A 129,683-nucleotide genomic window follows, 5' to 3' on the forward strand; every position below is an offset into this window, starting at 1 on the left:
TTACAGGCATGTAACATGATTTAACCTTTTCCCTCTTTGGAGTAGAAATAAGATTGTTCAGTGTGGGTTGGATGCACAGTTTAAAAAGAAAATCAGCATGCATCTCCTAATGACGTGGAGACGAGGTTTCATTTTCTGTATCAGGATACCACACATGTGCTTAGAAATTCAGTTCATCCACAGCCAACCTCCCCGTTAACATGCCAAGTACATGCATTAAAAGAGGCTCCTTTAATAAGTGCAAGGATGCTTAGCATTCTTATTGCTAAAGAAAGGAGGCCTATATCAACTGGCATTAACATTAAAATGATGCCACCAGCAGAGGTCAAAGCTGAAGTAGAATTTCTGCAGTTCAAACCTACCTATCAAGAAATAGGCTGCAGCCTGGCTGGTGAAGCTCAGTGGTTAAGTGTCAACCCATGAAGCAGAGGGTCATGGTGTGATTTCTGGTCAGAGCACATGCCTGGATTTCGGGCTTGATCCCCAGTAGGGGGCATACAGGAGGCAGCTGATTGGTGATTGATGTTTCTATCTCTATCTCCCTCTCCTTTTGTCTCTCTGAAATCAATTTAAAAAAATAGACTGCATTTATGATTCAAAGTGTAATTATACCAAGAATCAATAAAAAAAACATTTTTAGAAATATCTTTTATTCTCTACTTTAGCCAAATCCCCACTGGTTTGTGTAAATGCACCTCTTGAATTTTCATTCATCCCAAATCTCAGGCATAGTCTCCAATCCTTACACATATTTGATCATTTATCTGAGGAAACTTCTTTCCAACTGCCTAGAACATGTGATGTTTGCCCAAACAATAGTAGTGAATGAGAAACTCAATTTATATTAAAGAATATAAAACGTCAGAATTACGAAAACTGCATTTTAAACCATCTATTAGATTGAAGAACTTAAGTCCTTTGACTTATAAAATATCACACCCATACTTGCCAATAATCCCTGTGTTCTGGAGCCTCCAAGTAAGTTTTTTTAACCCACTAGCTCTGCTCTCCTCAACCCTCTCTTCCCCAGACACTAGGTCAGTCATGAAAGATGTTCGTTGCCTGCAGACTATTCATTAATACCTTACTGAACCAAAGTACTTTTCAGAAACCTACCCCTCTTCCACACATCTCAGGCTCAACATAATTGTCTGATTAATGATAAGATTATCCAATTATACATAGGCTTTGTTTCTTAAATTTGTTCTGAAATAATTAACAGACCTCTTTTAACAATAAAAATCCTATATCTATACTAATAAAAGGGTAATATGCTAATTAGACTGGATAGACTGGAAGTCTTATGGATGTCCTTCCGGACAAAGCTGCAGCAGCTGTGAGGGCCGAGGAGGCCTGGCAGCCATGGTGGCCAGCAGTGGCAGCAGAAATAGGGTGATGGGGGCGGTGCCTTCCCCTGATTGGCCCAGTTGCCTCCTGCAGAGGGAGGCCAGACTGCAGCTTAGGCCCGCTCCCTGCAGGAAGCAGACTTAAGCCGTCAGTAGGACATCCTCTGAGGGCTCCCGGACTGTGAGAGGGGGCAGGCCGAGTTGAGGACCCCCCAGTGCACGAATTTTCTTTCACCAGGCCTCTAGTCTTAATATAAAAAAGGAACAGAAAAGTATGTTGATCTTTTGTTTTATACATAATCCATATATAATAATTATGAAAATTGCTGCCCAACAAATCTTGGATATGTACGTGGTTTTCAATATATTTCTGTCCTACTCAAAAACACACACTGGCTTCTCTCTCCCCTCCATCCTAAAGACTAGAATTCTCTGGCTGATTTTAAAGCATTCTGTGACTGTACACCACTAATCAACTATTTTACTTCATCACCTCTACAAAACTTCTACAAATATTCTCTGATATTCATGAATATTCCTCCCTCAGGTTTTAGTCCACATTTAGCCAGCATCTGGAACCCTTCAACTTGTCTGTCGTGACTGTTCAAGTTCTATCCACCCACAGGGTTCATTATAGACCCCCTCACACACAATGAGCCCGGTCCATGCTGATCTTTCTTTACTGTAATTATCAATTGTTGAGCTATATTTTTCTAATTGTCTAATCTGTGTGGGTCTTTTCAATTTAATTGTAAACTTGAAGTATAAGCAATGATGCTATTCTTTTTGTATTCATTCTTCTGAGCATTTTGCACAGTGTGGAATTTGAATGCTCCTCTACAAATGCTTGTTGATGGACGGGCAGAAATAAGGTGGAGTACAGGCGAAGGAGTGCCTTACCCTGCATCATTGGCCCCCACAGCCTTGGTTGCCCTTGGTCCTACCGGGATACCATTAGCTTCTCGGATTAAGCTAGGTTCTTATGAGGACTGAGGACCAAGCTTCCTTGTTTTGTTCCTCGGTGACCCTTCTGCCTTGCTATAGATTCCAAGTAAAGCAATTAAAGTCCTTATATCTATAGAGTTAGCAGACAGAATCTCAAATTTCAAAGGACATCTATGACATTGATAAACCTTTTAGTTCCAAGTAGGCTAGGATCTAAGCTGTTTCAACAAAGCTCTTGTTCTAAAAATTCCCAGGCCGTCTTGAATGTTTTGCAGAGACATGAAGTTATTTCAAATGTCTAATCTAAATCTCTTTGGCTGCAACTCACGTCTGTTCTCTTTATCACAATCCTAAATGGAAACAGGGATTAGAGCTATCTTTGCTAAGCACCATGTAACTGATTTTCAAGAATGTATTTATCAGCCTATCTTCTTCACAAGCTAAGGATGTGGTGTCATGTTTTCTATCTGGTCTCAGTTTTAAAGTAAAAGGCCATCTACAGTACTGATTATAATTAGGCAAGTTCTGTAAATCTGCAAACATTCAGAAAGTACAGAGAAACTTTGTCACATTTGCTTTAAATATTTGATTTTAAAAACTAAGATATTATACATATAGTTGATGCCTCCTTTGTACAATTGCCTGTTTTTCTTTCTAAAGGGTTATGACTATCTTAAGCTAAGTGTATATTCCTCCTGTCCAGTTTTTAAATTGTATATACATATTGTATATGCCAGGGCTGACCAGCAACCCCTGAATGATGGATGAACAGATTACCCCGACACAGTTTCACTGTGAAAGAGAAGGCTAAGGAATGACCTGGCTGATAGCAGCCAGGCAGCCTTGATTGTCTGCCTCATTAGGCTTTTATTGGAATTTTTATCTTTAGATACAATCAGTAGGGTGAGTAATCTTGGGAGGACACATGTGTTTACATTGTCCTCTAGGCAAGGGCATCCAGGGATTAAGTATAAGGCTTCCAGTGAACACCCGGGAAGCGGGGGGCTGCACATGCACAGACTTGTTTGGAAAGGTCAAGGAATAATTAGGGGCACCACCTTCTACACTCCCCTAAGTCTCCCCTAAGTCAGAATTTCGATAAACAGGGCAGGCGGCCTTCCACACACTTCCCTTTTCTCAGAATGTCCTCCTTACAACTTTCCAACCAAGTATCTTGTGCTCCCCAACAATATACATATATATATTATGATACATATACATATACATATACATATACATATACATATACATATACATATACTGAGTGGCCAGATTATTATGATCTCTGAACGCATAATAATCTGGCCACTCAGTGTGTATATACATATATATGTATGTATGTGTGTGTGTGTATATATATATATATATATATTAGAGGCCCGGTGCATGAATTCCTGCATGGGTGGGGTCCGGCCAGCCTGGCCAGGGGAGGGGACATGGGCGGTTGCCTGGCCTGCCTGCTGGTCGAACTCCTGGTCGAGGGGACAATTTGCATATTAGCCTTTTATTATATAGGATATGCACTGAGTGGCCAGATTATTATGCATTCAGAGATCATAATAATCTGGCCACTCAGTGTGTATATATATATATATATATATATATATATATATATATATATGCTGTACAATATGCATTTTTGAGTGTTCATAGTATTTATATCACAATATATGTATCACTCTGGAATTTACTTGCATGTCAGAGCATGTTTTTAAGATTTCTCCAGGTTGACAATATGGATCTATATCATTCACTGGTTTTCCATTTATTTACTCATTTTTTATTGATGGACACTTAAATAGTATCTAATTTTCATCTACTACAAACTGTATGTTGAACATACATGATACAGTGTGCTTGTATTGTGCGTATGTGTTTGAATGTTTCTCTAAGTATCTGTAAGTGTAATTGCCGTATTACAGGATTTATACATCTTGAATTTTACCAGATGATAAAAGTTGCTGTCCAAATAGTATATGGAGAGTTACACTTCCACAAGATGTTTCTGAGAGTTTTTTGTTATTTTTTTGGCAACTTTGAAAATTTTGCCAGTCAGATAGGTATCTTGTTCGTCATTTCCCTGATTGTTTATGGATTAAGCATAGTTTCTTACATATTGATTATTCAGTTTTCCTCCTCTTAATTTTTTATTTGTGACATTTATCCATTTGTGTGTTTTATCATTCATTTTTATTTGTATGCTTTAAAAATATGTACATTCTAGTTTTCTAATCCTTTGTAAGTTATAGGCATTATAAATATCTTCTCCCAGTCTGGATTGTAGCTCTAGATGTCATATTTTATAGGTTTTAATATAGTCAAATTAATCAATCTTTTTCAAAAGTTTTTGCTTTTTAAGTCTCATCTTAAGTTCATAAAGTTTTTTTCCTAGCAATAAGGAACAAAAATACTCCCCCCACCTCAAAGCCTGGTGGCATGAGAGAGAAAATTGCAGAGGGCCTCTAGGAAAGCACTGTCCTCAGGGTGATCCCGGTTTGCTTTAGGGCAAGAAAGAGAATGTTCAGAAAAGAGCCTGAGATGAGTTTTGGTGGCACACTGGAAATTCCACGGTTGAAGAGAGGCAGGACATTGAGAGAAACTCTGTACTTTTTTTTTTTTTTAATTATTCTCACCCAAGGATATGTTTTTTTATTTGAGAGAGGGAGGGAAAAAGAGAGGAAGAAAAACATCCATGTGAGAGAGAAACATCAGTTGATTGCTTCCCGTACCCACCCCGGCCAGGGATTGAACCTACAACCTGCGTATGTGCCCTGATCAGCAATCAACCTGCGACCCTTCGGTGCACTGGAAGACACTCCAACCAACCAAGCCACACAGGGAGGGCAGGCTGTGTGTGCTTTTTGATCAGGACTCGTGTCCATCAATCATTTTTGAAAATGCTCAGCCATTATTTCTCCAAGTCTAGCTTCTTTACCATTCCCTCCATTCTTTTCCAGAACTCTTGTTGATGCCTCTCAATCTAGTCACCACTTTTACAAACTGCTCCTTCATGTTTCTACCTCCTTGTGTATGTATGCTGCTTTAGCCACTATTTCCTCATTACCATCTTCTAACTGACCACTTCTCTATCTATGTCTAGTCTAGAATTTATTCCACTTAATGCATTTTATTTCAATGGCTGTATTTTTCATTTTGAGAAATCCAACTGGACTTGTTTTTTAATATAACCTTGTTCTCACTTTATTTCCATTTGTTTTTATTTTATAATCCATTGTCTTTTCTATGAAGGTATTCCTTTATCTCTTTGGGGCTTTGAAACAAATTATTTTAGCATCACTTTCAGATTGCTCTGTTAAGAAGGAACAAAAAACCCATATAACTCTTGCAGATTCTGTGAACCATGTTTTAAGCAGTCCTTACTTCCTCATGTGTTTTTAGAAGTTGAGGTTGCAGGCTTATTTTGGAATATAGTTTTGTTTGTCCTCCTCACCCCTACCTCCTGCTCCACTCATGCCCCTTATCTAGAAATTTTGATCACCTCCACCCAGCTCCCAGCTCAAAGCCAAGTCTTATATCTGGAGCTCCTGGATCCTATCCTTGGTCATATTGGAAATACCTAAGATCCAGGCACCTAGTCACACATGGCCTTGCACAGGCCCCTGTCTGAGAGGTTATGTCTATACCTTCCCTCTTATAAATATTCTCCCTGTCATCCCTACCTCACTTCCTGGTTTGAAATAATGAGCCTGCCCTGACCCCTGTCTCACATAGAGTACCCTTAATTCTGGTAACCACCACAGTGGAACCGCCAGCTGCCTCTACCTGCCTGCGAGCGCCAGCTACAACTTACTGTTCCGTGTTTTCTCTCTACTTAGAGTTCATCGAGATGCTTGTCTTGCTTTACAACACGGTTTTGCTTTCTCAGTTTTTGTATCATAACTATATATGTTATTTGTTTGTACTGGTGTAGGTGAGGACTTGAAGTATGCACTTACTGTGCAATCTTGAGCTGGCATGCTCCTTATCTTGAGCAGCCGAGATGGAAAGAATCCTGAGCACAGAAGGAAGGCATGCCGCACTTAAGCTTACTTTGTGATTAGTATAGTAACGAGTAGGAACTAAGGTATTAAAGATGAGAAACAAGAAACAGTTGCATCAACAAGGTATTCTGGGATTTTGTGGAATATCAACAAATTCTTAATTCTTGATTATTATTATTTGTACTTTACAGGCTGTACTTTAAAGGTTCAAAACCTTTGGATAAAATTATCTTTATAAGCCAAAGGAAGTCATAATTAATAATCATTAATGATTTTTCCCTTTCCGTTATTCTACAGCAATTGTTCTATTTTTTTTAGAACTCAAATTATGTACTTATTTATTTATTAATGAGAATATCCTGAGCACTGACTACATGCCAGGCTCTGTGCTATGAGAAATAAGGTAAGACAGGCAGCATACAGACGTTAAATAAATAATTACAGGAACAAGCTTTAAACACTGCTGTAATAAGTCCTCCTCAGTGCCCTTCTTCCTATTTTCACATATGTGGCTCCTTCTCTCCCTTTAGGGCCTCATTTAAAATGTAATATCCTCTGCCCAGCCAGTATTGCTCAGTGGTTGAGTGTCGACCTATGAACCAGGAGGTCACAATTCGATTCCCGGTCAGGGCACATGCACTGGTTGCAGGCTCGGTCCCCGGGGGGGGGGGGGGGGGGCGCAGGAGGCAGCCAATCAATGATTCTCTCTCATCATTGATGTTTCTATCTCTCTCTCTCCCTTCTTCTCTGAAATCAATAAATATATATTTAAAAATAAAATAAAATGTAATATCCTCTGATAACTCTCTCCCCACCCATGTGCCATTATTCTGTGGTCCAATCAGAGCCCTGATTTGATATGCTTATCACAATTTACTATTATTTTGCTCATCTAATTTTTAAAGTCTGTCATTCTAACTAGACTGAGCTGCACAATGACCGAGAGCCTCTCTGTCTTGTTGTCTTTGCTATCACTCACCAGATATGCGAGGAGAGCTGGGTGCGAGTGGAGAGAACTTTCCTGGCAGAAGGAGCACCTGTGTCAGGTCCTTGGGAGCAGAAGGAGTGTGGCATGCTGCAGGAGCAGAAAGAAGACCCAAGAGGCTGAAGTCGCAGTGACTAAGGGGTGGGCAGGGGTCAGTTTGTCTTGGCTTTGAGTGCCATACTGAAGATTTTAAATTTATTTGAAGGGCCATTAGAAGCCATTGCAGGGGTTTAAGCAGAAAAGTGACTTGCTAAATTTTCTTTCTGAAACTGCTCTGTCCAATATGGCAGCCATTAGCCCCACACAACTATTTAAATTTAAATTAATTAAGATTGAACAGTCTCTCTAAACAGCACCATGACGGTGGGCAAGAATAAGCGCCTTACGAAAGGCGGCAAAAAGGGAGCCAAGAAGAAAGTGGTTGATCCATTTTCTAAGAAAGATTGGTACGATGTGAAAGCACCAGCCATGTTCAATATAAGAAATATTGGAAAAACACTGGTTACGAGAACTCAAGAACCAAAATTGCATCTGATGGTCTCAAGGGTCGTGTTTTTGAAGTGAGCCTAGCTGATCTGCAGAATGATGAAGTTGCATTTAGAAAATTGAAGCTAATTACTGAGGATGTTCAGGGCAAAAACTGCCTGACTAATTTCCATGGCATGGATCTTACCCATGACAAAATGTGCTCTATGGTCAAGAACTGGCAGACCATGATTGAAGCTCATGTCAATGTCAAGACTACCGATGGTTATTTGCTTCATCTCTTCTGAGTTGGTTTTACTAAAAAACGCAACAATCAGATTTGGAAGACCTCTTATGCTCAGCATCAGCAAGTTCGCCAAATCCAGAAGAAAATGATGGAAATCATGACCCAAGAGGTGTAGACAAATGACTTGAAAGAAGTGGTCAATAAATTGATTCCAGACAGCATTGGAAAAGACATAGAAAAGGCTTGCCAATCTATTTATCCGCTCCATGATGTCTTTGTTAGAAAAGTCAAAATGCTGAAGAAGCCCAAGTTTGAATTGGGAAAACTCATGGAGCTTCATGGTGAAGGTAGCAGTCCTGGAAAAGCTACTGGGGATGAGACAGGTGCTAAAGTTGAACGAGCTGATGGATATGAGCCTCCAGTCCAATAATCTGTTTAAAATTCAGACATTTAATGGTGACAAATAAAAAAAAACTATTTGTGATAAAAAAATAAAAAAAAAGATTGAACAAAATTTTAAATTCAGTTTCTCAGTCACAATCCTCATCTCAAGTGCTGAAAAGCCACATGTGGCTAGTGGCTTCATTAATAGGAAGTACAGATATAGAGCATTTCCACCACTGCAGAAAGATCCATTGGATAACACTGTTGAAAATATTGGACACTCAACTGTATGGTAAGCGTGTCAGTGGGAACAATTGCAGTGTCTATAAAATTTGAATGTATCTAATAGTACATCTAAGAACTTTTTGAAATGAAAAAAATTTTTAATTATAATCTAGTTGAAAATGAATTTTGAGTTTTGAAAGAGAGATTTAACAGTTTAGAAAAATATCTGTGTTTATATACTTACTAGAGGCCCGGTGCACGAAATTCATGCATGGGGGGGGGTGTCCCTCAGCCCAGCCTGCACCCTCTCCAATCTGGGACCCCCTAGAGGGATGTCCGACTGCCCGTTTAGGCCTGAACCTGGTGGGATCGGGCCTAAATGGGCAGTCGGACATCCGTCTCACAATCCAGGACTGCTGGCTCCCAACTGTTCGCCTGCCTGTCTTCCTGATTGCCCCTAACTGCTTCTGCCTGCCAGCCTGATCACCCCCTAACCACTCCCCTGCCAGCCTGTTTGCCCCTAAGTGCCCTCCCCTGCAGGCCTGGTCACCCCTAACTGCCCTCCCTTGCAGGCCTGGTTCCTCCCAACTGCCCTCCCCTGCTGGCCATCTTGTGGTGGCCATCTTGTGTCCACATGGGGGCAGGATCATTGACCACATGGGGGCAACCATCTTGTGTGTTGGAGTGATGGCCAATCTGCATATTACTCTTTTATTAGATAGGACTAGAGGTCCAGTGTATGAAATTTGTTTATGGGGGATTCCCTCAGCCCAGCCTGCACTCTCTCCAATCTGGAACCCCTCAGGGGATGTCCGATGGCCGGTGTAGGCCCGATCCCCGAGATCAGGCCTACACCGGCAGTCGGACATTCCTCTCACAATCTGGGACCACTGGCACCTAACTGCCCCCTCTGCCAGCCTGGTTGCCCCTAACTGCCCCCCTGCTGGCTTGGTTGCCCCCAACTGCGCCCCCCTGCCGGCCTGGTTGCCCCATGCGGCCTGCTAGTTCAGTCGTTTGGTCGTCCTTCACTAATCCCCTGCAGGCCTGGTTGTAGGCAGCCATCTTGTGATGGTGTGACAATCAATTTGCATATCACCGCTTTATTATCCTCTCTAATAAAATGGTAATATGCAAATTAACCATCACTCCGCTACATAAGCCGCACCCACCAGCCAAGCCACGCCCACCAGCCAATCAGGGCGAGTATGCAAATTAACCCCAATCCAAGATGGCTACAGCCACAGAGAGCAAGGTTTCCCAGGTAACAGAGGAAGCCAAGCTTTCCATAGCCATTGCAGGCCTAAGCCTCCACTCAAGTTACAAAGTTTCAATTATAGAAGGTAAACAAATTCAAACAAATGGCGGCAGAATGGAGCTTGAGGGAGCAGGCCAGGGTTGCCGGCGGCAACAGGGGAAGCAAAGCTTTCCGCACACCCTGGCCGGGCTCACCCGCTTAAGGCTACAAAGTTTCAATTGTAGAAGGTGAATTAACTGCCACAGAAATGGCTGCCGGAGCCCCAGGCTTGGCTCTGCTCCAGGCTACAAAGTTTCAATTATAGAAGAAAAATAAATTCCAGATACCAGGGCCTCCCCTTAGGTTGCCAGGGGGCGTGGCCGGCCTACAAACCACCACAGGCCCCTCGCTCAGGCTGCCCCACACCCCAAGGGAACCCCCACCTGATCCGGGACACCCTTCAGGGCAAACCAGCTGGCCCCCACCCGTGCACCAGGCCTCTATCCTATCTAATAAAAGAGTAATATACAGATTGATCATCACTGCAACACACAATATAGCTGCCCCCATGTGGTCAAAGATCCTGCCCCCATGTGGTCACAAGATGGCCACCACAAGATGGCAAGCAGGAGAGGGCAGTTGGGAGGCACCCGGCCTGCAAGGGAGGGCAGTTGAGAGGGATCAGGCTTGCAAGGGAGGGCAGTTGGAGGTGATCAACCCTGCAGGAGAGGGCAGTTAGGGGTGACCAGGCTGGCAGAGGAGGGAAGTTGGGGGCAAACAGGCTGGCAGGGGAGCAGTTAAGCATCAACCAGGCTGGCAGCGGAGTGGTTAGGGGGTGATCAGGCTGGCAGGCAGAAGCGGTTAGGGGCAATCAGGAAGGCAGGCAGGCAAGCAGTTGGGAGCCAGCAGTCCTGGATTGTGAGAGGGATGTCCGACTGCCCGTTTAGGCCCTAAACGGGCAGTCGGACATCCCTCCAGGAGTCCCAGATTGGAGAGGGTACAGGTTGGGCTGAGGGACAACCCCCCGCCGTGCACGAATTTCGTGCACCGGGCTTCTAGTATAGGATAAAATCAAGTTATTCTCAAACCTTTTGAGAAACTCTCAAATATTTTGAGATATAGTTCTAAAATCTGCACTGTTCTCTAAAAAGAAATATATCTAATGATTGGTCTGGAGATAATGAGCAAAAATCTATTAGCAAATTTACTAATTAGGGTCAGGTCTATGCCTTAATGAAAACATAAAACAATTGCTTATTTGACATAAAATTTCTTTAACTAACTACCATAAATATTGGCTGCCTGTCAAAAATGATATACACAGATTTCATATGTTTTAAATTTCCTAATAGTGACCCAACCCACACAATATTTTTATATCATGACAGCTGTCATAAAAGCAGAACATCTTATATATACAGAGGATTTTGATTAATGGGTTAATGGTGGGTCCCTGTTTAAAGTCATTAGGCCCTATGTGGTGTTTAGCCAAAACATGCTCAGAGTTGACAACGCTCTTGATTATGATATCCAAATGTTAGAATATAACCAAAATGATCACATTACTGATAGCAATGTTATTTCAACTGCAGAACACAACCTACTACTAGGCTGTGAAATAAATTTAGTCAATGTTATCAGCATTTCTTTTGTGTGACTGCTGGATCATGCTATAAAATGTATTTCTTACTGTGGATTACAGTGAAAATATTTTATTCAATATTGGGCTTCTTCCAGGTGTTTAGATGCAACTACTCTTGGTTGGTCCACTTTTTTCTTTTGGCCACATATTGATCAAAGTCCTTTTATTACACATTATTACACTCTCTTAGCACTCCTTAGTCAGTCCTCTGGGGGAATCTCATTTTACTCCCATCAATGGCATGCAAGGTACTCACTGCTGCAACCTCATCTCCTACATTCAACCACACAGCCTCCTTTGCTGTCCTTGAATGTGCCATACTGCAGAGCCTTTGCACTGGCTGTTTCCTGTGCCTGGAACCCTTCCCACGAGGAGAGTACCCACCTAACTCCTTATCTTCCTTTAAGTCTATGCTCAGATGTTAACTTACTAATTGAGCCCACCCTGACTGCTTTATTTAAATTGCAACTGTTCTCATTCACAAACCTTATTTCCCTGTTGTATTTCTTTCCTCCACAGTACTAGCCGTCTTCTACTGTATTCTAGAATTTATTTATTGTGTATATTGTTTGTCTATCTCTCTCTACTAGATGTAAACTCCAGGAGGGCAGATATTTTTGTGTTTTATTTACTGATATAGCCCAATCAACCAATCAACCAGACAATGTTTGGCACAGAGTCAGTGTCTATAAATATTAGATTGGTCCACATTGCACATGCATGAGAGGGAGGGAAGGAGGAAGGGAGGGAGGGAGGGAGAGAGAGAGAGAAAGAGAGAGAGAGAGAGAGAGAGAGAGAGAGAGAGAGAGAGAGAACCAAGAATTAAATACAAAGTTATCAGGAGGTTGTTATTGCATTTTTTGGTTATTTCCTGCCTTTTGTCAAAAACTTCTAACTTCTTAGAAGCAGCCAGTCTATTTTACATTTTCTCCTTATATGGCCTATTCCTCCTCTGGTTCTACAAGATTTTGGAGGAAGAGCTTCCACTAACTTCTAGGAATCAATCCCAGAGGAGTATAGCACAAGGTAACAAATGAGCCTCTGGTTACAATTTATAGATTTAAGATAGCTAATGGAGGCAAGATCATCGCTGCTGCAACCTCTACTGAAGTTATTGATCCAATATTGAAAATGAAGTAGTAAAGGAGGTCAGAAAATAAATAACAGGGTCAGTTGATTTACAACATAAAACTTAGGTAGGAAAGTAAAAGGTTCAATGTGATGTATCCTGAAATTTTGTTTCTGGAGTGGCCCAGTTTAGGGAATAAAGGTCCCCAGTGGAGCTGATCTGCTACTCCAACAGGAGGGTTATATACTTGGCACATTTCATCTATTTCCCACCTCAAATTTTTCAACATAGAAGGAGAGTCTACTATTTGCACCTAATGAAGTCAACAATGCCTTCCTGTGCCACTGGATCCTATAGGACTCATACTATATTGGGCCACACTACCAAGCCTGGGAGACATAGCAAGTCTACCTAATACAAAAAAAAAAAAAAATACTGGTTATAAATATGTTCAATGAACTTAGAGAAAACTCCAACAGCATAAAAAATGACATGAAAGCTGTGAAAAGAACCAGTCAGAAATGAAAGATACACTAACTGAAATGAAGAATAATTTACCAAAAAAAATCAACAGTAGAGTAGATGAAGCTGAGAATCAAAATAGTGATTTTAAATATAAAGAAGAAAAAAACATCTAATCACAACAGCAAAAGGTAAAAATGAAGACAGTGAAAGGAGCCTCTGGAAAAACTTCAAGCATACCATTTATATCCTGGGGTTGCCAGAGGAGAAGAGAGAGAGCAAGAAATTGAAAACCTATTTGAGAAATTAATGACCAAAAACTTCCCTAACTTGGAGAAGCTAGACATACAAGTCCAGGAAGTAAAGAGAGTCCCAAACAAGATGAACCCAAAGAGGCCTTCAGCAAGACACATCCTAATTAACATGTAGAAGGTTAAAGACAAAGAGAGAATCTTAAAATCATTAAGAGAAAAGCAGTTAGTTACCTATAAGGGAGCTCCCATATGACTGTCAACTAATTTCTCAACAGAAACTTTTCAGGCTAGAAGGGATTGGCAAGAAATATTCAAAGTGATAGGACCTACAACCAAGATTACTCCACCCAGCAAAGCTGTCATTTAGAATGGAAGGACATATAAAGAACTTCCCAGACAAGAAAAAGCTAAAGGAGTTCATCACCACTAATTTAGTATGACATGAAATGTTAAAAAGACTTCTTTAAGAAGAATAATAAGAAGAAAAGATTAAAAATATGAACAATAAAATGGCAATAAATATGTATCTATCAACAATTGAATCTAAAAAATAAAATAAACAAATAGCAGAACAAAACAGACTCAAACACACAGAGAACTTTTTCTTGGTTTCCAGATGGGAGGGGGGTTAAGGGTATGGATGAAACAGGTGAAGGGATTAAGAAGTACAGTTTGGTAGTAGCAGAATAATCATGGGATATAAAGTAGAGCACAGGGAATATGGTCGATAATCCTATATAATAAAACCCTAATATGCAAATCGACCAAATGGCAGAACGACCAGTGGAACAACCACTTGCTATGATGCTCACTGACCACCAGGGGGCAGACGCTCAACAATAATATTCTGGTTTTCTTTGGTAAGTCCTGATTACTTTTACCAATAATATCACAATTAAGAGGCTTAAGGATACACATTCATTTATAATATCCTAGTGATACATTTCTTTTTTAAAAATCATTTTTTAATTTTCAATTACAATTGAAAATTACAGTTGACATACAATATTATATTAGTTTCAGGTGTACACTCCAGTGATTAGACATTACATAACTTACTAAGTGGTCATACTGATAAATCTCGTACCCACCTGACATCATACATATATATTAGAATACTAGAGGCCCGGTGCATGAAAGTCATGTGTGTGTTGGGGGGGGGGGGAGAGGGGGATGTTCCCTCAGCCTGGTCTGCGTCCTCTCACAATCTGGGACCCCTTGGGGGATATCAGGCCTAAACCAGCAGTCGGACATCCCTCTCGCAATCCGGGATGCTGCATGCACCAGTGACCATACTTTTCATACAGGTGAAAGGCATCTTGCTGTTGTATGGGCAGCTACATTTTTTTTTGCTCTGATTATAAAAAGTAGTTTATAACATGATCGATCCTTCTGAGGCAGTAGTACCATTTTCCCCATCTTATGGTGGAAAAAATGAAGCAGAGAGAAGGTAAGTAATTGGCTTTGTCACGCAGTTATAAGTGTCAGAATCAGGGCTGACCACAAAATGTGCAAGCCAGAGTCCATGCATGTCATCACTGCATCCTTCTATTTTTTTCATTGTTAGAGTAGCCTTGCCAGGTTTAAATTTTAAATCTAAGAGGTTGCTCCCAATATATAGGGTACGGTTCCTAGGCCTGGCCGGCAATCAGGGTCATCTGTGGGATGACTAGTGGGCAGGGCAATTGGGGGGCCCCCGCTGGCATCTGCCTTGGCTGGTGGCCTGGCGCTGCCTGCTGGCCGGCCCCACCCCTTGATCGCTGCCACTGGTCGCCTCCCTCTTGGGGGGCAGACACACCTAGGAGGAAGCACAGAGTAAAATAAAACTAGAAATTAATGATATTCCTATTTTCAAACTAAAAATATTAAATGAGCAATTTTGGAAAATATAAGTAGAACTATTATGGTTAGATTTTAATCACCAATCTTTCCTTTTTCTTCATAGTTTGGTTCATACTATCTATATAAGTTTGTATCCTGATTTTGAAAATAAATATTTAAAAAGCCAACATTTTGGCATTTCTCAATTTATTAACTTGTTTAGTAATGCATTACTTAAAAACACATCTCAAAAGTATTGCAATGTAGGAAATATTAAAAACATATATAAAGCAATTTAAGTCAGGATAACTAAAAGTTATAACAATTTCTGAAGTGTATGGAGATTGCTTAGGCTGACATGCAGAAAAATATGCAATTATATGATTATATGATTCATTTGATCATGGTATCTCTACAGAGAGTGCAGGCACAAAACTATATATTTTGGAGCCTAAATTACCTGAATTAAATAAGTATGTGTTATGCTTATAGCCACACACACACACACACACACAGAGAAATGTGTAAACAAACACCACCTGGAACACGCCTGCAGTTGAACAAGATGGATTTGTTCCTCATTAGAGGGTTTGGGCTTTGGTTGGGGGACTGGAGGAGGATCTAAGGAAGCAGGGATTCACTCTAGGTTGGGTGCTGTTAGAAACTGAGGCAATTCTATGATTGGATATCTCAATAAATCTTGTCTACAGGGAGGGGAAGCTGGAATGAGGATAAAGCTGTAACTGATAAAGAAGTAGCAGTCACTTATTTTGGCCAAGAGAGTGTGGCAAAATGACCTGGTTTTTTGTTGTTGTTGTTTGTTTGGTGTGTGTGTGTGTGTGTGTGTGTGTGTGTGTGTGTGTGTGTGCTTTGCAAGATCATGAAGTGCACTTGTTTTGTCTCATTTTTTTCCTGGTCAGCCTTGTCTGAGACTGGTATTCTGGGAGAATGTTTTTTGGGAAATACATGGTCTGGCTGTGAGCTCTGGGCCAGCTTCTGTCAGGGATTGCTCTTCTTTCTCAAAAGCTTCAGTCATTCTTATTCTATAACTGGCAGATCTTACATGTTTATATGTGAGTATGTGTCACACTGCCCCTTTTGCAACAAGTGCAATCCAATTTTAGGCTGGCTTAAGTAAGAGAGTGAATATAAAAGAAACTAGTGGCCTGGTGCATGAAATTCATGCACAGAAGGGGGTCCCTCAGCCCAGCCTACACACACTCCAATCGGGGACTCCTTGGGGGATGTCCAACTGCTGGCAGTTGGACATCCCTCTCGCAATCTGGGACTGCTGGCTCCTAACCACTCATCTGCCTGCTTGCCTGATAGCCCCTAACTGCCTCTGCCTGCCTGCCTGATCGCTCCTAACTGACCTCCCCTGCCGGTCTGGTTGCCCCCAACTGCCCTCCCCTACTGGCCTGATCTTGCCTCCAACGGCCCTCCCCTGCCAGCCTGATCTCACCCCTAACTGCTCTCCCCTGCCAGCCTGATCACCCCTAACTGCCTCTGCCTGCCTGATCGCCCCTAACAGCCCTCCCCTGTTGGCCTGATCTTGCTCCCAACTGCCCTCCCCTGCAGGCCAATTTGGTTCTGATTGGTCGGTTTCTATGCCAGTCAGCGTCAAAAGCTCCAGCTTCTAGGCAGCCATTGGCTCCTCACAGTTCACCCAGATTTGGTTCTGATTGGTTGGTTTCTATGCCAGTCAGCGTCTCTAGGCCTATCTCCAGGCCTGATCAGAGAAACAGAGGAGCGGCTGCTGGTGAATCCCGGAGAGAAAGAGAGAGGCAATGGCTGATCAACAGCTGCCATGGAGGCTGCGGATCAGACCCTGCCTCTCTCTCCGAGCCTCTCTCCGGCCTGATCTGCAGCACCCTCGGCAGTCAGTGCTGGGTTGCCTGACTGCAGGACTGACTTGTGGTGTTCAGTCGGTTGTTACGGACCCTGGGCTTTTATATATTAGGATACTCTCCTTCTAGAAAGGATGGTTCAGTACTATCCATTGGTCCTGTTTCTAAACAGTTGGCCCTTTCAAGAGCTGATCCTTTCTCATTCTCAGCACATGCTTTGGGTGCTATTTTGCCTTCTCTGTTGTCTCTAGATGAGCATTTGGAAACATGATAAAAGTGATGATAAATATGGATTTTCATTTTTATTTTGTTATGACAGAAGAATTCTCATGTTTTTAATAATTTATGAGAAAAAAAATTTACTACCTTTAGTTCAAGCTCTCTCTGATCTCATCACTGAGCATTGCTAAAGGTCATTTGCATTGAACTGTTTTTTTTCCCCAGTTCCTTTTTTTTGGTTTGTTTGTACTAGAAAATGAATACCTATTGCTTCTACCTTTAGAAAAGTTTCTATGATTCTATATTTACAGGTATTAAGGTTGCTATTCCCTTTTTTTTCAGAATGACTTGCTTATCTCTTTGCATGTTAGTGGGATGAGATTAAAACTTAATTTATAGGATATTTTATGATATACTAGATATAATCAATTTGTTCTTATTTATAAAACTTAGGAATACCACAAGCCACACTTACTTTTACCATAACTGCCATATCTACCCACATATACATTCAGAAAATATTTGCTGAGCACATGATGTCTCCTAGGTATTAGGACATTAGGGTAGGAGGAAGGGGAGGGAAATTAAGAGCCCAATCTCTGGGTTGGACCTCTTGCTCTGCCACTTGCTGGTTTTGTATGTTGGACAATTAGTTTATTTCTCTAAATTTACATTCTTCCTCTGTAAAATGTGGGGATCATGCTAATACTTCCCCTTAAGGCTACTGGAGGACTGAAAGAGCTTGTCACAGCACTCAGTTAAAGCCATTGTTATTTTTTGAGAATAAAGTGAATTACTAGATGCTGTCCTTCTCAAGGAACTGAAGAGAATCAGAAGCTCTATTACCTAGTAAGATAACTGAGGTTGGAAGCATCTCACTCATTCTTGGGAAGGGTGTTGGGAGGCAGCAAGAGGAGTGCTATGGAGAAGGCATTGTCTAAAGAAGGTCTGAAGGCAGAGGTGGAGGGGAGGGAAGGAGGTAGAGGAATGAGGCTAGTAGAGAGCAGGGCAGCCTCAGCTTGGGAACACAATGCAAACATGACAGAAGGCAGTTCCTCCTGGCCAGACTGGGCAGAGTAGGGAGAGAGAGAGGTGGTGGGACCTGTGGTTGAAGGGGCAAATGAGGACCAGATTTCAAGGCCATTTGTTCAAAGCATAGTACCTTGGAATTTACCCTGAGGACAATAGGGATCTAGAGTCGTCTCCAACATCACCACTGGTCCCCCTTCCAAGAAGGTACTTCTTTTTTTTTAAGTGGATAAAGGAAATTGTTCAGAGATGTTTGTTGCAGCACATTAAAAAAAATTCGTTTTTGCTCTTGGATCTAAACATGAGAAAGTTTGCTATAATCTCAATAGGACATACTGACAGTGGTCCATACTATGTGTCCTGGTCTCTCTCTTATTTGATTTTCCTTGTCCCCCTCATTCCTTATCCCATTATCCTCCATTTTAAGACACCCATTTCTTTTGTGCTTGATAATTGGCCTTCACTGTGCATGTATCCTTATAAAACATGTTTTTTTAATGTGTGTTTTTAATTTACCTACATGGTATTCTGCTATAAATCTATGCCTAACTTTTTTCATGATATAAAGGACCCAGGTTGTTATGTGTACATCTAGTTAATTGATTCTAACTGCTGCATAATCCATATATTGTATACTTTGTAGCACTATCTAGAATAATAAAAGGCTAATATGCTAATTAGACCACACGTCTTCTGGACGTCATTCCAGACATCCTTCCTGATGAAGCCGGGGCCAGGGGGAAGCCAGCCCGGGTCCTGGGTGCCTGCGGGCGGCCCAGGGGAAGCCAGCCTGGGTCCCGGGTGCCTGCCGGTGGCCAGATGGGAAGCCCGGGTCCTGGAGGAAAGCTGGTGCTGGCAGCCCGGGCCCGGGTGCTGGAGGGAAGCCGGTGCTGGCAGCCCAGGCCCGGGTGCTGGAGGGAAGCCGGTGCCAGCAGCTGGGAGAAGGAAGGCCTACTCTTGCATGAATTTTTGTGCATCGGGCCTCTAGTCTTATATAATAAAAGCCTAATATGCAAATTGTCCTCTCAACCGGGAGTTTGACCAGGGGGCAGGGCCAGCTGGCCAACCTCCCACGGCCCCTCCCCCAGGCAGGCCCCACCCCAGATCGCACCCCCCCACCAGATTGGGGGCGGGGCTGGCCAGCCAACCTCCGGTGTCCCCTCCCCCCGGGGCCAGGCCCAATTGGCCCCGAACAGGGCAGGCCAGCCGGACCCCACCCATGCATGAATTCATGCACTGGACCTCTAGTTTATAATAATACTGTGAAATAACCTAAGTATTGCACAGTAGGGAATAGTTAAGTAATCTTGGTGCATTAATAGTGTGATATAACATGCCTCCATTAAGAATGACAGTTCTGGATGCTATGGGGTATGTTTTTATGACAATGTAAAGGGAGAAAAGCAAACAGAATTGTATTTATCCTGTGAAAACAACCACATACTAGTAAAAATACATGTTTATCCGGCCAATGGCTAGAAAGGAGCAGAGGAAATAAAAACAGCTCGAGGTCGGAACACTGGAACTGTAACATGTCTCTTATAGCTGTTAGTCATGATTGTGGTGTGCCTGGGTATGTGACCTACACAGCAGAGCTTTACCCAGTATAATCGTAGTGGACAGAATAGATCAGAGTAAGATAAATCTCCGCCTGCCCCAGGCTTGGCATTTCCTTGCTCCTCCTCAGCCAGAAAGTCTTCCTCTCTACCACCGTGTCCTGCACCGAACTGCAGCTGTCTCCTTCCCATGGGAAACCGGGTTGAAAATAAAAAGTCCTTTCAGAAGGCTGAGACAGATCCAGTGTTGTCAAATTTAAGTGCATAGAGTTACATATAGTATTCTGCCATTTGTGCAAAAGGCAAGACATAAGAATTTGTAAGTGTACGGAAAATTTCTGGAAGAATAGACAAGAAGTTGTCACCGGTAATTGCCCCGGGGAGCGGGTTTAGGGATCTGGGGTAGGAGGGAGACATACTTTCCTTTAAAGTATGAGAGAAATGGCTATTATCCTTTTTATAACCACGTTACACCAAGCATCACCTTTTCAATTAAACTTTTTTTAAAAGCTTAAGTTCCCCAATTTCATGACCCTGACTTTTTAAACACTGCTTTTTAAAATGTCTTAATTTTTAACTCATTACGAAGTCGCCCAAAATAACAGATTCATACTGTGAGCCTCAAATTGTGAAACCTCTTTTTAGTGATGAGGACCCGGCCAATTTGAAGCACACACTCTTTTGACATTAATTCCTACGCAGAACGCAACCGATGAGCAAGATACACAGACAAGAGTCCAGAGGATTCCGATGTGGTTGCTGTTGTCACGGACATCAACTTGCTCCCCGCGTGTCCTCCGGCCCGGGGTCGGCCGGGGCCCCAGCCCCCCGGGGTGGCGGGCGTCTCGGTGCGGCGCCCCAGGGCCCTCCCGGGCCGGCCCCGCCGCCCCCGCGCCCTGTCCCTGAGCGGCCGCCGGCGCGCAGGCGGCGTCACCAGCGCCTAAACTGGGCGCCCACCCCGGCGGGGAACGGGGACGGAGGGGAGCGGCCGCGGCCTCACCCCCGCGGGCGGGCGGCGAGGCGCCGGAGCTCAGGCCGCCGCCGCCTGGCGCCAAGTTTAAAAAGTTAACGTGACGGCGGCTGGCACCGGAAACGAAACCAAATTCGCCCCGCGGGCCGCCTCCGGGGCCCCGCCAGGCCCTCGGCGCCGCGCCACCGGAACAGCCCCTCTCCCGCCATTTCCCGCCGCGCCCGGGCGGAGAAGGCCGGCTGCATGGCGCGCCGCGAGGACTGCGGGGACGGCGCCCGCGCCCGGGAGCACGTGTTCCTGCTTCCAGGTAACCAGGCCCGCCCCGGGGGGGGGGGGGGCAGCCGGGTCGGCCTCCAGCCCCGCGGCCGGCCCCCGCGTGCGCGGAGCGTCCCGCCGGAAGGCGCCCCCGCCGCCCTCACGCCCGCGGCCCCCGCGCGCTCCCCTGCGGGACCCACGGGCCGACCCGGCGGTCTCCGGGAACACGCCGCCCTCATATCGGTCACTGTACGGCCCGCTCGGTTTGCAAACCTCAACCGGAAGCGCCAAACCGGACCCCCGCCCCCCTGCCCCCGCCCCGCCTCTCCGCTGCCCCCGGCCCCCCAGCCCCGTTCTCATTCTGTGGGGTCCATGGGCCGTAGGGAGCGTGCGGCCTCGGCCTGTGGGGAGCGACGAGGGTCCACGGCGCTGCGGCGCCGGGCGGTGTCCTGCCCTCGGGGTGTGAGTCCATGCTCCCCCTGGGCAGCCGGCTCCCCGCCTGGGCTCCTACCGGTCGGAAGCTAGGGTCTAGGCGGCCTGCCCTGGGACCAACCCTGGGACAAACCCGGGTGGGGAGACGGAGACGGGAGAGAAGCTGGGACGAGGGGGGGGGAGAGACTCTGGTGGGCGGGTAGTGGCGGGAGGGCTGGGGTCAGCCCCGCACGCACCCCACCCTGACCCCGGCCATCGGGGCCTGCGGGGGCCTGGGAGGGCGGTCAGCTGCCACAGGTGATGGGCCCCGTTAAACGGCAGAATGAAAGGAGTTTGGGACTGGGGAGTGAAAGCCAGAAAAGTCTGGCACTTTTTAGACTATATGGATATGATGGCATCACATAGAAAATAAGGAAAATACGTTGTTTGTGTTTGAGTTTTAGCTCGGCAAATGCTTTAAAGTATTTGCTAACGACGATAGAGTTGTCCAGTCCTGTAGGTTTGATGGTGGATATTGAAAAGTGTCACATGTCAGTTTGTAAGTATTTTTGCGTGTCTAACCTTTTAAACCTTTACAAAGAGGTATAACGTCCAGTAAAATCTACATATTTAAGTGTGCAACGCAATGAGGTTTTCATATGTATACACGCCTGTAACCATCCTCCAGGTCCTGATGATGTAGAACTTGTTGGGCAAGCTCCCCATGTCTGTGGGTAGATACCCCGTAACCTCTCTGCTGACCTCTGTCACCAGAGATTCGTTTCACCTGTTGAGGTCAGTGTGCGCTCCTGTGTGTCTGGCTGCTTTCACTCAGCATTATAGCCCGTCAGATTCATCCATATTGGGTGTAGCAGTTTGTTGGTTGATTTGTGTTTTTATTTCTATGTATATTTTATTGCATAAATATCCATAATATTTATCTCCTCTACTGTGGATGGACATTTGGATTTCCAGTTGGTAACTGTTGTGAATTACACTTCTAGGATAGAGAGGAATTTGTTTCTGTAGGGTGCAATACCTGGGAGTGGAATCGCTTGTCCTAGGTATTTGTGTGTTCAGTTTTAGTGGATGCTGCTGAACAGTTTTCCAAAGTGGTTGTACTGATTTACATTACGACCAGCAGTGTGTGAGAGTTCCTGTTGCTCCACATCCTCACTAGAGATGCTTGTGTAGTAAAACAGCTAATATAAAATTCAGGTTTTGACAGAATCTAATAAAGGGCTACCTATACACCGCTTTACGTTAGAAAAAAAATCCTCTTCTCACTTTTGTTACATCAATTCAATGAGATGTTAAGGGTAGGGACTCTATTCTTTCAAATCAAATGCATTATTTTTATTCAGAGACACACAGTGGCTGAGGATAATTTAAGTTTCTTATTTTCTGTTTAATCAGTATTGACATTCATTCTTAAAGTCTGTTTGTATCTTCATTATATTAAACACAAGACCTTAAGAAAAATTAAATATTGATTGCATCCCATAAAATTGCAGGCTTACTATGTCTACTGCTGGGGCTGTGAGAATAATTTCAGTCCCGTTCCTGTTCAAAACTGAGATGTGCTATGTGACCTTTAAGCTCACTGGAGGAGGCGGAGGCAGCTGTTCAGGAACTGATAGAAGGAACTGTCAGACCAGCAGGTTTTGTAACACAACTTCAGCTTCCTGCTCCTGTAATTCTTCTAGCCGGCCTTTAGTGCCCCCTGCAGGCTCTGAGGGTATGAACACTGGAGCTTGATAATTACTGCAGTGCAACAGTGCTTCTCAAGCTTGAGGGTATCTGTCACCAGGTGAGCTGATCCCCACCTCCAGAGTTCCTAATTCAGTGGGTCTGGAATGGGCCTGACAATGTGCATGTCTAACAGGTTCCCACGTGATGCTGCTGGTCTGGGACCACACAAAGAGCCACTGCAGTGAGACCAGCCCTTGAGAGCTGGATTGGGGGATAGGAATGGCCATCTTGAGGTTTCTCTCTCTGGAGTGGGCCAGAATGTGCATGGTCAGGGGAGTGCATGTCAGCACAGGGTATGACAGGTACTGGTATTTGTTAGGAAATCAGCTCCAGTAAGTTATGCATTTGAAAGGAGGAGACTGTACCCTTGTCTGAGTGAGCGCCATAGCTGCAGGAAAGTTGGGCCCTTCATAAAAGAAACGAAGATTGTATGAAATTTTTCAAAAGTATTTGATGGAAACAGTCTGTACTAAGTTTTAGAAAACTTCTGGCAGAAGAATTTGAAGCGCTTACTCTACATTCTGAAAAGTGAGCAAATTAATCATCAGGCCAACAGAACTTTAGAGATCTATCCATGAGACAAATGTACAGGCACCAAAACCTTGAGATGACTCTTTTTCCCCCAACATTTAATTTACTTTATTTATCAAGTTGCCTACCATAGTATTGTGTTACATCTTGGAGGGTAAATGTCAAAGTACTATTTAGGTATCTTTGCCTCTCATTTTCCTGAAGAAGTAGATTATTCCTCTCTTTCCCCCACCCCCGCAAAAAAAAACAAAAAACAAAAAAAAAACTGGGATTTAGAAGGGATACTTGTGAGGTAATCAGACTTGGAGTCTTGATTTTCATAGGCCGGTGAAGACTGAATTGCCTTCCTTTTCAGCAGAGTAAGCATTACTTGTAGTTTAGGACGGTCTTAAACAAACATGGTCTGGGAATACTAGTCTACGTATTTGCCGTTTCAGTTACTATGAGAGACTGTTAACATCTCTACTTTTTGGAATTTGGTACAAGTTTCCATCCCTTTTTGCTACCCTAAAAGTAAAAGTTTAAGTCATATTTTAAATATTTCTCTTGAGTCCAAGTTTTGTACGCTTGTCAGTTCTATTAAGTTTGAGTGGACTCTAGTGTGAAAGGCCAGCTGGGAACAGATTCACTAAGTGTAGGATAGAAGACTGCGTTGATTGTTAATGTGGCTGAACCCTGCTACTTAGCCATCTCCAAGGAAATGTTAAAGCATTGGGAAACCCTAATGTGAGGGGGTAAAGCAAGGACAGAAATGATCTCAGGACCAGTTAAGAAACTCATTCGGGTCTACTTAAGCTGAAAAGGTCCTTTAATCAGCCCTCTGATTAAACTGGACTTCAACCATTGACAAGTTTTGCTATAAAGTATTTCCTGCATATACATGTTAAAAAGCATTCTAGGAAGGGTAGTATTACTTATTTCCTCACAGCCATCATAAGTAATGTCAGTTTTTTTGGGGAGGAGAGGTGGGGTGGTAGAAGATAAACTTTGGGAGATAAGAATTGCAGGCTTGCTTGCCTGCCTTAGACACTCCAAGTGTAGTAAGGGGTCTTTCATGCGAGGCACCACAACAATCACAAATGATAGGCCTCTCCAGATGGAGTGCAAAGATAGGTTTGAAAGCATTGTGTGAATGCAAACTTTAGAACTATGTTCTTAATTTAAAAATTAAAGAGAAATAAACTTTAAAAGAAAAAATTTTCTGTTTAATGATGGAGAAAATTCATATCAGTGCTATTACTGATTAGAGTTTTGTAGTTTGTGGGGTTTTTTTAAATCCTCACCCAAGGATATTTTTCCATTGATTTTTAGAGAGAGTGGAATGGAGGGAGAAGGAAAGAGAGAGAGAAACATAGATATGAAAGAGACACATGCATTGGTAGTCTCCCACATGTGCTCCCATCGGGGATTGAACTTGCATCATGCCCTTGACCCTTCAGGCTGCAGGTTGATGCTCTAACCACCGATCAACCCAGCTAGGGCGTATAGCTTTGTAATAAGCCCCCAAGAACACCTCTTGTCTGAAAAAAAGTAAAAATATGTGTTGAAAGAATAATTACTATACACCTAAGTGACTTTCCAGTGACCCTAAAACAAACAAAACACAAAAAACTCATTTTTCCTCCTTAAGTGCACATGCTTAATCTCAGAAAGAATATTTAAGCAGGTTTTTTGTTCTTTGTCAGACTGTTTGCATGTATGTCTGTTTGTGTTTAGAAATATACCTTGTGGGCTGAAAGCTTCCTTACTTTCAGAAGAGCTTATTCACACGAGAGGAACCTGCCCTTAGTTTGGCTAGCCTTGTGGGGAGGTGGGAAGAGGGGATAAGGGAGGCATGGGGAGATCTAGCCAATTCAAGTGCTGATTTTAGACAACCTCTGAATAATTAAGCTCAGCTTCTGGGAAAATAGGACATTTACTCAATAGTGGTCTGTAGGCCTTCAGCAGTGGGAGTCTCCCAGTTTTCTAGCATGGAGCATGTGTAATATTTTCCGCACAAATACTGAGTCTGGCTTTGCCTTTATGAAAAGTTTTTTGGTGGGAACCAGACTGACCTTTCTCAGATGGCCACTGGATCTGCTCCCCTTGCTATTTGAGCACGTTCTGAAGTGGATGGACTTAAATATTTGCCAGCTGGTGTAATTAGGCTGTTTCCGGAGCCTGATCTTGCCCTGCTAGTAATTGTTCCAATGACCAAGTACATTTTATAAGAACTTGTGAGTCCTGCATGTTTATCCTCCAGGGCAGAAGAGAAATCATTAAAGCAAAGTAAGCAACGTTCATAATTTTTTTTATTTGAAAAGCAGAATAGGAGCTACATAGGTTTTCCTAAGAAACAAACAACTCACCAGTGTTCATTAAAGCCTGACTATAAAAACACACACCTAAAACTAGATTTTGCTATTGATTAGCTTTATGTTCTTGGAGAAATTGTGCTCTCAGTGTCAAGCCTCAATTTACTCATCTCTACATTGGGGAGAGCAGTACCAGTCTCATGGGTTTGAGTTACACAGAAGCTCTTTTTTGCGCCCCAAGTTCTTAGCCTGGGGTCTGGGACAGAGTAGGCATTTAATAAACATTTATTGAAAGAAGGAATACCTCGCACTTCATTTCTTCCTGCAGTGTTCTTTGCTTACACTGTCCTTTTTCTTCTTTCACTTCTATCCAAATTCTACTCTTTCTTCAAGGCTCGCTTCAACTTTAGTTCCTGAGAAGATAATCCATTTGCCCCAATCCAACTTCTTTTTCTTTTAATATCCTTGACTTTGTGTCTGCTTGGACCCCTACCTGCCAGCTCTCTTCTGTGTTCTCTACCTGCCAAATGCCTGTTTATTCTTTACTGGTAAACAAATGCAAATGTCACCGCCTCCAGGAAGCCTACCCTCTTGGCCTTTCCTGTTAGTGTTCAAGTTAATGGTACCTCTGCAGTCACCTACACATTTCCTCGTGATTATTCAGTTCACTGTACCATTTTTGTATATATATGTATTGAATGCCCAATACATGCCAGTGGTTGGGGAGAATCCAGGTCCATTCTCCCTGAGTAGCCACTTTTAGCTTCTTAGTGGTGGAGCCTTGGCCTTAAGCTTCAGAGCCCAAAGTTGCTCAGTGCCTCTAAAACTAGAGCATGCTACTTAGGACTCTCAGCCTTTTTGTTCAGAGATCCTTTATATTTGATTTTAAAATATCTTTAAAAGTGACTTTCTTTTCTAGGTATTCTGTCAGCTAAAGTAGCCCATTCTACCTGGTAAAAGGGTCAGAACTGCATGTTCTGGTGCCTGTTTTGTTATCTGCCTCTGAAACAAGGAGGACCCAGGCTGGCTGAGGTCTCTCTGGCCAGAGCTGATTTCCCTGCAGGGGCCCAAAGTCCCAACAACATTTGGTGAGGCTCTGCCATGATCAGTTGCTCAGTTTTGACTAGTTATCTCTTCATTTACACATTTTTCTCCCATATATTTTTAGTAAAATTTTTATTAGAATAGCAATACTCCATAAAGAAATTTTAGTAATGCAAAACAATATAAAAAAAGGAAAGAATTTGTCCATCATTTTACCACATAGAAATAACAATTTGGAAATATATTTTCTAATCTTTTTATGTTGTATGTATCATAGAATGAATTACATGTTCTTAATTTTTTTTGTTGATATTTGTATTTCTGCCTCCGTTTCACTATTTACTCTTTCTACTTATTTACTATAACACTCACTAAAATTCTCAGAGGTATTTGAGTTTTACCAGAGTGTTATATAGTTTTATTTGCTGTACCTAATCATGGAATTAGAGAAAGACATTTAAGTTGATTTAATGGAGAGGTAAAGGACTGAGATATTTTTTCTCTTAATTTTAGGAAAGATAGAAACTCACATAGCCAATACGAACAAAGTTGACAAAGAGATTTGTAGGTCATACTTTTTGCATTCAAAAGGCATATTATGAATTTATTTATATTGTAACAAATATATCACATAAGCATTGCTTTCACAGAGTAGACTACATATTTAGAATGGATTATCTTTAAGAGTGGATTGAGGCTGAAAATACAAATAGATGCAAGACAGGGAAAGATAAATTCACAGAGCCATAGTGGACACATGGCAAGCTAGGGTGTTTTGAAAGGCATTTGAGGTTAAATTTATTTAGGACAACCATGGCTTCCTGCAGACAGCCCTTGGAATAAATAGGATGCCAGTTTGAATGGACCATGAGTCTGCATAGTATTTCTTTAATGTGTGGCCAGTGAGTCCTGATTGTGTTACAAAATCTGACTTAACACTTTGTTAGGAGTTCCTCAGTGGGATCAACATATTTCTAGAAAAGCCAGCTGTGTGTTGGGGGCAGGGTTGGGGAGGGGGTGTTGGAGAGACATCTGTAACTCAGGTTTGCAGCACCAGAAGGTCCAGGGTTTTAGCCTCTCTGAGCAATAACTGCTTCTCAAACCAACTTCCTCTCTTTAGTGGAAACCTGGCTGTACACTGCACCCAAACTTCACATCTCCTGGTGTCTGCTGGGGAAGCTGCCCCTCTTCTTCTAATTCTAGGTTTAACCTTTTCAAAATAGCCTTCTGCACCTTGTACCCCGTTACCTGTATCCCGGGAGGAGCAGACTCCACTGCAAGCACAAGGTGGGAGAGGGGGCAGAAGAAGCTGTACGCAAGGGGAGAGGGTGCTTTCCTGGAAGAGCGGGAATAGACAGCACAACAGACAGCCACTGCCCTCAGTTAGTTACCAGTGTGACTGAGCTCTGGTCAAAAGCTTGAGCCACGTACGACCAGGCCTGTTTCAGTCCAGCATTCTGAGTTTCTCAGTTATTGGTGGTTTCTTTGGGTGACATACAGTAATGGAAGAGATTTATTTGTAGGGAGAATTTTATTTTGGTTGTAATTTATACTCTCTTTCATTTAGCCAGGGTTTATGTAAGTTTTAGGAAGCCCATCCTCTAGCTCTTATTCTCTTACAATGCGCTTGGGTGTAAGTTATTGTATTTGACCTTGGGAAGTAGTCAAGGCAGACTTCATTATCACCATTCTACAAGACTCACAGAAGTCAAATAATCTGTCCAACACCAATAGGAATTAGTGGCATAGACTGATGGCTCTTCTGTGTCCTCCTGAACTCCTGTGTGCCAAAGGCCACTCTGCAGAATGGAAGGTGGTGGTTGCCACTGTTGGAGCGGTGGGAAGATCAGAAAGGGCTGGGGTTCCCTCTGTTTAATGACCAGGGACTGGGCACACCTTTCCCGGAGCCAGCCTTGGTTGTTATCGACATTCCAGTCAGGTCCGTCCTTTCTATCAGTTCAGAATTTTCCTGCTTCCCAGGTATTTCAAGGCCTTCGTGCCTTCTCTATAAATTGCTGGTCTTTGTGGCTCTGAGTTGGCTGCAAACCTGAAGTTTTTCATTAGTTCATTCTCTGACTGTATAGGGCAGGGGTGGGAAACCTTTTTCTGCCAAGGACCATTTGGATATTTATAACATCATTCATGGGCCATACAAAATGATCAACTTAAAAATTAGCCTGCTGTATATTGTCAAACATCTAATTAACTTACCCTTAATGCCTTGGCAGGGCAGACCAAATGATTCTGTGGGCCTTATATGGCCCTCAGACGTTCCCCACCCGTACAGGGCATTCCGAGAAACAGGCTGTTGATCTATTATAGGGACAGCCCTGGAAGAATGGAGATTTATCTTCTATGGTCTTGGTTAAGGCCAGTTTTTATTTTTTCTTCAAAGCTTCAGAATAAAAAGATATTCTTAGAAGAACCTATTGGGAATTATTATTCTAGTTTATGCCTTTCTCTAGCTTTCTTGGTTTGCCTCTTGTCATGTTTGAGAAAGTTGAGAGCTTCAAAGTCAGGAAAATGACTCAGACCATGTGGCAGTGCTAACATCTTAGGAAGAGAAGACATATAGTTATGACTGAAATTAATATTCCTGGAAGTGGGCCTAACAAAAGCCTATACAATAATTATTGTTATATCCATTTTATAAATGAAACAACTGAGGCACAGAAAGGTTGGATATCTGCTGAGTAAGGAGAAAAGCAGGGATTAGATTATGCATCTGTCTGACTCTAGATCTTGTGTACTTCCTATGTTGATATTATCAAAGAAATAGGCATCAGCTCAAAGGAAATTTATAGAGGAGACCCCTTCCCTCTACACTCCCATTCTCTCTCATTATTCTAAAAGCAGATTTTTTTCTTTCTTAATTAATGCAGGTAAAAGTTAGAAAAAAGACGGAGCTTCCAAGTCTGGTGGGATGACCCAGGATTTCCCAAATTTAAATGAAAATTAAAAGCTCTTTCATAGAGCCTTTAATTTATAGTCACAGGTAATTTTGTGTGTCTAAGGCCAGGTATAGACCAAGAAATTTATCAGAAGTATTATAGCAATCTGAGTTCTTTTTATACTAAGCATTCAAAATCTGGTAGGGTTAAATTCATAAAAGTAATGAAAACATTGACAAAGATGGCCAAAATCAACTTTTTCAGACTCTTGATATTAGCCAAAGGCTTCCTCCAATAATCTTAGGAATATTTATTCAAGAAAAACTGCTGAATCTCATTAAGCAGGGTTTGTGGCATATAACTTGAACTTGCTCAGGTCTGCAGTAGCCTTCAAAACCAGCAGTTTTGAAAACATGGTACTACTTGTAAAAACCAGCTGCCTTGCAACCACTGTATGGGGCAGGCCTTGCTTGGAACTCTTCAAAAAAAGTCCCATTCTCAGATCATGTCCCTATTTGACCTGTCTCACAGCTCACTGGAAAAGCCCCATTCACAGGATATTGCTATCACTTGGCCCTCTTGGAGCTCAGAACTTGCTCTGCAGAAAAAGCCCTGTCCCCAGGGCCTTTGTCAAAAAAATCAGTGGCAATTGTTTAACATATCATCTGCTGAGGGGACAATACTTAAAAGGAAGATAAGGCAATAAAATACTCATAAGGGGCTTTAAAGAGCTCTGACATATTCCTAGGGAATTATGCAGGGCTCTGTGCATGCCCAGGAAAGACCTGAGAGGGCCCTAATCCTCATTTCTGACTGACTTTGAGGCCCTAGGCAAGCAGTAATTAAAAGCTAAGGGGGAGGAGGGAGATTAGCCAAAGAATTTATATGCATATATGCATTACCTATGGACACAATCAATAGGGTGGTGAAGACCTGGAGCGGGGCAGGAACTGGGTGGAGGGGGCAATAGGAAGAAAATGGGAGATGTCTGTAATACTCTCAACAATAAAGTATTATTATTATTATTATTATTATTATTATTATTATTATTTTTAAAGCTAAGGCAGAAATTTAAAGTGCTTCAGTATTGAAGGTATGACCCAACACTGGGGCAGAACCCCTCAGCAAATGTTAGGAGACTTATTGCTTCAAAACACTTAAGGAAATGTCAGATCTCTGTCAGATCTAGCTAACCACTAAGATAACAGACATCAGTGGTTGCATACTACAAGGAATACAGACTATAGGTTTAATCCAGGAAAGTCACTAAACAAACAGCAGCCACTGCAATGATGACAATAAGCAGCAACAACAAATTTTGGTGAGTTGGAGGAGGGGAGTCTGATATCCAGAATTATTACACTATCTAAAATGTCCAGCATTCAAAAGAAAAGTATGAGATATGTGAAGAAACAGGAAAGTATGGCTCATACACAGGGGGGAAAAAGAGTCAATAAAACTGTTCCTGAAGAGGCCCAGATGTTGGACTTATTCAACAAAGATTTTAATCAGATATTATAGGTATACTCAAAAAAACCTGTGTAAAGAATGAAAGGAAAGTATGACAACGAGGTCTCACACAATAGAGTATATCAATAAAGAGAGATAAAAATGATGAAAGAATATACAAATTCTGGAGTTAAAGTATAATAACTGAAGTGAAAAATCCACTTTTAACTCAAGAGCTAGCAGAGCAAAGAAATAGCAAACTTGAAGATAGCTCAATTGAGATTATCTAGCCTGAGGAACAGAAAGAATTAAGAAAGGTGAACATAGTTCAGAGACCTGTACTACCCCAGTAAGCACACCAGCACATGTATAACCGGAGTCCCAAAAGACAGAGAAAGGGACAAAAAGAATATTTGAAGAATTAATAGCCAAACACTTCCCAAATTTGATGAAAAGTATTAATCTACACATCCAGGAAGTTCAACAAACTCCAAGTAGGATAATTTAGAGATCCATGCCTACAGACATCATACTCACACTGTCAAAAGCGAAAGACAATGGAGAGAATCTTGAAAGCAGCTATAGATTATGGTAAAGGATGCTCAGTAAGATGAATAGCTGACTTCTCATTTGAAACCATAGTGGCCAGAAGTTATTCAAGATGCTGAAAGAAAAACATACTTAAAGAATTCTGTATATGACAAAACTCTTCTTTAAAACTGATGGAGAAGCAAAGACATTTTCAATAAAGAAACACAGGAAATTCATTCATGACTAGTAGACCTGACCCGACACATAAAAATCATAAAGTGAATCCTTCAGATAGAAAATACACTAGATGTTATTTTAAACCACATGAAGAATACAGAGCACCAGTAAAGGTAAATACATAGATAAATATAAAAAGCAGTACAATGTATTTTTGTAACTCCTTTCTCCTATCTGATTTAAAATACAACTTCATAAGGCAATAATAATAAAACTGTTAATGGGCTTATATAAAGATGTAATTTATAATAATAGCACAAAGAGGGAGGAAGAAAAGGAATATATTTCAGGTAAGAGTCTATATATTATTGAAATTTTCAACTTAGTATTAATCTGAACTAACTTGTAACTTAAGATGCTGATTGTAATCCCCCAGACAACCATTAAGAAAACTCTCCCAAAAATATAGTAAAAGAAACAAGGAAATTAAAATGGTACACTAGAAATTATCTTTTTAGTACAAAAGAAGACATTAGTAAAGGGCTAGAAGAACAAAAATATATGAATATAGAAAACAAATTGTTAAAAGGCAGATGTAAATCCATGCATTAAACATTCCTATTAAATGTAGAAATTGGCAGAATGGTAGGGAAGAGAACATGATCCAACTATATGCTATCAATAAGACAAACACTTTGGATTTAGAGACACAAATAGGTTGCAAATAAACAGATGGAAAAATATATACCATGCAAACAGTAATCAAAGGAGAGCTGGAGTGGCTAATATCAGATGAAATAAACTTTAAGACAAAAATTGTTATTGGACATAAAGAGAGGTTTTATAATGATAACAAGGTCAGTTTATTAGGAAGATATAACAATTATGAACATGCTAGAGGCCTGGTGCACAAAATCGTGCATGGGTGGGGTTCCTCGGGATGGCCTGCGGGGATCGGGCTGAAACCCACAGTCCAATGCCGCCTGCAGCTCCTACCTGCTGCTCCCGCTCATCCCGGCCCCACTGCGCCTGCTGCAGGCTCACGCCCAATCAGTCCCAGTATGGAGAGGCTCGTGCTGCCACAGCAGCAGCACTCGCCAGCCGTGAGCCCTGCATCTGGTGCCCTCCCAAGGGGAGTGGCCTGCAGGATCCCGATGAAACTGACTCTCTGACATCCCCTGAGGGGTCCTGGATTGTGAGTGGATGCAGGGCAGGCCTAGGGAGGGAGCACAGCAGGGCTCCAGGGCATGTCTGGCTCCATCTCACCCAGTCCCGATGGGGGCCAACTGGGGCTGGCCGGCCAGGGACGGATGTGGGAGGTTGTCCAGCTGGGGAGGGATTTAGGGAGGGCTCCAGGGTGTGTCCGACCCATGTCTCTCAGTCCCGATCGGCCTGACCCCAGCAGCAAGCTAACTTACCAGTTGGAGTGTCTGCCCCCTGGTGGTCAGTGCACATCATAGCGAGCAGTTGAGTGGTCATAGTATATCACCATATTATGCTTTGATTGGTTGAACAGTCGACCAGTCACCAGGCACTTAGCATATTAGGCTTTTATTATATAGGATTAGAGGCCCGGTGCATGGATTCGTGACCAGTGGGGTCCCTTGGCCCAGCTTGTGGACATCCCCTGAGGGGTCCCAGATTGTGAAAGGGCACAGGCCAGGCCAAGGGACCCCACTGGTGAACAATCGGGGCCGGGGTGGGACTGCGGGAGGATTCCAGGAGTGTCCGGCCCATGTCACCCAGTCCCAATGGGCTGGACCCCAGCAGTAAGCTAAATCTACCAGTTGGAGCATCTGCCCCCTGGTGGTCAGTGCGCATCATAGCTACCGGTCAAACGGTTGCTTAGGCTTTTGTGTATGTATGTATGTGTGTGTGTGTGTGTGTGTGTGTGTGTATGTATATATATATATATATATATATATATATATATATATATATATATGACAGAGTCCAAAAATACACGAGTCTAAAACTGACAGAATTTAAGGGAGATATAGACAATTGAACACTAATAGTGGGAGATTTTAATAACCCATTTTCAATATCGATACAACAGTTGGGAGAAGGAAATAGAAAACTTGACCAACACGCTAAACCAAAGAAACCTAAGAGACATCTATAGGACATTCCATTCAACAACAGTAGACTACACATCCTTCTCAAGTGAACATGAAACATTTTCCAGAACAGACTGAAAACAAACCATTATTTAGGCCGTGAAACAAACCTCAATAATAGTGAAATAAAAATAGAAGGCAATGATAGAAGGATATTTGGGGAATTCACAGGTAAGTGGAAATTAAATTATACACTCCTAAATAAATAATGGATTAAAGAAGAAACTACATGGGAAATTAGAAAGTACTTTGAAATGAATGAAAATAAAACATCAAAAACATAAAGGACACAGGTAAAACAGTGTTTAGAACATTTATAGCTGTACATGCCTATATTAAAAAAAGAAGAAAGATCTCAAGTCAATAACCTAATCTTTACTTTAAGAAACTAGAAAAAGAACAAACCAAATCCACAGCAAGTGGAAGGAAGTAAATATTAAAGCAGAAATAAAGTAGAGAACAGTAAAATGACAGAAAAATCAATGAAACCAAAGTTGACCTTTTTGAAACAAAATTGACAAATCTTTAGACCATGAATAAAAGAGAGAAGACTCAAGAAATATATCATTGGGTTAAGAAATATAGCATTGAAATTTATTTGACCTATTTGTAATGTGTCTCCTAGAAAATTTTAAATGACATATGTGGCTCACATTTATGGAATGCATTTTATTTCTGTTAAATAAAAGAGAGAAGACTCAAATTATTAAAATCATGAATGACAGATGACTTTGATGAAGTGAACAAAATCCTAGAAAGGCATAAAGTACCAAACTGACTCACTAAGAAATAGACACTCTGAATAGCTCTATAATGATTAAAGAGATTACATTAATAAAATAAAACCTTTCTATAGGAAAAAAAATGCCAGATAACTTCACTGGTTAATTCTACTAACCATTGAACAAATTAGTACCAATCCTCTACAAACTTTCCTATAAAATGGAAAAAAGAGAAAACAACTCATTCTGAGTCCAGTATTACCCTCATCCATAAATTAAAGACATGATAAAAAAAAGAGTACTACAGACCAATATCCTTTATGAACATAGATACAAATATCCTCCACAACTAGTAAACCAAATCCAGGAGTATGGAAAAAGGATTATACACCATGATCAAGGGGGTACCTAGAAGCTAGCAAGTGAGAAGGGAGTTTGGTAAGGACACGTGGCATTTGATAATCATCCAACCATAAGCTGAGCATACAACATGCTATAGGACTAAGTGCAACTAGAGAGTGGTAGTTACTATTGGACAAAGTGAATACGTTGCCACGTTTTTTGATTGTGCAAAGCAAAATCTTTGCCTAATTGTTTTTCATATTTAGGGAAATATACTTGAAGTCTGTACTTTCTGTAAAAATCAGCTGATTTTCAAATATTGGCACCTAATTCAAATTTTTAAAAATGTGCACATCAAACAAAACCCTTCTGTGGACGGGGTTTGGCTCAGGAATGAAACGAATGTATAATTCCTTTGACTCCTTAACATCAAAGCAAAGAACTTAACCAATGCTAGGAATAGGGAGGCTTCCCATACTTCCTCCTCTATATTATATCCTCTGCCATAAGGGCTCATATTCCATGTATTTTTTCTTCATAGCAGTTGTTACATTTGCAGTCTACATTTGTGTGATTATTTAATTCAATATCTGTCTCTACCATGGAACATCCATCCAAAAGCTCCCCATGGGTAAGGGCTAATTCTATATTTGCTAATCAGTAATTAATTAATTAAGTGGTCAGGAGAATAATTTTGAAATGCAGTCTATAGTAAAAGAGAGGCAAAAACAACCTGAGTATAGTATCTCACTAGAAATTCTGTGTTGAAAGATTCAGTCCAACAGTACGTTCTTTTGTCGGCACAGTATGAGAAAGATGACTTTTCCCCATACTACATAGACATTTTAGTGTTATCTACACTAACATATCTCTAGGCGTATTTCAAAGAACACTGGCATTTACAGCAGAACACATTAATGTCAATATTTATTTGTATTTAGTAATTCTAAAGTTATTAGAATTTGACATTTTAGGCTATCGCTTATCCTCTGGATTTATTGCTCTTCCTGGGAAAAATAAAACACTGCTTTCCTTGTGTAGTTATTAAAAATATTTTTTTAGACTTTTGGCATTTATAAATTTTAATTATTTTAAGCTCTAGAGGAATAGGAATGCTGAAGGAGAACTGGCAAGAATCACTAAAATTAAAATTTTTTTACCAAAATAAAAAAGGGAAACAATCAATAATTTACCAATTTAAAGTTAAAAGATTTACAGTAGTACCAAAATAGTGTATTGCTGAGGAAGAGAGAAGTTCCCTTTTCTATGCCTTGAATGATGAAGACGTGATTCTGGAAATGTGAGAAACAGCAAGGAGGAAAAGGAGAGAGAACCAGAGCCTGTTTTAGTTTTGGGGGAAAGTTTTTAAAAGAGTTAAACTTTATCCTTTACATTTTTATAAGTTGCAGAAACGAAAGTCTTAAAAGATTCTTAAAACTGAATCTGTATGGTTCATTTATATAACATTCTCAAGATGACAATTACAGAAATGGAGAACAGATTAGTGGTTGCCAGGGGTTAGAGGTGGGGCAGAAGCTTCTATCAGTTTTTACTGTGTACATAGTGAAGCTCTGTAGTCATGAGCATAAATTTGTGATTATTTCTTTAGCCTTCTGTCATTATGAAATGACCTTCTTTATCCCTGGAAATAATCTGTTATTAACAGAGCCATTCCATCTTTATTTTAATTACTGTTAGCATGATAAGCATACTATATTTCCTTCATTTTTATTTTCATCTACTGTGTCTTTATATGTAAAGTGTGTTTCTTATAGGCAGAATATACAGGGTGGGAAAAAGTAGGTTTACAGTTTTGAGTGCACAAAAGTTTATTCTTATACTAGAGGCCCGGTACACGAATTCGTGCATGGGTGGGTCCCTCAGCCAGGCCTGCACCCTCTCGCAGTCCAGGAGCCCTTGGGGGATGTTCCCGGGGGATCGGACCTAAGCTGACAGTCAGACATCCTCTGGCAGCCCGGGAGCCCTCAGGGGATATCCGGGATATCCGACTAATGGCTTAGGCCTGTGTGAGAGGCTCCTGCCACCGCCGCTGCGTTTGACAGCTGTGAGCCCAGCTTCTGGCTGAGCGGTGCTCCCCCTGTGGGAGCGCACTGACCACCAGGGGGCAGCTTCTGCATTGAGCGTCTGCCCCCTGGTGTTCAGTGCGCGTCATAGCGACTGGTTGTTCCGCCATTTGGTTGATTTGCATATTAGCTTTTTATTATATAGGATTATTTTATTAATTACTAGTGGCCTGGTGCACAAAATTTGTGCGGGGGGGGTGTCCCTCAGCCCAGCCTGCACCCTCGCCAATCTGGGACTGCTGGCTCCTAACCACTCACCTGCCTTTCTGCCCGATCGCCCCTAACCACTCTGCCTGCCGGTCTGATTACCCCCAACTGCCCCCCCTTCCAGCCTGATCACCCCTAACTGGCCCCACCACCGGCCTGATCGCCCCCAACTAACCCCCCTGCTAGCCTGATCGCCCCAAACTGCCCCCCTCTGCCAGCCCTCTTGCCCCCAACTGCCCCCCCCCCCCCGCCGGCCTCATGGCCCCAACTGCCCTCCCTTGCCGGCCTCATGGCCCCCAACTGCCCTCCCTGGCCGGTCTCCCAGAAGGTCTTCTGGTCTAATTAGCATATTACCCTTTTATTAGTATTGATTATTATTTTTCCATATTAACAACTATAAACCTACTTTTGCCCCACTCTGTAGTTTTAGCTTACTGTTTTTATCCAACCTGACAATTACTGCCTTTTAATTGTGTGTACAGACCATTTACATTGAATAGGCTTATTGACATGGTTAGGTTTGTGTCTGTCATTTTGCTGGTTGTTTTCTATTTGTCTCATTGGTTCTTTGTAGTTCTGTAACCCTCTTTCTGCCTTTTTTTGGATTGCATATTTTTTATGATTCTTTCATCTCTTTTGCTGCCTTATTGACAGCATTTTTTGTTTTAGAATTTTAGTGGCTGCTACAGGGTTTATTGTACGCATATTTAAATCTCATCTACCTTCAAGTGATATTACACCACTTCACATATTGCATAAGAAACTTACAGTGGCATGCTTTCATTTCTCCCTTCTTGTCTTTATGCTATTGTTGTCATACATTTTATTTATACATATTATACACCCTGCACTAAATTATTAGTAATTTTTTGGGAGATTTAAATAATAATAAAATTCTTATTTATTTACTCCTGCAGTCACCATTACCAGTGTTCCTTGTTCCTTTGTAGATTCATATTTTCATCTGGTGCCATATTTTTTCTTACAAAAGAACTTCCCTTAATATTCCTTGTAGTGTGGGTCTGTTGGTGATTATTTCTTTCAGTTATTATATGTCTGAAAAAGTCTATTTCTCACCTTCCTTTTTCAAGGGTATTCTCTCTGGGTTCATCATATTTTCTTTTAGTACTTTGAAGATGTTTTTCTGTTGTCTTCTGGCTTGCATTGTTTCCAACAAGAAATTTACTGTCATTTTTAGCCTTATGCCTCAGGACATAAAGTCGTTTTTTCCTCTCTGCTTTTAAGATTTCCTCTTTATTACTAATTTTGAACTATTGATTCTGATGTATCTTTGGTTTATTGAACTTTTTGGATGTGTGGGCTTACTTATAGCTTTCATCAAATTTGAAAATATTCAACCATACTTCAAATATTTTTTCTGTCTCCATTTCTGTCTTTTAGAAACTCCACTTACATATACATTGTTAGAATGCTTGAAGTGTCCCACAGTTCACTGATACTATTTTTTTTACTTTAAAAATGTTTTCATTTTAGATAGTTTCTATTTCGATGTCTTCAAGTTCATTAATCTACTGCCATCAATCCTGTCTCAACTTGGTTCTTTTGACTATGTCTCTACTTAACTTTTTGTATTTAATGTTATCTTTTCATTCTAACATCTGTGTCTAATACCAATATCCATTTCTCAGTCATTGATTTTTTTTTCCATTATAGGCCATATTTTGCTGCTTTGAATGCCTAGTAATGTTTGATTAGATGCCAGACATTGTGAATTTTACTTTTTTGGCTGATGAATATTTTTGTATTCCTATAAAAAATCGTGAGCTTCATTCTGGGACACAGTGAAGGTACTTTGAAACAGTTTGATTCTTTTAGGTCTTACTTTTATAGTCAGTCCAGTGGGACCAGAGCAGCTTTTGTCTATAGTTATTTGTTCCATATTACTGAGGCAAGACCCTTTGGAAGACTTGACCCAATGCTCTCTGAATTATGAGGTTTTCCAGTCTGCCTGGGAACAGGCCCAATTCAAAGCCCTGAGTGAATGTGAGGTACTACTCCATCAAATCAGTTCAGCTGTTTTTTCTCCCAGCCCTCAAGTGCTTATATGCATGCACTGATCAGTACCCTTTGCAGACCTCTGGGGTTTTCTTTCTTTGTAGCTCTCTCCTTTCCTGTATATGACCTGTGAACTCTAACCGTGGTATCTCCAGAACTCTCAGCTTCCTTTGTTCAACTCGGAGTCCACTAAGCTTCACCTGGGTTCTCCTATTCTGCTCCATGGCCTGGAAACTCTCTCAAGGCAGTAAGCTTGGGCAATCACAGGGCTCACCTTATTTGTGTCCCATCTTTCAGAGACCACCATCCTGATTGGCTCAATGTCCATTGTTTTGTATATTTTGTCTTTATTTTGTTATTGTTGCATCAGGTGGGAGGGTTCCTATTATTTCACTTGATTGTAAGTAGGAATCTCTGAATTTGGGTGTTTTTTTAAAAAAAATGTATTTAATGTCACTATTATTTTCAGAAAAAAAAAAGTTATATTTTAACTATTGGGTAAGCCAATTTCTAAACATGCTTGCTCTATATAAGTTTATAAAGATCTAAACAGGGTGAAGGGAGTGGGCCATAGAATAAAAGTGACTATAAGTTCCTTCCCTTCTTTACCCAAAGCTTTCTGATTTGCTCTTTGGTAGGTAGTTCTGTTCCCTTAATCGTCAGAGGCCCCTGGTTTCTTTTGGAGAGAGATTCTTTAAATGAGTTCTATGAATATGCCCTTCAAAATGTATAGAGGCTGTTATAAATAAAATTGTCATGGTCTTTATGTTTTAAACTATATGATTAAAACTTTTACAGTGCAACATTATAGAGGAAACATAATGAGGGGACTTGCCTCACAAGATGTTAAAATGTATTTTAAAGCTATGATAATTAAAATGTTGAAGTACTAATGTTAATATAGAAACAAATTAATGGATCAAAATAGAATGTACATTGACAGAGTTATAAATGTATTTTAAACATTTAGCATAAAGGAATTATTTTCATGATGGGTCATTCAGTAGATGGTGTTGGTATAAATGGATAACTCTTTGAAAAAAATTAGAGTTGGATCTCCTTCCCATCCTATCTAATAAAAGGGTAATATGCAAATTAACCATCACTCCATCACAAAGATGGCAGCGCCCAGTCCTCTCAGCCCCACCGGAGTCCCTCAATCCCAGGGGGGCGGCCACTGAAAGTGGGCAGCATGAGCGGCCTGGCGGAATGCTTGCTTTGTCACTGCAGTGACGAGGCAAGCGTTCTGTGCCCGGCCGCAGAGGGCCTCTGGGCAGCGGGAGTGGAGAGGCCAGGCCCCGCAGAGAGCTACTGGCGCACGGATTCATGCGCAGGGCTACTAGTATCTTATACCCAGATATGTTCCAGATAGGTTAAAGAAAGAAAATATAATCTTGAGATCAAGGAGGCCTTTCTAAGTATGACATAAACAGAATTCCTGTTCTTACTGTATAAAGACTCCTCATAAAGTAGTAGAAGAAAGATGAATACCCCAATAGAAAAATGGGCAGAGGACAAGGTTAGGTAATCACAATTAGGGGCAAAAAATATAAATGTTCAGGAAATATTTATTTTTAAAATGTTTTATTTTATAATGGTAATTAAATAATAATTATAACTATATTATGTGTTTCTGTTTGAATATGTTAAGAGCTTTCAGCAGATTAGTTAATTTAATTCATTCAAAGGCAAGTATATATGTTATCATTTTAGTAATGGGACAATTGAGACAGGTCATGAAGAACCTTGCCCAAAGCAACAAAGCTATCAAGTGGTTGAGTCAAGGTTATAACTCAGGCCATCTGACTTAGAGTCCTGTTCTTCATCACTTCTCAAAGAAATAAATTAAAATGACCTAAAACCCCATTGCACTTTTCAGAGCAATTGTTAATTTGCTCAATATCACACAGCTCCTAAACAATAGAATTGAGTTATAAATAATAGAAAGAAAAATCATATAAATAGAAGAAACAAAATCAGGGTGAAGTAAATTAGAAGAACAAAAAGCAAATATCTTAATTTTACAAATTCACCATTTCTTTTCAGAATATTTAAAAGATGCTTCCAAGAAGATGAAAAGTGGGCTTATGTTTGTAAAATTGGTTAACCCATGTTCAGGTAAGCTCCCTTTCCCTTCCCTGCAATAATAGTAACTTGAATGTTGTTTTTTTTAACATTGTGGCTAAAAAATGTATGTACTTATTTGCCTTTGTATTTGGTTCTAACTGAATAGCTTTTTAATGTAAAATGGCATTACCTGGTGACCAAAGTAAGCTATTGACATTATTAGTCTTCTCCAGATGATTCACTGGACCTAAACATTTTTTATTTATCCTTATAGTTTTAATCCATAGACCTGTTTATCAGAAATGATGGCAAAACATAGTAACATATTTGATTTCTCTGTGAAAACAGGTTAATTTTCTTTGGCTTACCTAAGCCAGCTTTTCTTAGAGTAGTTAGCCTCCTATACAGTCAAATATATAGGGGTTAAAAAAAGGCTTACCTGAAATGCCAAGATTATGAGTGGTTTCATTTTTAGCTGTACATTCTTTATTTTGTTCTCACCAGAAAATAGTACTTTTTTTTTTTTTCCTGTCAAGGGTTGCTTTTTTGGTAGCAAAACCATTGTATATTATAGAGATACATATTTTACCAGAAATAATTTTATTTTAACTTTATATTCAGTGTATTTTCTATTTTATCTTCTAATCTTTAGGCAAAAATATTAAACTATATAATAGATATGTAGTAAAATTGACCATGTTATTTATTTCTATATGGAATTGTTTTTCCATTAAGGTAAACATATTTTATAAGATTTACATTAAAAAGTTATTGTTAATTTTATAATGTTTGAGTAGATGCCTGATACTTAGTAAATTAGAGGATTCTCCTAGTGACTATAATCCAGGGTCGTAACATCCACAATGACCGGAGGCTTGACCGAATGCCAGGCTGCCCGCACAGCAGGCGAGCGGGCTGAACTGCTGACCTCTCAGAGAAAGAGAGAAAGAGGTGGGGCTGATCAGCAGTGGCAGCGGCTGCTGGCAAGGCCTGGAGAGAGAAGCAGGGTGATCAGACCCTGCTTCTCTCTCCGGGCCTCGCCAGCAGCCAAGCCTATCTCTCTCTCCCAGAGGTCAGCAGTTCAGCCCGCTCACTAGCAGCCTGGACCAAATGCCAGGCTGCGTGCGCAGCAGGCGAGCGGGCTGAACTCACCTCTCAGAGAGAGAGAGAGGCAGGGCTGATTATCAGCAGCAGCTCCTGCTGGCGAGGCCGGAGAGAGGAGCAGGTGATCAGACCCTGCTTATCTCTCTCGGCCTTGCCAGCAGCCAAGCCTCTCTCTCTCTCCCAGAGGTCAGCAGTTCAGCCCACTGGCCAGCAGCCTGGGGCGGCTGCTGATCAGCCCCGCCTCTATGTCAGGCCCGGAGATAGGCCCGGAGATGCTGACTGGCATAGAAACCAACCAATCAGAACCAAATCTGGGTGAATAGCAAGGAGCCAATGGCTGCCTAGGAGGTGGAGCTTTTTATGCTGACTAGCATAGAAACCGACCAATCAGAACCAAATCTGGGTGAACTGCGAAGGCAGAACCTAAGGTGGGGCTGAGGAGGGGTTTTAAGAGCAACAGCTGTTTGGTGTAAGGTGTAAGAAAATGGTTCAATTTTTTTAATGACTGGTTTGGCAGTATAGTGCATATGGCTGGCTATCAGCCCAGATATAGGGATTATGTTTTTGTCTGCCAAGATCATATCCTCCTGCTGAAAAAGGCTTTTCCTCCCATTTAAGTAATCCAATCCTATATAATCTATCTATACTAATAAAAGGGTAATATGCTCATTAGACCGGGTCGACTGGCCATCTTCCAGACGTCAGTCTTCCTTCCGGACAAAGCTATGGTGGTGGGGGCCAAGGCAGAGGCAATTAGGGGAGATCAGGCTGGCAGGGTAGGGCACTTGGGGGTGAGATCAGGCCTGCAGGGGAGGGCAGTTAGGGGAGAGATCAGTCCGGCAGGGAAGGGCAGTTAGGGGCGATCAGGCAGGCAGGCAGGCAGAGGCAGTTAGGGGCGATCAGGCAGGCAGGCAGAGAGGTTAGGGGCAATTAGGCAGGCAGGGGGCAAGGTAGGGGCGATCAGGCTGGCAGGGGGGCAAGGTTGGGGCAATCAGGCTTGCATGGGGGCAAGGTAGGGGTGATTAGGCCGGCTGGGGGGCAAGGTAGTGGTGATCAGGCCAGCAGGGGGGCAAGGTAGGGGCGATCAGGTCGGCAGGGGGGCAAGGTAAGGGCAATGAGGCAGGCAAGCAGAGGGGTTAGGGGTGACTAGGCAGGCAAGCAGAGGGGTTAGGGGCAATCAGGCAGGCAGGCAGGCGAGTGGTTAGGAGCCAGTTGTCCTGGATTGTGAGAGGGATGTCCCAGATTGGAGAGGGTGCAGGCCGGGCTGAGGAACCCGCCTTTGTGCATGAATTTTGTGCACTGGGCCTCTAGTACTAAATATAAAAGTAAAAGAAAGGGGAAACCAGTGGGTAGTACTTTGCTGTTGTTATTGTTGTTGGAAAAAATATAAGGTAGAAGCAACAAGAGAAGAAAAAATTTCTGGCTTCCTCCAGTTTTCTTTTCTTCTCCAAATGAAATTGAATATAATTTGGCCTCTCTATTATGCATAAGTTGAGGTGAGAAATATTTTTTTCAAGGGAAGTTTTAGGTAGTAGCAAAAGTTCTAAAGCATTTAACAAAAGTAAAGGTTCAGAAATGTCAGGCTTCTTGTAAAATTTCTTTGTTGTCTAAACGTCCATAGACAACAGACGTTTGAACAAATGTTTGTATTTGCTGCATTGACTAAGGAAAAAGTAAAGGCTAAGACTTGTTGAACATTTATTCTGTGCTAAGTACTGTACTGTTTTAAGAACTTTGCATGTGTTACCTTTTTAATCCTTATAAAAAATTCTGTGAGGTAGGTTCACTGTTGCTCCCATTTAACTGATACGGAAACAGCGGTGCAGAAGGGTTTATATAATTTAACCAAGGGCACAGGCCCAGCATGTGATAGAGATAGATTCAAAGTCCTTGATTTCTTTGTGTTTATTAAAAAATTGCATGCATTAAAGGGCCTTTGCCTTTCTCACTTAGAGCTGGCCTTCAGGGTCGGCAGGCTCAGTCCCTCTCTTGGTCCCTGTGTGTGGTAAGACACATGCTGCCCTGGAGTATGGGACCAATGTGTCAGCTCAGTTCATCTGCTTGAACCATTAGATTTGGGTAGTTTGAGAATGGGTTTTTCTTCCTGGTCTGATGGAGGATTCAGTAGGAGGCTGTGTAACAGTTTAAGATAAATAATTTGCCTTTTATTATTTACCAGAGGCCCAGTTCACGAAATTTGTGCACTCGGCTGGGGGGGGGGGGGGGATGTCCCTCAGCCTGGCCTGTGCCCTCTCACAGTCCGGGAGCCCTCGGGGGATGTTCGACCGCCAGCTTAGGCAGGAGCGGGCCTAAGCCGTCAGTTGGACATCCTTAGTGCTGTTGTTCTCGCCAGCTGTGAGCCCGGCTTCTGGCTGAGCGGCGCTCCCCCTGTGGGAGTGCACTGACCACCAGGGGGCAGCTCCTGTGTTGAGCGTCTGCCCCCTGGTGGTCAGTGCGCATCATAGCGACTGGTCGTTCCGCCATTCGGTCAATTTGCATATTAGCCTTATATTATATAGGATTGGTTTAAGTTCAGCGAGGATAATAAGGCTAGAAAACAAGCATCTTATCTAATAAAGAGGGAATATGCAAATTGACCATCACACCATAAAAATGATGGAGGCGCCCACAGCGGAGGCGGGGTTTCCGTAACACAAGATGACTGCACTCCCATAAGGAGCCTTAATGAGCAATCAGCAGGGACCTGAGGCTGCATGGCACTGGGCTGGGGCAGGGGACCTGAGACTGTGCCCCCCGACTGGTGGGCCTTGACAGGGTACCTCAGGCTGCGCCCCTGCCTGGCGGGGCTTGACAGGGGACCTCAGGCTGTGCCCCCCACCCAGCGGGGCTTGACAAGGGTGGGGCCAGCCGGGTCTGGATCTCGCTCAATGGGGTGGGGCCGGCTAGGTCTGGGTCTTGCGCGATTTTGAGGCACTGCGGGTGGGCGGGGACTTGACTCTGGGTCCCGCGGCGTGCTCCAGAGTCTGACAGGAGGAAGATTTTCATATACATTTTACTAATTTTCTTTCATTTCTGACACTTCTATTATAGAGAAAGGGCAAATAGCAATATTAAAATATTTCCTCTAATTAATCCCCTTTTAATGTGCATAAATTTCGTGCACCGGGCCACTAGTTTGTATATAATAGTGTAAGCTTTCCTTGGACTCAGTTTGTATAGAATATATGTCTATGTATGTTTATATTAGGAACATTCCTCAGAACAATTGGATAGTCTTTTTATTTTATTTTATTTGTTTGTGAAAACGTGCAAATAAAAAACATTTGTCTTAACAGGGGAAGGAGCCCTTTACTTGTTCAATATGTGTCTACAGCAGCTGTTTGAAATAAAAGTTTTCAAGGAAAAACACCATTCTTGGTTTATAAATCAATCAGTTCAATCAGGTAAGTGACTAGTGTATATATTTCCATTAACTAAACAATATACTTTAGCTTTTCCATCCTTCACAGGTGAACAAGTCTGTCCTCCTAGTTTGGAGTCTGGTCAGTGGTTGTTTTCTTCCTTGGCATCAGAGCAGGGTTTAATCAAGGAGAAAGGAAAGATAATTTGAGCAAGTTATATCAATACCTATGTATCTTAAATGGTAGGGAATTTTTACCCAACGAATTTAAAACACTGACATCTTTTCAGAAGGTAGGTGACCTTTGTACCATGGAGTGCACATTGTCTTGACCAGAAACTCTTTGCTCTTCTCTTAGCCATGTTTGTGGCTTTTCAAGTTTTTAACATCTTATTTTCTTGAAAATGGATACTGATATAGCTTCTAAAATAGAATAGAATCTAACAAAGTTGTTTCTTTTTAAATATTTTTTTCTTGAGTTTATTTTAAATTTTATTTTATGGTTTAAAGTATTAAAAATAGTAGTACATATGTCTCCTTTTTTCCCCCATTGACCTTCCCCCAGCCTCCCCTAGCCGCTGGAACATGCCCTCACCCCAACCCCCAGTGTCTTGCATCCATTGGTTATGCTTATATGCATGCATACAAGTCATTCGGTTGATCTCTTCCCTCCAGTGCCCCAACCTTCCCCAGCCTTCCCGCTGTAATTTGACAGTCTGTTTGATGCTTCTCTGCCTCTGTATCTATCTTTTTGTTCATCAGGTTATAATGTTCTTTATTATACTTAAATGAGTGAGATCATGTGGTATTTTTCTTTCACTGACTGGCTTATTTCACTGAGCGTAGTGCTCTCCATTTCCATCCATGCTGCTGCAAATGGTAAGAATTCCTTCTTTTTTATAGCAGCATAGTATTCCATTGTGTAGATGTACCACAGTTTTCTAATCCACTATTCTGCTGATGGGCATTTAGGCTGTTTCCAAATCTTAGCTATTGTAAATTGTGCTGCTATGAACATAGGGGTGTTTCTGATTGGTGTATCTGTTTTCTTGGGATATATACCTAGAAGTGGTATTACTGGGTCAAATGGCAGTTCCATTTTTAAATATTTAAGGAAATGCCATACTTTTTTCCATAATGGCTACATCAGTCTGCATTCCCACCAGCAGTGAAGAAGGGTTCCTTTTCTCTGCATCCTCTCCAACACTTGTCGTTTGTTGATTTGTTGATGATAGCCATTCTGACAGGTGTGAGGTGGTACCTCATTGTTGTTTTGATTTGCATCTCTAGGATGATTAGTGACGTTGAGCATGTTTTCATATGTCTCTTGGCTTTCTGAATGTCCTCTAATGAAAAGTGTCTATTTAGGTCCTTTGCCCATTTTTTGATTGGATTGTTTATCTTCCTTTTGTTAAGTTGTATGAGTTCCCTGTACATGTTGGAGATTAAACCCTTATCGGAGATAACATGGGCAAATATGTTCTCCCATGCAGTGGGCTTTCTTGTTGTTTTGTTGATGGTTTCTTTTGCTGTGCAGAAGCTTTTTATGTTGATGTAGTCCCATTTGTTTATTTTCTCCTTAGTCTCTCTTGACCTAGGATCTATGTCTGTAAAGATATTGCTACGACATATGTCTGCAATTTTGCTGCGTATGGAGTCTTGTAGGATTTTTGTGGTTTCCTGTCTTACATTCAAGGCCTTTAGCCATTTTGAGTTTGTTTTTGTGTATGGTGTAAGTTGGTGATCTAGTTTCATTTTTTTGCATGTATCTGACCAAATTTCCCAGCACCATTTATTAAAGAGACTGTTTTGACTCCATTGTATGCTCTTTGCATCCTTTGTCAAATATTGAGTATAATGGCTTGGGTCAATTTCTGGGTTCTCTATTCTTTTCCATTGGTCTATATGTCTGTTCTTGTGCCAGTACCAGGCAGTTTTGAGAACCGTGGCTTATTAATATAGCTTGATTTCTGATATTGTGATCCCTCCAACTTTGTTCTTCTTTCTTAGGATAGCTGTGGCTATTCGGGGTCTTTTTAATTCCAGGTGAATTTTTGAGAGTTTGTTCTAAGTCAGTGAAATATGCCATTGGTATTTTAATGGGTATTGCATTCAATCTATAGATTGGTTTATGTAGAATGGACATTTTAATGCTGTTGATTCTACCAATCCATGAACATGGTATGTTCTTCCATTTGTTTATGTCTTCCTCTATCTCTTTTTTAACAATGTCCTGTAGTTTTCCGAGTACAGGTCTTTTAGGTCCTTAGTTAAGTGTATTCCTAGGTATCTTAATTTTTTGATGCAATGGTAAATGGGATTGTTTTTTTTCATTTTTCATTTCTATTTCTGTGAGTTCATTATTGGCATATAAAAAGGGCATAGATTTCTGGGTGTTAATTTTGTATCCTGCTACATTGCCAAATTCATTTATTAGGTCTAGTAGTTTTTTGATGGAGTCTTTGGGGTTTTCTATGTATAGTATCATGTCATCTGCTAATAAGGATAGTTTTACTTCTTCTTTTCCAATTTGGATGCCTTTTCTTCTTATGTGATCACTATGGTTAGTACTTCTAGTACTATGTTGAATAGGAGTGGTGAAAGTGGGCATCCTTGTCTTGTTCCTGTTCTTAAGGGAAATGAGTTTAGTTTTTGCCCATTGAGTATGATGTTGGCTGTAGGTTTGTCATATAGGGCTTTTATTATGTTGAGGTATGATCCCTCTGTTCCCACTTTGCTGAGAGTTCTTATCAAGAAAGGGTGTTGGATTTTGTCAAATGCTTTTTCTGCATCAACTGATATGATTATGTGATATTTGTCTCTCAATTTGTTTATGTGATGTATCACATTTATTGATTTGCGAATATTGTCCCATCCTTGAATCCCCGGAATAAATCCCACTTGGTCATGGTGTATGATCTTTCTAATGTATTGCTGAATCTGATTTGCTAGAATTTTGTTGAGGATTTTAGCATCTATGTTCATGGATATTGGCCTGTAGTTCTCTTTTTTTGTGGTGTCTTTATCTGGTTTTGGGATTAGGGTAATGCTGGCTTCATGGAAAGAGCTTGGAACTGGGCCTTCCTTTTGAATTTTTTGGAATAGTCTAAGGATGATAGGTTTTAGTACTTCTTTGAATGCTTGGTAGAACTCCCCTGTAAAACCATCCGGACCAGGGCTTTGTTTGCTGGAAGATGTTTGATCGCTGTTTCAATTTCTTCAGTAGTTATCGGCCTATTCAGGTTTTTTTATTCTTCTAGGTTGAGTTTTGGGAGCTTGTATCTTTCTAAGAATAGGTTCATTTCATCTAGGTTGTCCATTTTGTTGCAATAGAGTTGTTCATAGTGTTTTTTCATAATCGTTTCTATTTCAGTGGGATCGGTTGATACTTCACCTCTTTCATTTCAGATTTTGTTTATTTGGGTCCTCTCTCTTTGCTTCTTGGTGAGCCTGGCTAGAGTTTCATCAATCTTGTTTATCCTTTCAAAGAACCAGCTCTTGGTTTTGTTGATCTTTTGTATTGTTTTTTTTTTTTTTTTTTTGGTCTCTATGTCGTTTATCTCCACTCTGATCTTTATTATTTCCTTCCTTCTTCTTACACTGGGCTTTTCTTGTTACTCTCTCTCTAACTCTTTGAGTTGTAGGGTTAGATAATTTATTACCATTGTTTCTTGTTTTTTTGAGGTAGGCCTGTAGAGCTATGAACTTTCATCTCAAGACTGCTTTCACTGTGTCCCATAGATTTTGGATTCTTTTGTTTTCATTGTCGTTTGTTGCCATGATGCTTTTTAGTTCTTCTTTTATCGCTTTGGTAACCCAGTCATTGATTAATAGCATGCTATTTAGCCTCCAGGTGTTTTATGTTTTATTGTTTTTATTGTAGTTGATTTCTAGTTTTATGCCATTGTGATCTGAGAAGATGCTTGATATGATTTCTGTCTTCTTGAATTTGAAGAGGCTTTGCCTGTGTCCCAATATATGGTCTATCTTTGAAAATGACCCATGTGCACTTGAGAAGAATGTATATTTTGTGGCTTTAGGGTGAAATGTTCTGAAGATGTCAATTAATTCCATCTGATCTAGTGAGTCATTTAGGATTGATGTTTATTTGCTGATTTTTTGTATAGAGGATTTGTCCAGTGGTGTTAGTGCAGTATTAACCCTTTGCACTCACTTGCTTTTTTCTCGATTCCTTTATTCTACTCAGGATTTAATTTTTTAAATACCCCAGATTTTACAAAGCACGGCAGTAGAATAAAAAACTGGAGTTTCTTTTCATACAAACTTATTTATTTGGATTTTTTTATATTTCAAATTATTGATACATTCAATACAATTCGACATACGAGCTGCTACTGATGCTAACCGTGTCGAGTCACCCTCGACATCCGAGTGCAAAAGGTTAAAGTCCCCTACCATGACTGTATTGCTGTCTATCTCTCCCTTGATATCCTCTGGAAGTTTTTTTGTGTATTTGGGTGCTCCTGTGTTGGGTGCATACATGTTTACCAGAATTATATCTTCTTGTTGAATTTCTCCCTTTAGTATTATGAAGTGGCCTTTCTTATCTTTTGTTATGGCCTTCACTTTGAGGTCTAATTTGTCAGATATAAGTATTGCTACCCCAGCTTTCTTTTTATTTCCATTCGCCTGATAAACCTTTTTCCATCCCTTCACCATCAGTCTGTGTGAGTCTTTGTTCTGAGGTGGGTTTCCTGTAGACAGCAGATATGGGTCATGTTTTCTTATCTACTCAGCCACCCTACATCTTTTGATTGGGGCATTTAATCCATTTACATTTAAAGTTATTATTGATAGGTACTTGTTTGTCGCCATTTTTATTCTTTACCCCTGTGTTCCTTCTTCGCTTCCTATTTCTTCTTTTTACAGCAGATCCTTTAGCATTTCTTGCATTGTTGGTTTTTTGGTAATAAACTCCCTTAGTCCTTTTGTCTGTGAAACTTATGATTTCTCCCTCAATTTTGATTAATAGCCTTGCTGGGTACATTATTCATGGATTCAGTCCCTTCCTTTGCATGACTTTTTATATTTCATTCTATTCCCTTCTGGGAATAGAATGTTGAGAAATCAGTCGCTAGTCTGATGGGGGATCCTTTGTATGTAACTTTTTGTCTCTCTGGCTGCTTTTACGATTCTTATTTTTTCATTGGTGTTTGCCAATTTCATTATAATGTGCCTTGGTGTTGGTCTTTTTGGGTTCACTCTGTGAGCTTCATGGACTTGTGTGAGTTTTTTCTTCCCTATATCAGGGAAGTTTTCTGTCATTGTTTCTTCAAACAGGTTTTCTATTCCTTGTTTAGTTTCCTCTCCTTCTGGCACCCCTATTATCTGGATGTTGTTTCGTTTCGTGTTGTCCCAAAGTTCCCATAGGCTCTCCTCCTGTTTTTTAAATTTTTTTCCTAGATGCTGCTCTGCTTGGGTATTTTATCCTACCTTGTCTTCTAGTTCACTGATGCGGTCCTCCGCTTCTTTTGGTCTACTGTTGATGCTTTCTATTGAGTTCATTATTGCAGCGATGTCATTTTTCATTTCTTTTTGGTTCTTCTTCATTTCCTCTTGGTTCTTACACATATTGTTAAATTTGTCTTCCAACCTTTTCAGTGACCTTATGACCATTTCTCTGAATTCTTTCTCTGACATATTGCTTGCCTCCATTTCGCTTACTTCATTTTCTGGTGATGCCTCCTTTTTTTTCTTATGCGGGCTGTTTCTTTTTCTCCCCATGATCTCTCCTCTCTGGGTGTCTGGTTTTGTAGCTCTCTCTCTCCTATGTTGACTTAAAGGCTCAAAATACAACACAACAAGGCACAAGTCACTGAACCAAATGTATTCATGATACTAATAACCACAAATAAATATGACCACCAGAGAAAAGAGAATTAGGGGGGATAAAAAACGAGTGCAAAAATGATATTGACAAAAAGAAAAAAAGTAAGAGAGAAAAGAAAGAGAATAAAAAAACTATTTATATGGGGAGAAAACTCGAATAGAACAACAACTAATCTAAAAAAAATGCAAACAACAAACACCCAGAAATGAATGCAAACTACAAACAATAGCTAATAAAAAGTGAGGAGAGGAAAAACAGAAGCAAAAAAAAAAAAAAAAGAGGAAACAATCACACAAACAAACAAAAAAACCAAACTAATCAACAATCAAACAAACAACAATAGGACAGAGAAAGAAGGGCAAAACAAAACAAAATAAAACAGAATACATAAAACAAAAAGAAAAAAGTGAAGAGAGAAAAAGAATTGGATAATGAAGAAAGAAGAGAGCAGTGTGTATGGATTTGTATTAGGGGAGCAGAAATTAGATATGTAAGTAAGATGAATTTTTAACGGGGTAAAAAGGAAGAATAGGGAAAATCTAAAGCAGGAATAGGGTAAGGGAAACAGGACAACAAAAGGGGAAAAGTGAGGAAGAGAATGTTGGCATAAAGGTAAAGTTGAGATAGAGTAAAATGATGCTAAAGGAGAAATGAAAATAGGATGTGGAACACTAATCCCAAAATAAAATAAAATAAAAATAAAATGAAACTTTTTAAAAAAGTAAAATAATAGTAGTAATAGTACTAATTAAAAATAATATAATAATTAAAAAGCTAAAATCAAGTGAGGAAAAGAAAATTTAGTTTCTTAAGTAAAAGATAAAAAATAAAAATGTGCAATAGTGAAGGTCATTCACTTCCTCTACTGTTCTGTTTGTCCCTCCTGTTTTCTGTCAGGTAGTCAGGACAGTATTGAAGTCCCCTATGTTCCACTGATCCTCTGTGTCGTAAGCCACAATCCTGTTTTCAAGCAGGTGGTATTTCTTTGTTTCTCAGCCTACCTTTATTTATGTTTACACAAGAGTCAATTTGTGATTCAACCCCTGGGTGGCAGTGTTTCTGTATTGACATCTGGGGCTATAAGTCCTCTCTACCCAGTATTTAGTTTTTGTTTTCCCTGCTGTGTTTAATACTGGGTTCGGGGAGTCGACTGCCCCAGAGCTGGTTTTCTGATCATTTCTCCTCGCTCTGATCCCCAGGTTCCACAGAAACAACTTTCCCCTGCATTCCCTGAGAGTGTTTTTAATTGGGAGATCCTATATACTGGGCTTAGTAATCAAAAGCAAGGATTTAAAGAGAAAAAAAAGCCAGAGTAAGCGCATGGACTCACAACTTTTCCCCCCAGCACTGTGCTCTTCTCGGCGCACGTCTCTGCCCAAGTCTTTTTCCCTGGCACTGTGACCGGTTTACTGGTAGAACTTCAGGCTGCCTTTCTGTGCCCAGCCCAGCTATGGGTTGATTTCTAGAGTTCCCTTCTGCCAGCAGCCCTGTGGATCGCCTTCCACATTCATGGGCTAAGCTGACCCCAACAGCCACGCATTTTGTGGGGTGCAGACTTCCTTTGAAATTCTAGATCCCGCTGTGTGCGTTTTTCCATCCAGCCTGGATTGAGGACCTCATCTTTCTCTAGGCGATATTTGACCTTTCCGCAGGGCTTGTCTGCGTTTGCGTATTCGCGCTGCTTGAGACCCTGTGTTCATGGGTTCGCAGCTAGTCCCTGGGTGTTGTGGTTGTAGGGTCCTGGGAGGTATTCGAGTTCTTCCTGGTTGAAGGTAAGGCTAGGCTTCCGATCACAGCCATTCTCCCCTTCAAGACGGTGCGGTCTCTGCGGCAGAGCCAGCCACTCCGGGAGAGATTTTAGCAGCAGTGGAGGCTGCCGGGTCAGGGGAGCCCGGTCCGGCAGTTCCCAACAGTCCCTTGGAATATAGCTGTTCCTCACTCACAAATAGACACTTCCCGCACGTTCACGCACTCTCCTTTTGTTCTCTCACTCACACACTACCTTGCAGCCTGCCTTCCCGTCGGCAGCCATATTCCAAACTCCTAATGAAGTTTTTTTAATGCTTTGTTATATAAATTACTACTGCCACCCCTCTCCCCAAACACACACACACCTAACCAAAGTTATATATATATTTTTAATGTTCCTTTAATTTGGAGTAGTATTGACTCAGAGGGAAAAAGGATACCACATGGTTTTTTGATGTTTCTAAGAGGGAGGATGTGGAGTGGTGTGGGGAGTCATGGGATAGTTGAGGCACTCTGCATTGCCTGCCTATTCTCTCATCATTTCCAGAGAGTGCTGCTTTCTGTTGACTGTGTATGTGGCTACTTTGTGCTAAGGTAGAAAGGTCACTTTGCCTTTATTCTAAGACATTCCAAAAAAGGGTTTCATGCTGCTGATAAATTTCAAATCCTATGTGTATGAGAAGAATTAAAGTGGGTTTTAGTTGCCAAAATGCAATGGTAGTCTGTGTATAGTCTGGTAGTTGGAATATATGTATTCCTTTCTGTTGTTGCTGCTATGCTATTCATTTGGCCGTATATGAGAGTTCCAACTTCTAATGTAATATGTATATTTGCAGTTGGGTCTAGCTAGGTAGACACAGTAGTATCCAGGTGAAATTGGAAAATATTGCTCATCTCCCCTAGACTGAGTTGTTTGTTTGTTTGTTTAATAGTTTTAGGTTCACAGCAAAAGGACCTGCTTTTTTCATTATTGTACTAGAGGCCCGGTGCATGAAAATTCATGCACTGGAGTGGGGGTCCCTCAGCCTGGCCTGCTCCCTCTCACAGTCCGGGAGCCCTCAGGGGCGGGAGATGAGCCAGCAATCAGGGAAAGGCAACACCCCCATCACACCTCTGCTGCTACCACTGCTGGCTGCGCAAGCCTTGGGCAGCCCTGGGCAGCTGCCATCCGAGGCTTGCCTGCACCTCAGGCTGGCCCTGGGTGGCTGGGGGGCTAAGGGGACTGGGGAACTCCGGATGCAGGCACAGGGCAAGGCCAGGCCCGCTTAAGGGCGGGCCCAGCCTTGCTGCATGCCTGCCACCCTGGCGGGGTTGAGGACACTGGGCACCACCATCTTTGAGGGCATGGTAGTCAATTAGCATATTCCCTCCTTATTGGCTGTGGGCACCGCCATCTTTGAGGGCAGGGTAGTCAATTAGCATATTCCCTCCTTATTGGCTGTGGGTGCTGCCATATTTGAGGTTATGACAGTCAATTAGCATATTCCCTCCTTATTGGTTGTGGGTGCTGCCATCTTTGCGAAGGCGTGAGGGTCAATTAGCATACTCCCTTTTTATTAAATAGGATTCTTTAAAAATTTAACCTTAAAGAGCTGTTTTTAAGAGTGGTCACCAGGATATTGTTTTAGACCTAGAAACCTACTCATAAAATGAACTTAGAGAACCTGATAGGTTGTTTTTATAACCTTTTACTTTAAAAAAATAGTCAACTAATATTATAATATGAAATTACTTTAATTTTTTTCTTACTATGAAATGGATTCATATATATAATTGAGGGTTTGAATTTCTTGGCTGTATAGTTAGATTGTTCTGTTAGAGAATAAAAGTAAGTATGTGTATTTCCTAAAACCAAAATTATAAATATGGAGATAATGAATTGTTTACTGTTCCATTTGATGCAATTCCTCTTCTGATTCATTTCTGTGGAAGAAGAAGTTGGGGAAGCTTGGAGAGGCATGTGATAGAGGGAAGACAAGCAAGGAGTAATTATGCTAGTTTGTGTGATTTGCCTTTTTCCTTTCAGCTTGGAGAGCACCATTAATCTTACTGTGGAGTTTCTAGTTTCTTGTGTGCAATCTTGTTAAACTCCTGCCCTCTTACCTTTTTCTTTGGCGTAAAGGGATGGGGTAGTGTCTGGGGTGGGTTACCACCTTCTGAGCTCTGAGTCATTAACAATGCAGAGCAGTGAGCCCACAGACCAGAGAAGGAGCTCTGTACAGAGAGAATATTGCTTTCCCATGGCTTTATCCTCAGAAGCACATGAAACTGCATTTTACTGCAGCTTTACAAATAGACTAGTATAGATTTCCTATATTTGCATGGTTCATATTCTACTCATATTTCCCCAACCCTTGCTTTTTTGGGGCAGTGGGGAGGACCTCTGTTAAAAATTATTTTGAAAGAGAAATGGAACGTTAAAGATTGATTTCAGTGTCTTGAGTCTCATCTACTACACACAGAAATTTGAAGGTCTTTAGAGTAAAATCTAATGGACCACATTCTGCCTTTTGAGAGACTCATAGAATCTTGGGCCTGTGTAAGAAGAGCTTCTATATGTGGAATTTCACATATAGTTTTCAATGAATCGTTTCCACTTTGGGATTAAGGTAAAATGACTAAATTGTCTTTTCAGACATTAATTTCCTTTGTTCTTTTTAATCTATAGGAGGTCTTCTCCATTTTGTCACACCCATGGACCCTCTATTTCTGCTCCTCCACTACCTTATAAAGGCTGATAAAGAGGTAAGTTTCCCAGTTTGAGAAAAATAACAGTGAGGAAACAGAATAGATTTTTTTTTTTTGCTTGATCTCCTCTCTCTCCTTTTAATGATCCAAATGTAGATTCCCCACAATTCAGATTTAGATAGGTTCATATAGAACACGTGTATCACGTGTGCTGGTATGGATTAGCGAGACCTGAGAACCACTACTTTAATCTTGGACTAGTTTACCCGGGATTTCTGAGCACTGCCTGACCCTCTAATGCTGTCTATGTGCCTTACTTGTTTGGCACAACCTAGTAATGAAAGATTTTATTAAGTACTCAGTAGTTTTTAAACATAGTAAAAATGTTAAGAAATTGATCTCAAGTCTTAAGAAAGAAGATAATAGCTTTTTTCATTTTCTTATTTGTGAGAGACCATGAATTAGGTAAACTGGGGCATGTCTAGTAAAAAACCTCATTAATGGGGAAACTCTGGTTGAGACTTAAGGAATTCCAGATTGACCTTACAATTTACCTTACAACAGAGTTTATTAATAGTAATAATTTCAGCCATAGGTTCTGAAACATTTCGATCTACTATGCCTTTACACTCCTGAAAATTATTAAGGATACCAAAGAGCTTTTTGTTCCTGTGGGTTTTATCTATCAATATTTAATTAATTAGAAATTAAAACAAATTTAAAAAATAATGTTATTAATTTATTTTTAAGTAAAAATAACAAGCCCAGTACATGTTAACATAAATAACACATTTTCAATGAAACAAAATTTCAATTTCCATAAAATTAAGTGATAAGTGGCATTATTTTACATTTTTGCAAGTCTCTTTGATGTGTGGCTTAATAGAAGACAACTGGATTCTCATATCTGCTTCTACATTCTGTTACATTCTTTTGGTGGAAGTATATGAAGAATATGCAGCCTTTCACAGATTTGTAGTCTGAAAAGGGAGAAATGGTACAATAGCCTTTTCAGATAATTGTGGATGTTCTTCTTTGGCACTCTTCTAGAAATCAACAAGGCACAGTTTCTTAAAAGTCAGTTGCAGTGTGGAATCTGAAACCTTGTCAGTGAACTCTCCATGCTCTGTTACATGAAAATCTACTGGTCTGTCTTGCACTAAGAATGGATCTTTTACTCATGTGTAACTTTGGAAAATATTGTTTCACTGAAGTATGCTGATTTTTCAAATGTTGACACATCTCATTACACACACGCACACATACACACACACACACATAAAACTTTGTTGATAGCATCACTGATCTTATCAGAAAACTTAGGTATTGGGAATCTGTCATAATGGCAGATACAAATTTTATACAATTCTAATTTTTTCTTGAAAGTTAACATCTTATCATTGGCTACAAGTACTATCAGTCTTCCCTTGAAGTGACAGGTTCACTTAATTTATGTTCTACCAAATATCCAAATCTGAATCACCGTAGTTCGTAGCGGGTTTTTGTTGTTGGTTTTTTTTTCCCCAGGTAAAAACGGTATCCACGACAAAAGCAGCTAGTTCAGCTTGCAACAGTCCTGCACCTTCACTGGCAGACTTAGCACTTTAGCGAAACTTTACTTTCATCATATCAAGTATTTAAAAGATTTGCACTTGAGTCAAGATTTAAATAAAAGCTACTACTCTTTATCAAGCATGTCCTTAAGTGAAACTGGCCAGTTTTTAACTGCTTGTGCGTGGCGGTGAAGAATTCAGTGGTTACCAGGACAGTTTGTTCTCACCACCCTAACCAATGGATGCTGAGGAGCCAGCAGTTTTACCCACCTTTGCATTGGAATCTTCAGTGCAAATGTCAACACAGTGGAAACACAGATAGCATCGTAGCAATATTATGAAAATAGCTTTGAGCTTGTGTGTCCCCTGAAAGGATACTGGGGACTCACCGGGTTCTATCAACCCTCAGTTTGAAAGCCTTTGAACAATTTTAAGGAATAAGTGTTATTTAAACTGCTTAGAAGAATCTGTGTGTGTGTGTGTGTGTGTGTGTGTTTTTCACTCTAATGTTTGCATATAGTTTAAATGCTTATGGCTTTCATTGTAAACTGTCTTTCTTTTCTCAAATACTAAAAATGCCTTTTAAAGTAACCAATGAGGTAGGTGTTTAGGTATTTCCTTCCCTACATTTGAGACATGATCTTTTCCTATTTAGTTAAAAAAAATTTTGGTACATACTTTTAAAATGTTGACTTATTCTTTTTTAATCATAAGATTTATTTTAGCATCAGAAGAAATATTTTTTTATTCTAGCTATCTCCACTATTATTAACTGTATTCAAAGCAAGTTGCTTATTACATTTTCTTTACATACTAGAGGCCCAGTGCATGAATTTGTGCACAGGTGGGGTCCCTCAGCCTGGCCGGCCATCGGGGTCGATCAGGACTGTCTCGCCCAGTCCCAATCAGGGCTGATTGGGGCTGGCTGGCCGGTGGCGGGGAGGGACTGTGGGAAGTAGGTTGGCTGTGGGAGTGCACTGACCACCAGGGGGCAGCTTCTATGTTGAGTGTCTGCCCCCTGGTGGTCAGTGCGCGTCATAGCGACCGGTTGTTCAGTTGACTGGTCGTAACGGTTGCTTAGGCTTTTATATACATAGACTAGAGACCCAGCGTGCCAAATCACATGAGACCCAGACCTGCCGGGTGCAAGTAGCTCACTGCCGCGAACCACCGTGTGAGCCCTGCCACACCGCGTGAGCCCCTCTGCGAGCCCCACCAGCCCTGCACGAGCCCCTCCATGCCGGGCGAGCCGCAAGCCCCACTGTGCTGTGTGAGCCGCGAACCCCCCCACGTTACTGCGAGCGGCTCACGGGCCGGGGGGAGGAACTGAGAGGTGCTCCATGCACCTCCCAGTGACCGATCATTTGGTCATTATGGTGTTACAGCCACTGGCCTTTTATAATATAGATGGTAAAGAAAACAGAAGTGAAACATTAATTTTGAAATTATATTATATTATGACTGTGTAGTAGTCCATTATATATATGTAGAATGTTGTTTTAAGGTAGTAAAAGATTTAAAATGTTGATCATGGAAGAATATAAATTAAGGTAGAAATCTAGACAGAGTAAGACTTAGGAAATCTGTGAATTATTTTTACTATCTGAAGGAAAAAGAGAATATTTAAATTGAGGCACTTCTTGCCACTTGTTAACCTAACTGACAGCATGACAAGCTATCATACATGCTACTAAATGAATGAGAAGCTTTTACCCTTAAGACAAAGAACGCTGTATTTGCAGAAGGAAAACTGATCAGACACAGGTTTTCTGTCTTCAAGTGGAACTGTGATTAACACAGAAAAGTAGAGTGAGCTAGAAGTGGGACATGAGCAAAACCATACACCTTTACAAAGTCTGATATCCCTAAATCAGGGGACTAATAACTTAGACTTTTCTCCAGGTCACGAGTTAAGAAAAACTAAACCTGATTGAGGTGAAGGATGATCTGGATTTCTGTGTCCTTGCACTTGGCTACCAGGCCACATACACTTATCAAGCTGAGCCTGATTTAATGTGTCTGCAAGTTCTTATATTCATCCCCCTACCTCTTCTTTCATTATGGTCTAAATTTGGAAGCATTGTCAGACAGCTCTGACAGGAGTAGATTCACTTTTGCTATGTTTCTCTTTTTTTGTGGTATTTAAAGCACTGGAGATGTGAGGAGGGGAGAGGAGATGTACGCGCTGGGTTTGACTAGGCTTATTTCTGGATTATGGTCAGGACTCCTGCTCTGTAACATCAGCTGGTTCTTTTTCAAATTAAATGGGTTAGACCAGCCCCAGGTAATCTACCATCTTTGCAAGTTTTCATAACTTCCAGTACTTTTCCAGAATTTTGCTGCCCTGTTTTATGCAGTTATTGTACTCATGAGGTTGAAACTCTTTCAAGGGCTTCCTGAAGGGGAGCTGAGAGTCAGTTCTGGAGCCTGTCCCAGTTTAGGGATTCCTTACGTGAACAAGTGACTTTGGACTTAGTTTAAAAGTCCAGCTATGGGGTAACATATCTTTTTTTTTTTTTTTTAATGTGTGGATTTATTGACTGGTGTGCTTGCATTCTTACTGACTAAAGTCTTTTTTTCAGGGAAAGTTTCAGCCTCTAGATCAAGTTGTGGTGGATGATATGTTTCCGAATTGCATCTTGTTGCTGAAACTTCCTGAACTTGAGAAGTTACTTCAACACGTGACAGAGGAAAAAGGTAGCCTTCAGGGACCACAACAACAGGCTGATAAGTTGTGGTTGTTTGGGGTCACAGACAGTTTGGCCAACTATGAAATCAGGCTGATGGCTACTGGAAAGGCGGGCGCCTGTCTGAGAATGGAGCTGCCTGAAGGCCCACTGAGTGTAATGCTTAGGCTATGTGGGCCATAGGGGAAACCGTCATTCAGATTTTGCTCCCAGTTGTCAATTCTAGTCCTCTGGTGCTTTGGATTGTTCAGTCTTTAACATTCCGACCAGCGAAATGCGGTGGCTTATATCTTACAGGGCGAGGATTCGCAAGGCTTGGGCTTTGGTCTCAGTTCTTTGAATTAGTCTGTGACTTCAACTGCTTTCTTACTCAGATTTCTCATTTGTAAAATTACATAAAACCTATACTTTTATTGATTCAAGAAGCATTTATTGAGCATCTACTAAGAAACATACATTGAGCACTGGTGCTAGTTCTGGCAATACGTATTTATAAATAAGACATTGTTCTTTCTCTCATTTAGCTTTGAGTTTGATAGGAGCAAACGACGAGTAAGGCAAACAATAGGGACTAATGGAAGTGAACTTGGGTTTCTGGGGCTGTACAGGACAGGTTTATAACCTGGCCTGGGTTGGGTGGGAATGCAGGTCATTGAGTATTGTGTTTCTCTCCTTAGAGGGAATGACCTATAAGTGGAGTCCTGAAGGATACTGTCAGAATAGCATCAAAAAAGAGGCATGGGTGTATGGTAAATGTGTCACATTCAAGAAATTCCAAGGAGTTCAGTGTGGCCAAGATATAGGATGTCAGGCACGGATTTAGTAAGGAAGAAATGGGGTGGAATATTGGGCAAGCGTTCAGATGGTGAAGGGCATTACATTTGTCTGGACTTTACCTAATGGTACTGGAGTGTCAGCAAAAATTGAAGCAAAAAGTACGATAGTGTGGAGTGTATTGGAGAAGCTGAGGCCAGATTCACAGAGGCCATTGCAGTGATCCAAGCAGAGGATGATTGTAGCCTGACCTTACGAAATGGAACTAGAAATAATCAGCAATTTGAAAGTAGAACCAACCTCATTTGGTAATTGGCTAGTAATCCAGGAGAAGGAGGCGGCAAGGATGACTTCTGGTTTTGTCTCTTGACCAGCAGGTTGTGTAGTGGTAGCATCCTGGAGACAGGACACATGGGTGGGAGGAGCAGGCTGGGGGTAATGAAGAGATGAATTGTAGGTATTATTCACTGGAATTTTGAAAGGAAGAAGTGAGGCAGTGTGTGTGAATGTGTTTTGAACAGTTAGAAGTACTATACAAATTTAGCATCAGTGCCCCAAGTAATTTCAGGGTTAATATGGAAACCATCCAGGGACTATAACAACAGGCTGATAAGTTGTGGTGTTCGGGGTCACAGACAGTTTGGCCAACTGTGACGGTTCTGGGACCTAGAAAGTGGTGATTCCCAGAAGTGTCAGCTTACAGTGGGGAAGGGGAGAGCCTCGTTGACTGCATTTTACATTTGAGGGGTCTACTAAGTTCACACTTGGCCAGACCTAACACTCCTTTTGTGTCTGAGGGATGTGTGGTGCCAAGGCTTTATCAGAGCAGTCCATGAAACACATTCCCTGATCTGAGTTTGGCAGGAGATAGCAGTCTTTTTCTGGTGACAAATGGGTAGCTCATAACCATTTCTGAAAGCTAAAGCAATGAGGAATAATTATAATTCATTTTAATTTTAACACAGTTGAAAATACAATTAACTCTTATCCAAAATTCTTGTGTTAGCTGTATATGAACAGTTAAACCCAAACCCAGAAACCCAGATTCAGAAAGAGTGTTAATGCATTGGCGTTTGTTAGCTTACAGACTCTGTTTCAAAGCAGGAGCTTCTGCCTTTCTCATTCTTTCCTTCCTGCACACCAAATCCTTGACCTCTTATTGAATCATTATCTGAACTCCTGTCCTAATCTCTTTCACTTCTCAACATTTCCTGGGTTTGGAAGTTCTGCTGTACTGGAAGTGCATATGCTATATTTACCTTGTTTGGCTCTAAATAATCAGTTGTACACATCAAAATACTGTGTGTTTTCTTTTGGAGGGAGCTTCTTGCTGTCCTTGTACATAGAACTCACATACAGGAAAATATTGTACGTATTTGTGTTTTGGGTCAAGAGTTGAAGCAAGTAATGTGGAATTGCTTATGTGTATTATGATGAAGATGCCTTTCTGAGTATGAGGCATAAAGATATTTCTTATTTTGATTTTGTTTTTAAACCTTCTATTATTTTCTTTTTTTTCTTATTTTGATTTTGTTTTTAAACCTTCTATTATTTTAAGATTTGCAGACTGTATTTCATTAGGGGAAGAATTTGATTATGGAGAAAACTGCCAAGACTGCCAAGACATTTATTGAGCATTTACTATATATACCCAACACTCTCTGGGCATCCATTTATTTATATTATTTAAGTCATGAAGCATCTGTTCATGGCAGATACTAGATACTGTAAACTGCAATACTTAAATAATGTTCAGATGTTGGTCATTCATAAATCTCAACACTATGAAGTTAAGAGAGTGAAAATTTTATTTTATGATTTAGAACAACCTTGCAGAATACTAATTATAATGTGTGACAGAATACAGAGGATACTCTCAACCATTCAAACTCTTCATCTGACAGATAAAGGATGCTGAAAAGTTTGAATGATTTGTTCAAAATCACATAGCATATACATTTTTAATTTTCCTTGTAGGACATCAGATTACTCAAAAGAGATAAGAAGCAAATATAACAAAATATTAACTTTTTTTATTATTGAGGTTTGTACAAATAATATTTGTAGTGTTTTCCTCTGAGTTTTTCTGTACCTTTAAAATTTTTAATTAAAAAAATTGCTTCAGCTGCTTATGTAGTTTCATTTTTCAAAGCAGATATATTATCAACCTTTATATATACCAGAGGGGCAGGCCAGGCCGAGGGACCCCACTAGTGCACGAATCCGTGCACCAGGCCTCTAATATGCATCTAAGATCTTTGGTTAATCTCTTCCTGCCCTCCCCCTCCCCCTTCCCTCTGAGATTCATCAGTCTGTTCCATATTTCCATGCCTGTGCATTGAATGTCTGCCCCCTGGTGATCAGTGTGTGTCATAGCTAACAGTCGAATGGTTGCTAAGGCTTTTAAAAAGATGGTTTAAATAGGAGAGTGAGGATAATCCTATATAATAAAAGCCTAATATGAAAATTGTCCCTTCGCCTGGGAGTTCAATCGGGAGTGCGACTGCTTGCTATGTGTGTGCTGACCACTAGGGGACGATGCAGAACATGGTGGGTGTCGGCAATGCGGCGCTGGCAGCAGGTGGCAGTGGAGGCGCTGCCGGCCCCGATGGACCCTGATGAGAGCGGGACCGCAGCAGGATGGTGGGGCAAGTGAGCGGGTGGTGCCAGGTCAAGGCGGGTGCGAGCAGGCCTGATCGCCCCAATGATAGCCCTGCAGACGGCAACCATTGCAGGGGCGGGGAGCAGGGCAGGGGCCCGATGACTCAGACGGAGGGGGGGCACGTGGGGGCCCGGGGTCCCAGGTGCTTCCCAGGGCCCAGAGGTCAGCTGGGACCTGCCCTTCCACGCCAGATGCTTGCACTTTGATTGCTGGCCAGGCCTAGGGACCGCACCCGTGCACGAATTTCATGCACCAGGCCTCTAATCAGATAATAAAAATATCTTCCATATATTAACAAATTATTCTATACCATATCTATACTTATTGATTTGTATAGATTATTTAATCTTTACAGTAATTTCCTTTCATTGTTTTTATAACCTGCATTTTTACAAATGAGGAAGCTGAGGCTCACAGGGTTTAAGTAAATTGACTAAAATCCTAGAACTTGAAGTGATAGAATTGAGATTTGAATTCATGTCTGTCTGTATGACAGTAACTCTTTCCCTTTTTTCTTTATTTTTTAAAGGTATCTTCTTATATGCATTTATTTGGCATCAGATCATCAACTTATTTACAAACTCAGAAAAGCAAAATCATAGCAGATTGTCCAGATTAGGTTAATTTGTGTGTGAAAATAGCATTTTTTTTCTTTCACTTATTTATCATTCAATCATTTAACAAATACTCTCTGAAAGCTTATCCTATGGCAGGGACTATGCTAGGAGCTTAAAATATATCAGTGAATAAATTCCTTCACCTTTATCCTTGGGGAACTTACCTGCTAGTGAATTCTTTATTTCTATTTCCAAACCTTTCTTCTTACAACTATGTTAACACTTCCACAATACTCTGTTAGAATGCTTAGGTATTGTCATATGTAAAAATAGAAACTTTTTAAAAATCTTGTATCACCTCTTAATTTCCCTTTGTGAGGCCATAAGAGAGGGACAGACAGAACTTTAATCGAGTAAGAAAAGGTATTTTGACTAATCCTAGCAATGAGCTTTCTGTGCTCAAGGCACTGTATTATCCTGTTCTAGTGATTGCCTTGGGTGCTGGCTGCTTATTTGATTTGGGGTGATTGTCCATTTATAAGTTGTTTGGTTCCAGTCTTTGCATTTTATTGCTAGGATCCTATCTAATAGAGAGGGAATATGAAAATTGACAGTCACTCCGCCACAAAGATGGCAGTGCCCATAGCCACAAGATGGCGGTGCCCAGTCCTCTCAGCCCTGCCAGAGTCCCCCAGTCCCGGGGGGGACGGCTGCTGAGAGCAGGCAGTGTGAGCGGCCTGGTGGCATGCTTGCGTTGTCACCAAGGCGACAAGGCAAGCGTTCCGTGCCCGGCCGCAGAGGGCTTCTGGCCAGGCTGGGCGCGGAACGCTTGCGTCATTGCAGGCCGGGCTGAGGGACACCTCCTCCCCCGTGCACAAATTTCACGCACCAGGCCTCTAGTTTTTAAATAAGAAACAAAGAAGACTGCTCAAGAGTGGTCAGGTAATATCCATGATAAGGAGCAAAGATAAAGAAGAAAGCTGCTGTTTTTTTAACTTCAACCCTCTCCACAGGCACTGTGCAGATAGAATAAAAGCTCAAATACTCAAATTACCCAGCCAGCTATTTTGATATTGGACTCCAGATGCTGTCTTAAAAGATTATGTCATTAAAGATCTGGTTACATTTTTATGAAAACCTTCCTTCCTTGCCTTCTTCTTGCCAAATATACCCTGCCACAGTTGTTTGTATCCTGAATGATGATGGCGGTGACCTTAGTTAGCACTGCCAGCTTTATTAGTGAAGGAAATTATATGTTTCTGTTTGCTAGCTCTGAGGCTCAGCACGTTTCTTGCCAAAGAAGCTCACAGTCATGGAGAGATGACAGGGGAAAGGACTATAAAGGGTTATGAACTTCATCTTGAGTGTAACACTCTGTTTCATACTGCAAGCAAAAGCTACACTGCGCTGTCCAGTGTAATTAACAGGAAGTCAGGAAAACTTACCTGATTAAAATGTCACGAGTGCAGTTGCCAAGTTTCTATCCCCAGGAGGCAGGGAAAAAAAGAGACCATATGAGTTTCTCAATTGTAGGAAACATTGAGAAAGTAGATGTAAAAATGTGCTCTAGGCAGTTTGTTCTAAAATCCATCAGGAAAATTCAAGTTTGTGAACAGATTATCCAATTGCTGGACATGTTATTTAATAGTGGACTCACTTTTATTCTATCTTTATTTTGTAAGGCCAATCTTTTGAGATGTTTTGAAACCAGTTTTATAGGTACCAGACACATTAGGGAAAGAAACCTTTCCAGCATATGTCCATATTATCTAATCACCAACTCTCGTAAGTATGAAATTTAGGACACGGGTAATCTGTGGCCTTCATGAGTATTTTAAACATTGCTTATAAAAATTTGTGCATTTTAAAGGTAAGCATAGTGACGAAAGATTATTTGACTTTGGTGGGCACACTGTGCAATATACAGATCTTGTAACATAAAAATCCACAGCTGAAACATACATGATCCTATTTTTTAAAATATATTTTATTGATTTTTTACAGAGAGGAAGGGAGAGGGATAGATAGTTAGAAACATCAATCAGCTGTCTCCTACACACTCCCCACTGGGGATGTGCCCGCAACCAAGGTACATGCCCTTGACTGGAATCGAACCTGGGACCCTTCAGTCCACAGGCTGACGCTCTATCCACTGAGCCAAACCAGTTAGGGCACATACATGATCCTATTAACCAATGTCACCTCAATAGAGTTAATAAAAACACTGAGAAAAAAAAAAAGATAAATAAAAAAATAAATAAAAGCATGGATGTGTAAAATAAATGAATGACTAAACAAACAAACAAATAAAGGTGAGTTGTAGTTTATGCACTTGGTCCTTATGTAGCATTATGGATATTCAAGCGTGATATTTATTTATGTATGTATGTATTATTAAAATCTTTATTGTTGAGATTATTACAGATGTCCTCCATTTTCCTCCATTGCCCCCCTCTACCTAGTTCCTGCCCCACCCCAGGCCTTCATCACCCTATTGTGTCCATAGCTAATGCATATATGCATATAAGATCTTTGGTTAATCTCTCCCTATTGCACCCCTCCCTCCTTCCCTCTGTGATTGGTCAGTTTGTTCCACGTTTCCATGCCTCTGGTTCTATTTTATTCATCAGTTTATTTTGTTCATTAGATTCCTTGTTTGTTTATTTTGATTTATAGTTTCAATTGTTGATAGATATGTAATTATTGCCATTTTATTGTTCATCTTTTTGGTGATGATGAATTCCTTTAGCTTTCTCTTGTCTGTGAAGCTCTTTATCTGACCTTCAATTCTACATGACAGCTTTGCTGGGTAGAGTAATCTTGGTTGTAGGCCCTTGCTTTTCATCACTGTGCATATTTCTTGCCACTCCCTTTTGGCCTGCAAAGTTTCTGTTGAGAAATCAGCTGACAGTTGTATGGATGTTCCCTTGTAGGTAACTAATTGCTTTTCTCTTGCTGCTTTTAAGATTCTCTCTTTGTTTTTAACCTTTTAATTATGATGTGTCTTGGTGTGGCCCTCTTTGGGTTCTCTTATTTGGAACCCTTTGTGCTTTCTGGACTTGCAAGTCTATTTCTTTCACCTGGTAGGGGAAGTTTTCTGTCATTATTTCTTCAAATAGATTTTTAGTATCTTACTCTCTCTCTTCCCTTTCTGGCACCCCATGATGTGAATGTTGGTATACTTGAGGTTGTCCCAGAGGCTCCTTACACTATCTTCATATTTTTGGATTCTTTTTTCTTTTTGCTGTTCTGATTGGGTGTTTTTGCTTTCTCATATTCCAAATTGCTGATTTGATTCTCAGCCTCCTGTACTCTACTGTTAATTCCTGTAAATTATTCTTCATTTCAGTTAGTATATCCTTCATTTCTGACTGGTCCTTTTTCATGTCTTTGATGTTCTCACTAATTTCCTTGAAACTCATTAAAACCCTTGAGCATCTTTATAACCATTGTTTTGAACTCTGTATCTAGTAGTTTTCTTGCTTGCATTTCATTTAGTTCTTTCTTGAGATTTCTTCTGTTCTTTCATTTGTGACAAGTTTGTCTCCACATTTTTGATGCTTCCCTGTAAACATCTATGTATTAGGTAGAGCTGCTATGTCTCCCAGACATGGTAGAGTGGTCTTGTGTAATATGTATCCTGTAGGGCCCAGGGGCTCAGTCTCCCTAGCCACCTGAGCTGGGTGCTCTAGATGTGCCCCTTTGTGGATTGTGTGCACTGTCTTACTGTAGTTGATCCTTGATTGCTGTTGGTGTAACTGGGAGGAATTGGACCCCCAGGCCAACTGGCTGTGAGGATCATCTGTGACTCCAGCGGAAGAGCTGCTGTGCAGGAGACACCCTATGGAACAAGACTTGTTTAAGTGGGGCTTTGGTGCTCACTGAGTCTGCCACTTAAGTGTGTTACTTGTGTATGTGTAGAGATGTAATCTGGCATGGTCTGAAGCTGTCCACTGGGTGCACTGACTCTGGGGACCTCCTGGAGGTGCAAAGTCAGCCGCTGTCTCTGCCCTGCCTGCGGCCATCTGTCAGCAGCTACAGAGGTATCTGCAGATAATCTTACTTGTGTTGGGCCCTGTGAAGCAAGGCTGACTGCTGCTAGTGCCGAACCTGGGGCCTCTTATTGAGAGGTATGGGACATGCTGTCACCAGCTGTTGCTTGTTTAAGAGTTTAGAAAAGTCTGAAGCCTGAGCCAAGACAAGCCATTCATATGGGAAAGCTGCTGCAAACAGCTTGGGTGGGGTTGCAAATTGGGTAGGACTGGGTCTCAGGGAATTACCAGGGCAGAGCCAACAGTGTGACTCAGGTTGATAGAGACTCAGATAGGTCACTGGCCAGTTGGCTCTGTGATGGGGAGGTCTCAGCATAGGAACAAGGACCCCTATAAGCACCTCTGTCTGGGAGAAAGCTGCCCCTGAGTTCTTGATTTGATACCAGACAATCCAGTTTCTCCCCGTATGTACCTGGATCTCCCCGTATGTACCTGAGTCTCCCCAAGCACTGACTCAGTGCTGGAGCTCAGGGGGAGCCAGTCCGAGTAAGTCCGTGCACCAGCCCTTTAAGAGGAATTATTGGGACTCCGGCAGCCTCTGTGTCACTCAGCCCCAATGCCCACTGGAAGTTATGGGGTCTTCTCTCTCTTCCCATCACTGGAACCCTGTGCTGGGACCCCTTGCTCCTCACAGGAGGCCTCTGCGGCCAAGATGTCCCTCCCAATTAAAAACCCGCCACATGTGGGTGTTGGACCAGCCCATTCCTCGCCTCTGTCCCTCCTACCAGTCTCAGTGCGCTTTCTTCTTTACTTCTCTAGTTGCAGGGCTTCCATTCAGCTAGATTTCAGATGGTTCTGAAGGACAGTTCTGTATTTTAGTTGTAATTTTGATGTGGCTGTGAGAGGTGGCAAGTACTACCTATGCCACCATCTTGGTTCTTTCTCCTTGATATTTCTTAGTGGTCATCTTGTTCAGGGAGTGTTTCATTTAAAATAAATTTTAATTTAAAAACTTTCTAGAAAAAAAACAACAAACTCTAGGCACATCTGGTTTCATTTGTGAATTCTACCATACTTTGAGGAAGAAATAATGCTAAAATAATAATAATAATAATAATAATAATAATAATGATGATGATACTTAAACTCTTCCAGAAATTAGATACAGCAGGAATATTTCCCAACTAGTTTTATGAAGCCAGAATTACGTCATACCAACATCAAAATTATTATAAAAGAAAACTAGGCCAATATCTCATATGATAATAGACAGAAAAGTTTTAACTAAATATTAGCTGGGAAACTCGCTATCATAAAGCCTTAACCCTCTGCTTTATGCTCTTGTGGGAGGTGGTGGGGGCAGATGGTATCAGACACTGGCCTCAGAAGTTCCTTACCTGACAGATTAGATTTTCTACCCTAAGCATGCAGAGTCAGGCCTGAGTGGAAAGCACATGGGGAGGGGTTCAGCATTCTGCCTGGTGCCAGGGACCTGGGAGTAACCACACAACAGTGTCCACTTGCATTGTGTCTGTTTTATGTATTTATATGTACATCAACATATATATAATTTTATTTAAAAAGATAAAGGAAAAATGTAGGGTTTATCACAGTAATGCAAAGTTGGTTAAACATTAGAAAAATCAGTCAATATAATTCACCATATTTATGCATTATAAAAGAAAAACTGTATGATCATCTCAATAGATACAAAAAAGCATTTGACAAAAGTCAGTCATAATATCAATTTTCAGCAAGTTAGAAATAGAAGGGAGTTTCCTCCGTCTGGTAAAGGGCATCTGTAACCTAAACTAAATCATACTTCATTGTAAAAGACAACAGACTTTTCCCCTAAGATTAGATACAAGATAAGGATGGCCACTCTCATCACTTCTATTCACCATTGAAGTAGAAATCCTAAGAGTTTTAATAAGACAAGAAAAATATAAAAGGTGTATAGATTGGAAGTAAATAATGAAACAATTACTCATAAACAATATGGTCATGTATATTAAAATCTCAAAAGAATCTACAAAAAATCATTAGAACTAATAAAAAAGGCACCAGGATACAAGGTCAATATACAGATATCAATTGTATTTCTGTATATTAGCAGTGAATAATTGAGCAATGGAATAAAAACATTCCATTTAGCCCTGACTGATTTGGCTCAATGGATAGAGCGTTGGCCCTTGGACTGAAGGGTCCTGGGTTTGATTCTGGTCAAGGGCATGTACCTTGGTTGTGGGCTCAATCCCCAGTAGGAGGCATGCAGGAGGCAGCTGCAGCTGATCGATGTTTCTCTCTCATCGATGTTTCTAGCTCTCTATCTCTCTTCCCTTCCTCTCTGTAAAATCAATAAAATATATTTTAAAGACAAAACAAAACATACCATTTATAATGTCATCAAAAAATCATGAAGTTCTAGGAATAAATATAACACAATGTATAAGACCAATACACTGAACATTACAAAACACTGATGAGAGAAATGAAGGAATTAAACAAATGGAGAGATAGACAACGTTTGTGAATTAGAAGACTCAATATTAAGATGTCCATTTTTTTCTAGCAAAAATTAATGAGATGATTCTAGAATTTATATATGCAGAGGGCTTATGATAGCCAAACAATTTTGAAGAAGAAAAAGGTTGGAGAACTTACACAACCTGATTTTAAGACTTACTGTGAAGCTAAAATAATCAAGAAAGTGTGTTATTGCTATAAGAATAAATATATAGATAAATGAAGCAGTATAGAGAATCCAGAAGTAGATAATTTAGTGGGCACAAGGTTAGTCATTTCAACAAATGACTTGGAAAAATGATCTCCATATGAAAATCAATTAACGTTGACCCTCACCACACCTTTATACAGAAGAATTAACTCAAAATGGATTACTAACTTAAATGCAAAAGCAAAAACTTAAACGTCTAATAGAAAACTTGTGTGGAGAGGCAAAGGTTTCTTAGGACATAAAAACCACTAACCATAAAAAAATTTTATAGTCAATAATATTGCGATAACTATGTATGGCGCCATTTGGGGTATTAGGATTATCAAGGGTAACACTATGTAAAGTATATGATTGTCTAACTACTAAGCCGTATACCTGAAACTAATACAAAATGAAAAACATTATAAATTACATTTCATCAAAATCAATAGCTTCTGCTTTTTGAAAGACACCACTGAGAGAAAAAAAAGATAAAGCCACAGTTGGAAGACAATATTTACATGGTATATATCTGATAAAAATATGTATCTCAAATATATAGAGAACTCTTTTAACACAATAATAAGAGGATATAAAACCCAGTAAAAAATCAGCAAGCAGTTTGAACAGACACTTCAGTAAAGAAGATTTATGACTAACCCATAGGCACATGAAAAGATGTTCAGTATCAGTCACCGGAAAATGTAAATAAAATCACAAGAAAATATCAGTATTCACAGAGTGGCTAAAATAAATAAGACATATGATAAATTAAGGAACAATTGGAACTCCCCTACCTGGCTAGTGGAAGCATAAAATGATATATAACTACTTGGAGATTTCTTATGACTCAGTAATTCTCTTCCTAGATATTTATCCAAGATTTATGATAACACAGATCTGTGCAAAGACTTGTGCAAGAATGTTCAGAGCAGCCTTTTGATTTCAGAGCAAGTTTTTCAAAATAGCCCCAAACTGGAAACAACCTAAATGTTCTTTAGTAGATGAGTTGGTAAACAAAATGTGGGAATCCAAACACAGGATACACTTGATAATACAAAGGAAGGAACTATTGCTAACTGCAACAAAATGGAAGACTCACAAAGAAATGATGTTGAGCAAAAGAGGATGGTCACAAAGAAGTACTCACCGTGTGATTCTATTTCTATGAAGTTCTAGGATAAAGCAACAATGATTCTATGATGATGGCAGATCAGTGGTCACCTGAGGTCTGTGTAGGGATGGGGAGACTGATGGCAGAAGGGCTCAAGGGGACTTTTTGGGTGATGGTTACATGACTGTATGTATACATTTGTCCATACTCTCAAATTGTATACTTAAAATGGGTGTACTTATCATATAAACATTATTACTAAACTAGAGGCCCGTTGCACGAAGAGATTCGTGCAATAGGCCTTCCTTCCCTTGGCTTCCAGCACCGGTTTTCCTCCGGCACCTGGGACCCAGGCCTTCGCTCCGGCCAGAGTCTGCCATCTTCGTCTTCGCTGCAGACTCTGGCCGGAGTCTGCAGTCTTGTCTTCCTCCCTCTCATAGCAAGCATCCTGCACGTCCTGGCCACTCCTTGCCTGGAACAGCTGGGCGGCTGCCATCTTTGGCCTTCTAATTTGCATACTCACTCTGATTGGCTGTGGGTGTAGTGGAGGTACAGTCAATTTACATGTTTGTCTATTGTTAGGTAAGATAATTTATTTTATTTTATTTTTTATTTTTTAAAATATATTTTATTGATTTTTTACAGAGAGGAAGGGAGAGGGACAGAGAACTAGAAACATCGATGAGAAAGAAAGATCCATCAGCTGCCTCCTGCACACTGCTCACTGGGGATGTGCCCACAACCAAGGCACATGACCCCGACCGGAATAAAACCTGGGACCCTTGAGTCCGCAGGCCAACACTCTATCCACTGAGCCAAACCAGTTAGGGCAAGATAATTTTTTTAAAAAATGAAGTGATTACTGATCCAGCACAAGAAGCTAAACCTGCTGATTTCTGACATAGTTTTTTCCTTGTTTGCTTTTTCCTTCCCTATTGTGCCCTACAAGGTAATGTTGGCTCCTTCCCATCTCTTGTGGAGTCTAGTGATGGAATGTGGGGAGGAAGACAGGAGTGAGTACTGGCTCTGAGATTCGAGGCTGAGTGTCCAGGAGGGCTGTTTGTGAGGAAGGTGCACAGTTTGGCTTTAGGCACTCAGGGCCTCAGCTCAGGACTGTGGGCTTCCTGGTTAGGTTTGTTTAGTGTTGTTGAGACAGGATTAAGTCACCCAGGAGAAAGGTACAATTGGTCTCAGAGGAGGAGGAAGGAGAGCTAGAAAAGAATCCGAGGAAAAGTCATCAGAGATATAAGAAAAATTGAGAGAAAGGTTTTATAGAACCTTGGTGGAGAGGTTTTTACTCACAAATAACAGGGTTACAAGTACTGAGGCAGTTGAATGAATAGCTAATTGATTTTGGTAAAATGAGCATCAGACCCACAGCTTGCAGCCAGCTTGAAAAGGAATCCTGATGCTCCTGCTTACTAGCTCAGTGACTCTGAACAATTTATTGAACTTCACTCACGCCCAGTCCATTAAGATGGGGACAAATAAGCCTTTGAACTAGCCATTCATTCTGAGCATTCAGTGAAAAAACTGTGTATAATGAACGTAGCACAGCCCTTGCCATTGTAGCTCAGTTGGTTGGGCGTCATCTCTTGTACGGAAAGGTTGCTGGTTCGATTTCTGGTCAGGGTACAGGTCAGGGTTGTGGGCTCAACCCCCGCCCCACCAGTAGTGGCCATGCAGGAGGCAGCCAATTGATGTTTCACTCTCTCACACGAATGTATCTCTCTCTTTCCCTTCCCCTCTCTCTAAAAATCAATAAAAATATTTTTTTTTTAAAAAAGAAAAAAGAATGTAGCACAGGCCTGAATGTACATTAGTTTCAGATGCTATTATCGTGAACAGGTTGTCAGTTCTCATTTGTTCTTAACTAATATTACGTATTTGTCATGTGCCTGGTGTTGTGCAATCAGATTTGTATGGATCATCCCATTTATTAAGTGACTTCCCAAGGTGAATTGTGCTCTGTGAGTATGGGAACCCAGGAAATATGGTTCAGAGACTGACTCCTCTTCTTCTGAAAGAGCATTTTCAAGAGGGAAAGAAGTAGCCTGCAAGGGGCACAGGGAGTGGGAGGGAGGAAGGAAATGGTCAGATTCTAGAACATTCTTTCAGGGAATTTGGAGATAGAGATAAGAGCGAAGTGAGTAGCCAAAGTAGGATTTCTTAAGAGAGACCTGAGCTTCTTTAGTGATTATTTGTCTAGACAATGAACAGCACTTTTAAAGTCCATTGAACAGTGTACATTTTTTTGAGTGATTGCAGCATTGCTCTTAGAATTCCCCTAAAGCAGTGGTTCTCAACCTTTCTAATGCTGCGACCCTTTAATACAGTTCCTCATGTTGTGGTGACCCCCAACCATAAATTTATTTTCATTGCTACTTCATAACTGTAATTTTGCTACTGTTAATGAATCATAATGTAAATATCTGTGTTTTCCAATGGTCTTAGGCGACCCTGCTAGCGGTTCTCAACCTGTGGGTCGTGACAGTAGCAAAATTACAAGGGGCGTCTTATACATGGAAGTCAGCTGAGGAGGGAGCCACACTGGGACATATGAAGTGCCTCATATAGCCCAGCTACAAAGGCAAACTGACAAGTCAAACAGACTTCCTCCAATCACGAGCCTTATTACTGACGTCAGCTGATGCCATAATTGGAGGTGGAGGTGGAGAGTGCACAGATGCAGCAGGGAACTGAGCGTTCTGAATCCATAAAGATGTCAAAAATAAAAAGATAAATACTGGTAAGCGATTGTCTTACTCTGCAAAATTCAAACTGAATGTAATCAGCTATGCAAAAGAGCATGGAAATAGAGCTGCAGAGAGACAATTTGGACCTCCTCTCACTGAGTGTATGATCAGACAATGGATAAAACAGGAAGAACAACTCCTTAAGATGCCAAAAAAGAAGAAAGCCTTAAGAGGAAAACCAGCAAAATGTTTAAAATATTGATTTCTTAATTTGGGGTTGGAAAAGTTGGGGGCGTCTTATACATGAGGGTGTCTTATACCCGGAAAAATAGGGTAGTTTCCATTTCCCACTACTATTACAGAGGAGAGAAAGAGAAAATGTCATTCTGTGTAATCTAGGATGGCTCTGACAGAGCCATAGCTGGTGTTTGCATCTGCCCTTATCCAGTGGTCACAGGGTAACGCCTGTGTGGGGGCAGGAAGTGGGAGTGGAAGTGCCCCTGCACTGGTTGCACAGAAACCAAGACGCCCCATGAATGAAGAGTTACCCAGGAAATAGTGGTTCAGTGACATGGTAGGTAATGCTAGGTAGATTGTGAGGACAGGAAGTATAAATTATAAGACATGGAACTTTTATCCCTTATATAAAAGGGCTGGGTTGAACGTATCATAAATCTAAATTCCCCCGAAATAGCAATGGTTATACTGGAATACAGTGAAAGAGAGATCTATCTTTTCTTTTTTCTCCACTAATCCCATCATGACAGTACTGAGTAGTTAACAACATATATTTGATAAAGGAACGTTCATAGGCATCTGCATTTAGTTTCAATTTTCTTTTATGGGATTTTTGTTTTTATTTTACAAAAGTAGTCTTTCATTGAAAACATTGAAGTGAGCTTAAAATTATGCAGAGAAATGAAGTTTTCTTCACTTGCTAATTTCCTGTTTTAAAAATTCTTTTCTACAGATTTGTGTGTATAATCTGATTTGTTTAAATTCCCACTCCTTTAATGGTTGGATACTTCCAACCAAATTCTGTTCTGGATTTTTTTTTTTTATCCTCACCTAAGGATATGCTTATTGATTTTTAGAGATGGGGGTGGGGGAGAAATATGGATATGAGAGAGAAACATGGATAAGTTGCCTACCACACTTACCCCAACTGAGACTTAACCAGCAACCTAGGTATGTGCCCTGAATAGGAATCGAACCCACAACCTTTTGTGTATTGGAAGACACTCCAGCCAACAGAGCCACCTGGCCAGGGCTGTTTTGCAGTTTTTTTAATGTCTCCAGTACACTCACAGGTTTTCAAATTGAGTTTTTCAAGAATATACACTAATATAAAATATTTTAAAATTATCTTGAACATCAGGAGTGGGGAACATTTTTTCTCCCAAGGGCCATTTGTATATTTATAACATCATTTGTGGGCCATACAAAATTATCAACTTAAAAATTAGCCTGCTATGTTTGGTCAAACATTTAATTAACTCACCCCTAATGCCTTGACAGGCCCAGACCAAATTATTTTGCAGGCCTTATATGGCCCTGGGGCCAGATGTTCCCCACCCCTGTTGTATATGATATAACCTTATGCATTTTATTTCTCTTTAATCTACTATGCTCAGTCTTCTTTTTTTTTCTTTTAATTTAATCCAGAAATGGGCAAAAAGAAATATTACAAGTACAGCAAAGAGAAGACATTAAAGTGGCTGGAAAAAAAGGTATAGTACCTCTCCAGTGCCTATGGCAGAAAGAATTCAGTACACCTTTTTAAAACTAGAGAATGTGGTAAGTCGTAAACCAAAGACTATCTTGTATTTCCAACTAAGACAGGAAAACTGTCTAAGGATATCCAATATGAGAAGAAATCTTTTACTTTTCATCCTAACTCATGTCTCTGGAGTTTGCTAGATGGTTTTGTTTTTTTGTTTTGTTTTGATCTGCATCCCCATTTTCCCATGATCTTCACCACTGAATGAAAGAAGTTCTTGCTCTTTGTTGGTGTAGATTTGAATCTTCCAAGCTAGACTATACCGGGCCTGATGTGCATTTGCTGTGGTTGGTCCTCTGAGTTGTCTCAGAGGTGGGTGTTGCTCACAGCAGCCAGGCAGGGGCCTGAGGCCGACTGGATTCAGGCTTAGAGGACGTGTGTCCCACTCTGTATCTGGATGCTGAAGAAGAGTCATCTTCCAGGCACCCTTCGTACTTAGTGATCCTAAGAAGTAGACCGACTGCATGTCAGGTCTGGTAGTGTTTCCAAATTGATTTAGTAAATCACAATCAGTATTGGAATGGGATAGGATAGATAGGATGTGTTAAAATTTAATAAAGTAAGGGCAAGTATTAAGTATGGCTCTATGAAACATATTTATATATGTGTTTCAGTATTGGGTTGCTGTGTATTTCTTACTGTGGGTTGTGGCTAAAAAGACAACAACACAAAACAATACTTTGAAACCCATTAGTCTAAGGATGCAGTGTACTTTGACATTGCTTAAGAATCTTACCAGAGGATATCTGTTGCTGAGAGTTTTTGCAAGTCAGTGATACCTGTAGTTACAGTACTGATTCCTAGGATTCTCATCTACTGTCTTCCATCTTGTGAAAAACCTGTTTGTGTGTCATATGTTACTGGACATATTAGGAGCCTGGGAGCATGGAAATGAACCTATAAAAGTAAAATTAAGTAGGCTCCTCCTGTACAGCGTAGTGAAAAAATTTTAAAGGTGCCTCTATGTTTCACCTTTCATTCACTTTAGTAATAGTCTACTATTAGTGAAGAATGAGTGCAAGTACTGAACAGAATCTTGACATTTAGTTTTTGCTCTTAACAAATAATAATGACATGAATAGCAAAGTGAAATTTATATTTATTATGTTTCCTTTCTTAAATTCCTAGGATTTGGGAAATTTACATTATTTACTTTGTTTAGAAAATCATTACATATAAACTTTATGCCAGGTTCTGATCTAAGGGCCCTTACATACAGGGTGGGGGCAAAAGTAAGTTTGCAGTTGTGAGTATGTGAAGCAGGGTTTATTCTTGTATTATTATTTATTAACTTGTATTTTTTTCCATACGAACAACTGTAAATGTACTTTTGCCCCACCCTGTATATTAACTCATTTAATCTTTATAACAATCCTATGAGGTAGATACTGTTTTTATCCCCATTTTACTGAGAGGTTAAGTAATTAGCCCATGGTCACAGAGCAAACCAAGCGAGCAGCCGGGTTCCAGAGTCAGTGCTCTCTATTGTGTAGCCCTTAAGAAGTATATAGAGATCATCCTGAAATGCTATGGCTGCTGCTCAACCCTTCTCCAAATATGCAGCTGTCTCTCTCATCTTCTGATATCTCCTGAAGAAATATTTCTTCCTGGATCTTAAATGGATTGAATACTTATCTGGAAAGTTGTAGATTTCTGGAGTTAGTTCAAAATACCCTAATATTCCCCTTTTGGTTATTTCATAGGTTAATCAGACTGTGGCAGCATTAAAAACCAATAACATAAATGTCGGTGCCCGGGTACAATCAACTGCATTTTTCTCCGGTCTCCAGATTTCCAGTGACAGAGAAGGTAAGTAAATAGACTTATCAGAAAGTATTCTTATCTGGAGTTTGTTGCTTATGTTATAAATGCCTACCTTATGATTTTAAAATCTTAATGTTTCAGAAGCTTTACATTCTTACCATGTCTTCTCATCTTGTGACAGGTGTGCATTTTATTTCAGAACCACGTAATGTTTCTACCATAAGTCACGTCTGTCACTAATTGATACTTTTAAATCATTCATTCAGCAAATATTTATTTTGCACTAATAATAACAACCCTAACAGCTCTGCCTTTCATTTACTGAGAGTGTATCATATGCCAAGCCTTTTGCTAAGTTGCCAGTGTATACACATTATCTCACCTGACTCCAATAAGTCTCATTCTTGAGGCTCTGTCCAAAGTTGCATTGCTGGTAAAATGGTGAAGCTAAGCTACTAAGGAGCTGGTTTAGTCCTAAGCCCACACTCAAGCTTCTTGTTGTATTATTTGTGTGGTACAGGCTGTCTAGCGAGCTGCATCTGTTCGCATCTTTCTCTACAGAAGCATTTGTCCTACATTAGGTCTCAGTACTTCAATTTTAGATAAAAATTGATTCATTTAGCAATTTTTTATTCTTTGGGGTTATTGAAGTGCATTATTTTGCTTTTTCTAGTGTAGTATTCTCTTACTTATTGAATAAAAACAGCTATATGATGCAATTAACGTTCTCAAATGGCGGGGCAGAAATTATTCTGACTTCAACCTTCAGCTCAGTGTTCTCCTGTTCTGGGTATACAATTGTGAAACACCTGACTTTAGTCATTAAAAAGTAAAAATTAGCCCTGACCGGTTTGGTTCAGTGGATAGAGCGTCAGCCTGCGGACTGAAAGGTCCCAGGTTCGATTCCGGTCAGGGGCATGTACCTTGGTTGCAGGTACATCCCCAGTAGGGGGTGTGCAGGAGGCAGCTGATCGGTGTTTCTCTCTCATTGATGTTTCTAACTCTCTATCCCTCTCCCTTCCTCTCTGTAAAAAATCAATAAAATATATATATATATATAAAAAGTAAAAATTAGGAACAGTGCCCTGTTTGTGATTTATCATAATTGAGGCAGTCTTTGATTTGCAGAAATATGCCTTGAACACCTAGCACAGACAGATGATAGCTGGCTCCAGCCATTCTGGGAGTGGTGGACAGCACCCTCACTATACCAGCTGCCATCAGGTTCTTTGGTTGGTTTTAACAAAAGGAAAGGTTTTAACAGATAAGTGGATGGATAGATGGATAAAACCATAGTATTTTTTTTTTAAGTACGAGAAACGATGTTAGAGGTTATTTAGGCAGATGTCATTTTAAAAAATGAAAAATTGGATGATTAAAAATGTTGGTGGAGTAAGTGGATGTTGCACAGACATGCTCCCAGGACCAAGGTGGAATTACAACTAAAATACAGAAATACTTCCTGAATAATCAACTGAAGACTCACTGGAGAGAACCCTGAAAACCAAGCATAGAAAGTGGAGACCGCATAGAGACTGGTAGGAGGGATGGAGGCGCAAAAGGGCTGGCTGGGCTCCCACAATGAAGTCCCGGGCTTCCACATGAGATATCTCAGCTGTGCAGGGTTGCCACTGAGAACTCTAGAGTCTAATCCCCAAGCTGGGCCTTCCAGCAGAGAGCACCAGAACTGAGAAGGGTACCCACATAACATCTGGTTGTGAAAAGCAGCGGGATTGCTGTCTACCAGGGAGAGATGGATAGAAATGCAAGCACCCTCTTAAAGGGCCAACACAAAATTCCCTCTGGAGCCACTCACCTTGTACTTTGGCAGAGGGAGGACATGTGGACTGGAGCTGTGTGAGAAGAAGCCAGGATTGGGGGCTCTGTGGTTAGAAACCAGAAGGCAGACACCCTGGTTTCCTGTGCTGAGTCATTCCCTCGCATTGCGGAGGTCATCTTTCTCATGAAGACAATTGCTATCTAAGCGGTTTTACCTGTGGGGGAAGATGGTTGACCCATTCTATTGGAAAACAACAGGATATCTGAGGCCCATTAAAAGACTAAAAATAGCAATTAGCCTCCAGGCAGAAGCAATTGCCCTACCCTGTTGAAAAAAACTTTCACCACACCTGTGGACAATTGCCTGAGGGCTATTCAAGACAAAATCCTATAAGTCTGTAGGCAGAGGCCATCTCTGGAGTCTTTGAGTCTTTGCCTGATCTGATTAGTCAGAAATAGCATTTGACACTATTCTGCACTAGAGATTGAGAGGCGTAGCAGATCTATCTAATACATAATCAAAAACCCAAACAGGCAGCAATAATGAAGAGACAAAGAAACAACCCCCAAATAAAAGAACCAAAGAATTATCCAGAAGAAAAGATAAATGAAATAGAGATATCAACAAAGTATTAGTAAATCGGATCCAGCAATATATTAAAAAGATCATAACTGTGACCAAGTGTGATTTATTCCAAGGATGCAAGGCTGGTACAATATTCACAAATCAATAAACATGATACATCACATAAACAGATTGAAAGACAAAAATCACATGATCATATCAATCAATGCAGAAAAAGCATTTGACAAAATCCAACACTATTTTTGATAAAAATTCTCAGCAAAGTGGGAATAAAGGGAGCATATTTCAACATGATAAAGGCCATATATGACAAACTTATAGCAAACATCATACTCAGTGGGCAAAAACTAAAACCATTTCCCCTAAGAATAGGAACAAGACAGGGATATCTGCTTTTACCACTCTTATTCAACATAGTACTGGAAGTACTAGCCACAGCGATCAGACAAGAAGAAGAAATAAAAGACATCCAAATTCGAAAGGAAGAAGCAAACTCTCATTATTCACAGATGATATGATATTGTACATAGAAAACTCTAAAGACTCCACAAAAAAACTACTAGATTTAATAAATGAATTTGCTAATGTAGCAAGATACAAAATCAATACCCAAAAATGGATAGCTTTTTTATACACCAATAATGAATTCTCAGAAAGAGAAACAAACAAACAAAAATCCCATTTACCATTGCCACAAAAAAAAATTAAGATACTAAGGAATAAACTTAACCAAGGAGGTAAAAGACTTGTACTCGGAAAACTGCAGGACATTGAAAAAGAGATAGAAGAAGATATAAACAAGTTGAGTAGTATACTGTGTTCATGGATTGGTAGAATCAACATCATTAAAATGTCTATACTACCAAAGGCAATCTACAGATTCAATGCAACCCCTATTAAAATACTAACGACATATTTCACAGATCTGGAACAAATACTCCAAAAATTTATATGAAACCAAAAGAGAACCCCATAGCTACAGCAGTCTTGAGAAAGAAGAACAGAGTTGGAGGAATCACAATACCAGATATCAAGTTATACTACACAGCCACCATAATCAAAACTGCCTGGTACTGGCACAAGAATAGGCATATAGATAAATGGAACAGAACAGAGATCCCAGAAATCAACCCAGGCCATCATGCTCAATTAATATTTGACAAAGAAGATAAGATTATACAATGGAGGAAAGACAATCTCTTCAATAAATGGTGTTGGGAAAATTAGGTAAAAGCAAAAAAAAAAAAAAAGAAAGAAACTAGACCATCAACTTACACCATACACAATAATAAACTCAAAATGGATAAAATACCTAAATGTAAGTCAGGAAACCATAAAAATCCTAGAAGAAACCATAGGCAGCAAAATCTCAGACATTTCTCGTAGCAGTACGTTTACGAATACATCTCCTAGGGCAGTGGTTCCCAACCTTTTTTTGGCCATGCCCCACCTAAGCATCTCTAAAATCCTGATGCCCCCTGTGACATATAATTCTTATTATTCAAAAAGTGAACTCCTCTTCATGTGGTGGAGGAAGCCTAAAAGGCCATAAACTTGGTCTAAACAAGCTTCCAGAGAATATGGCATCCAGGAAAGAGAAAAATAAAAGAACAAAAGGACAGTTGAAATACTGATGAAGATATCACCTAGAAATTGTTTAAAAAAAAATAACAGTATGAAGTGATATGAAAAAATAGCAAATAAAGTTTCAAAACATATAATAGAGAACTGAAATGCATAAATATGACACAATATGTATTCATATACTGTATATGAGGCCCCTAGAACCATAAGAAATGCAAAAAATTCACTGTTAATAACTCATTCTCGAATTGCCGCCCTTAAAAATCAAATTGCCCCCTGTGGGGTGTGTGCCCCACATTGGGAACCACTGTTCTTAGGGCAAAGGAAACTAAGAAAATAAACAAAAGGGACTACATCAAAATAAAAAGCTTCTGCACAGCAAAATAAACCATCAACTGCCGGGGTTCTTGTCCCAGCCTTACAAAGGGTTCAGCAATCTGGAGAAAGGGGCCAGTGCGTAGATTCAAGGAGTCCAATGACGAAAGATAATTTTGAAAGGCATTGGGAGTCAGAGGATCTTCAGCTAAAGGAACTGAAGACTACCCCTTGTCTAAGGACCCCGTGCTATTTATTAACACAATTTGTCCTAAGGCAGTGGTTGACAAACTCATTAGTCAACAGAGCGGCAAACCACGTCTCGAGAGCCGCAGTTTGCCGACCACTGTCCTAAGGCAAGGTGGAGATAATACACTTCAAAGGGTAAGGTTTCAAAGGGTACAGAAGCATTGTCAGTTTGGGGAATAGCCTACAGCTGTTCAGGTGTTCGGCCAACAGGAAGCAATAAAATGCCCTGAGCTGTCTGGCAGCAAGCAATTAATCCTATTCAGGTTTGGAGGAGATGCCCTCAGCCATCCTAGATGATTCAATGCTGCTGACATGCTGGAATTGGCTTCTGGCAGTCAACAAAATGAAAAGGGAGCCCACTGTATGGGAGAATGTATTTGGCAATGATAGGCCTGATAAAGGGTTAATATCCAAAATATATAAGGAAGACATGCAACTTAACAGAAGGAAGACAAACAATTCAATTAAAAAATGGGCAAACGACCTAAATAGACATTTCTCCAAAGGGGACATACAGATGGCCAACAGACATGAAAAAATGTTCAAAGTTCACTGATAATCAGAGAGATGCAAATTAAAATGACAATGAGGTATCACCTCACACCTGTCAGAATGACTGCCATCAACAAATCAACAAATGACAAGTGTTGGCAAGGATGTGGAGAAAAGGGAATCCTAGTACACTGCTGGTGGGAATGCAGACTGGTGCAGCCCTTATGAAAAACTGTATGGAGTTTCCTCAAAAACTTAAATAATGGAACTGCCATTTGATCCAGTGATCCCACTTCTAGGAATATATCCTAAGAAATCAGAAACACCAATCAGAAAGAATATGTGCACCCGTACGTTCATAGCAGCACAATTTACAATAGCTAAGATCTGGAGGCAGCCCAATGCTCATCAGTAGATGATTAGATAAAAAACTGTGGTACATTTATAACATGGAATACTATGTAACAGTAAAAAAGAAGAATCGCTTACCCTTTAACCCTACTAGACCGCTGTACCGATTTTTCGGTAATTTCCGAATCTGCCGCTATACCGCTGTACCTAATTTTTGGTACTTTGCCTAGTACATGAAAAATATGTGTCACAAACTAAAAATAACCAACCAATTGTGGTCAAACCATGGTTAGCCGTTGCAAATGTCTGCCCCCATGTGTTTGAATTGACTTTGTGTGGTTTGACGTGAAAAAATTCTGAAAATTCACAATGAAACGAGCAGCTGGTGAACCAAGCACTTCAACAGGAAAGCGAAGTAGGTCTAGGCTTATCACAGTCCAACAGGTGATCGATACTTTGGTTGATTCAGACTCTTGAGGAGTGAGAATTTCATCAAGAATACGTTTCCAGTTCAAGTGACACAGACAGTGAGAGCTCGAGTGATGAGGAGAATCTTGAACCTTATAGATCTAGAGCTAGATCGATAGTAAGAGAAGGGGGGCGTGTCCCTCAAACAGCTGATGGGGGAGATCTAGGTGGTGATGAAGGTTGGACAAGGAATTTTGTATCACCAAATACAGATCTGAATTTCAATGAGGATGGAAAAGGCTCAGTGGACATTCCTGGATCTATCACAGAGGAGAGTGAATCGATTGACTTTTTATCCTTGTTTTTGGATGATACTTTCTGGCAAAATTTGACAGAGAAAACCAACCTCCAGGCCCACCAATTGCATATAGCAAAGCCCAACTCCTATAATGCCAAAAATTTCAAGGATGCCACAGTGGAAGAAATGAAGGCTTTTCTTGGACTGAGGATCTATATGGAATACTTATGTATAAAGCCCAGCTATCGGGATTATTGGACAAATGAGGGCTCAGACTTTGTTGGGGTTACTCCCGGATTTCGAAATGTTATGACTCGAGACAGATTCTTGGCCCTTTGGAGTTTTTTACACATAATTGATGAGGAAGACACAGATATCGATAAGACAGATAAAATATATAAAGTTAGGCCTTTCTTGGAAAGTCTGCTCCCCAAGTTTCTCCACTTCTATCTGCCAAAGCAACATTTGAGCCTAGATGAGGGGATGATCCCAACAAAAAACCGCTTGGCCATCAAGCAGTATATCAAGGATAAACCCACAAAGTGGGGCATCAAGTCTTTCCTTCTCTGTGAAGGTGAGACTGGCTACATTTTGAATGCAGAAATCTACACTGGTGCTGCACCAGTGCCTATAAGAGACTTGTGCACAGTAGGAAATACAGTCATTCGTCTTCTGACCTCATGTGCAATGGAAAATAAATCTCATGTGCTTGTCATGGACCGGTTCTACAACTCTGTAACCCTTGCTAAATATGCACTGTCAGAATTACAGGAATTGTGGGAACCCTGCAGCAAAACAGGAAGCAGTTTCCTAAGTCGCTGAAAAGTGTAAAAAAACTTGCTAGGGGTGACAGTCGCTATCTATGTCAAGAAAGTGTAACATGTTTAGTTTGGCAGGATAGAAAGCCCATCACATTTATTTCAAACTACCACGATCCACCTCAAAATGTAGTAATAAACAGAAGAAATAAAGATGGCAGTGTGCAAGAAATACAGATGCCACAGCTGGTGAAGGACTATCATAAATATATGGGTGGCTGTGACAAAAATGACCAGATGACCCGCCTTCACTGGTCTCGTTGTCATTACCGCTGGCCCCGGCGGCTTTTCATAAAATTTTTTATGTAGGCCAGTTATAATTCTTATATCTTGTATGCTTCAAAGCAGCAAGCTGCTTCAAAAAAGCCAGTTTATTTCACCAGATATATTCAGAAACTGTGCCTGCAACTTATTGGTGGATACAGGACATCAGCCCACCGCCACCCACAAAAGGAACCCTGCCCTCAACGGATGACCCCAGGCAATCATTTTCCAGAGATTCCCCCTGGGACATCATCTAATCATATCTGTGTTGTGTGCATGGAAAAGCACTCCAGGTACAACAAGCAAAATCCTGGAGTGTCTTACAAAGACAATCCATGCAAGAAGGTGAAGAGCAACATCTGGTGCTCACTTTGCAAGAAGTACCTCTGTGTGAAACAAGGCTCATCCTGCTGGCTGGATTGGCACACAAAGGTGGAATATTGGCGCTAGATGAAAGGTAGACCTATTTTCTACAATGTCTCCCAAGTTCCATCTTATTCTAACCACTTGTTTGCATGTAACTAACATTTTTCTATATCATGTTGATTTTTTCTCTTTAATGCTCAAGGAGCCCAGGTATAGGGGACAGTTAGGTTCAGGGCCTCAGGTCTGGTAGGGTTAAGACTGCATGGAGGGACCTGGAGAGCATCATGCTAAGTGAAATAAGTCAGAGAAAGGCAAGTATCACATGATCTTATTTATATATGAATCTAACAAAATAAACTGATGAACTGAGTGGATCTAGAGACATGGAAGCATGAGTATGGAATCTCAGAGAGAAGGCAGGGAGGGTGGGTGGGTAGGAGGTAATCACCCAAAGACCTTGTATGCATATATGCATAACCCATGGATGCAGACAGTGGGGTGGTGAGGGCCTGGGGTGGGTGTGGTGGAGGGGGTCAATGGGAGAGAAAGGGAACATATGTAATACTTTCAACAATAAAGATTTAAAAAAATAAATAAATACAAAATGAGAATTTGTAGTCTCAGAAAAGTGGATGACTATTCCAGGTCACCATCCTGGCTAGGAGGCCAGGTCGTCTGCTCCCAGTCCAGTGTTTTTACTAATCTCTGCTAGTAAATATAAGAATATATTGCAATTTAGTGTCCCAGCCACTCTTTATGCTAGTTCCTTTTTCAAGATCTTTAGCTTGATATGCTACCAAAAGAAGCAAACAAAGGATATGATGACATTCTTAAAATTGTTTTGTCCATTCATGATTCATTGGATAATTGCTAGCTCAGAACCATGAGCACATTTTGAGAAGGGTTCCATTTCTACATTAGCAGTAAAAATCTCTTACTGAAGACTTTTTGAGATCAGGTGATCTAAGAAGCAGACACTTTCTAACAAAATACTGAGGCAAATTATTACCTTAACTTGAAGGTAGAAGAGAAAGAAAATAAGAAGCTAATAAATGTCTTAGCAACAAACCTGGGATATAGATAATTTATATCCCGATGTGATTATCCCATCTTATGATTAAATTTGATTCTCCCTTGTATAAAATACTGAATTAAGGAACAAGGCTTTAAAACAGATTTTATTGTCTTATGTAACTGCATTTAATTAACACTCAGTACCAAGGATCCAGATGCTTTAAAATCAATGATTATATACTCTGCTGAGTTTAGTTTTGTTTTGTTTTTTGTTTTCTGCATTTTATTAATTTGGAAGAATATCCTATATACTGAGCGGCCAGATTATTATGATCTCTGAACGCATAATAATCTGGCCACTCAGTGAATATCCTATATAATAAAAGGCTAATATGCAAATTGTCCCCTCGACCAGGAGTTTGACCAGCAGGCAGGGCGGCCAACCACCCATGCCCCCTCCCCCTGGCCAGGCTGGCCGGACCGCACCCATGCACAAATTCATGCACTGGGCCTCTAACACACACCACACACTGAGTGGCCAGATTATTATGCGTTTAGAGATCATAATAATCTGACCATTCAGTGTATAATAAAGAGGTAATATGCAAATTGACCATCACTCCAACACACAAGATGGCCACCCCCATGTGGACATAAGATGGCCGCTACAAGATGGCCATCAGGGGAGGGCAGTTGGGGGGGACCAGGCCTGCAGGGGAGGGCAGTTGGGAGGGACCAGGTGTGTAGGGGAGGGCAGTTAGGGGCAATCAGGCTGGCAGGGGAGCAGTTAGGCGTTGATCAGGCTGACAGGGGAGCAGTTAGACGTTGATCAGGCTGGCAGGCAGAAGTGGTTAGGGGCAATCAGGCTGGCAGGGGAGCAGTTAGGCGTTGATCAGGCTGGCATGGGAGCAGTTAGGTGTCAATCAGGCTGGCAGGCAGAAGCGGTTAGGGGCAATCAGGTAGGCAGGCAGGTGAGCGGTTGGGAGCCAGCAGTCCTGGATTGTAAGAGGGATGTCTGACTACATGGGCAGTCAGACATCCCTTGAGGGGTCCCAGATTGGAGAGGGTGCAGGCTGGGCTGAGGGACACACACATACACCCACCCCCACCCCCACCCCCACCCCCCCCAACCCCCATGCATGAATTTTGTGTACCAGGCCTCTAGTATAATATAATGTTTAGGACTCTTATAAAGCTTATTAGTTAAATGAGCATACTCATTACTGTTCAATAATTACATTTATTCTATATTGAAACAGACCTAGAGAAACAATTAGTCTTTTTCAAAGAGCTAACTATATTTCATATTGTTATAGCTGATTTTTTAACTTTATTTGTATTCAAGGGCTTCAACTAAGAAAACAACCTGGAATTTGGGTTTTATCTGTCATTTAGTAGACATCTACTGTGTTGTACTTATATTACATGATCTTGGATATCTTACATCTTCATCCATCATATCACCTCACTACTCTGACAGATATACATTATCATCCCCATTTTACACATGAAGAAACGGGTGAGAAGCTTGAGTTTTTAAGGCCTGATAAAGTCAGAATTTGAACTCTGGTCAATTTGACTTTAAATCTTTCATAATTATTACTATAATTTTTTTTTACTCTTCTGTTTCTTTCAGAGGACTATGTTCGTTATGCCCATGGCCTGATATCTGATTACATCATTAAAGAATTAAGTGATGACCTCTCTAAATATTTAAAGTGAGTATTGTTCATCTTCAGTCATAATTAAGAAGTACCTTTTCACTTCTTGGTGTTCCAGAAATATTATTTCTTTATGGCTTATCATATCACTGTTTCCGATAAGAGATTATTCTAGAATTATGTCATAAACTCTATGGTTTGGAATTGATTTTTAGTGGACATTCCTTGATTAAAATGAATTGATTTAGTGGATACTAATTGGGAGAACTTGTGTTAGGATTGGAATTATGGGTTGGTGTGATTTTAGACAGTGAACTATGTTACAATTTTATCCCCCCTTAGACTTCATAAATTTGGTTCTTTTGATCATTTTAATAGAAATAAAAGTGGCAAAGAAAATAGGTGGTGTGTAGAATATTTTTGAAAGTTACATTAAAGATTTGTACCATTTTCATTAGATGTTGAAATTGGAATTGTCTGAACTAAAAAATAAGATGTTCACTGAGTAACTTTATTACACCCAGCACTTGGAATCCAGAAAAGGAAAAAGTAGAGTCTTGTGTCTTTAAGGACAGAAGGGTTTAAGAATGACTTCATTTGTGTTCCTTTATAATATAAGACTTTACCTTTAAAAAAAAAATGGTTTTTTTTCTAGATTTAGGTAACTGTTTTTCAGATTTCATGTGTGTGATGAGTTAATGTACTTTCTCATCCCTATAATTAATTATGTTTTCCTCCAATACATGAAGATAAAATGACTTTTTAATAGATATAGTTGCTGTTTTTAGCAAATTACATAGGTCCTACTTTAAAAAACAACTAGCAGAAATTGTTTTTTGTGCTGGTTAAAATGTGTTGAAAGCCTGCTTTAAATTGATAACCATATCCTTCTGTTTAATATTTCCCTAGATTACTTAGTCGCTCCTTATCTAGTTAGATACCTTATGTCTTTGTACTCCATTATATTTCACATTCCTTTCTTTCAACTAAAATTTTTAAGCTTAAGTTAAAGATTAGGGAGAAAGATATGTCAATTAAACTTCTCTCTGGTGGAAAAAAGGTAAATTTTGTGTGGCTTTTTGTCAACAGTTAATATAATTTTAACTTTTAAGTATGTGCTAGATTCATTATTTATGAAGAAGAAATACTATAATGCCAAAAATGCAAATTTATGGAGGCTAAAGAAAAGCAATTTGATTTCAACAAGTGGGTTCTAATTTTATTTTTTAGTTCAGACAATTCCAATACAAGGAATCAGTGAAATGAAGATTTATTGATTGATTTAAATTTTGTAATTTATTATTTATTTATTTATTTATTTATTTTTTAATCCTCACCCAAGGATATTTTTCCATTGGTTTTTAGATAGAGTGGAGGAGAGAGGGAAAGACAGAGAAAAATATCGATGTGAGAGAAACACATTGATTGCCTCCCGCATGTGCCTTGACCAGGGCCTGGGCCAGGGAAGAGCCTGCAACCGTGATACTTGCCCTTGGTTGGAATCGAACCCGGGACCTTCCAGTCTGCAGGCCAATGCTCTATTCACTGGGCCAAACCAGCTAGGGCGAAGATTTATTCATTTATATAAATTTCATTTTTTACACTGCAATGATTATACATTAAAGTATATAGAGGTGAAGCTGTTAGAAGAAAGAAGACTTACTGAATCTTAAATAGGCCCAGCTTTTCTGTTTGCTTGTCTATGAAAAACCAAGACTAGAAATCTTATTTTTCACTCTGTAGGCTTCCAGAATATTCAGCTTCGTTGCCAAAACCTCCATCAAAGGTAAGAAGCTGTGACTAAGATCTCTTGGAGAACTTGGAAAAATGTTATACTTTTCCCACATAACATTTAGTTTGCTGTAGTATACCACGTGTACCGGTTAATAATGCAGAATTTGTAATAAAAAAAACCATGATAATTGCAAGAGAAACATCAAAAGTGCTTTATTCAAAGTAATGTCCATCGCTAGCTACACATTTCCCCCATCTTTCAGGTAATTTGTAGATCCTGTCCCAATAGAACTTTTCTTGTTTTGAGGCAAACCATTCAGAGACCCAATTTTCCACTTCTTCGTACATTTTGAAGTACTGCTCAGAAAGTGTGTGTGCCATCGATCAGAACAAGTGGTAATCTGAAGGAGCATGGTCTGGTGAATACAGCGGGTGGGTTAATACTTCCCAGGCAAGATCTTTTAAGTGTCTTTAACTGGTTTTGAAATGTGTGATGGTGCATTATCATGAAGCAAAATTACTTTGCCGTGTCTTCTGGCACATTCTGGTCGTTTCACAATCTAAGTGTGGTTCAAATTGATTATTTGTTGTTGGTAGCAATCAGTATTAACGGTTTCACCTGGTTTTAGAAGCTCATAATACACCACACCTTCCTGATCCCACCAAACACAGAGCATTGTCTTCTTTCTGAAGCAATTTGGCCTTGCAGTCAATGTTGATGGTTGATCTGGATTAACCCATGATTTTGTGCGCTTGGGATTCTCAAAATAAATCCACTTTTCATCACCAGTCACAATTCAATGCAAAAAAGACTTTATTTCGTGCCGTTGAAGCAACATTTTACTGATGACTTTTCGGTTTTCCATTTGTCTTTTGTTCAGTTGATGTGGGACCCATTTTCATTCCTTTAAAATCTTTCCCACTGCTTGTAAACGATTGGAAATTGTTTGCTGACGCATCTTCATCCAATAATGCTTGTAATTACTGGTCTTCAAACGTTTTCGGTTGACCTGGACATTCTTTGTCTTTCACATCGAAATTATCACTTTTAAAGCGTTTAAACCAGCATTCACAAGTATCTTGAGATGGAGCATGTTCACCATAAGCTTCCCGAAGTATACGATAACTTTCAGCAGCACTTTTCTTCAAAATAAAGTAATAAATTAAAACTTCCCGCAAATGCTCTTTTTTTGGCACAAAATTCGACATTTTTAATCGTAAAAATATCTATGATGATCACACCTTCAGCGAATTTGACATATGAAGTTTTGAAGCTTGCTGCCAATACAACAAAATAACATACATATCAAATCGCATATATATCAACATATGTGTAACTCCATCTATTGAAAAAAATCTGCATTATTAACAGGTACACCTGGTATTTTAAAGCATTCTAAATCCATCTTGCATGGAGTGATGTTATATGGAATAAAGATTGTACTGAGCTCACCATCAATTTTTTTTAATTTTTGTAGATTTTACCTGAATAATAACGTACTGTCAAAACTCAAATAAGAGTTGGTTAGCCAGATACCTATATAAAAATATAGTAGATATCCTATCTAATAAAGAGAAAATATGCTAATTGATCCTCAGACCGTTGCAAAGATGGCAGAGCCCACAGCCAATAAGGAGGGAATATGCTAATTGACTGTCCTGCCCTCAGAGATGGTAGCGCCCACAGCCAATAAGGAGGGAATATGCTAATTGACTGTCACACCCTCAAAGATGGTGGCGCCCACAGCCACAAGATGGCAGCACCCAGTCCCCTCTGCCCTACCGGGGCAGCAGGCACGTGGCACAGCTGGGCCCACCCTCAGGCAGGTCCAGCCGCTCTGCACACCTGCCTCCGGAGTCCCCCAGTCCTCTCAGCCCCCCAGCCACCCAGGGCCGGCCCAAGGCACAGGCAAGCCCCAGATGTTGGCTACCCAGCCACCCAGGGCCGGCCCGAGGAACGACCAAATGACTGAACAAGCAAACTGCGTGGGGCAACTAGGCCACAGGGGGGTTAGTGAGGGACAACCAAACGACTGAACAAGCAGGCTGCATGGGTGACCAGGAGGGGTGACCAGGCTGGCAGGGGACCGTGAGGGGTGACCAGGCTGGCAGGGGGGGGGCAGTTAGGAGCGACCAGGCTGGCAGAGAGGGGGCAGTTGGGGGTGACCTGGCTCACAGCGGGGGGCAGTTAGGGGCGATCAGGCCACACACAGAGGCATTGAGGGGTGATCAGGCTGGCAGGGGGGGCAGTTAGGGGCGACCAGGTAGGCAGGCAGGTGAGTGATTAGGAGCCAGCGGTTCAAGATTATGGCAGTCAGACATCCCCCGAGGGGTCCCAGATTGGAGAGGGTGTAGGCTGGGCTGAGGGGACCTCCCCCTACGTGCACAAATTTTGTGCACCGGGCCTGTAGTTTATGTATAATATTTATCTGTTAGTGGAAAGCCTTTTCCTTTTTCAGATGTTCTCAAACTGCCACCCCTAGCTCCTCTGCACTGTGGGCTGCAGCTGTGTTTGTTTCCGGATTGGAGAGTAGAGAAGTCAGGCACACACCACACCAGGTGGCACACTGTGGCATCCAGTCCAGCCTGACCTCCAAGACAGGGCAATAGACACACGTGCCAGTCTGTCAGTGGGGCCATTCTCCTGCCAGCAAAATAGCAAATGCCTTAGAATGTAAAGTGGACATATTGTGGATATTGAACAACTTTCCTTTTTCCCTGCCTTCAAGGTGGCCAACATTATCAGGACTTTTTTGTATCATGTCCTTTTTGGAGGTGGTGGTAGCTCTAAAAACATTTATTACTTTGATTTTTAGAAAGGATGGAAAATTTACAGTACATCAGTGGGAGTTGTGGGCCATTTTCAGCTGATTATGAAAGGAGGTTTATCTTTCACTCTCTGGGGGAATAGCACTGGGCAGAAGTCAAACCACACTTCTTCCAGTCCCGTGGTCCACTGTCTCTGAAAACGGCGCTAGGGGACAGAGACATAATTGTCTAACTGAGGACAGGCGTGTTGGTGTCTTTCTTATTTCTCTCTCTCCAAAACTAAGACTATATCTTTCTCCAAAATATCCATCTTCCTTGGTAACTAAGAGATTATTTATGAATGGCTCTGAACCTATTCTTGAAGCTTTTAGCCTTTGATTCTGTCTAGGGTGATATGTTTCATAAGTTTACTCTTCTTAGATCCAGTTTTCTGTTTTCTTGTTTTAATTTCCAAAATGTAAGTTGTTTGTGATTTCTTCATTTATGATTTAGCCGAGGGGTCAGCAAACTTATCCTGTAAAGGCTAAGTTTGTATTTTAGTTAGTATTTTAGGCTTCATGATGCAGGTGATCTCTGTCGCAACTACTGAGCTCCGCTGTTAAAAGTGCGAAGACAGCCACATACAATTCATGAGTGAACCAGTGCGCTGTGTTCCAGAAAAACTTCACTAATGGAAGCAGGTGGCCAGCTGGATTTGGCCCAGGGACAGTAGTTAGCAAAGCCCCGATTTAGGTCTTGGCATCCTGCTTGTCTTAAATGTCAGCCTTGCCTCCTGAATTATTTTAGCTGCTTTTCGAGGTCTCCTCCTCTATTGTGTCTTCCTGGGGCTCCAGTGTGCACAGTGCAAACTGCACTGGGTGAAGTACCACATTTTAAACAAGCACAGGACAATGTCTTCTACTAGCTTTCCTGTCCAGGATTTGATTGATTTTTACAGTAATTTAGTATATTGTTTTCAGAAAATACATTCTAATGGCTCATAGGTGTCTTTGTATCTGTGTTGTAATCAATAGCATGGAGCCATGTTTTGCATTACTTTCTTACTATCATATGTGTGCCTCTGTTGAAACTCAGCTTCCAGCCCTCATCCTCTCCCATCTTTTGAATTAACACTGTCAGCTAGCAGAGCCTAAGGCAATCAGTGGATTTGGAGATGTTTCTGTTTCTTCTTGCAAATCATTTGTAAGAATGATAAGACCAGTCCATCCTAGCATTAATTCTGGTGGTCCTCTGCCCTTTGCGCTTTTCTTTCCAGAGCTGTACCCATTTAGTCAGACCCTTTGTTACCAATGCGTATACATCTTTCTGAGTCACTTTTTTTTTCTTCTAAAACAGTCCCCCAAATCTAGAGGCCAGTTAGTATGTTAGGCTTCGTGAAGCAAATGATCTCTTGCAACTACTCAACTCCAGTCTTTTAAATAACAACAACAACAAAAATAAGTCAATACAACAATTATGGGTTTGTTTGGTTTTTCAATATATTCAACAATGTACTGGGAATAACATGAAACCTAGCTATGTGCAGAGACTACCACCATCATTTTCTTTTTTGTAAGTACTTACAACTGGTGTCTTGTATGATAGTGAGCTGATAAAACACCTAAACAAGTCAGTCATCTTTTTATGTATTTAATATTTATAAGGAAACATCTGTCATCTAAATCTCTTGCCATTTTTATTTGACTTATCAGTGAAAAGCAAATAAGCCCATAAGTTTATGACATCATCCGTATTAGAACATTTTGCCATAAGAGAAAAGCAAACATCCTCAGAATCTTAAGTTTTTTTCATTGTGAAACTATTATAGCCTTCATCATCACCTATGCGTTCTACTCTCCCAGTTGAAGATACTTTCCTAGTAAAAATGTGCATCACCTAAACACGTCTTAATTTTAGTAGAAACATGTATTCTTAAGAATGTTGCTTGATCACTTACATTCACTTTGCTGGTACATAGTTCATACATGATAAACTAGTCTTTTTCTCTTGAAGATTCATTTGCTAGAGGTTACTGTGTGGTCAAGAGAAGGTTTTCCCCATTATGTGACATATTCCCAGATGCCCCTCTGTTAGTTCCAGTGAAGAATTTCAAGGATGTTGTTTTATCCCCTGATATACATGGGCTGTGGCATCTTTTAACGCCCTCCCAGTCCTGTGTTTAGCAAAAGCTGGGGTGCGAAGAGTGAAGCTGGAAACAAATATGTATTTCCTAGGGTGGATCCATATTGGGTCTTGTCAACCTGGTGTCCACAAAGAGCTTGAAGATCTGCAAAATTATTTTTTTTCTTTTCTTTATTTTATTATTATTTTTTTCTTCACCATTTATCCCCCCTATACCTGAAGATCTGTAAAATTCTGAGTTGGGATCTCTGTGTACTCAGTACTCTATGCTGAAGACTTATCAGCCCTGCTATGTGCCCTTTACATAATAATTGTGGCATGATTCCTCTATAATGTGAACATTAAGGCTAAGTTTAGCTCTTGACAGGATTCTCACTCTCATTGGTGCAAAATGCTCATGTGAAAGGGGAAAACACAAAGTAAAGGTCAACTTAGTTGCATTGTGCCTAATGGAAAGAGCACTTGTACAGAAATTGAGATCTTACCCTATGTCCTCTGCTCGGTGGCCTTAAATTTTTTGTTTAACATCTCTGTGCTTCCTTCTTCCTTTGGCTGCTTGCTTTGTGAAGTTGTTCTTACGTGATAAAATGAGATTATTGAATTGAAAGGAGGTAACAACATGAAACTATATGAAGATGATAATAAGTGCTGTTTCTAAATGGACATTACACCAGCCCAGGAGGTGAATGAAGTGGAGATTCTGGCTGAACACCTTAAAGGAAATTCTAGTCTTTGCTTTTGTGCCTACATTCACCCCCTTAAACTTTCCTGGAAGTCAGCAGTCTCTGTCCCTAGTGCATGTAAAATATGTGATTAATACCCCTAGAGACTGGGGCTAGGACTTCCTTATTTATATCCCCCATTACCAAAACTGTTCCTCAGAAAGGCTGTGTGGCTTAGTTCTCTAGATAATCAGCAAAATGTAAAGGAGCTTGTTAAAGAAAAAAGCCATTTGCAGGGTCAGCTGCTTAATTTGGCCTTAGTGTGGGTCCAAATTGCACATTGGTTCTTTTTAAATTGATTGATATGTCAAGGTGGCGTTTTACACCATTTCACTGCTCTAACATTTGCAGAAGGTAAAGTTATCAGATGAGCCTGTAGAAGCAAAAGAAGATTACACTAAGTTTAATACCAAAGATATGAAGACTGAAAAGGTATGTGTGTCCAGACATAGTGGCATACACTTGGACTCAGTGAGTGATGCTGCATGGGGACATCTGGGAGCAATTGCATGCTATTGTGATTTTACAATTCTTCTGTTTTTTGTTAATCCTCACCCGAGGATATTTTCCATTGATTTTTTTAGAGAGTGAAAGGGATGGGGGGAGACAGAGAGAAACATCATGTGAGAGAGAAACATTGATTGGTTGCCTCAGGCACATGCTCTGACCAGAACCAACATACATGCCCTTGACTGAAATCAAACCCAAGACCCTTCAGTCCACAGGTCAACGTTCTATCCACTAAGCCAAACTGGCTAGGGCTGATTTTACAATCTTTTTTTTTTTCTTTAATATATTTTATTGATTTTTTACAGAGAGGAAGGGAGAGGGATAGAGAGTTAGAAACATCAATGAGAGAGAAACATCGATCAGCTGCCTCCTGCACACCCCCTACTGGGGATGTGCCCGCAACCAAGGTACATGCCCTTGACTGGAATCGAACCTGCGACCCCTTCCCTCTGCAGGCTGATGCTCTATCCACTGAGCCAAACCGGTTAGGGCTCATTTTACAATCTTAACCATGAGGAATTATTAACTTGTGACTTAAATTTATTTTTTGACTTAAACATCAATTCAAAATTGTGAATGACAATGAAAATGTCCAGCAAGGAAGCCTTTAGGAATCTTAAGAAAGGCGCAATGTACTTAGCAAAAGTGTGCCTAATCTTTGCGTGTATTCAGAGGGATAGTGTGGGGTAGAGGGAGGGAGCTGCCATAGATAATGTTTTTTCAACTCTACTGTCCAGAAGCTTCCCAGAAATTATGATGATTTCAAAAATTGATAATAACTCCATCATTTAATAATCACCTAGGCAAATATTTTTATAACATTTCTTACTAAGTTTTATCTTAAACATGCATTATAAATTTATATCATGTTTTTAAATTGGCACTGATATATAGTTTTGGGTTCTGCTTTTTCATTTATCACTATATTGTGAGAATGTTTACATGTTATTAAGCATGCTTTGAAAATTTATTAATTTTTCATCAAATTCACTTGTGTGTTATTTTACCATATGAAATATAGATTATTCATTCATTCCCCTATTTTTGAACACATAGTTAACTTCTTTATTTTTTTGTTTGTATGAAGTGATACACATTCTGATTTATAGTCTGCATCTGATTATTTCATTAGACACAATTTAGAACTAAGAGTAAGAACTTAGAAAACATGAGCTCCTTCCATAATTATTGAGATACTAGCAGCCCAGTGCATGAAATTTGTGCATGAGGCGCGGGGTCCCTCGGCCCCGCCTGCACCCTCTCCAATCCAGGACCCCTTGGGGGATGTCCGGCCTGCTGGTTTAGGCCTGATCCCACAGGGACATCCCTCTCGCAATCTGGGACCGCTGGCTCTTAACCACTCACCTGCCTGCCTGCCTGATCGCCCCTAACCACTCTGCCTGCCTGCCTGGTCACCCCTAACCACCTCTGCCTGCCTGCCTGATCGCCCCTAACCCCTCTGCCTACTGGCCTGATTGTCCCTAACCACCCTCCCCTGCCATCCTGATCACCCCTAACTCCCCTCCCCTGCTGGCCTGTTCACCCCTAACTGCCCTCCCCTGCCGGCCTGATCACCCCTAACTGCTCCCCTGCCAGCCTGATCGCCCTTAACCACCTCTGCCTCAGCCCCGCCACCGTGGCTTTGTCCTGAAGGAGGACCAGATGACCGGAAGATGTCCAGTCCACCCGGTCTAATTAGCATATTACCCTTTTATTAGTATAGATATAAATAAAATGCTTTCCAAAAATGTAGTAGAAATTTGTACTCCTAACCATTATTCCTGATGAGTATTCATCTTCCATTCTTGACAACACTGAGTATTATTTTTATTCTTGAAAATGTTTGCCTGTGTAGTTAGGCTCCATTTCTTTAACTATAAAGTTAGTTGTATTTTTCAAATGCTTATTGGCCATTTGCATTTATGCCTGCTTTTATATTAGGATAGTAATGTTTTCCTTGTTGATTTGTAAGAGCCTGTTCTAAATTGAGGCTATTCATACTTTTCATGACATATAAGGAAGGTACAAAGAATTTTCAAATTTGTGTTCAGCCTTTTCATTTTTAAATAGTTTTAAGTTTTTCTCAGTATTGAATATAGAAATTGCTCTTCTTTATGATTTTTCTCATTATTTTTATGCTTAGAAAGACCTTGCCTATCCCAAAATGGAGTTAACTTCCACTTAGATTTTCACATTTTCTCCTCTTATAATATAAAGTTTTTAAATAAATTTTATTCTGTATATATAATTTATCTGGGCATGTGATATCAGGGGATAATCCAATTTGAGATATGGATAAATACCTGGTTATCTCCATGGTTTCTGTAAGCAGGGGTATTTTTGAGATTCTCTGTGAGAAGTATTTCTGTCCCACACTTTTAACTGCCCATTGTATCTCCTAGGGCAGCAGTCGCCAACCGGTGGGTGGTCCGTGAGGTCCTAAAGGTTGGCGACTGCTGCTCTAGGGCATAGCACCAGTGAGCTAACAGGATGTCAGTTAAATGCAGGGGATGACTTACCTCAGAGACTGTCACTAACCCTACTAAATTCTAAGTGACAGAATGTAAGAAGCAAAATTTCAGGGATCATGTATTGTGTCCTAAAAGATACTTTGGCAATAACTTTGTCTCACAGTTCCTAGAGAGGCAGCTGATTTTATTTTTTTCTTTGCTGATTCCCATTATTTATGCTTCTGTTGAACAAGTTGTGATGCATCAAAATAAAATCAGCTGCTATTTACCTTCTGCTAGGACGTGTCAAAAAAAGAAAACAAAACTAAGCAAAAAAAACAGTGACCAGGAAGAGAGAGCAATTTACAAAGCAGAGATATTTGGAGTCAGCTTTTTGGAAAGTATTTTGTTGTTAGAGGGGAAAATAGGCCAGCTAGCTTGTTATCTTTTGAATATGGTAACATTTTCTTAAATTTATTTTTTACTGAATTTATTGAGGTGACATTGGTTAATGAAATTATATAGGTTTCAGGTATACAGTTCTACAATACATCATTTGTATATTGTACTGTGTGTTTACCACCCCAAATCAAGTCACCTTCTATCACCATATATGTTCTTGGTTTCCCTAGAGCCTCTGAATAAAATCAGTTGGTAAATTGGTGTGAATTATTCATCATGTAGTAATACAAGGCTGTAATTCCTTCCTCTGGCAATTGCTGCCTGTCTCAGTTCCATTGTTTGTGTTATTGCACTTAATGCACCCTCCAGAATTATTCCCCTATAGTAAACCGTTGGTTGTGACATTCCACTTCAGGAAAGGCAGCAGTTTGTCTCCTGCCTCTTTCAACATACTTTATCTCTTAGGTTTGAATTCTGAATTGAAATCAAGACTTTTTAAAATCAACACTCCCTTATGAAGCATGTTAGCAAATGCTTACCTCCCTTAATGAATCTTGAGCCATGCATGGTCTGGTTTGATTTGTCTGTGTGCTTTATTATAAATGTTGCATTTGAAACAATTTTTCTTTTATTTTTATGAACAGAAAAATGGCAAAATGACTGCAGCTCAAAAGGCGTTGGCTAAAGTTGACAAGTCTGGAATGAAAAGTATTGATTCCTTTTTTGGTGCAAAAAATAAAAAAAAAAGTTGAAAAGATTTGAAACTTTGAAAATGAAATCCACCAAAAATGTTTTATCTTTTACATGTTCCACTTTTGTCCTTCCTCCATGTCACTGTACTTCCTGACCCTTAATCACCATCCTTTGAAATAAAAAAAAAGAGCAGTTTTTAGATTCACTTGAACATTTCTTTGTATTTGAATTTTATGTTCCTGAACAAAATATGGGAAAGTGATTGTGTAACTAAATGGCTGTGGACTTTGGAGTCTTCTTTGACATACTGAAAAGTAATCAAGTGACTAGAGTCAACCTCTAGCATCTCAATTTTCTCAATAAACTGACATGTGACAATATCTGAGTGTGTGCCTGTTATTTTATGCAACTTTGCCAAATGGTAGCTATAGCAATATGATTTTCAGTATACTGAGAGAAATCAGATAGCAAAGCTATCTGAAAAACTACTTTTTAAAAGCCTTTAGTTTTTGGCTTTGTTTAATGGCATTTTCGGTTTTATGATGAAAACATGTTCTTTGTAGAAAATAGAAAAAAGTAGGATGGTGACTGGCAAGAAGGTAGGGAGGGAGAGTGTGTGAGAGAGTGAATGAGCGATAGAGGAGTGTGTGAAATTGTGTGGTGTGTGTGTGAGAGAGAGAGAGAGAGAGAAAGTCAGATCCTGCGGGTCTCCCAGGGGGCTGCCAAACTGGGCAGTCTTGGATGGCAAAACCCCGCTGTCACTGCAAACAATCCACCAGCACAGAAACCACACCATCTTGAAGAACAGAGCTGCTTGAGACCAGGAACCTAGCCTTTCCACCACCCAATCTGGTCTCAGACACAAACTGGAACCCTACAGCCACTCGGGTAAAACACAACTGCAGACCCAGGGACACCAAGAGTCCAGGCAACTGACTGTGGATTTCTTTGAGTCCAGAGCCCATCCCCCTCTCTGCTGGCACGCTGTAGCACCGTAAGAACTACTAGACCCTTTCCATGTAGGCAGGCCTCCTGCCCACACAGGGAGGCTGAATTTGAGCCTGGGCACGGAGACACGGGGAGTTTGTTTCCCGCAGATCGCACTCCCGCGAACAGACCCCACACCCACACAGGGAGGCTGCGCTGGGTTTGAGCCTGGGTGCACAGACACAGAGAGTTTGTTTCCTGCAGTGCACACTCCTGTGACCAGACCCCAGACATACTCAGGGCAGCTGTGCCACCTAACTTTGATTCTGGGTGAGGGCACATGGAAGTCTGTCTCCCCAGCTCAGGGTGGCTGTGCAACCCGGTCTCCCAAGCAGACTGGGGACCCTCATTCTCCACATGAGAGGCAGCACTGAGCACCAGTGCCTTGACTCTGTTTCTCATCGCCTGAGCACGGGATCCCTGATTGATTCTCAGCGTGATGCCGCACCAAGAGACTCAAATACTCGATTCTTGGCATGGGCACAGGGGGCCACTGACTCCTGGTGCGTGCTAGGGGACTCTGATTTTCAGCACACAACAGCGGGGTCTCTTCTTCAGCATGGTGCAGGCTGAGTCCCTGATTCTAAATGTATGCACGAGGCCACACTGAGTGCCACTGACTGATCCTGGGCAAGCGGAACTCCCAGAGACCCACAGCAGCCACACATCTGGGTGTCAGAGCTCTTCAGTGACACTTAGATGGTGTGAAGCTCCCACAGCACACGGCCCAGGCCACCACAACTCGGTGATTGGACCCTCTGGTGATTGTTAGAATGGGGAGACAACAAAACAATCCTCAGAGGAAAGAAAAAGAGGAATCACCAAGAAAGGAAATAAGTGAAACTGAGGCATGCAACAAGACAGAAAAAGAATTCAGAGTAATGGTCTTACAGTTCATAAACCGGATGGACGAGAAAATCAACAACCTGTGCAAAAACCAGGAAGAAATCAAAAGTGATATAGCTACAATAAAAAATGCAAGGGGAGGTTCAACACTAGAGTAGAAGAATCAGAGGACCGAATTAGTGAGTTAGAATGGAGTCTTTGGGGTTTTCTATGTATACTATCATGTCATCTGGGAATAAAGACAGTTTTACTTCTTCTTTTCCAATTTGGATGCCTTTTATTTCTTCATCTTGTCTGATTGCTTTGGCTAGCACTTCCAGTACTATATCAAACAGGAGTGGTGAAAGTGGGCATCCCTAACTTGTTCCCGTTCTTAGGGGAAATGAGTTTAGTTTTTGCCCATTGAGTATGATGTTGGTTGTAGGTTTGTCATATAAGGTTTTTATTATGTTGAGGTATAATCCCTCTACTCCCATTTTGCTGAGAGTTTTTATCAAGAAAGGGTGTTGGATTTTGTCAAATGCTTTTTCTGCACCAATTGATAAGATTATGTGATTTATGTCTCTCAATTTGTTTATGTGATATATCACATTTATTGATTTGCGGACATTGTATCATCCTTGCATCCCCAGAATAAATCCCACTAAGTCATGGTGTATTATCTTTCTAATGTAATGCTGAATCTGATTTGCTAGAATTTTGTTGAGCATTTTAGCATCAATGTTCATCAAAGATATTGGCCTGTAGTTCTCTTTTTTTGTCATGTCTTTATCTGGTTTTGGAATTAGGGTAATGCTGGCTTCATAAAAAGAGCATGGAAATGTTCCTTCCTCTTGAAGTTTTTGAATAGTCTGAGGAGGATAGGTTTTAGTTTTTCTTTGAATGCTTGGTATAACTCCCCTGTAAAACCCTCCAAACCAAGGCTTTTGTTTGCTGGAAGAATTTTGATCACTGCTTCAATTTCTTTGGTAGTTATCGGCCTTTTCAGGTTTTTTTATTCTTCCTGATTGAGTTTTGGGAACTTGTATTTTTCTAAGAATATATCCATTTTGTCTACTTGTCCATTTTTTTTGGAATAGAGTTCATAGTATTTCTCATAATCCTTTGTATTTTTGTGAGGTCTGTTGTTATTTCTCCTCTTTCATTTCTGATTTTGTTTATTTGGGTCCTCTCTCTTTGCTTCTTGGTGAACCTGGCTAGATATTCATCAATCTTGTTTACCCTTTCAGAGAACAAGCTCTTGGTTTTGTTGATCTTTTGTATTGTTTTTTCTTTTTTTGGTCTCTGTGTCATTTATCTCTGCCCTTTCCTTCCTTCTGCTTACTCTGGGCTTTTCTTGTTGCTCTCTTTCTAACTCTTTGAGATGTAGGGTTAGATAATTCATTGCCATTTTTTCTTGTTTTTTTGAGGTAGGCCTGTAGAGCTTTGAACTTCCCTCTCAAGACTGCTTTCGCTGTGTCCCATAAATTTTGGATTGTTGTGTTTTCATTGTCATTTGTTGCCATGATGCTTTTTATTTCTTTTTTGATCTCTTTAGTACCCCAATCATCATTTAATAGCATGCTATTTAGCCTCCAGGTTTTTTTTCAATTGTTTTTATTGTAGTTTATTTCTAATTTTATGCCATTGTGATCTGAGAATATGCTTGATATAATTTCTATCTTGAATTTGAAGAGACTTTGATTGTGTCCCAATATGTGGTCTATCTTTGAAAATGACCTGCGTGCACTTGAGAAAAACGTATATTCTGTGACTTTGGGGTGGAATGTTCTGAAGATGTCAATTAATTACATCTGATCTAGTGAGTCATTTAGGCTTGATGTTTCTCAGGTTATTTTTTGTTTAGAAGATTTGCCCCCTGGTGTTAGTGGGGTATTAAAGTCCCCTACTATGACTCTATTGCAGTCTATCTCTCCCTTTATATCTTCCAGAAGGTTTTTGTTTTTGTTTTGTTTTTGTTTGTTTGTTTGTTTGTTTGTTATGTATTTGGTTGCTCCTATATTGGGTGCATACATGTTTACCAGAATTATATCTTCTTGTTGAATTGCTTCCTTTAGTATTATGAGGTGGCCTTACTTATCTCTTGTTATGGCTATCATTTTGAGGTCTAATTTGTCAGGTATAAATATTGCTACCCCAGCTTTTTTTTCCTTTCCATTCGTCTGAAAAACCTTTTTCCATCCCTTCACCATCAGTCTGTGTGAGTCCTTTGTTCTGAGGTGGGTTTCCTGTAAACAGCAAATATATGGGTCATGTTTTCCTCTCCACTCAGCTCCCCCATGTCTTTTGATTGGGGCATTTAAACCATTTACATTTAAGGTTATTATTGATAGGTACTTGTTTATCTCCATTTTTTTTCTTTATGTCTGTGTTCCTTCTTCGCTTCCTATTTCTTCTTTTTACAGCAGACCCTTTAATATTTCTTGCATTGCTGGTTTTGTGGTAATAAACTCCCTTAGTCCTTTTTTGTCTGTGAAGCTCCTGATTTCACCCTCAATTTTGATTGATAGCCTTGCTGGGTAGAGTATTCTTGGATTCAGACCCTTGCTTTACATGACTTTGTATATTTCATTCCATTCCCTTTTGGCCTAGTGTGTTTCTGTTGAGAAATCAGTCGCTAGTATGATGGGTGATCCCTTGTAGTTAACTTTCTGTCTCTCTCTGGCAGCCTTTAAGATTCTTGTTTTGTCATTGGTGTTTGCCAACTTAATTATGATGTGTGTTGGTGTCAGCTTTTTTGGGTTCATCTTGTTTGGGACTCTGTGAGCTTCTTGGACTTGTGTGACTTTTTTCTCCCAAATATCAGGGATGTTTTCTGTCATTATTTCTTCAGACAGGTTTTCTATTCCTTGCTCAGTTTCCTCTCCTTCTGGCACCCCTATTATGCGGATGTTGTTTCATTTCATGTTGTCCCAAAGTTCCCTTAGGCTCTCCTCCTGTTTTTTAAGTTTTTTTTTTTCCAGTTGCTGCTCTGCTTGGGAATTTTTTTCTACCTTGTCTTCTAGCTCACTGATGCAGTCCTCCGCTTCTTCTAGTCTACTCTTGATGCTCTCTATTGTGTTCTTTACTGCAGCTATGTCATTCTTCATTTCTTTTTGGTTCTTCATTTCCTCTCGGTTCTTACGTATATTGTTGAATTTGTCTTCCATCCTTTTCAGCGTCCTTAATGACCATTGCTCTGAATTCTTTCTCTGATATATTGCTTGCTTCCATTTCATTTACTTCCTTTTCTGGTGATTCCTCCTTTTCTTTACTATGCAGGCTGTTTCTTTTTCTCCCCATGATCTCTCCTCTCAGGGTGTCTGGTTATATATCTCTCTCCTGCGTTGACTTAAAGGCACAAAATACAACATGACAAGACACAATACACAGGGCACCAAACACAAATGTATTCACGATACCAATAAACCCAAACAAAGGTGACCACCAGAGAAAAGAGAATTAGGGGAGAGAAAGAAGTGCAAAAATGATATTGAGAAAAGGAAAAAATGTAGCGAGAAAAGAAAGAGAATAAAAAAGAAGGCGGAAAAATATATGTATATGGGGAGAAAACTCCAAGAAACCATCAACTAATCCAAAAAACTCAACAACAAATACCCAGAGAAGGACAATCGAAACAACAAACAACAACTAATCCAAAATAGCAAACAACAAACACCGAAACAACAAACATCCAGATGAATCTCAAGAAGCAGAGTTTATTTCCAGAAGGTAAGGTCAAGGAATTTAATGAATGGGGAAATGTCCACAATTCAGTATTGAGGAGGTAGAAAGAGAATGTGTGTATAGTAAGAAAAGTAAAAAACAAAGTAAAAAAGGAGAAAAATTACATATATATATATATATATATATATATATATATATATATACACACACATACATATACATATATATATATATATATGTATATGAAAATTTATAGAGAGTAGATAGGCCTGAGTTGGTGATTGAAACTAATTAAGCTATTAGTAGAAGAGAACAAGGGAGGAGAGGAAAAACAGAAGCCAAAAAAATCAGAAAAAGAAACAAGAAGACAGAAAGAAAAAGGAAGAAAAAAGAAAAGGAAAAAAATATATTTTGGCTAGTGAAGAAAGAGAAGAGAGAAGTGTGCATGGACTTGGAGCTGGGGATAGGAAATTAGATATATGAGTAAGATCAATTTTTAACAGGGAGTAAAAAGAAAGGATAGAGAAAAACTAAAGCAGGAACCAGGTAAGAGAAACAGGACAAAAAAGGGGGAAAAGTGAGGGAGAGAGTGTTGGCATAAAAGAAAAATTGAGATAGAGTAAAATAATGCTAAAATAAAAATAAAAATAGAATGTAGAACACTAATCCAAAAATAAAAATAAAATAAAACTTAAAGTAAAATAATAGTAATAATTAAAAATAAAAATAAAATCAATTGAGAAAAAAAATTTAGTTCCTTAAGTAAAAGATAAAAAATAAAAAAGTGAAGTAGTGAAAGTCGTTCACTTCAGCAGAGCTTCAGTGACCTCTGGGGGCTGGTTTAAGACCCCTCTCTACTGTTCTGTATGGCACATCTGTTTCCTGTTAGGTAGTCTGCACAGTGTTAAAGTTCCCTGCGATCCACTGCTCCTCTGTGCCATAAGCCACAACCTTGTTTTCAAGCAGGTGGGATTTCTCTGCTCACTTTGTTTCTTTGTCTGCCTTCAGTTGTATTTACTCAAGCTTCAATTTCTAACACAACCCCTGGGTGGCAATGTTTTTATATTAGTTTCCGGGATCAAATGGCCCCTCAACCCAGTGTTTAGATTCTTATTTCCCTGCTGCACTTAATACTGAGTTGGAGGGATGGATTGACCCAAAGCTGGTTTCCTGCTCGCCTCTCCTTATTCTGATCCCCAGTTTCCACAGAAAAAACTTTCCCCTACAGTCTTGGTTAGTGTTTGTAATTGAAAGATCCTATGCACTGGGTTTAGTGAGTAAAAGCAAGGAAACTATAAAGATAGAACAACCACGCCGCTGCACATCTCTCTCCCCCCAGCACTGCATGGCCGGTGCAGAACTTCAGGCTGCCTTTCTGAGCGCAGCCTCCCATGGCTGTGGACTTAGATCTAGAGTCCCCAGCTGCCAGCAACCCTGTGGACCCCTTCTATAGTCAAGAGCTACACTGTCCTCAAGGGACACGAACTTGGTGCAGCACAGTCTCCCTCTGAGACTCTAGTCGCGGTTGCGTGTGTCTCTGCCTCCAGCCCAGAACCCCGATCCCACCTCTCTCCAGGAGACCTCTGACCTTTCTGTCCACAGATGGTGTATTTTTAGTGTGCTACAGTCCATTCCTGGGTGTTTAATTCACCAATTCCAGGTGGATGTTATTCGATTCTGCTGTTTCTTCTATCTGCTCCATGAGAAGGCGCCGGACCCATCCACCTATTTGGCCTCCATTTTGTCTCCCCTTGGACACTTTTTAGGTACCCACGGCCAGAGAGGCTGGAGTCTCAGTGTTCGTGGGTTCTCAGCTGAGGCAGCTGATCCCTGGGTGTTGTGGTTGTAGGGCCCCAGGAGGTGTCTGAGGTCTCGCCAGTTGAAGGTAAGAATGGGCTTCCCATCACAGCCGCTCTCCCCTTCAAGATGGCATGTCTCTGCAGCAGATCCGGCTGCTCCAGGAGAGATTTCAGCAGTAGTAGAGGCTGCCCAGACAGGGGAGCCTTTCTGCCAGTCCTCAACAGACCTGTGGAATATAACTGTCCCTCAATCACAAATGTAGACACTCCCTGCATATCCACACACTGTCCTTTCACTCTCTCACTCACACACTATCTTGCAGCCTGCTGCCCCGTTGGCCACCATCTTGGATCTCCCCCATTGGTTCTTTTTTATGTCTTCCAATTTCTTTCCTCATTATACTCGTTTTCTTTTAAATACTTCATTATAACTATAATAGCTGCTTAAATGTCCTTACTTGGTAGTTTCATCATCTCTCTCATTTCTGGGCCTATTTCTCTCTACTTTTTTATTTTGAAATATTTTTAGACTTATAGAAAAGTTGCAAAAACAACATAGTGTTTACATATACCCTTCATCTAGCTTCCTCTAACAACACCTTATATAAGCATAGTACAACTATCAAAGCCAGGAAATTTACAATACAATACAATACTATTAATTAATTTACCACCTTATTTGAGTTTTGCTTGTTTTTATACTGTTTTTCTGTTGCATAATTTAATCCGTTAACCTATATTGCATTTATTTGTCATAGCTCCTCTTTTTTCTAATGTGTCAGAGTCTCTTAATCTTTCTTTGTCTTTCAGTGACCTTGGCATTTTGAAAATACAGGTCAGTTATTTTGTAAAATGCCCCTGTTTTTTGAGATACTTGAAACTATGCTAATTTCCCATTTTTCATGTGGTGATTTCATAATATCAACAATAATACTGACACTATATAGCATTTATGTGTTTGGCACTATTATGAGCACTTTACATATAATAACTTATTTAATTCCCAAAACAGCTATAGTTGTAGGGCAGTGTGCCATAAAGTCAGGATAGTGACACCCAACATTTATATGCACAAACATCTATATTATAAAAGGCCTGTGGCCGTAACACCGTAACGACCAAATGACCCGTCACCAGGAGGTGCATGGAGCACCTCTCGGGTCCTCCCCTCAACCCCCTAACCTCCCCCCGGGGCACCGGCAGTGTTGGCATAGTGTTGCAGGGTGCTGGCAGTGTCTGTGGAGCGTCCACGGAGCATCACAGGGCGCAGGCAGCATCCGCGGAGCGTGCGAGGCATTGCGGGGCAGCGGCCATGGCCCTGATGACACATGCGTGATTTAATCGTGCGCTGGGCCTCTAGTTTATATATATATATATATATATATATATATATATATATATATATATATATATAAATGCACAAATACACAGGCACATATACACTGAGTGGCCAGATTATTATGATCTCTGAACGCATAATAATCTGGCCACTCAGTGCATATCCTGTATAATAAAAGGCCAATATGCAAATTGTCCCCTCGACCAGGAGTTCGACCAGCAGGCAGGCCGGCCAACCGCCCATGTCCCCTCCCCCTGGCCAGGCTGGCCGGACCCCACCCATGCACGAATTCATGCGTTCAGAGATCATAATAATCTGGCCACTCAGTGTATATCCATGTTTTCAAACTCTTTAAGGAATTTCAAACTAGAGCCTTTTTAGACTTTATCATACCAAACATAAGGATTCTTGAACTTATTCAAATCCTTTGGCCCTTTGCTTCTCTTACATTATTTTTTTATTATTAATGTGCTGAGTTTGGGGAAAGCTTCAAAAACTATCTACAAATTGTAAAACTACTGTACACACACGAGCCCCCATCCTTTTCATCAAACAGTATATATTTCTGAAATTAATCTCAGATTACCAACATTCTTTCCTTTTTCAGTCTGGATTATCTTCAATTTAAATTTTCCTTGTACTTTGGCTCAGGCTCTTTCATCTTCAAAGATTTATACTTCCACACGCCCAAGGACATGCTCCTGCATCAGGTTAATGTGAATGTTAAGTGGAATTATGTTTTGTTGATCAGGGTCTATTTTTAGTGTGCTGCAGTCCATTCCTGGGATCATATTTCTCTTACTTGGGGCCTTAGCAAAGCACAAAGGCAATTTGGAATGAGAAACTAAAATGTATCTGTTTACATACTAAATGTACAATGCTGTCTATATTGTATGCCCCATACATCAAAAAGTTTCGGGTTCGATTCCCAGTCAGGGCACATACCTGTATTGCAGGTTCCATTCCCAGTCGGGGTTTGTGTGTGAGACAGCCAATCTATGTTTCTAACATTGATGTTTCTCTCCCTCTCTCTCTAAAATCAGTTTCTAAAAAAAATCCTCAGTGAGGATTAACATGAATGGGAGGGAGGGAGGGAGGGAGGGAGGGAGGGAGGGAGGGAGGGAGGGAGGGAGGGAGGGAGGGAAAAAAGAAATAACTGGTCTAAAAAGGCTAATTTAGCCCTGACTGGTTTGGCTCAGTGGATACAGCGTCGGCCTGTGGACTGAAGGGTCCGAGGTTCGATTCCGGTCAAGGGCATGTACTTTGGTTGCGGGCACATCCCCAGTAGGGGGTGTGCAGGAGGCAGCTGATCCATGTTTCTCTCTCATCGATGTTTCTAACTTTCTATCCCTCTCCCTTCCTCTCTGTAAAAAAGTCAATAAAATATTTATTTTTTAAAAAGGCCAATTTAAATTAGCTGGATTATACCTGGCAGTAGTCCCAGGCCCACCTTAATTCCATGATCCATGAACAAGTCACCAGCATTGCTGGCCAGCAGTCATCTGTGTGAGATGAGACCTGACCATTGAGCTGTTGATGTCCTTCCCTGAGTCGCTACTTGGGGGAGCATCATCTCCTTTGTACCTGTGAGGAAAATGCTTTTAGAGTTAGTATCCCTCAGTGCTTACTGTGTACCAGGTCCCCTTCTAACTCCTGATGGGTTATCTCATATGTTTCTCCGGAAGGAAATACACCAACGTGCCCATACCGGCTGTTGTGTTTTTCAGGCTATATGTTTCTTTTCTTTATTTCCCATAGATTATATTACTTTGCAGTGGAAAGAAATGCAAAGAGCACAATTATTGAAAGTAATAAAGACTGACAAAATGCTTTGCAATTTTTAAGCATTTTCCACATGACCTTATGTGTTTAATACTTCCAGAAACCATATGACACACTTGGTTTATTTTACAGTTGAATTATTTCAGTTGAAAATGTAAAGTCAGCTTATTTGCCTGAGGTCACACAGCTACTAAAGAACTGAGCCAGAAATTAAATTTAGGACCTCAGACTCCCAGACTCTGCACCAAATTCCCCTTCTCTCTAACTTGGGCTACATCCTGGGAAGCCACCCCTCCCCAGATTTGAAAGAGAGCCTCTTCACATAGGTGCGGGTTGACTTCCTCTGTTCTTAAAGTGGATCTTGCTTGACTAGCCGCCATGTATCGCATATTTTCTCCCAAACAGCTCTTTCTCCAGGATTAATAAAAAATGTGGCCGTTTCCAGAGCGAGCTGCATCGAACCTCTCCATGGAGACAGAGAGCTCCCTGTCTAGGAAGGCGGAGTGCAGGGCTATTTCCTTGGTGTCCTTGGAAGATGCCTACAGGCTTTGACCTTGTCTGAATAATGGGGGGAAATGATTAGATTTATACACTTTTTATACAGATTTATATAGTCCTCGGGGCCCTTAGGCTTACAACAAGGTTTCCTACCTTAGGTTTAATAGTACTTTACAGTGTTTGCCGCTGTCCCACGTCAGCAGCTAGGTTAATCTTCACAACAACCCTCTAAGGCAGGCCACAAAGGGGTTTTCTGTTCCAGAGATGGTCAAAGTGAGGTCGCACACACCGGCAGTGGCAGTGCTGTGCTGCCCGCCCCCTCAGGCCCCGGCCCCTTTCCTCTTTGGCTCCTCAATATTCTTATCCATGCCATTGCTTGTGTGGCTCGATGGCCTTTTACTCTTCAGTAGTCTGATTTAATTGTGAATTTTATTTTAAGAAAGAAAACTCGGATTTCTTCTGCTTCATCTTCTTGCTCTATTCATAATGAATTCTGCAGGTCAATTTATCCTCAGCAGTGGTGAGCCTGAATTTCAGTAACGCTTCTACTTAGCTGGTGCATTCACATGTCAAATATTTAATTCAGCTGTCAGCTTCTTTGCATCTACTGTGCTTTCGTTAATACATGTATTTTGATGGCCTCGCATTAATCCAGCCTGTTTGAGAAGGGAAAAAAATCACCAAATGTGATTTACAGAGGACTCAGCTTCTTCACAGACACTAAATGAATTGTTATCTTACACTTGTTTTAATCAGAATATATGAAAATTAAAGTTATGTTATTAGTTCTTTCAAAAGAAAAAAGAAGCCAAAGAATAAGCTTAGATCCATTAGTTGCTTTAAGAACGCCTGCTATGTGCCAAATGTTCTAAGCACTATGAACGTAGCTGTCAGCATGGCAGGCAATATACTTGCCTTCCGGAAGTTTCTGTTCTAGAGAGCAGATAGATGGACATGTTGGGTAGGCCTGGGGCTATGGGAAAGGCTGGGCCGGGAAGTGGACATAGCCCTGGGGATGTGGGTGGTCAGAAAGGTCTAACCTCTGTCACATCTTATCTACGCTATGGCATAGAAATCTGATTTCCATCAACTTTTTTTTCCTGGTAACTTATAGCTTCAGAATAAAGTATGCTTGACTTTGTACTCGGTGAGAAACCAGCTTATAGTGATTAACCTTGTTCGGTGGCATTCTTCAGAGGATATTAGGGACTATTACTTCAGCAAGTCTATATTTACACTTTTTATACATTGGAAGTCTCCATAAGGCTTCCTGCTATTTAAAAATAAAAAAAAAGGATCCACTTTTTAAAAAGAAAACATAAGGGAAAGAGAACAATGGTTTAAGAATTATTTGTTAGAATCTTGTTTTTGTGAGTTTCATGTATTTTCTTTTTTTTTTTTTTTCTAAAATGAAGATATTTGCTCCATAAGTTTGGGGCAACCTTAACATTATTTTGTATTCCCTCCTTTAAACACTGGAAAGAAAATAAAAATCGCCAAGGCTGGCCACCACCAAAACCCCTCCCTCACCTGAGGTCTTCTCTCAGGAGCAAAAATGCACGGCTGATGCTCAGAAGCCTAAACCAGCCAGCATTGCTTTTCTGTTCTAGGAGGTGCAGATGGTGCTTGGGACTTCAGGGGACTCCTTCTTCGGGATACAACATGTTTTCCTTTTCTCTATAGGTGGCAGCACAAAGACAGAAAAGGGACAAGTGACAGCAAATCCACTCAAGACTCGGCTGCTTCTGGTGTAATTTAAGACGCTCCCAAGGGGCTACAGCTTTTACTTCTGCACTTCCTAGAAAATCGCCAGATGCCAAACATGTACATTAAAGACTTAACCACAAATGCTCTATTTCTTTGATCAACTGCATGGTGAGGTGGGCTGTGGCACTCCCAGAGCATGAGCCTGTCTGTAATCTGCGAAATTTAAGCCACATCGCCCCTCCGCCCCAGACCTGTCCCATAAAGGTGTGGATTTTTACAGTAGAGTGCTTCAGACTTCAAAATATTGGGAGAAGAAGGCTCATTGTGAAACTCAGGTCATTTCTTAAGCCTGACCACCTTGGCCTGTTCTGCTTTCTTGGGCTTAGGCAAGCATGTGGTGGATGTGTGGTGACCATGTGTGACCAAGCATACATGGTGATTGTAAGTGTTAGATTCTATACTAAAAGCTTTGATGGACTGATTTTCTACCCTTATTTTTTTTAATGGCTGCTTCTAATTCATAACAATACCTGAACATGTGCATTTTATTATCTGCTGGAGTTATAAACATTGCTTAATTTCTAAAAGATTTATCCAGTATGTGTATTATTATTTTTTAGAGTGAGGGCAAAAGATATGGGGGAAAGTTGGAAGTAGATGCCAAAAAGTAATTTAGTGTGGGGAGTTCTGACACATAGTGAACATGTGTTACGGGGTAGTGGGGAGTAGGGGGTTGTGCAGAAATGTTCAGGGGTTTGAGCTGGCTCATCCACTTGACATGCAAGAGGAATAGAGTAGAAGCCACACCGGTGATCCCAAACAAGTGTAAGAGGTGATCCCAAACCTCTTCTTCAGGAAGTAATTTTTGTTTCTGATTATCTAACACCATCAAGTGGTAGAAGCTGATTCTGGTGTTGAAGCTGATTCTGGAAAAGACTCTGTAGTTTTTTTACACACCTCCTTTCACACATAGAATTTTTTAATCTGGAGTAACTTTTAACATTCTGTGCTTCTGTAGTTGATAAGTGAATTCTTCTCTCCAAAAACCCAATTCTAGGAAGTCATTTGCGGAATTCAGGATATATTACAGGCTTTCAAGAGGGAGTGCTCCCCAGAAATTACCTGTTTCAAATCCAGGCCATTTGGGTAATCAAAAGCCTGACACATAGTTCTATATACAGATGTGGAGTTAACATTTGGCTTCTGTCTTCACCTTGCACAGTCCCAAACATTGCCCTTGCAGGTCTCTGTATATTTTGGCCCAAAGCAGCTGCCAACACTGGAGTTTTCCTGCTCAGTATGTTGTGAGTCCGTAAACGAGTTGGTCAGCCTCTCAGGACCGCATCTCAAGCAGGAGAGCTGCTAGTGTGATAGCTGTCCCTTATCTCCCTCCCCAGGAGGACTTACCTCTGGGAAACCTCGGGGTGGCACCATGCTCCCACATGTTTGAGGCTCCCCCAGTTTGAGAAGGCTTGCTGGGACAGTTCTGCATCTTCTACGGGCTCCATTTATCAACAATGTCAGCCCTCTGCCTGCCTCTCTCTGATGTTAGGACTCTTCCATGATAAATATGTACTACTATTATGTTAATACAGGAAAATAGTTAATTTATGTCATTAGTTTTTCTCAAAATTATACTTTAAAAAAGTCTTACATCTCATTTAGTAAGTTTCTTGGAGGAAGAATCTATGTTTTACTGTTCTGTGCTTGGTATTCAAGTGGATGCTGACCAAGTACTACCAGTAATCAAGTAATTGTTCTTCTATCCTCAGACACTTAAAGGTTCCAGACCCCTGCTATTGATTCCTTGACTTCTCTTTCCTGGTCAAAAATATGTGTTTTGCTCTAAATTGTGTGTGTTTGACATGAGTATAGATGGTGAAGTTAATTAATTTTGCTTTGAAGATTTACTAAGGGCCTTAGAGATCATTGCAAATGCTCTGGGGTATTTCACCACCATACCTGAGAAGTACTGTTCCTGTCTATAAAACTCAGGTGAGACAAAAAGCAGGACTGAGGGAAGAGAGCAGGAAATAAGGTTTCACATTTGTTACTATGCAGCCTTTGCTCTTTTCTTTTTTTTCTTCTAGCAGATAGTGACCAAATTGTTCAACTTTACAACAGTAACTGAATCGCCGCGCACACGCGCACGCACACACCCAGCTTCCCGTGAAACCTGTCGGCTGAAGCCTCCTCCTCCCCATGATCTCTGTGCCATGCCACACGGAGCTCCAGCCCTCCTCTCTGTTAGAGCCACACTACTTTTTAGGTCCTCGCTGCACCCTGCCTACTCTGGCTACATGGCCTTTATTTACTTTTTTTTTTAAATAATAAGCCTTTTTATTTTTAATTTTTATTTTATTTATATACTAGTGGCCCAGTGCACGAAATTCGTGCATGGAGTGGGGGGTGTCCCTCAGCCTGGCCTGCACCCTCTCCAATCTGGGACCCCTCAGGGGATATCCCTCTTGCAATCCGGGACCGATGCTCCTAACTGCTCACTTGCCTGCCTGCCTGATCGCCCCTAACCACTCTGCCTGCTGGCCTGCTCGCCCCCAACTGCCCCCCCTGCCAGCCTGCTCGCCACCAACTGCCCTCCCTGCCAGCCTGCTCGCCCCCAACTGCCCCCCCCCGCCGGCCTGCTCACCCCCCAACTGCCTCCTCCCTGCCGGCCTGATCGCCCCCAACTGCCCCCCACCTGCCGGCTTGCTTGCCCCCAACTGCCCTCCCCTCCTGGCCTGATCGCCCCTAATCACTTCTGTCTCAGCCCCGCCACCATGGCGTTGTCTGGAAGGACATCTGGAAGGTCTCCTGGTCTAATTAGCATATTACCCTTTTATTAGTGTATATATATATATATATATATATATATATATATATATATATATATCGATTTTTTTTACAGAGAGGAAGGGAGAGGGATAGAGAGTTAGAAACATCGATGAGAGAAACATAGATCAGCTGCCTCCTGCACACCCCCTACTGGGGATGTGCCTGCAACCAAGGTACATGCCCTTGACCGGGATCAAACCTGGGACCCTTCAGTCTGCAGGCCGACGCTCTGTCCACTGAGCCAAACTGGTAGGGCTAAGCCTTTTTATTTTATAATAGTTTTAGCTGTACAGAAAAATCGGGAACACAGAGTTCTCATATACTCTGTAACCAGTTTCCCCTATTATTAACATCTTACGTTAGTGTGGTACTTTTGTTACCATTAATGAACCAATACGAATACATTAAAATGAACTAAAGTCTGTACTTTATTCAGATTTCCTTCATCTTTACCCAGTGTCATTTTCCCTAGCATCGCATTCAGGATAGATTACACTCAATCCTCACGTCTCCTTAGGCTCCTCTTGGCTGTGACAGTTTCTCACACTTGCCTTTTTTTTTTTTTTTTTAAATCTTTATTGTTGAAAGTATTACATAAGTCTCCTTTTTTCCCACATTGACTTCTAGCCCACCCCCACCCTTCACCCCAGACATTCACCACCCTACTGAGTGTGTGGATGGGTTGTGCATATATGCATACAAGTTCATTGGTTGATCCCTTCCCACTGACCCTCTCCTGCCTTCCCTCTGAGATTCCACACTCTGTTCCATGCTTCTATGGCTCTGGATCTATTTTTGTTCATCAGTTTATTTTGTTCCTTAGATTCCACATAGGAGTGAGATCATGTGATACTTGTCTTTCTCTAACTGGCTTATGGCTGTTAGACTGCTGTTCATCAAGCCCCTCGCTGGTTCCCTACGCCCTGCTCTTCCCTCACCTCTCATCTTCCCTGGTCCACCATCTGGAAGCCTTAGGGAGACTCCCCTGAAATTCACGGCCAGGGCCGACCTTCCTGTGTGAGCTGTCCTGGCACCCTGCACCTCTTCCTGAAACTGTCACAGAGACATGCTGATGTCTGCAGGGATAGTGATTGGATGAACGTTCCCCTCCTCCGTTTCACAGAGCAGAGCTTCCAAAAGGCAGAGACCATTTCAGCTTACCATTCAGGCAGAAGAGTTAACAGTGGGGCTGAGAAGGCTGTCATTGCCTGCTTGCAAGGTTGGCCCTTGGCCCTGAGAACTTGGCTGGTAAACAGCCCTTTACACTGATGTGATCAGAGTGGCCCACTGTGTCTAAACTGCTTATACAAACAATGTGGTTCATGCTGAACACCTGCTTTCCTTCTGGGATCTGGATATTTGGAACGTGCTAGGCAGAGGGTGCTAGTGTGACCAGGCCCCAGGGAAAACCTTAGGCTGGAGCCTCTAATGGGCCCTGGGCAGAAACACTACATGCATGTCGCTGCTGGGGTGCACTCTGCGACTCTCACAGGAGAGAGAGGGCATAAGGAAGCTTGCGCATGATTTCTCCAGACTCCACTGGTGTCTTTCTCTCTTATGATTTGACTGTGTATCCTTACTACATACACCACTGTAGTAAATCTTAGCTGTGCCGACTCCCACAGACTCCTTATAGCAGACATTCAAGCATGAGAGTGGTCTTGGGGACCCTCAATGCACCATCATATCCCCAGAACCTTGTACAGTATTTGACCTTTAATAAGTGGTTCTTTACCTATCTGTTGAAATGAAAATGAAAATGACCTGAGGACTAAGACTAAATATGTCCTGTGGAAATTCTCAACAGAACTAAGAAATACTGTCATTTATCAACTCCATCCTAATGACCCAAATAAAGAATGTACATACTTCTGAAAAAGGCAGAATTAAAAAAAAAAAAAGTCAGGAAATCTAGTAGGTCAAAGCCTATCAGAATTTTTTCATGAAGATGAATCTGTATCTGGGCTGGGGGAGGAGTGGAGACAGCAAGACCTTCACTCTGCCCCACAGGAGGTTGCCCTGGCTTTCCTGCCCCCCCGACACCTCCCCCCCCCCACCTTGCAGTGTTGGCCAGTCCCATGAATAGTGACACCCAGTATTCAGAGCTGAGTGCTTCTCCGCTTTGGTGGCACTTTGGGAATCACCTGGAAGGTTGTGTGTGTTTTTTAAATGTGGTTGCAAGTATTACAGATTTCCCCCTTTTCCCCCCATTGGTCCCCTCCCCTTGGCTCCCCTCCCACTAGGCCTTCACCACACTATTGTGATGCCAGGCCTCAGTCCTAGAGATTCTGACATAATTAGTCTGGGCACAGGGATTTCATTGTGCAGCCCCTGCTGACACCCCCACCCACCATCCCTCCGGCACCGTCCAATCCCCGCCTTTGACAATCATATTTCACAGGCTTCCTCTCTGCTTTCCTGGCTCACAGCTAGTAGGCAGGCACACTAATGAGAGTAGGAAATAACACCGTTTATCTGAACAGTATAAGAAGGGGGCAGCTGGGACAAGCAGGCCAATTTCAGAAAGGTAAGAACATCCCTGTGGTGCACAACAAAGTCATTCTTGAGAATGTTATTTCTAACGATGACTCGCAGTCTACACCACCACTCAGCCCCACCCCGCCCCCACCGCCAATATACACTTCACATTATACAGTATATAAGATGAAGTTCATTAATTTTATTTTGAATATTTGGTAAGAGCTCATTAGCAGTGATGAAGATGCGTATGTTACCTACTGTCTTAGGGATGCTTCCCCCTCCAGTAAATGTGAGCACACCCATTTCCATTTTAACTCTTCTCTAGGGAAGACAGGACTCTGAGATGCATCAGCTGTTAATTGGCAGAGCTGTGATCTATCTCCTTTGTAGCACCTGCATGGCTGCTCAGGGAATCCAGGAGCAGTGGCTAATAATTGGGTGAGGTAAGGTTATCTGGGTCTTGAAAGTGAGGCAGAGGAGTTAGGCTTTGACGTGGATGGAAATGTTTTGTTCTCAAACAGAATAGGAGAGAGAGAGAGAGAGAGAATATAAAGTTTGCCTGGTACAGAAGGGTGGGCTCCATGGAGAAGGTTGGCCTGAGCTGGGATGACTGGGATTTAGACAGGTGTGACCCAAGGGGGTGAAGGGAATTACCAGTGCATGCATTTCCCGTGCACCCCATCTGCCCTACTCAGACCTAGAAGGGAGTAGAACTCAGGAGGAGGCTGGAGAATCTCTTTAGGATATAATTGTACTTTTTCTCTGCCTGGTGCTGTGGCCTGAAGGTTGCAGTAGAATTCCAGGATAAACTGTGATGAGAACCTCAGCTCCAAGGAGACTGACTTGACAAAAGCTGACTGAACAGGCCTGCAAGGACTTGGCCTGTCTGGGGGCCCTGCGGTTGGCAGGCCCAGGCAGGGAGGAACACAGTCAGGAGACCTTTGCCCAGGTGTGAAGAAAGGAGACAACTTTCAAAGCCATCATCTCAGTTTTTCATTGTTAACAAGCCAACCAGGGTAATTAATCACTAAGTGGACACTAATCATTTTGCTGCTCGTTTATCTTCCCAGTGAATGCTTTTCAACACAAGTGTTTACACTTCCAAAGACTGGAGACTTTTAAAAAGAGTGGTGGGGTTTATGGCTGCAGGAAATGAGCTCCAAGTTTGCTCTGCTGACTCATCCATAAGGCCAAGGAAATTCAGAAAGTAAAATAATTTCTAAGCAAATGTACTTTTAGGAAATGAATTGTTTACCTTTTTTTCTTTTAACACATATGAAAGGTTATCTGCATTGATTCCATTGGTGAACAATGGAAAATGGTCAAAAGACAGTATCTTATTTTTTTTTAAGATTTTTAAAACTGATTTTGAGAGAGAGAGGAAGAGGGAGAGAAAGAGAGAAACATTGATATAAGAGTGAAACATTGATTGGCTGCCTCTTGCATGCCCCCCACCAGGGATTGAGCCCAAAATTCGGGCATGTGCCTTGACCAGCAATTGAACTAGCAACCTCTCTGTGCATGGGACAACACCCAACTAACCAAGCCACACCAGCCAAAGTTTTTTTTTTTTTTCTTTTTAATGTGAACAAAACCTCAATGTGTTTTCATAGGTTTTGTCTTGTTTTTAAGAAATGATCTGGGTAAAAGATACTTTGGATCTTTAAAGATACCCATTTGGTCTATTTTTTAAATGGATGATTTGCCTAAAATTAGTGTATCTAAGTTTTAGTAAATGAATATCCTGTTGTTTAGAGTGTAGTTTCCAGAACACTAGCCTGAACAGGCAGAAAATGGTTACCTAATTTACACGGCCAGATTTGGTCATCAGGAGACTAATAGCAGAGTGCATACAATTATTTTGGTGGCCTTCATGATTAGAGACTAAGTCAATAATAGTCAATATTGCAATAACTACCTATGGTGCCAGAGGGCACTTGAAATATCTGGGGGAGGAGGGTCACTTTGTAAGCATATGATTGCTAACCACTGTGCTGTACACTAGAAACTAATACAGCATAATATTGAATGTAAACTGTAATTGAAAAATAAACATTTTTTAAAGCCTGGTTTTTAATGACTTGCCAGGAGATAAGGAAGGCAGGAAGTGTGGGCCGTGGGAACCGGAAGTGTTACCACAGCCCTTGCATTTGGGCACCTAGGAGAGTTGCTCTGGGAAAGAACACTGGGCTCCCACACTAGGAAGGCCAGGACTCCCATCCTGACGGTGATCTTCAGAAAGTTATCTAACCTCTTAGGACCTCATTTTCCATGGCTGAAATGGAGCTCACGATAATACCTGTCTTTCAGGTATATTAACGTATGTAAAGTTCCTAGCACAGGGCCAGCTACAAGGTAATTCTCTACAGGTTAAGTCTCCTCTTTCCACTTCAGGGTCTCATACGTCTTTCCCACCCAAGTATCTTTGAGCTAAATTCCACCACCAGTGATTTATTTCTTGGAGTTACCACTCTGCCTTAAGGCTTTAGAGATCCAAACTCTTTAGAAAAATGAGGTCCAGAGAGATAAGATAACTTTCCCAAAGGACAAGCTAAGAAAAGACCTTGAGTACCTAAATTCACTTGGAAGCTTCAAAATATATGCTCTGGAGAGTGAGCCCCATACTGGTTTTCTTTAAAATATTTCCAGCATTAGCTACTTCAATCCTTTCGACTATTCACATTAAAATATGAAATATTGGTGCCCATGTACTTTCTTTATTTGAAGAGGAAGGTGGGAAATCAGTCTTTCCCCTTCTCTTATTGGAAGTTGTGGAAAGCAAAAAGAAAATAAGAAATGAAAACAAGATGTTCATTTTCAGCAAAACTAGGAGGGAGTTAAAACCACAAAGAACAGAGTAGATGGAAGGGCTCCGGAAAGCAAGAGAGCATACAGGAGGAGGAAGAGGAGAGATGAGCACATGATTGCAGAAATCAGAATGAGTCAGGAAAACATATTTTTAAAGGGGAGAGAAGGGGTGAGGAACAGAATCTAAGTCTCGTGCTTCTACAGAAGGAACAACATACAAATAGGGAAGCAGGAATCTCTTGAACCTAATTTAGTTGTGAAAAGTAGGGGTTATGGGGTTAAAAAAAAAATCACACACTTGTAGGGAATGCCCCTTGGTAAGCAATAGGAAAAAAGAAAGATGGGTTTTGGAAAACCTCATAGCTGCCTTTCTTTACTGGCTGGGGAAAATGGACCTAAAACCCTGGCCCATAAAAAGGATTCCTACTGCTCTGGGATGTGGACCTGTAAATATTTGGTCCAAGACAAACTTACTTGTCTCAAAGGTGAGACACCAAAAAGAACCAACCCAAGTCATTTGAAAGATTCAAGAAATAAAACAAGAAAAAGATTAGGAAAATTGAATGGTAGATTAAATGTTGCCAAATAGCAGGTGGAAATAGCAAAAAGTATTACTACAAATGTAAAATATTTAATGAATCAGTTACCTGGATGAAGCCTGGGCACAAAGCAAAGGGGCCATTGGCAGTGATAGTGAGACAAGAGACAATGTGTGAGCTGGCGAGATTCAGGGTAGAACTGGGAGAAAATATAAAACATCAAAGGAACAGGAGGAATTGGAAGGGAAATAGACCATAATAAAAGCACAGGAAGGAGCTTAGAGGATCAAAATGAGAAAACCAAGCAAAATGAGAAGGATATAAGAAAGATTTATTAAACAGGAAAGACTCAAAAAGTGCATAATATTGATAGAAAAAACCTAGTAATAATTGTGCTATTAAAAAACCAAAGTTACTTTAAAAATACTGATTCAAAATTACAAAACAAAATATAAAATACCAATGAACACAGACGGGGCGGCGGGGGGGATGTTCTGGGGGGTGGGGGTGGCCAGGGAGAGGTCAGTGGGGGGCGCGGGGGGGGGGGGGAAGGAGACTTATGTAATACTATAAACAATAAAGAATTTAAATTAAAACAAATAAAATAATAAAATAAACATAAAAATATATATAAAATAGATTCAAGCAACTCAATAAAAGAGTAATAAAATGTAACAACGTGAGATTTATTCAATGCAAAGGTGGTTCAATGTTAGGAAGTCTATATGAATTCACCATATTAATGGCTACAAAAATATGTATTTATCTTTTTAGATGCTTAAAAATGCTTAGTAAAATGCAACTTTCATTTTTGATCTTTAAAAAAATGTAATGAAAAAGCAATAGATGTTTACTTTCCTAACATAAACCTAATTGAAAATCAACATTATATTTAAAGGAGAAATTCCAATAGCATTTCTACTAAGTCAGGGATAAAATATAAATGTATAAACAGGAAAGAGAGAAATTGGACATGCAAAAATTGAAAAGAAGCAAAATTATCATTATTTGCAAATTACCTATTTCTATACTTGAATAACGCGGGAATCATCTGAAAAAGATTATAAAATAAGAATTCAGTAAGGTGGCTTAATATTAAATCACTATATAATTTTCAAAAGCTTTCATACATTTAAACAAATAATTAGAAGAAATAAAAAATGAAAAGACATTTTTACACTTATAATAACAAAACAAAACAAAAAGCTAGAATAACCAAGAATAGGCTTAGTAATTATTCCAGATCTACTGTATATGAGAAATGCTTTAAATTGATCCTGAAAGACAAAAAGCAGTCTTAAACAGCCCTGGTTGGTGTGCCTAGTTGTGTGCAGTATCATCCCATGCACCAAAGGGTCATGGGTTTAATTCCTGGCCAGTACACCCAGGTTGTGGGTTTGATCCCCAGTCAGGGTACATGTGGGAGGCAGCCAGTCAATGTTTCTCTCTCACATTCTTTCACATCGATGTTTGTTTTTTTCTCCCTCTCTCCCACTCTCTCTCTAAAATCAATAAAAAACATATCTCAGGTGAGGATTACAAAAAAAAGCAGTCTTAAATGCAAAAGCATAACATAGTTTTGGATAAAAGGAGTGAATGTCATAATGATGTTAAATCTCCTTGTGTGTAATTTCAATTAATGCACTATCAGGATATTCTTGTAACTCAACAAGTTGATTCTAAAATTCATATGAGAAAGTTAGGAAAAATATTCAGAAGACTTCTTTAAAACAAGAATAAGCACACACTAGCCATCTCACATGTTAAAATATATTTTTAATGTACAAAAATTAAGATAGATAATCAGTAGAAATACACATAGACCCATATGCATACTAAAAGTATGTGATAAAAGTAGCATTTGAAATCAGTATAAAAAATATAGATTAAATAAATGATTTAAAGACAATTAAATATCAATTTAGAAAAAAAATAAAGTTAGATGCATTCATCAGGACAAATTCCAAATGGATCAAAGATTAAATGTTAAAAGGTAGAGGTAATGAAGAAAATATAGAGGAGTCTTAAAAATAGAATTCTTCTTCATGGAAAAAATCAACATAAACAAAATCCAAAGGACAAGATAACTGGGAAAAATATTTGTACCTCATGTCACAAAGAACTAATTTTCTAGAAATTGAGAAGTAAAAGAATAAGCCAATAGAAAAATAAGCAAGGAAATTGACACTAAATGAATGGAAGTACACCAAAATGCAAATGCATTTTTCTTTTGACTAACATGGTTCTGGAAATGTATATACCTGCAACTGTGCAAAACAATTTATACTCAAGATTATTCATTAAATCATTGGTTGAAATAACAAAAAAATGGAAACAACTTGAATGTTTATCTATAAAGGGCTAATTAAACAAACTATATGTATCTTCATAATGTATTCAGGTTATCAATTTCTATGTAACAAGTGACCTCAAAATATAGTGATTAGAACAGCAGTGGGTTATTCTCTCTCATAGTTCTGTGGGTTAGCTAGGTGGTTCTCACTTAGGAATTCTCATGGAATTGCAGTCAGATGTTGGCTTGCTGGAATCATCTGAAGCCTCCTCTGTCTTCATTGCCATTCCTGGTGCAAAGGCCAACATGGCTGAAATAGCTGGGGGCTGGCCAAGCATCTCTCTGCCCAAGGTCTCTCTACATGGCTAGCTTGGACTTCCTCACAGCACGGTGGTCTCAGCGGAGTCAGACTTCTCTCCAAGCATCCATCCTACTTGCTCTAGGAGTGTCCTAAGTGGCAGGAAGTGCAAGTAGCCAGCCTCTTCATGCCTGACCTACTGACATAGCCTCCCTTGCACTATTCTCTGAGGCCAGCACATACTCAAGGGGAAGGAACTAGAATCTACCTCTCAATGGAAGAGGAGCAAAGAATTTGGGGCCATCTTTAATGTGCTACATAATGAAAATATACGCAGTTGTAAAAAAAAAAAATGAGGTTGTTCTCTATATACTAACATGGAAAACATAAGTTTTATTGTTAAGTGAAAAAAGCTAAGTACGGAACAATGTGAACAATACCTTTTGTGCAAAACAGGACTGGGGCATAAAAATACCTATGTGTGTTTGCTTCTATTTTCATAAAGAATGTACACAAGAAATCAAACAAATGATTGTCAATAATGAGAGCATGGGTGGATAGGTTCAGAGGTAGGAGAGAGACATCTTAATGTATGCCTTTTAAAATTATTTTGATTTTCAAAATGAATTGAAAGAGAAAATACTTGGATCTTAATTCCAAAAATGCTCAATCTTGCTCATTTCCTTGGGGTGCTGGAGCTATTTGGGAAAGTAATAATGGATCCTATTTTTGCAGTTTCATCAGTTTCCAAGGAATCTAACATTTTACCACCACTGTAATAAAAATCAACCCAGAAAATGGTCCACTTGGTTATAAGTTTAGTTACAGCTAACAGCCTCCACTGATGATACTGCCTACAAATTAATTGTCATATTTGTGCTGGCTTGAGGGTATGGGGTAGAGGGTTATTTTCATTCATTGTCAAACCCAAACTACCCTTTAAAATGTTGAAATTGTCAGAGTAGATTAGCTGGTGGTATGCTGGCTCATGAGAGCCAGTTGTTACATATTCAGGAGTTTTGCAAGCCATTTGTTAAACCATTCAGAGTTTAAAATCAACCATGGTGACTGATTCCAGAATATAAACAAATAAACTAATTTCAGGTTGCAATGAGTGTTATAAATAAAGAAAGAAAGAAAAACACAGGTAAGTGCGGCAGAGAAGGAACTGGAGGGTGCTTGTTTACACCAGGTGATCGATCCAGCAATGTGGCATATGAAAATTATATTCACTTTATCAATAGGACTTAGGATTTCCACTTTTTCTGTTACTGTAAGAACAAGTACCGGCATGGGCTGTATAAGGATTTTCCTTAAGTAGTTAACATTTATTGCAGTTATATGTGCAAGGCACTACTTACTTTGTGAGTATTATCTCACTAAGCATCATAACACCTTTGTGAAGTGGGCACTATAATGGTTTCCATTCTGTGAAGAGAAAATTGAGAATTCAAGGTGGAAAGGGATTTGCACGAGCCAATGAGCCGCAGAGCCAGGCTCCCAATCTGGTGGCTTGGCTCCAGTGCCCACTCATTTAAGCATCATGCTGGAGACCCATTACATATTATTGGAAAACTCAGAAATACATGAAGAAGAAAAATAAAGTCACCCATAATTCCAACTCCTAAAGAATATCTGTGTTTTTTATATAGTCTGCCCACAGTCTCATTTTCTTTCTTCTAATAAACGGCATGGTTTTTCCAAGTTCACACTGTCCATGATCAAGTGTAAGAATGTTTGAGAGGTTTGTATTGTAATGACTAATGGAAAGCTTTTCTGCACTGTTGCATCCCTACTGATTTATCTGTACACTTGTTGGCCAGCAATTTGCTTTACTTTTCTTAAGTATTATGGTGATATGCATACACAATCACAATACATATGTTACCTGAAAGCTTGGTTAATATTAAATACACACACACACACACACACACACACTATTTTTTGAAAGAGTTGCGTCAAAATCAATTCTAATTTTCCCAATCACAATCACAAGATTATTACAATAATGTTTTCAAATAAATGTGTTAAAAAAGAGAAGGAAAAAGCAAACCTAATTTCTCTTTAATCAGAGGGTTTAAAAATTTTTTTCTATGATAAGGTAATTTAATGGCCCAAAAGATTTTCTATATTTGGGAAGCCGGAATAACAAATGTGTGTGTGTGTGTGTTTCTGATGCTCATTAATCATGGACACCAGGTTTAGTTAATAAATTTTCTCTGCAAATTGGGGCATCTTGAACTTTCAAAATGGCACTTCTTAAATCTGGGAAAGTGTTAGAAATGTCTGTTAGTTGATTATTTTTTGTCAAATGCTTAGTTTGAAATACTTTTTGATGGATAAAGAATTTATAATGAAGTCAAAATTTGTTGTGGGAAAGATTTATGCTAATAACTGATCATGAACATTAACTAAATGAATGACTTTAGCCATGACATATATTTTGAGGTTGTTAACCTCCATTGTAGCTCTTAATTTTTAAAATTTTTATTTTTAGTTGATTTTCACCTTTTTTTTTCACTCTGATTTTTTTCTTCTTAGAGCATCAGTCCTTGGTTTATGTGGAACAAGGCCTCGCTGTGTCAATGGGTGATTGGGTCTGGCTGGCCGCGCCCATGGGATGATGCTCTGATTGCTCTGTTGAGCTCCTGAGTGATCCATTCTTGAGTGACTTGTGACTTTGGTCTCTTTTGTGCTCATCACTAGTGTTTTCAACCCTTTTAAATTAAGATCTTTAATGCAGAGTATGCTTTAATGATATTATTTCTGCAATGTGAGCTTATTATTCTAATATTTTCAAACAAATGTGTTCAGTAGAGATGAAACCAGAAAAACTAATTTTCCATAAGCAGAAATTTAATTTTTTCCTAACATAAGACAAAGCTAATGGTCTAAATGTTTTTCTACCCGTGGATAAGGTAAAACAAGTCATGATCGGAGGGTGCTGTGTGTGTTATCTGCGTTTATTAGTTAGTAGCAAATTAGTAGACATTTTGTCTCTTGAAACTTCCAGTTTTATTTGATTGATGCATTCTAACTACAGTGGGCCTCGTGGTGATCTGAGAAATCATTGGAGATTCCCATGTAAACCTGTTTTATTTAGTTTGTCATATGCTTAGTTTAAAAGTACTTTTTCTGAGAGATAAAATGTCTTCCCTGTCTATCTCCGCTCTCATTGGCATCAGCTGTACTTAGTCTACAGCAGCGGCATATAAAGAAATTCAGAGACTGCTGAAGTTCAAAGCCATGGACCTAAGCTTGTTCTGAGTTGCTTCCTCTGTTACAGAAGAGAAAAATGGCCAGGATTTGGGAGCACTTTACTTTTTGTAAGTGTAATGTAAGGTCATATAAGTCTGGTTTTGGACACATTGAGTGTTGAATCTTACCTCACGTTTCAGGCTCCAAATTAACCATTTGTTTAAACAGTGGGGTATTTTAGGGGAAAACTTAAGTTTTAAGTTTTATTGAAGTCTCTCCTGTTTAGTAATTCACTCCAACTGGATGTGTCTGACATAGGGTGCTTGTGAAGGGTGCATGAGTGAGGGTGTATCTTTCTTTCTAGTCTCTGTTGAAACATTGGAGAGGGGGCCACTCAGTGGCTGAGAGCTAAGACCAAAGACCAACAAGGCGAGATCTGAAACCCAGCTCTCCCACCTACCGCTGGTGCCAGCGCCCTGTCTGTAAAACACGGGTAATAGCATGCCTACCTCACACTCACAGAACTAAAGCACTGGGCGGGGGCGTGGCCCATAACAAGTACTCAAGTACTGAACTGGTAGCCATGATCCTGTTACCATATTTTTCTGTGTTAAGCGCCTATGAATCTACACTAAATGTTGACAGGAAGCTGCTCCGTGAGGTAGACATCAGGCTGCTATCAGCCCCTCTTCTCCTTAAGCCAACTGGAGCCCTTCCCCCCCACCCCACTCCCACCCCCACTGTGGTGGAAGCGAAACAAGTTAAAAAGCTTTGCATTTGGAAACTGGAAAGCAGATGCGTAGGGCAGCGGCTGCCTCCGTTTGAATGCACATTGAAATCAGTTTTCTAATGCTGCCTTTATAAAGGTGAGTTAAGCGATCCATCGACATATCATCATCACATTCTGACGTTAAACAGCCACAGGACCTATGAACTCTCATCACGCAGTTCATTATTCCTGGATTTTTCTGTTCTCTTAAAACATATTTTATTTATTTAACCATCCCCTGGGAGCACTGGCTCCTTTGTCCCCGTGACAGGACCAGTGGTGTAAAACCTCTGCATCTGTCAGATTTCCCCATGTGCAGCATAATTGCCTGATTTCCATTTGAAAGTACAGCCCTGACATTACAACTACATAGACCCACCAGTGATAACAATGACGTGCTGACACCTACAAGGCGGTCCGGGGGGCGTAATGCCAAACGCACCCTCGCCTTCAGCTGGACCAGGCCTGAATCTACAGCTGCAGTGAAGTGGTCCTTGGGAACAACACCACCAACAAAAAAGAATAACGTGAAGGAAATCGACAGATTAGCATCCGTGTGAGTCTGGTGGAGCCAGATGGCTCTCTGTGGAAATGGAGCGGCCCCGCTTTCTCCCAGTAACCCCGACCAGCAGACAGCAAGCCTGCTAAGAAGGGAGAGCAATGATCTCATTCCTCAGCCAGGCACATACACGATTTGCCTTCTTTCTCTCACACACAACTCAAGCTGAAGGAAAGTTGGAAGAGAAGAAAGGGTGAAAAAGAAGGGGTGGGGGAGGTTGGGTTGTCACAAAGAATGAGCCAGTCAAAGCCCGGCGGAGGGGTGAGATGCCAGCCCCTGGCCAGGCCCAAACATTGGAAAACAGGACTCGATGTCCACAAAGGAAGGAGAAAGGGGAGGCAAAGGGCCCCTGACAGATCCTTACCCCTCTGCGCTCGGCCATGAACTCCACCTCCAGCGGCTTGCTGTGTGAGAGGATGAGAGGTGGGCAGCACCAGCTGAAGGCACATGGGATGAAGCTCTGGACCCCCCTGGGGAAGGATGGTGGACAGTTTTTAAGTTCTTACTATTGAAAATCTCCATCTCTCCTCACGGGCTGGAGGCCTGTGAGTTTGTAATAGTCTGGCCTGCTGGACCAGGTCAGAAGCCAGACCAGCCATCTGCTTGGATCAGAGTCTGCCCTGCCCCTGGGCTATGCCCTGGGGTGGAGGGAGCTGAGGGGCTTGGAGCCAGACAGGGTTCCGGGTAAAATGAATGTAACAGGTTTTCAGTAGAGGGAGATGCCTGGCCTGGAAGGTCCTAAGGCTGGAGCAGGGCTCAGCCTGGAGTCATCCTGCCTTCCCGGCTGAGCAAGGCATTCACTTCTTATAAACAAGTCTGTTCTCTGGAAAGACAGCCAGAGGCCCGGCTGATGGACACCAAGCAGACACCAGAGGCTGGAGTTAGAGCCCTTGCAGAGGCTGCGGAGGGGCAGGCGTCCTAAGAGCTACTCTGCACGCTCAGTGGATGTTCACACACTCAGGGGCTCCAGAGGGCTCCAACCTGGAGAGGTGTATCTGAGAGAGAACGCTCCCCTGGGAGCCACAGAGCACACTGGCAGCCTGGCTGGATTCCC

General features: G+C 40.8%; 1 protein-coding gene and 1 pseudogene across 3 annotated transcripts; both read left to right on the forward strand.

Annotated features, from left to right (window-relative positions):
- The first annotated feature begins 7,624 nt into the window (after positions 1-7,624).
- LOC307103931 (small ribosomal subunit protein eS1-like) lies at positions 7,625-8,455 on the forward strand (annotated as a pseudogene). The gene has a single exon. The product of its transcript is annotated as a small ribosomal subunit protein eS1-like (transcript).
- A 12,221-nt stretch (positions 8,456-20,676) lies between these two features.
- Positions 20,677-100,608, forward strand: RNASEH2B (ribonuclease H2 subunit B). 2 transcript variants are annotated; one of them, XM_079779128.1, is made up of 11 exons: positions 20,677-21,008; positions 41,574-41,645; positions 45,995-46,102; positions 56,328-56,404; positions 60,483-60,597; positions 76,764-76,828; positions 78,582-78,687; positions 88,803-88,884; positions 90,571-90,613; positions 96,525-96,605; positions 100,180-100,608. In XM_079779128.1, exons 1-11 carry the CDS (start codon positions 20,945-20,947, stop codon positions 100,285-100,287), a joined length of 921 nt encoding a protein of 306 aa, XP_079635254.1. In that variant the 5' UTR covers positions 20,677-20,944; the 3' UTR covers positions 100,288-100,608. The 2 variants fall into 2 exon arrangements, with proteins under 2 accessions (XP_079635254.1, XP_079635255.1); XM_079779129.1 differs by lacking the exon at positions 96,525-96,605.
- The last annotated feature ends 29,075 nt before the right edge of the window (positions 100,609-129,683 follow it).

Source organism: Cnephaeus nilssonii, assembly GCF_951640355.1.
Source record: "Cnephaeus nilssonii genome assembly, chromosome: 8".
Classification (NCBI taxonomy): domain Eukaryota; kingdom Metazoa; phylum Chordata; class Mammalia; order Chiroptera; family Vespertilionidae; genus Cnephaeus; species Cnephaeus nilssonii.

Excerpts from the sequence above, each read along its gene's own strand:
- RNASEH2B (XM_079779128.1), top strand. The coding sequence starts at position 20,945 with ATGGCGCGCCGCGAGGACTGCGGGGACGGCGCCCGCGCCCGGGAGCAC. Across the intron at positions 46,103-56,327 it reads AAATCAATCAGTTCAATCAG|GAGGTCTTCTCCATTTTGTC; the intron begins GTAAGTGACTAG and ends TTTAATCTATAG. Across the intron at positions 76,829-78,581 it reads TAAAGTGGCTGGAAAAAAAG|GTTAATCAGACTGTGGCAGC; the intron begins GTATAGTACCTC and ends GTTATTTCATAG.